Genomic DNA, 144,179 nt, shown 5'->3' with positions numbered 1-144,179 from the left:
AATCACATTAAAGCGATAACACTTTTTACTGCCGCAATTAAATTCGGTCATGGAGGCCACTTTCAAAACCGCCCTTGGAGCATATCAGAGCTAAATTTGAACCGCTTTTAGCTGAATCAGCTTCGTTAGAGCAAGAATCTTGTTAAAAAGATCTATGATCCCCTCACAGGAAGACATTAATTTTTTTTCTTTGACGTACCACCTTGAAAACTGTTTAACTGAAAACTTGAAAACTGCCTTTGATCTACATTTTTGCATGAAGGTGAGTTGGCAGCAGATGATTTAGTGAGGTGAGGGATGCATGTATATAGCCTAAGCATCAGAATGAAGGAATAAGTATGTGGCTTCTATTTGTATGAAGGAATAGGGTGAGCTGAGCTCGGTCTCTTCGCCATACATTCCTTTCTGTATTTATTTGTGCTCAGAAGTTAAAAGACGACATCATGGTGTGGCCATCACAGCAGACCCCCTACAAGGTCAATGTGACAAAATAGCCCACTATAGCCCTCAAAGAAATAGAAAACTTAAGGAGACCAACTCACCAAGAAGTGCGTCTTTTGATGCTGATGAAAGTTTGACATTTCTTCTTTGGAGTCTGATGTTCGGAAAATTTCTCGTCATGTCTGAGGGTCACTGTGGTTCAAAAGAGATCTTGGTCATGGTGGTTAAAAAACAGAAAAACACTCTTCTGATCTGTCGCATTCTGCCCACTTGTAGCTTCAAGTGACCTTCAAGAGCATTTGATGTATGCTCATCTCCATGGTAACAGACAGGAAGTGGAACTAGAGTCAAAACCTATGGCTCCTTATGAAGAATGTGACGCAAAATCAGCAAAGTAACAGCTTTTCCACCAAGCCTTAATAGTATTTATTAATTTATTGTATGAATATTCTATCTATCTATCTATCTATCTATCTATCTATCTATCTATCTATCTATCTATCTATCTATCTATCTATCTATCTATCTGTCTGTCTGTCTGTCTGTCTGTCTGTCTGTCTGTCTGTCTGTCGGTCTGTTTCTAATTTGCATATTTTGTTTGCAGAATATATATTATATTTTAAATATTTTATTATAATTCTAATTAGCATTTTAAAAAAGTATATGTATGTGTAAATTTAATTATTAACTTTTTTTATAATTTTGACATTTGTATTCCTATGCATGTACTACTTGGCAGAGTAATTTTTGTTTTAGAAATTGCATTTGTAGCTGTATGTAAAATAATATTTTTTTGCAGTTGTATTATTGGAATATATTTTACAAGAAAATACTATTTCAGTCTTTGTATTTAAAAATTTTCATGTTTATTTCATCGTGTTGCTTTTTCTTTGCAATTAATAGTGAAATTTACTAGCAGTTTCTGAGTAAAATTAATTTTGACACCAATCAAACAGTGTAAATGCATTTAAAATTATGCACTGTGAACTAAACATTTGAGGAATAAAGTGCAGCTGCTCTGAATATACTTTTTAACTAGATATCTGACAGATGACAGTCAGATAAACCTGAAAAACAGGTGTTATTTCCAGGTTGGCAAATGCAGTCATTGCACCTTGAGTGGGTTTTGACTGGTGATCGATACTGGATGGTGCATTTAATGATTGACGTTATCACATCAAGGGTGCTTAGAAATAATGCCAAATAACTTGCTTATTCCTCTAATGCACCTTTCGGCTCAGTGCGTGTCCTGCTGCTTGCTGGGAAAATCCCATTGGTCGATAATCCATCGAGATGGAGTGCTCATATACGACTAGAAGCATTGAGTTTTGTTTGGAAAATTACAGTGAAAGATTTTTTTTTTTTTTAGAGAAAGACCATAGCGTGTCAAAGAAACCAGGCAGCAGCAGATAATGTAATGCAAAATAACTTTCATTGGACATGACATGTTTCATATCCACTTGGGTTATATGTCAATGTCCCATGAATGTTCAAATGAAGCACTCTGCACCCTGTAATCTATGACTCCTTGAACTGGGCAGCCTGTGTTTACATGCTTGCATTCAGTTCTTGCAGATTTTCAAAGCATACACATTCTCCACCAGTGCAATGGAGAAAAGCATGTGCTTATGGCTTTGGCCTAATTAAAATCATACAGTATGCTCACTTGTGCTTTATTTATTTTGAGTGAGATGGCTGGTGATTGCAGCATGCTGTCGGTTTATAAAGGCTCCTGTTATTCCTGTTGAATTAATTCTCAGAGCTCTGAAGGCTGATCAATACCTCCTGAATGACTGCAGATCTCTCCCTGACTGTGGCATTTAAAGGCAATCACCACGTCCTGGCTGGTCTCAAATAGAAGAGGGTGATTCTGCACCTCTTTTTATGCCTTTTTCTTTGTCTCTTTATCAGAATGCACCTGTATCGATTCTGCAATTATGCACAAGGAAAATGTGAAAAGATTAATAATGAACATGACTACAGCTTGAACGCAAATGCTCCAAACCACAGTTTACCACTTATGGAAGCCTGAAATTATCATAAATATTATGAAGTTAATGCTGAAAGCTTATCATTGCAGGCTAATCTGGCCAGGATTCATCTAATTCGATGACAAGAAGCCACCTAACTGACAGGAAAACTGAAATTCTACAGTTTGTTTTTTATAGGTAAATGAATCTAAAAACAAAATGATGATACAATATTTGGCTCTGGATTGACTTTACCATGTAAATTAATACAGTAAATTAGGATTGTGCCACCTTTTAGAATTGAAATAATGCTTTTTAAATTCTAATTTAATTCCTCAATTTCAGTCGAATGAAAGCAGATTTAGTAGTAAATTTATTTGAATAAAAAAAAAAAACATTTAAATAATTTGTAAAATGGTAAAGTTTTCAAAGAAAAAATTAAAAAGGCTTGAATTTTTAAGTTTTTTAAGATTTGCAGGCAGAAAAATACACGAAAAAAAGCCTGTTACTGTATATTCACCAAGTCTGCATTTATTTGATCAGATAATACAGTAAATGTAAAAATGTTATTACAATTTAAAATGTTTTTTTTTAAAACATTTTAAAGCTTAAATTATTCCTAACTGAATTTTCAGCATGATTTCAGTGTCACATGAACCTTCAGAAATCATTCTAATATGCTGATTTTCTGCTGATTTTCTTTCTTATTATTATAAATGTTGACTAGAGTTGTACTCCTTTATATTTTTTGTGGTAGAAATATTTTGTAACTTTATAAATATCTGATATATTTTCTTTTTAACTGTAGAATAGATATATAGATATATTTTTTTTATCACATATAAATATATAGATATAGACAGACAGACAGACAGACAGACAGACAGACAGACAGACAGACAGGTGAAAGCTGATCACATATAATGAGATATTCAGTTCTCTCATACAGCGTCCCAGGACATGTCAGTCTACAGCTTTAGATATTGCCAGCTGACTAAAACAAATGTGGATGCTTTCGAGCTGTCTAAGTACCTGCAGGGATTGTGATGTTCAACTTAATGTTCTTTTGGTGTACATCCCTGTGCATCTTTCCTGCAGTGGGTTATTGTTACTTCACAGTTTGATGATTTGCCTCTGGCAGAGATTTGTGTACTAGAGGCGCTCAGAGGCTCTTACTTATCTCCAATACAGCAGTGAGAAAGAGAGGACGATATAACAGTCGTCCATCACAGCAATCCTGTACAATTTACCATTCAGTTTGTCTGGGAACAGCACAGAAAATCCCTGAAAGTGCTCTACTGAGCTGATCAAATGGACAGGAAATGGGTCACGAATCAGGGGACTTTTAAAGCCCATTTATCTCTTGAAACAAAAATTCTCTCAGCTCAGTTTGTCTCAGTTCATCAAAATCATTAGTCCTTAAATACAGAACAATATAAATATATAAATAAATAAAATAATATTTAATATAAAATTATATAAATATGTGTCTTTATAAATGGAAGTTAATGGATCAAAAAAAAAGGGACTATTTATGGTAGTCCCTTTTCCACCATGGAATAAAAAATAAAAAATAAAAATCTGAGAGCAAATCTCGCTATTCGTTTTTTTTTTTTTTTTTTGCCATAGAATAGTCTCACAATTTGGAAATCAAATCTCACAGTTCACAGTTTCTCAGAATTGTGAGGAAAATGTCATAAATAAAAGCTGAAATTACCTTATCATGTTTTCATTCCTTGGCAGAAAATGGGCTTCCATAAGTATCAAGAATAGTTATTTGCATTGCTAAATTCTCATAGCAAAAAGCTGAATATATAGAGGGATGATGTTTGTAATGTTTGCCTGCATCTGTGATCGGCAGCTTGCTCTTTACATGCTGGTGCATTACTCACTGCTCATTAATTTCACATGCCACGCAGACGCAGTTTACATCATGGTCCAAATGGTAAAAATGCTGAAGTTGGCCCAGGGTTGTTTAAGTCCAGGGAGCAAATCTGTCAGGGTTCTTTTCCAGGGTAACCTCTGCACCTCACAAATTGTAAAAATTTGTCCTTAAAATAAGTATTTCTTGGTTCACTTATTTTGCCTTGCCTCAGCAACTTTGGTGGCTTTTAGATGCGAGCTGATGTGTTTTGTCAGCAGGGCCGAGGCTGTAGAGTCATGCTAGGGGCAGTAGGTTTAGTCAGAGCCCACAGGTCATGAATCTATACCTCTGCACGGCCTGTTCTCCAATGCCCTTCAGAAAGAATCATTACATTACAGAGTGCAGAACTACCTCCGCTGTCAGGGTTAATCAAGTTTTAAATTTATAGTTCAACACCTTCTGCCAAGCATATTATCGCCCTGCCACTGAGTCTGAGACAGTGAAGCAGAAAAAATACAATTATGGTGAGTTTTCACCTGTAGATTAAAAATGTGAAATTAAAATAGACTTTGTTTTCGTAATAAATGTCTCAGGTGGTGTGTTGCAACCTTGAGGAAAAAACTGTTTGTTTTTATAGAATTTGTTCAAAATGCATTTGACTCAAAAATGAGTATTTCAAATGAGATCTTATTTCAGATTAGATCTTCTGCTAAAGTCACCAAGGCTGCATGGAAAGAGAAGAATTATGGCAACCAATAATATCATATATTTTTTACAATTCTGTCAAATATCATGGATAAATGTTTCTATACTTCTGAAATTAAAACCCCAAGAAATCATTAACCGGGTTATCTGAAATTTTGGCCAGGACAAATTGATGAGAAAGATTGAATATAAAGATAAAGATTGAAGATTAATATTCAGAAATTAACTTTCAGCAAGGATCCATTCAAAATTTAGAGTAAAGATTTTTACATTGTTATGGCTGTACTGTATGTCACGTCACTTTTTTTCCTTTTGAATTTTTTTTTTTTTATAAAATCTGTTTCAAATAATGCTGTTATTTTGAGCTTTATATTCATCAAAAAATAACAAAATGTGTACATTTTTCTAAAAAAATATCAAACAGCACAACTGTTTATAATACTGGAATAATAACAATAAGAAGAAATGTTTCTTGAGCAGCAAATCAGCATATAATAATGATTTCTGAAGAATAGTGACAGTGAAGACTGAGTAAAGCTGTTAATTAAATACATAAATTACATTTTGAAATATATTAAAGTAGAAAAGTTATTTTAAATTGCTTTAACATTTCAGAATATTACTGTTTTACAGTTTTTTTTTTTCTTCAGCCCTAATAAGCATGAGACCTCTTTCAAAAAACATGAAAAAATCTTAATTATTCCAAACTTTTGAGTGGTAGTGTACATAAAATAGTAGCAAATACATTGTTTCAGTCCTCATAGCCCTAAAAATAACAGCTATTTTGCTGTATTTTGTATCAATCTGCCAAGCCAAGAAGACATTCTTAGTAAAGAGTTTCTTTTGTCTCTCCCCAACCTTTTTTTCAGGCCATGGTCACCATTCAAGCAACTGTGGTTGCCATAGAAATGATTGGTCCTGGTTAAAAGCATTGGTGGAAGATGATTTCATGTGAGATCTTCTACTCATTCAATTAGTCCTCCAGCCCTCCTTGTGTCTCAGTCCTGCTCTGAGAGGGCTGGACAAGGCCTTTGTTAGAGAGGAAAGTGTGAACACAGGGCATTCAGCCAGTACAGTGTGTGTGCCAGACTCAATCAATGAGAAACACACACATAGTGACAGCAATTACCTTTCAGTCCATTTCAACTTCCCATGCTTTCTTCATCTCCTGGTGGATTGTTTTGTTGGGATGCTCAGATATACTCTGTTCCAAAACCTAGTGAGCTGCCTATGCTGGCAACATTTTAAAGCACCGCTCTTGATGTAAAACATTTTAAAAAGTGGCCGTTTGCCTAAAAGTGAAAATTTGCTAAAAGATTACTCACCCTCAGGCAATCCAAAATGTAGATGAGTTCATTTCTAAATCAGAACAGATTTGTAGAAATCAAAGTCTTGTTTGAACCAGGAGAAAAATATGTACAAATCAAGCAGTGTTTACAAGCATAACTGATCTAAAACCGCTCTAAACAAATATGTTGGTGGATTTTGATGTGATAGGACAACAGTAGATGGACTTTTCCACTGGAGGAAGCACTATTATAGATTATGGACAGGTATTTTGTCCAGAAGCGACAGTTTAAAGTCCTTAAAAGTCCTTAAGACCTTAATGATGCATTTGTTTCTTCAAAAGTATGCAGTTTTTTGCTTCTTAATACACTAATTGATGGACTGGAGTGGTGTGGATTACTTGTGGATTATTGTGATGTTTTTATCAGCTGTTTGGGTTCTCATTCTGATGGCACCCACTCACTGTAGAGCAGGGGTGTCAAACTCAGTTCCTGGAATGCCTCTAATGATTAGCTGGATCAGGTCTATTTAATTAGTGTTGAATCTAAACCCTGCAGGGCTGTGGACCTCCAGGAACTGAGTTTGACACCCCTGCTGTAGAGGATCCATTGGTGAACAAGTGATGTAATGCTAAATTTCCCCAAACCTGTTCTAATGAAGAAACAAACTCATCTAAATTTTCATTTTTGGGGAAACTATCCCTTTAAATCATTTTAGCCATTTTAAGAGAGCATTAAATGCATCCTTCTTAAAAAAGGCAATTCCATAATGCATTGCAACAAGCTCAGTGTAAAATTCCAAAATAGTGAATGAAGCAAGAGAAAGGTTAATTATAAATATATTTAATTGAATGCTGAAGTGCATAGTTAAAAATGTCTTAATTTAACTATTTTTTAAATAAAAATCATATAATTATAATTATAATTAATTATAATAATTAAATAAAACAAAGTTTACACAATATTTAATTATCTTGATTTTAAAATATACAAAAATATTAAATTAGTTTAAATTAATTGTAGAAAGTGTGCATTGTATTTCATATATTACAACTTATTAAAGTGTATTTTTAGCTGTAAGATGAGCAACATGCTAATTCGTCAGTTGAGAAATGCTATAGATGTTGCTTCCTATAGAATGTTTTAAATTACTCTCTGACAGTTAGGGTGCTTAAAGTGCATCTCACTCAGTTTTGAACACATCTATAATGTCTGCAGACAGAATCTTGTACTTCACTGAAGAAATGAGGGAATAACCATTAAATCTGATGGCTTATGTTGTGTTGTCAATGATAGATGTGACCATATGAAAAGAGATGGGGTTTCACTGTAAATGTTGTATAAAACTGTGGTTTCCAGCAAGGTTCATGTTTCATTTGTTCATGTTTCAAACAGTCATAACTGGTAAAACAATGGATGCATTTAAACCACAGAATCAGTTTTACATTTTAGAATAAAATCTGGTGCTTTGAATGTGAGACGGTGTTGTGAGACAGTGCTATAAATAACAATGAGATTCATCTCTGTTTTATAACGCACCACACGTCGATGATTGCCTGAATGTTCTGATAAAATATCTCTGTAGAAACATACTGCGAATGGAATCCATTAAATCAGACACAAAGCCACAATCATCATTAGCCTGGACTGGATGATTGACAAACTGGAAGCCTTCATTGTCCATGAGAAGGGAATGTCCAGAGAGGCAATGCAGGGGTGAATACAGTTTGATCTAAAGGACCAGACAGGACAAGGACATGCAAACAGCAGGGTGTGATTAGACAGGAACAATAAGCCCCCTTTAGCTGACCAGTGGCTCTTTTCTTCACTCTTTTGAAGCCGACATAAAACGTCTACAGTTATGCATGTAACCATGGTTCCCTGAGAAGGGAAAAAGACACCGCATCCTCTAGCAGTTGCTTTGGGGGACAACTTCTGTGTGACCGGTGTTTGAAGCAAATGTGTAAACACAACAGTATCACTGGCTGGTGACAGCCTATGATGTTACTACTATCGCGACCATAGTATAAAAGGGCACCGATAGAACATGTCATCCAGTTCTTTGTCTGAAACTTGCGTCTGAGGTATGGCAAGAAAAGAGGATGCAGTGTCTCATTCCCTTCTCAGGGAACCATGGTGACATTCGTAACCTGAGATGTTCCCTTCCAAGGGAACTCAAACTGCATCCTCTAGCAGTTGTTATGAGGAATGGAATACCCACGCTGCCATGCTGAGGGGAGTGCATGCCAAGCATCAAGGAGAGCAATAAGTAACCACACTACCGAACCATGGGAACCCGTCAATATGAAAACGTCGGATTTAAAGGCAGCTGAGCGCGTCTTCGCCTCCTTAAACTTCTCGACCGTCTCAATGGAATTGCCGAAAAGTTCAGAAGGTGACACCGGCACATCGAAGAGAAAGCCCTTCTTTTTCACCCCAATATCAGCCAAGTTCACCCACAAATGCGTCTCCATTATGACCATGGCCACCATGGACGTGCCCCAAGCAATTTCCTTCTTGACCCGCTTACATGGCAAGTCAAGCCTCGCTGTGGCTTGTCTATAATCTCCAACAACTCAGTGTACTCAGGGCAGGAGCACTGAGAAGACTCAGTCTCAACTCCTTCGTCCTCATCAGTCATCTCCTGTTCTTCCTAACCAGAAGCCAGCAGAGCACTAGCCACTCGTTCAGAGGCTGTGAGGGAGATCAAATCCACATCCAGCAGCTTATTCTAGTCTGCAGCTGACGAGAATGAAAGAGAGATTCCTTTTTTAGCTCATCAGCTAGGTCCACCTGAGATCCCCATGATCTCATTTTCCTCCGTGCCTCATCAGCGATGGGTCCTGATCTACTGGGAGCCAATGGCTGTCTCTCTCCCCTCGAGGAGAGAAACAAATGAGAGCAGAGCTTTTTCATAGAAAAATGCTCACAATAAACGCAGACTGTCCCTTCGAGGACATTGTGTGTGTGCAATTAACCCAAACACAAGACACAAAGATTGTGTGTGTCATCAGTTGTCAGAAAACAAGGACATGTATCTGCAAACTTCTTAAACGTCTTACTAGTGCTCACCAATATGTGAAAGAAAGAACAGCGTTCTTACCCGAATGCACACTTCAAACAAAACAGTCCCTGGAGAGGAAGAAGAGGATGACGTGTTCTATCGGCACCATTTTATACTGTGGTCATGCTGGTAACAATGTCATAGGCTTTAGACATTTGCTCCAGCAATAGTGACAGTGCGCTGCACCATTTCTGTCGTTTGAATCCAAAGTAAGGTTATGCTGCGACTGTGTTCTTCCACAACCAGGCACTGCACAATGTTTTGCAATCTTCAACAGCATGTTAATTGCTTGGTTGCTCGATCCGGTATAATGCCACTTATGTTATTTCCCTAATATGTCATGCACGAATCAGTGGGCAGGGCTACAGAATTAGGCGTTGATGTTCTTCGGTGGAGGCGGTGTTTAACCTGTAATAGGTACACACATTCCAGGATCTGGCATACGCTGGGCCTGGTGTCAATAAAGCTTTTATTTCAGTAACAAGGACGTTTTCAGTTCTGAAACTTACAAGATATTCTGGTAACACTTTAGAATAGGGAACACTTATTCACTATTAACTACGACTTGTCCCTCAATAAATTCCTAATTTGCTACTTATTAATAGTTAGTAAAGTTATTAAGTTTAGGTATTGGGTAGGATTAGGGATGTAGAATAAGGTCATTTAGAATAAGGCATTAATATGTGCTTAATTAGTACTAATAAATGACTAATATTCTAGTAATATGCATGCTAATAAGCAACTAGTTAAGAGACCCTAAAATAAAGTGTTACCGATATTCCTTTAGTATGATGACCTCTTATATATCAAAAGTTCAAGTAAAAGTTGATTTCTCAATTCATGACCCCTTTAAATGGACTTTAATATTTATCAGAAAATCCTGAAAAAAGTATCACAGTTTCTACAAAGACATTAAGCAGCACAACTGTTGTCAATATTGATAAAAATAAGATTTTTTTTATTGATTTATTAATGTTTTTTTTTTTACAAATCAGCATAATTGGATTGGATATTGTTAAAATTATCAATGTTAAAAAATTTGCCAATAAAATGCTTAAAAGCACATATTTATAATTTAAATTATAGTTGCCATAGTAATATTCTAAGACAGTTCAATCCAGTCAGTTGCTTTATTTAAGCAGAACTTCACACAACAAACTTGTAGCAGCCATTCATCTTGTGATCATCTGTAGAAAGCATTGTCTTTTCACTCTGTTTCAACATACTCAACGTGGTGTGGAATAAGTGTCATTCTCCCACAAGTCTGTGTGTTGGGAAGAGTTTATGTATCTGTCTAACTTTGGGAAGAGAGACACCAAAGTAAGGGCAGAATAACCGGAGTACCCTAATGATTGCTAAAAATTCAGCTTTTCATCACAGGAGTAAATTACATTTTAAAATATATTATCATTGAAAACATTTATTTAAATGGTTTTATTAATTGACAGTATTACTACTTTTATTGTATTTTTAATCAAATAAATGCAGCCTTGGTGAGCTGAAGAGACTTCTGTCAAAAATTCATTTTCAAAATCAGGTCTGTAATAATCTGATTATTTCAGTCAAAACTGACATGTAAACAAGTTTATTGTAATATGCACACATTTAGAAAATTAAATTGAGCTAAACACATTCATCTTCTGTAAAAATCTTTTGATTTTGATGGTCATCGTGGACTTTCACCTCCAGAAATTGCACAAGAAATCACTTTGACTCACTGCTGTTGTGCTCTTTTGTACTGAAGATATATTTCCCAGAGTCATGTTTCAGTATTTCACTCCTTGGATGAACTAATTGTAAATGTGCCAGTGAGAGAAAATGTAGATGTCTGTCCTCTGCATTATCTACAAATGAAAAATTTAATGAGCAGATTATAGACTTTCAGCATTAAATGTGGATTATAGGAGACACCCTCATGAATATCAGGGAACATAATTACAGAGAACAATTACATTTCTAATGACTGTCAAAAAGAGCAAAACGAGGTATTGGCAGATCTCTTTTAATCTCAGTATTATTCTTCCTCTCACTCCTGCGTGGATCTTGATGTGGTAAAGACTGAGATTTGGGAAATTCAGAGGCACACTGAAAGCTTTTGTTATATATTTATCAAGTGGTGGTTTTAATGAGATTTTAATTTGTTGTAACACAAGTCGAATGTTCAATCTGTGTGTTCGAATGGTTTTCTTGTACAGTAATAGATTTTTCTGATTCACTATTCTGAGTTTGTGATTACATTAATTAGGAAATTTGTCTCATCATTTACTGACTCTACTGCTCTTTCAAAAAATGTATGACTTTCTTCTGATAAATACAAATGAAGAATTTCCTGTTTTGTTTTTTACTTTTCCTATACAATGAAAGTAAATAGCTGTCATGCAAGATTTTGACTTTATGTCTAAGATTTTACGTCACAAAAAGCTACTTTATACCTTCAGAAGACTTGGAATAGTGCATGAGACATAGCAACGTGATCTCATGAGTATTCTTTTGTATTTTTACGTTTTGTGTGGTTATACCTTTCCTTGCGTTTGAATGACACTGAAACATACAATATTGACGTAATGACAGCTGCTAAAAGGAAATTGCAGCATTAACATTTGTATTATAGGCCAGTTGTAATAAGTGTCAAATCAATTGTATTATGTTTTATGCGGGTCCTTAAAAAGTCTTAAATTTAGTTATAACCTATCAAATTTAAGGCCATAAAAAGTCTTAAATGGTACAAGAAAGTCTTAATTATGATTTCAAGAGGTGTTAAATTTGGGGACGGAAAGTCAAGAATTGCGATATGGCTTATGTGACCATTAAACTTCAAAAGGCTGTGATTTCATTAAATATATGTAAGTGCTGCACATTTCAGAGTCCACTGCTGCGCTGCTGTTCATTCGTTACAGGAAAAACTGCTCTATTTCTGCCGCTCCAAAAGTGCCACCTGCTGGCAGAGAATGAATTAGCATTTTCAATCATTTTTCAGTTTTTTTTTTCAGACAAATGCAAAAATCGACCCATGTTTTTACGCAGCAAACACGTAGAGTTGTAAATGTTAACTGGTGGATCGACAAGCATTCTAAAAATCTAAAAATTGCAACCGTAAAATATATTTATATGCTATTTAATTAATATTACAGTTGATTGATAATAATTGTTTAATTAATAAAATTGATACATTTGACTCATCCATTTTTTAAAAAATATTTAAAGGCTGAAATGTGAAGTTTATCATTTTATAAAACCTTTCTGTTTTTGTGAAAACCTGCATCTGAACTGTAATCATGCTTTTTGCAGTCATTTTGCAGATTAATATGTTACTATAGACATTGACCTACCCTGCTCATACTGTACAAATCTCAAAAAAACACTTCAAAAAAAAACTCAAAAAATCTAAAAAAAAAAATTTTAAAAAAATCCCCATCAAATCTGCCACCAAAACACCTGCCATTAGAATCTCTTGATCATTGTATGATCAAGAGATTCTAATAAAGTTCTCAGATTGCGTTTCACAGAAGAAAGTCAGTCATACAGATTTTCCAGACCATGTAAACAGGAAACTTCTTTCTTATTTCACTCTCATTTTCTGCTTAATTTCCTCTTCAGTCCTGTCGTCCGCCATTTCTTCCTTTCTCTCTTTAGAGTCACAGCTTTTCACTCTGTCAAAAGTACGCTGAAGACAGGTCACCCAGAAGATCTTTCCTTACTTTAATCTCCCACTCCAGATCTCTCAGACTGGAGGTGACACATGAGCTGCGTTTGGTCTGAGAGGAGGAAGCTGTGTTGTTCTACCCCTCTGTCACTCTGTCCCCTTTGCTGTCTGCCTCTTTGCCCCGGGCTGTCATGTCAGACGGCAGAGTCATGAAGGGAGCAGTGGAGAGATGGACGGCTGAGACAATGAGGGTGGCACCTGTGGGCACCTACCTGCTTCAGATGCCTCAGCCTTCCTGCGTCACTTTCACACGACAGGGCCAGATGGGGCATCCTGCCAGACTGAGGCTCTGTGTGCAGTCCAACTGCTCTACAGAGGATGACGTTAGCTGGTTGGATAGTGGTTCTCACACCAAGGGCAAGCATAGCAATGTCAAATGAGTTACTGAACTATCAAACTGCAATTTAGGGACTTTTTGCATGTAACACTTTTTTTAACCTTTTTTTTCAGTCCACGTTATTTTAAATTGACTTCTTTCAGATCAATATTTAAATGTACAATATACTCAAAAAAAATCCATAAAAGCAGACTATTTTAATACGAAGGAATTTTCTGTATTGATTCTTTTTTTTACAGGTGTTTTACCTGTATTTTGCACTGCATTATGTTTTGTTTTAGAGTTAACAGAAATGTCCATAAAATGTATGAATATCCAGGCAGAAAATTATCAGAACTTCTTTCTTTCTTTCTTTCTTTCTTTCTTTACAGTGTGCTTTTTAAAGTTTGGGGTCAGTGAGATTTTTTTTCTCTTTTTCTTTTTTTATTAATGCCCTTTTCAACAAAGATACATTAAATTGATCGAAGGAAAGAGTAAATACTTTTATATTTTTACAAAATATTGTATTTCCCCTTGCATTCAAGCACATCTGAGGCAAAAGAGATGCTTCTTTTAAAACATTATCCATTTGTTTCATTGCTGAACAGCATTGCTTTAGAAGAAATTTAAATGCTGTTTGATCTCATATATTTTATTTCGGTTTATTTTGGACCTCTTGCCTCATCAGACAAAACGCCCCGATCACATTTTTCTTTGCAGTGTCTTGTCTGTTTCTCTCTTGATTTTAGGAGAGTGACTCAAAATCTCTATTTTCTGTGGGCAGCACAACAACAACACCTGGCCTCCAAAAAGCCCTAACTTAGAAATTGGATTCAGTGATGTGTATAATTCAGAAGCCAGAACACCCAGGGATTGACGTGGGTTTATTTTAGCTTTCGCTGTATTTTAGGCCAGGGTGGATGGCTGTGTATTAGACAGAAGAGCCGTAAAGCCAGTGGACTTGTGGAAATCTGGCCGGGCTGCAGGCAGGGTCAGTAATCACACTAGCCAAAGAAACCGCACAGACACTCAAGCTAAATAATTTTCGTCACTCGCTGCAGTGTAGCTATACTCAAGAAAAGACAGAGAAGGAGATGGAGAAAGAGAATGAGAGAGAGGCTGAGGGGAGAGTAATAAAAGTGCATCTCATTTGTTCACTCCACCAGCTCATAATCCACAGCCAAATTGCTCTCAATTGCTAAACACAGATTTAAAGTGTAGTGTTCTGAATGTCGACTGATTGCCTGAAATTAAAGGTGTTTTTACACTAGAACTTAAAGTGCAAAGTCTATTTGATATCAAAGTTTGGATCGCTTTGTTCTTTTCCTCGCCCTTGAGTCCACCTGAAAAGACAAAGAATCAGTTGAAAAAGCCACATCTGCCAAGAAAAGGTGATTTGAGTGGTTATAAATATTTTGTTTTGTCATATAAAATTTATACTTGTCCCAAAAACATCAAGACATTGCGCTATTGTTCATTATATGGCCGTTTTAGTTGTTAATGTGAAGAATATTAATGTTATTGTTCATGTTAATGTGAAGAAGAATAAAAAAAACTTAAGATAATAGATTTTCCACTGAGAAAATTTCACTAAGAGGAGGTTTGTATGTCTTTGCTTTAATTTGTGACCCAAAACTATTGCTATTACAATTTGAATTAATCCAAGTAATGTTGCAGTTGAAATAAATACAGTATATAGCCAACTGGTGGATTACTTTTTTCGCATTATTTATTTAAAGTTTAAGGGTAAGATATTTGTTTTTAGATTTATTTATTTTTTATTAATACTTTCATTCAGGAAGGATACATTAAATTAATCAAAAGTGACAGGAAGAATTTTAAAAATGTTATTAGATTTTTTTTTTCTTCATTAAATTAATGGATAATGTCCTGACAGAAAATTATCACAATTTTTTTTAATAAATACAGTGTACTATTTAAAATAAGATATTTTTTTCTTTAAAGAAATGCATTTTTTCAGCAAAGATGCATTAAATTGATCCAACGTAAATACTTTTATATTTTTTTTAAATTATTATTATTATTATTTTTAAATGCTGTTCTTTTGACCTTTGTGTTCATCAAAAAAAATTAAAAAATAAAATAAATAAATAAATAAATAAATAAATAAATAAATAAATAAATAAATAAAAATAAATAAATAAATAAAGAACTGAAAGTAAACATCATGCTTCAAACAAAAATATTTAACAGCATAGTACAACTGTTTTCAACATCTATAATAATTGTTATTCTTTACATTAACATCCAAAATGGCCATATACTGAACAACAGCGCAATCGTGTCTTAACATTTTTGGGACAAGTACAATTTATATGATGAAATACAAAATACAGTTTAAATATTTACAATCACTCAAAGCAGCTTCTAGAAAAAAACAACAAAACAAAAACAAATAAATAACAACAACAACAACAACAAAAAGCTGTTCTTTTGAACTGTTTTTCAACAGTTTTTCAACCAAATCAGCATATTACAATGATTTACGAAGGATCATGTGACACTGAAGACTGGAGTAATGGCTGCTAAAATTTCAGCTTTGCATCACAGGAATAAATTACATTTTAAAATACAGTATATTGAAATAGAAGACATAATGCACAGGTATATTAAAGTGTAAAGAATCCAAACTTTTAGTAGCATATATCACTTTATAAAAATTTTTGATCACATATGATGTTTGGAGGGTATTCATTTTGTGCACACTGATTTTCTTTTTGTAAGTTATTACCTAGCATTTCATGTTTATGGTGCAAACATACCAAGAATCGTAAAGTGAAATTAGAGAAATAGGAGTAGCGTGATGGATCTAAACTAAAATTCAAGTCTAGCATTTGAACCAAGCGCAAAACATCCAATGTCTGGATATTCAACTGCACTCAGGATGAGAAAATGCATATACACCACTTACTGTGCCTCAGCCTGCCTCATTCACTACACTCGTGGCTCCTCTGGACTAATGGCATGGTTTTCTGTTTGCGTCATTGCCTGCGGTTTCGACGTTTCAAAATCTTAAGGCACCGTTCTCCCATCGGGGGTACTAGATGTAGATGGAGGGCCTGGACAATGTGCTGCTCATAATGAAAGCCTTATCAGGCCCTTTAAGATCCCTCTCATATTTTTCTCCTCTGATCAGGTTTTCTTTGTCTGCCGAACAGAGAAAAAAATCAAGTCAATCTGTAATAACGTGGTGGGCAGATGAGATCGTGTTACATGGCGGCTCTGCAGTCAGCTCTCACCTGAAAAAATGGCCAGTGATTCTCATTATCACCGTGTATGAATTCAGAAATAGAATCTGGCAGGTGTGCCCTGAATCTGACAGGACATTACACAGAGACCCACTCTACATGGTACCTCTCTGCTCGGCTTAAGGACGCCGTGGGAAATTCACGATCAAAATCCGAGATGCCAACCTGCTGTGGCCGGATGACAGCCCGAACTCCAATGAAAGCAGTGCCAGAGCAGGATGACTTTGTAGGAGAAAGAGCCAAACAGAAAGCATCATTTTGTAAAGGACATTCTTGAGCGTGTTTTTCTAAACATATTCTTATTCATTGGTATGCCGCTCAACGGCGGCTTTTTCCCAAGCTGTTCAATGAATAATGGATTCCAACAGCTCAATAAAACATTCGTCTGGGTTTGGACCAGGTACGTTTCAGAGCATACATGTCTGAGCCAGTGTCACCCAGTCAAAGCTCATTCACCTAAACAGCCCCAGATCCTAGAGTAAATATGGCATTGATCTAAATGTCAGGCCTGTGAAATATTACAAAACTAAACCTTCCTGATTAAAACAAGTGCTGAAAAATGCTGAAATGTGTATGTTCACATATAATCGGCCTCAATAAAAGTGTTCTTAGAGACATCCACCTATATATCTTTTAATCACTTTATCTATTGTTCTACCTGTCATTCTCTCTCTCTCTCTCTTCCCCGCTCTCTCTCATCACGTCCGGCTCTCTCCGTCCCCGGCAACTCTCTCGCCTCTCTCTCTCTCTCTCTGTGCAATCTTCCATTCTATATGTTCCATCAATCTATCATTCTATCACACATCTATTGTGCAATCTTCCATTCTATATGTTCCTTTTATTTGTTGTTCTATCATTCTATCTGTTGTTCTATGTACTGTTCTGTTGTTCTGTCTGTCATTCTATCAATCTATCATTCTATGTCATTTTATCTATCATTCTATATGTTGTTCTCTGTCATTAGATCTATTGTTCTGTCTACTTTTATGTGAAAGTACCCCCTGAAAGTTTAAGTATATATTCAAATATTTTGTCAAACTGTTATTTAAGCTTGTGTTTATCTAACATCTGTCTTTTTTTAATGTAATGTAATGTAATCTGCTTATTGTTTGCCTAATGCTGCAATAATTTAGTAGTTACAGCTAATCATCAGAACTGAAGTGGAACTGGAACTATTTTTCCAGAAGTGGAATTTTTCCATTTTATAATTAATGTTCTATTTCACAGTGTTAGATATATTTTTGCATGTACTGTAGCAAAAATGTGTCATTTTGTGTGAATATTCACATCCATGCATGTGAATTAGTGGATATTTGCACATGCCTTCATGTGTGTTTTGGAGGGCAGGAAACAGAGGGGTTGAGCATTTATGAGCAACCCTTCTCCACTTCCTTTGGAAGATCTGCTTCTCCACCAGTCTGCCTGCAGAATTTTTTCTTCCTTCTCAGAAACTGATTTAAGTGGGTCCCTGGGGGCCTCACCTCGCCATATATCCAATGCACTGTTTGGATTTACTTAACAGTATCCTCATGTTGCAAATGGAGAATGAACTAAAATCAATGGAAACATCATCACAGGAGAGCTACCATCCTGTTTTCTTCCATCTGTTGACCTTGTGTTGTTCAGCCCACCATTGATTTTTCCAAAGAACAATGTGAGAATATATATAAGAGTTTTCATAACATAGTCTTTAGGTTCTTATTTATTTCTAAAGCCATTACCACAGAGCCTGATCATTAGAAGCAGACTTAAAGCAATGATTCCTTCTCGCCATATTCATTTGTATATACAGCAAATGTGAATTGGATGGTGGTGGTATCTAAATTAAATGAACTCTGTTGGTTTGTGGTTCATGTGTACTGTTGGACACCATTAGAGCTAATGTTTTCATAACAACTGAGCATTAAAAACTGGAAATTGGGCTGCGTTTCAGTACTAGCTGCCTTAACAGAACTAGGCAGTAGATTATATTTACCAGCAGCACAGGCTGTCATATCTTTGCTTTTTCAAAATTTGCATTTAGTTTCATGCGCCTCTGTTGTGGCATGTGTGTGCGTGTGGTTTGGTGTTCCTCTCAGGTGGTGTGCAGATCATGTTTTATTCATCTTTGAGTCCCAACAGAGAGTCTTTTGGCATTCCTTTGCCACCCTTTCCGTGCACCATGTCCCTTTTTGACAGGCGTTTCCTACTGAGGTGAGAGCAAACAAAACATTTTGGATCTGTCTTCTGCGAAACAAACTGCATAGAGAGAATGTAAATAAGACTTTGTTTATCTCATCAATATCACCCTTGTTCCTCCACCCACCTCTCAAGCACTTAACACACTCATGCATTCACGCATCAGTACCCACTTGCATTTCTTTCATAACATGCTGGTCTTCCAATATCCACCTAAATAAATTTAACAATTACTGTTTTTTTTCTTTTTTTTTCTGATTCATAATAAAGCAGTATGGAAAAAGGGATGCAATGCAGTATTGCTTTAGGATTGGAGCTATAACTTACCAATCAAAATTAATTGTGAAAGAAAGTGAAAAAGAGGGAGACATTACATTTGTTCCTCCTACAGGGTCTGTTTGAATGGACACTGTTCTTCTTTGACTAATATATAAGAGGATGTTTCTTCATCTATGGGCCTATGAGACAAAAACAATTTTCGTAAGGGTAGGTTTATGAGTAGGGTTAGTGTAGGGGATAGAATATACAGTTTGTACAGTATAAAACCCATTACCCCTATGGAATGTCACCATAATGATAGGAATACCTGTGTGTGTGTGTGTGTGTGTGTGTGTGTGTGTGTGTGTGTGTGTGTGTGTGTGTGTGTGTGTGTGTGTGTGTGCCTACTTAACCAGAGCAACTGATCAGAGATTGATCAGAGATGTATCAGAAGAAGAGAGACAGATGGCATCAAATACAGCATTTTACATTACATTATACTGTATATAGAGGTATTACCATGATAGAGACTGCACATTACTATAACTCACCCTTCATCTGAAAAGTTCAGTTATATATTATAGATTCAGTCATATGGCACAGTGAGGAAATTACATTTTAAACAATTACATTTAAAAATAAAATGTAATTTTAATATTCAGTTAAATTAAAAGTTATTTTAAAATTACATTTTCAATAAAATTGTTGGCTAGTTTGTTTTTCTAAGGATAATTTTATTTCTAGGATTTTTTTTTTTTTTTGTATCCTAAATACATACAGTTAAATAATATTTTAAAACTTTTGACACAGTGGTGCCTTTATTGGAAATGACACACAATATTCTGCTTAGTAAAATTCTAAAATACCTTGATTTTGTGTGTGTCTGTTACAATATTATGATTATTATTATTTTTTTAACTTGGGGAGTCGTGGCCTAATGGTTAGAGAGTCGGACTCCCAATCGAGGGTTGTGCCTTCGATTCTCGGGCCGGCAGGAATGAGTGCATGTACAGTTCTCTCTCCACCTTCAATACCACGACTTAGGTGCTTGAGCAAGGCATCGAACCCCCATGCTCCCCGGGCGCCGCAGCATAAAATGGCTGCCCACTGCTCCGGGTGTGTGTTCACAGTGTGTGTGTGTGTGTTCACTGCTCTGTGTGTGTGCACTTCGGATGGGTTAAATGCAGAGCACTAATCCTGAGTATTTATCACCATAATTTTATTAAACACAATTAACCAAAATATTATGATTATTATTTTTTTTTTATCTTTTTTTAGATTATCATAGTTATCATATGGTTACTTTATTATTATTATGTTATTAAACATTATTATGTAAACTTTATTTATAATTATTTAAACTCATTATTATTATTATTGTTAATATTAATTGTATTGTTATTATTGATTTTATATTTAAAAATGAGCATTTGGGTCTAATTTGACTTTTTAAAAATATATTTTTTAAGTATAATAATTAATATGGAGTTTTATATTTAAAGCAGAACAGTTTGGACTTGTGTAAGGCTTATGTTTATGTTTTTAACTTTTTGACATTTCACATTTAATGATTTTCCTCAAGCGACCTTGAGAAAAGGCATTATATAGTTAAAACATATGTTCAATTAGTGTTTTTGAAGACGAGTAGCTGCTATTTTTGCTATCAGCACATTACAACCTGTTGTTGATATCAAGCTAGGTTACACAAACAGCAACTTGATTATAAGGCATTAGGGGATTCAGATTCTATAATGATAATTAACAAAATAATCAGTCTTCATTTGCTAATCCTCTAATTGAGTTGCACTGCTGGCTACTGAGCTGCATAGATGATTTTCCATTAGCTAGATGCCTATAAATATTCATTTATTTGAATAAGATGCCAGATTCACAGGATACGAGGCAAATACACACCCAGAACTGCACAAAGGAATTGTACACAGGCAGTGGACTAATTTAAAATTGTTCAAAGACTCTAATTGATGTTGATTTGGCTAATCGGACAGTAATATTCTTCTTGGCTGTATGTCATGCACAGTGGTGCATTATGTATTGAGGCAACTTGGATTCATTTTGTGATAATCAGCACTGCTATGGTTCTCTTTAAAACACTGACGCAAGCAACCTGATGTTTTCCTCTCTGTGTTTAAGGCCTAGTTTAGTAGGCGTCATCTATTGCCAGCTGTCTAGCCTGGTTCTTTCCAATAATATGACTTGTGCACTTTTTTTGAAAGTCGCTGAGAGACATGTAGTATAACGAGATAGACAGAGACAAGATAAATGAGCGTCTGAAGCTTACAGACAGCAGAGCCTCAAGACGGCTCTCATGCAATCATGTGGGAAGAGCTGTACAAACGGATCTAAATTTCTGACAGATAGATTGACAGTTTGTATCAGTGCAGCCAAACAAACATGCTTCTCAGCATCTGTTATATGTTCGTGTCTTCATCTGGAAACCCGTAACTGAGAATCAATCTGATTTGATCCACCTCTACTGTAGATTCCAGCAGCTTGAGGTGTTTTATCAGAGTGCAGGCAGTTTTTCATTCTAGTGTCAATGAAACACACTGATGACAGGAAAAAGGTGACGTCTTAAGAAAGAAATGCACTGGTGATCTGCTTCTGGTAAACTCTTATCTATAATGAGTGCTTATGACAAAGACTATACAATAAAGGATCAAAATAGATGATATATGCATGTAATTACAATGAGCCTTCATCTGAACAATATTTAATATGCAATTCATCTATCTCTCTCTGTGTAATTACATGTTTTTAAATATATACCTTTTTTTATATACTTATAATGTTTTATATTGTACAAAATAATTGTATGCATAAATTTATCTAAATTAATTTATATTCAATAACATATAGTAATAATAATAGTAGTTACAATAAAAATTATATATATATGATATTATATAAGTAGATATACAATAAATACACACACTACTATTATTACGTTATTGAATATAAATTTAATTTCAATTATATAATTTAATAAGCTACTAAATATATTAGTAGCAAAATAAACAGTGTGTTTCTATTGTAAAAATATACATTTGATATAATTTAATGTACAAACATTGAATTAAATGTATATTCAATAATAGCTTATAATAATAAATCATATAATATTATAAAAAATATCGTCAAATAACTTTGACTATATTTAACAAGTACACACACACACACACACACACACACACACACACACACACACACACACACACACACACACACACACACACACACACACACACACACACACACACACACACACACACACACACACACACACTTATGTACATATATTAACTAAAATACACTGTTCCTAGGATGAGGTTTGCTATTGATGGGTCCTCTTCACCGGGCCAAATGTTGTCTAAAAAGATAAGCTCCTATAGTCTGTATTGTTAATATTTTGTCATTTACAGGAGATCCACAGCAGCCGAGCAACTGCCTTTGAGATGAATGGGAATGCTAACGCTGGCATTATCTAGCCTTCTTTATCAGAGAACCCGTGACAACATTCCCAGTTGTGCCCGCTGATGACAGCCCTGTATGTCAGAGAGCCACAGTCATTAACCTTCAGACCCAAAGCAATGACACAAAACCCGGCAGACAAATGTGTGGTATTGTATGCAATTGTGCCTTCAGTTGGCCACCCTCTGATGGCTTTGGACTTATCGATTATCCAGCAGCGATGGAGTGAGTAATAGAGGTCACACAAACACACACACAGGCCTGAGAACTCCGAAAGAGTCAGCAATATAAATTGCAGAAAAGAGCATATTTATCGTTTGCTGTTCTTAAAGCCTCTGAAGAATAGAAGTTCTGCATTAAAGCTCTTATCCTGGCCTGTTTGAGAATCGAGATTGCGTGGTATGGGGGATAATGACTGTGATTAAGTCATAGCGTTCATTCTCCTCTCTAATTTATTTGCAGATAGTGGTGTTTACTTAGAAATCATTGCATAAACAAAGTGAAATGGGGCCCAAAAGCAGCTATTGACAAAAGCAGCTTTGTGTGGTTTTATTTCTTACATGGCCAAACCCCACATTAATGTCACTCTTTCAGGGAAAATGGGCTTCTTTTAATCCTTTTTAAGCTGTACAACTCAAACACAATGCGTTCACGTAGACAATGCAAGAGATTTGAAAAGCCAAATGTTTTTGGCAAGTGCTTACAGGTTCGAAGATGCCATGTTTTTAGGAAGCATACAAAAACGTTTCTTATTATAGGTGAATGGAGGTGGACATGCAGTGTCTCTGTGATCCCGAAGACCTTTTGTTAGCCATGTTAAATAAATTCCAGACTGGATTTTTGGCAGTGTTGATCTTCTTCTATTAGTTCTGCTTCAGCTGGTTGAGCCCAGGCAAAAAGCATCTAAATTGAAAATGGCAATAAAGCAAAGAAGTGAAACTGATCTGTGAGGGGTTTGTTTTATTTCTCAATGTCATCTACAATGTAGCTAATGGGGCCAAATCTGTTTTAATTTGTCTGTTTGTGATCTGTGAACCCCAAAATGATTTTGGCCACACTTAAAAACATATTTGTATTATATAACAAACCAAACTTTAGAGAATCAAAAACATACAGCATGACCATTATTGTCACATTCTCAAATGAATCAGTACTGCATGAGTCGGATCTTTTTAGTGAATCAAAAAACATACCCCAAGACTATAATTGTTGGATCCTGAATAAATGGCTTTTATGAGGCGATTATTTTTAGAGAATCAAAAACACACAGCATGACCATTATTGTCTGATTCTTGAATCAGTCATTATTGAGAGACGGATCTATTTAGTGATTCAGAAAATACAGCATGACCATTATTGTCAGGTTTCTGAAAGTTTCACTCTTCTGAGTTGGTTATTTTTAGTCAATCTAATAACATACAGCCTGATCATCATTGTTCAATTTGTAAATTGAAGTGAATCAAAACCGTCATACAGTACAATCAGTGTTTGATTCCTGAGAATGAAAATGAGTCAGTTACAAGACCTATGTGAACTTGAGTAGAACGTATTTATTCATATTTAATCAATTGGCTCAGAAGCAAAGTTAGTTCTGAAAAAACAGGCATCACATGTTTGCAGATGCTGCTTGGTTTGATATTTTGTATAATGATATTCAGACATCATTTGCAATTTAGTTTGAGGGACATTTAGTGAATATGACATTAAATTGAAGTAGTTATTTTTCTTTTCTTTTTAGTTTTTTATATTATTCCTTTCATTTCATGGTGTTTCCTAAAAGCACCATCAGTATAAATATTTGTGCAGGGAAATGCAGTTATGTAAAAAGGAAGTGCTGTGTAAAATAAATGAGCTGTGGTGATTGTCTGTGGCAGTACGGCTGTGCTCTCTTCTGTATCTTAGGCGACTTAAGTACGGGGAACATACAGGTGAGTGACTCTGAACTGATGTTCTGACCCCTATTCTTTTGCAATTGATCACTTTGACCATCGTAGCCAACCTCATATTTCATATTTCCCTCGAGGCACTTTCCTGTTCAGGGAAGGAAGTCGAGCAGCCATTGGCTTTTGCCCAGCCATTCATTTTCCTCTTACTGTTGAAGAATCTATACTCTAACAAGTAGTGATGCTTTTAACTTATGCATAAAAGTATCTGTCTTCAAAACAGTCCGATGCATTTCATTTTTTAGCTTTTTTAAAGTTTTCAGTGTATGTGACAGATTGCTTGCTTTGTTAGCTGGATTGTAGCATAAATTTGAATTATGGAAAGTTTGTAGATAGAACTTTTGGCTGTGCTTCTCTTTTTGGCACTTCAATGTCATCCATTTCATATCTGTCTGAATGGATTCTAATTTCTCTAATTATTTCTGTCAGTTCTTCTTTTTGATCTTTTTAGTGTTTAGTTTTGTCTGGCTATCCAACGAGTTAATGAATTAACAATGAAAGTCTTTTCTCTGCTAGCTAAAATGAGTAATTTATAAGGGAGTCTGCGTTTGAAATGAGGGCAAGAATTACAGTCCTTCATCAGACAGACTTTAGTACTTACACCAGTAGGGAAAAAACCCTTTTTATATATTTCATATTTCCATGCATGGCTCTTCTGTCTGTTCCTGTCCATCAAATCATTTTTGACTCTGACAGATGAAAGTTCAGTGTGGATTTATTCCAGCGCCCATGGCTTTGATCTTGTCTTTTTGGTTTGTCTTGTTCGCTGATATGAGGGTTCACAATCAACAGAGTTCCGCCACTGATGTTTTTTACTGTCAGGACACACAGATGCTGTCAAATCATCTCTGAGGCAGACAGTGACATTTTGTGTCTCTACTAAAAGAGTACGGAAATGTGTTTTCTTCTTTTATGAAAAATCCCTCATAGTCATGATCTATTAAGTGGAAGAACACTGATAAATGTTACATATGGTTGCATATGGTATTAATAAAGAATAAACATGTGATGGTCACAGGAACAGATTGTTTCCTTATGATTCCATAAAGGAATAGTTCACCCCAAAAAATTTAAATTTGCTGAAAATGTACTCTCAGTCAGGCCAATGTAAAAGATTTGGAGAAATTAAGCATTACATCACTTGCTCACCAATGGATCCTCTGCAGTGAATGGGTGCCATCAGAATAAGAGTCCAAACCGCTGATAAAAACATCACAGTAATCCACAGATATTGACAGAATTTCTTTAGAAGTTGTTTAGAAACATAATGCTGTTGAATCAAATTAGTGCATAATAATGCACAAATTATATCTGTAACTAAACATGATAATCTTGACAATCGTCATATTTTGAAAGTGAAAGTGAAGTGACATTCAGCCAAGTATGGTGACCCATACTCAGAATTCGTGCTCTGCATTTAACCCATCCAAAGTGCACACACACAGAGCAGTGAACACACACACACTGTGAACACACACCCGGAGCAGTGGGCAGCCATAGAATGCTGCGGCGCCCGGGGAGCAGTTGGGGGTTCGATGCCTTGCTCAAGGGCACCTAAGTCATGGTACTGAAGGTGGAGAGAGAAGTTTGAGTTTTGAGTTTTGAGTTGCCTTTTAAAAAATGCACTGCATTACATTACAAATCAACAGACAAATTACTCCTTATTGGATAATAGTTTTTCATGTTTATCTTTTGCAGGTGTTTGTTTGCCCCTTAATGACTTGAAAAGTTGAGAAGCAAAGGAGTTGATTTGTAGTGCATGGGATCAATTTAAAGCAGTAATTCTATTGTTCAACAAGCCCTCTTCTGTCCACACACCCTAATTTAATTCTTGTACTGTACACACACTCTAACCTTTTATGCTCACATATTGGAAACAAGTTAAGCTCGCCTCTGCTCTGCTGTTCCATTACAGGCAAGGAAATGATGTAGTCACAGATACTGTCAGTGTCTGCAGCGAGCTGTAATAAGATCTGTTGTGCTGATCTATTCTGGGTCCCGTTTCTTTTTCACGGTCTCAAGTGGGAGAGAGTGAGAGAGGGAGAAATTTGATTGTACACGCTTCACTTTACGAACATTCATCAAGATGAGTTAGCTGAATTGTGATTGAGCATTCAGGCAAACTGTTAGCAGGAGGAGAAGCATTATCCTCTACGTCACCATGCCAGGGAATGTTTTCGCCCTCTTGCCAGCCAAAACTGATAATAATGTTTCTGATATCTGCTGTTTCCCTCTGATAATGCAAGAAATTGTGTTTGCATAATTCACTGATGAATAAAACATTTCACCATCAGCCCTAATTGCACTGAATGAAGAATCAAAATGGACCGTTTCAGCAGAAATGAATAAATGAATAATCGACTCTCTAATTGGCTTTAAACAAGTTAATTGAATGATGACAGGGATGGAATTTATATAAAGGGGCTATCAATTAATAGCTAGGAAAATATGTATCCCTATCATGAGTCTGGTGAACATGCTGTATGTAAATGTCCAGCTGCACACTCATACCTTCGGTCAATGTGATTGGCTGTTTCATTGACATACAGCTCCAGACTGAGTTTGAATATTCCAAAATATGACAAAAATAAACATTTGTGGCAATCATTTAAAATCTGGTAGGTAAAACTTTCACTTTAACGCTTGGAGTGGCGTTAGATTAATACATCTTTATATGGCTCACCAGTTTCTCCTGAACGCAACAACGGACACATCACGACTTGCAAGCCTGTCATTTTAATGAATCAATCAAAAAATATTCACAAATATTCACGTTTTAAACACATCCTGACTGTCATACAGTCTGACATTGATGACAACTAATTGATATGGATATGTATTAAAGATACAATTTAAAAAAAAAAGCCTTGGTCAGAAGAGTGAGGTCTTGTTGTAAGCAGCTTTGTTTAGATAAAACACTGTTTTTTTGGGGGTTTTTTTAGAAGCCATGGCTGATATTAATGAGAATAGTATTTTTCTTCTTCTTTTTTTTGTATGGAACCCTGCAACTCTGTTATCTGATTGGCTAAAATGCTACTGTATATAATGCTATTATTAGCTGTGGAACTCAACTTAATTCCATCTACTTGCTGATATTCTGCATATTGAAATGGTTCCACTTAAAGAGTTTTATTCATTTATGAATCATTAATGATGCATGCACATTCGTGATTAAACAGCTAAAACAAACAGAGTGCAACAGAGTGTCAACAGTAATTCTGGGACACTGAAAACATAAACATAATCATCAGCATGTTGATAAGAAACTTCTCTGGCTTGGTTTGTATAGTGTTTGAAGCACCCGTCTAAGGGATTTGCTACTGGACTAGGCTAGTCTTAAGGCTCTCCAGTAGTTCTGGAAAAAAATGGGTAAGTGAAATAAAAAATACTAAAAAAAAAATTGTAATGTGTTCACCATGCATTTGTATTTGCATTAGTGTGCATATATGTTTCTAGCCTTAATATGTTGAGGGCTGTAAGTAACATGTCAAACTAGTGTGCTGATTTTCTTACATATCAGGACATCCCACCTCCTGGTCCTTTTGCCTTTCTGCTCGTCTGTTTGCTGGTTGAACAGCTCAAGGGTGTTTTGTGTTTGTGTATATCAAAGCGGGACATCTGGCTCATGCGTTATTTGTGTTTCTAATGCACTGAATAATTCATGCTGGTTTGTTTTATCGTTTATTCTAGTTCACACATAGATGAGGGGAATGTAAGAAGGAGAAGTTTTTCCCTTGCAATGAAGTTTGGCCATTTAACCTTGTGTGTGAGAATGCTGCGTGGAGTGGTTTGTAATCTTAGAGGGTTGAGAGCGTTTATCTAGTCATGGCAGATTGCAAACCTGAAACATGTTGAGTGTACATAGATGAACTCTGACTCTCAGCTTTCATTGTGAAGCATAAAAATAGCCTTCTACACCACAATCCTTTAAACCAGTTTATGGAATAGAGAAGTGTATGGAAAGTTCTGATTTCACAAACTGTAACACCCGCTATGAGAAATGCTGCAGGCGGAGTGATACAAATGGTGAAACGGTTTCCTGGATGATACTGGGGGAATATCGCATTGATTGGATGACCTCTCAGACATTCAGATTCAAGGAGGACCAAAATTATTTAATATATATAATAAAAAAAATGTCATTAAACACCATGTCACCACTTATATCATGCAAAGCATGCTCTGCGTTCACATAATCAATGTGTTTAATTGATCTTTCTCTTTCTGTCACACAGTCTTCCATACATATATCATTGTATGCATGTATATCATTTGTCACAGTGTAGATCAGCGGGCGGGCGGACAGAGGTCTGCACTGGCAGTTTAATACATGTGACCCCCAGCCATTCGCTGCTGTCCCAGCAATTATATTCATCCGTTCAATTAATCAAAGGCACCAGCGTTCTCCGCTCCAGGGACTAAGGAAGAAAACGACTCTATTCACTCCTCTCTAATTTGTCCACTAATTAAAATGGTTTTAGCCTGACTGGACTCCAGCTCACTTTGTGCTAAAAAAAAAAAAAAAAAAAAAAAAAAAAAAAAAAAAAAAAAAAAAAAAAATAGCTCACCCAAAACATTTTTTTTGTCCACCATTTACCATGTAGGGCAAGATTTTCTGTCTATAACAGTGTAAATTTTGGTGTGTTCCTTACACAAAGCTATGCAGATACTAAAGCAAAAATAATAATTAAAAAAAATCTAAATAATTCTATTGTTATAGAAAAATTCTAAAAATAAATACAGATTTATATCTGTAAATAAATAAATATTGTAAGAATACAGAAAATAAATAAATGAAAATTTCTGATTTGTATGGCAGAATGTTATTTTTGGATGTTTGTGTGTTGTTTGGAGGCTGATTATGCATGTGTTCGAGAGATTTAACACAAAGCCTACGCTGACAGCAGGTTGACTGAGATGGAATTGTGGGAGAAGGGAATCACCTGTTCTGTTTTCAGGTCCAAAATGACTGCATGATTCATGTCTCGTCATGTTGTTTTTAGATCTCAATAATAGTGGCAACGCAAGGCGCTTCAGAAATAGCCGCATTGACTAAGGGAGTGGCAACTGGGGAATGTTGTCCTATTTTGACATACCACACCCTTTGGGCTCCTTTTTTTTCTTTCCAAAAGTGTTTCGGTTACTGGTAGATTACAGCACTAGCAATGCCAATGTCATGAGTTTGATTCGCAGAAAAACCTTTTTATTGTTATCACATAACACAGATATTTTATGCCTACATAGAATCTATAATGTACTGAATAATAATTTTAAAATAATTTTTAATTAATTAAAATATAAATAATAATAATGATGACTGAGTTATACTATATAAATCATTGTATTATAATATTTAATAATATAATATTAAAATTATAATAAAATAAACGTAAAAAATTAAAAATGAAGAAAAATGATATTAATGTAAGACACAAAATCAATTGTTATGTAACATTCTCAAATTAAACAATGATAAAAATAAATCTAAAAGGTAAGCTTATTCTTTTAATTGTAATTCAGCATTAATTCAGACTCTACTCCACTTCAATCAATTCATAACTGCACTCCGCTACCCTATGAGGAACAATGAAAATGTATGAAATGTAGTTCTAATTTACTGAATAACGTAAATTATAATAATTATTCAGTTAATAATTCTGAAGGAATTGTACACCAAGGGCTTTAAGTTACCTATAAACAGGCAGACTTACTTCTCCATGCAGACACCCTGCCTAAAAGAGCAATTAAAGAATTACAGCATTCTTTTTATAGGATCTTCCTGGTGTGTTTCTGATGTCAATGGAACATCCCAGAGCCCCGTGGTGCCCGGTCCCTGGTCCATGTGGAATACAGCCGCTCCTGCAAAACATCTCTCATAATCAAAACACAGAGCTTTTCTAAGAAGTGTTGGCAGCAGAGTGGTTATAGAGAGCATGAGTGTTAGTGAGAGAAACAAATGTGGATGATCGAGTGTGTGTGAGGAGAGACAATGTGCATGCAGATGGCATTCATGGGTTTGAGTACACGTGTTTAAGTGTGTGAGAAAGAGGTTTTATTTACATACAACCAGGCCATTCCATGTAGATTTTTTTTTTCTTTTTTTTTTTTTTTCATTTGAAAAGATTGGGAGAAATTTAGTATTACTGTACATCACTTGCTCACCAATGAATCTTCTGCACTGAATGGGTGCCATTAGAATGAGAGTCCAAACAGCTGAAAAAAACATCACAATAATCCACAAGTAATCCACACCACTCCAGTCCATCAGTTAACATCTTGAAGTGATAAAGTGAAAAGCTGCAAGCAAAAAATAAATCCATCATCAAGGCATTTTATCTTTAAATCATTGCTTATGGGAAAAAATCCAGTCCATAATCCATAATAATGCTTCCTCCAATGAAATGTCCATTCCCTGTTGTCCTCTCACATCATATTCACTGATGTATTTGTTTAGAACAGTTTCAGACTGTTTTTGCTTGTAAATGGTACTTGATCTGCATATTTCTCTCCTGATTCAGACAAGACAACTTTCTCACTGGATAAAACAAAATTATGTATAGCAATGGGTTGAAGTTAAAAATGTCTTAATGATAAATTTGTTTATTACAAACAAAAACTGGCAATTTTTTGTGGCCTTCAGACAGGCAGTCAGTAAGAGAAGAAGCACAGAGAAAAAAAGGTGACAGTGATCAGAGAGGTTTCTCTGGTTGGGCTTTGCCCTTATCACAGGCGCTCTGACGTCCCCTCTGTACCTCCATTGGAATTGCTAAATCTGACCTTCAACAAGACATTTAAAAATGACCCCAGATTGGTTTTCTCTCCCGATGTTGTTCCAGAGGCCTCTTTCTCTATGTAGACAATGAACCGGTCACTATAACTCCTGGATTAAACTACAGTTGTGCTGTGAATGAAGATAAATGTGAAACAGTGCCTTTAAAATACTGTGTATTTCTACAGCTTCTAGTGACAAGATGCTTTATTACCATCCAATCTGACCCCATCCTAAGGCAGTCTGCCCTGGACATGAAGAACATGTTTATTTAATAAAAAATAGAAGCTTTCCCCCGCTGAATCGAATATGTTGCAGCAAGAACAGTAGAAAGAATGCTGAACATCGGGTGAACATGATGAATACGTAATGTTTGTGGATCTACAGATCTGTATTTATCTCTGTCAACCAGACATAAACGTCAAATCCTTATTGAAATACAATGCAAGGTTGTAAATAAAACCTGAAAGCAAAATATGCATTTTAACCCAGTCCACTTAATTCATTGCTATATTCATGCGGTTTTTAAGCATTCTCTGTAATTGACTATTGTTGACCTTATTCAGTTTATGTTCCAACATTTGTGTTTACCATCATACAAAAAACTGCATAACAATATTAAATAAAATAAAATAAAAAAAATAGTTTAGTTTATTTACTATTCCCTACTTTATTTATGTAATACAAAAAAATATATAAAATAGAAATTAGTGCCAAAAATAAATAAATAAATATATATATATATATATATATATATATATATATATATATATATATATATGTGTGTATATGTGTGTGTATTCATAATTATTTTATTTTATTATTTATTATTATTATTATTATTATTATTATTATTATTATTACTAAATTTTAAAAAAGTTTTACTTTTAAATATAAATAATGCAAAAAGAATACAAAAAAACAAACAAAAAACAAAAAAAAAAAAACTATTAAAATAAAAATGCAATTTAGGTGGTACTGCAGCAATATTATATTTTACCTGCCTTTTGGCGTTTTTCTGGTCCTACATTTGCAAATAGCTCTAGCAGCTGATATCACTTTGTAACGGTAGAGCAGATTGCTTTAATGTTTGGTGTTTGACGTAGAATAGAGCCATTAAGCACATGTTTAATGTGTTGCTTCTTACAGAAAGAATGCAGAAAGCCTAGAAGTGGTGGTAGGAATCAGAATGGGCAGATAAGAGGCTTTCGTATGGTTTGCAGAAGCTTTTTCTTCAGTTTGTGGAATCAGGTCTATAGTTTCATTTTTTTTGTATTATGCATTAAAGCCCTTTTTAGGTTTATCCACCAAACACAATGAACCACAAAGAAGTTTAGCTGGTCCATCTATCCTGATCTGATCCCGAGTAGGGGTGTATAAGTGTGCCGTGTGAAAAGAAGGTTTAGAGATGCATCCTAAATACTGGTTTAATCCTAAAAACTTTAAAGGGACAGTTCACCCCCCCAAAAAAATGATTTTTTTGTCATCATTTACTGACCCTCAAGTTGTTCCATACCAGTATAGTAAGTTTCTTTCTTCTGTTAAGCAGTGCAGGTCCCCATTGACTTCCATTGTGTGACCCGAAACTATGAGACAGTCCTTTTGTCCATTCCCAGTTTTCATTTCAAATAAATACTTCTCTATTTTGGGAAAACAACTACCCAAACAGTATAATTTTCCACTGTTCATCAGGATGAAATTGTTGCCTTGACTTCAGTTAATCATATTTATTGACGTTTCCACAGAAAACTGAGCATAGCAAATAATGACAACCTGTCCTCATTCAAGGCTTAACAACATATAATCATTGTTCCCCAGCACCTGAAATCTAGAAAGGCATCACTATCAAATTAGTTGAGGGAGAAAATTATCAGGACGAGTTGTGTTGGGCTGCTGCTTCCACTACAATCACAAACGCTGCTCCGGTTGCTGTTTTGCCAATTTTTGACAATTTGAAAGGCTGTCAAATTTCAATAGCATTGAATAATCACTGTGTTTGTTCAGGTCTGATTGCGAGAGGCATACAGGGACATGGTTTGGCACAGTTAACATGGTTTATTTGTTTATATTTCGCTCTCTCTCCGCTCTGATTTTCTGAGAATAGCAAGAAAAAAATCCTTAACAAGCTTTAGCTAAATAACTAAACAAAAACACACACACACACACACACAAAAAAAAAAAAAAAAAAAAAAAAAAAACACACACACACACACACACACACACACACACACACACACAGAAATGAGTTACACATTATTTTCCACATATTTGTTCAAGCAGAAATTCTCAGTCCCAGAATCATTACTGAATATTTGTTGAAGCAATTATCTCTATATAAATATGTAGACAGGAATCCACACTCCATGCAAACATGATCAAGCACAAACAAATATATTCACACCCTTCTGCATTTGTAAGTGTGATTTGTGTGGACATACATGTATATGCAGTGCCTGGCTAACACTGAGACCAAAAAATCCCCAGTAAGAAAATTTAGGATCAGAACATTAATTTGCAAGATATTTACCAAATTATTTTATTTATTTATATTTAGAAATTAAATAAAATATGTCCAGTGTCCATTTGTCATCTTGAAAAATTAAAATATTTAGCATTTTTAATCCAACTTTGTGTGTAAAAAAGTGTATTAACATTTGGCAGTATTTTTTATTTAAATTTTTTTTGGCAGATATTACTGTATATCCCCACCAGAGAAATAAAAGGTCATGTACACTGCATTGTGGGATATTCCACACAATAATCTTGGCTTTATACAGAACAATAATACATACATAAATAAAATGTGCATACTGTGCACATTATGCAGTATATACTGCAAATTAAAAAGTAGTATGATAATATGAAATTTCAGTCATAGTCTGTGTGTTTATGTATGGGGTGTGGCTTTAAAAACCAATGGGCCAATGTGAGATTGGGGGTGGAGCTTTAAGGCTATATTTGAAAAGGTAGTCTAAAAAACAATGATCTTATATGTGACATAGAGCATCTTCATCTTTCAGATTGTGGGTAAAAAAAAAGAAACAGCAGGCAGCGATTTGATCCTCAAAACTGACATGAAACAGCAATACAGGAACGTGTTTATAAACTCATAAGAAAGCAATTTCACACATGATAACATGAACGTGGAATCTGTCATTGTTCGCCTGATTAATTTAGCTTCTTCCACCACAAACAAAGACTGACAGTAGGAAAATTAATTAATGGAGCGGATATGCAAATATGTTTGCCAACCCTGTGTAGCAGAGGTTAAGATACGCTAACGACAGTGAGCTCGGAGAGATAAAAACAGTTACTAGGAAAATCAATCATAGAATAAAATCTAATAGGAAACAGACTGTAGGTAAATTGCAAATGGGGATCAGAGGAAGAGAGATTCACGCTTGCATTTATATTCTCAGAGGCTTTCTTTCCAAAGCTATTTGCAGGAAAGTGAATATGCACTGAGTAAATTATTTTTGTTGGTAGTCGGGATGCTTGATAGTTGAGAACTAGTGAAATCACAAACGTCAATAAAATGTTATGCCACTATATTTTTATTTTTTTGCTGCTGTAATTACACAGGGGAAATGTTAGATTGTTTAAAATGATTAGAGATAATGGTTTGATAATGGATGGTTTTAAACAAAGAAATGCATAGTACACTAACAAGAGCAACAACACAGAAATTACAGAGCATTCTGAGGTTAAGAGCTTTATTTAAGGAAAAGTAGTGGTATTTCAGAGGTCACTCCCGGCTCTGAAACAGTTCTTTAAAGATGACGGGTGCAGTTTTTAAAGGAAAAATCAATGTTAGTTCCGTATTATTCATACACCATTATAGTTTTTGTTAATGTTGAGTAAGCTTTTATTTTTATACTTGCAATTTTCATTTTTAAGTAAATTCATATATATATATATGTATATATATATATATATAAGTAACAAACAAAATTTGCTTAGCTATATAGCTTAGCTTTATTTTCATTTCTGTTTTAGTCATTAATAACTTAGACTTGTTATATATTTTTCATCTAATATTTATATTTTGTTTTAGCTTTATTTCAAGTAACAAACAAAATTTGCTTAGTTTCATCTCTTTCATCTGTCATCTTGTTAGTCCACAACTGCACAGTAGGATGGCTGATGCATTCGCAGTCCTTTGTTTCATCACTTTTAATATGATGCTGTAGCTTCTGTACTGCCATTAATCTGAAGTTGTCTGCTGAGCTCTGTGCGTGGTAGATAATGTGCTTTGGTGCCGTCCCAATGCCAGCTGTGCCAGACACCACCCAGACTGGAGCCTGACTGGGTTCATTTGGCCACAGCCTTCTGCTCATGATTCTCTGTCTTAGATTGAACATTTCAGACTAAAGCCTGAACATAACCATTGTACAAAACTAAAAGATGAGCTTATTAGTAAGGAAAGAGTCTCAAATAATTATTACACATTTTTGTATTATTTTTTTTCCAAACTTTTTCTAAACACATTCGTGCATGTCGGTTGAGCAATTACATAAGAGTCCCCTGTGGACAGTTCTCTAAATACTTTCTGTATTTCCCAGGAAAGGACATTTATCACAGTTAATTCCCTCATCTTAATTATATGTGAAATGAGACAAAGAAAAGGCAGCAAGCGTGAGCTGCAGTAATTAGTTGCAGTGCAGTAATTGATATTGTTCTGTTGCAGTGACTGAAGTCATCCGCATATAGTCAAAGCCCCTTTCATTAAGTTATCAAAACAGCCGCAGCCATAACATGCTCAATTATAGAAGAGTATTGGATTCTTTACCTGCTAATCTCTTGCATTGAAAAAGGTGATAAGTGAGAAAAAGGCTGAAATTGACTTGAGCAAGAAGTAGAACAAATTATAAAGGTGTCTGTGTTGCAATGAAAGCCGAAAACCACTTAGGAGAAAGCAATCAGACAAGAAAGAAAGAAATTAAGGATGGATGGATGGACAGAATGATGGATTAGAAAGAAGGGAAAGAGGAAAGAAAAGAATGGAGGGAGGAAAAATAATAGAGGATGGATGGATGGATGGATGGATGGATGATGGAAAGAAAGAAGGAAGCAGAGGAAAGAGTAAGGAAGGATGGATGGATGGAGGTAAATGAGGAAAGAAAAGATGGAGAAAGGAAAAGAATGGAGAAGGTAAGGAAAAAAGAAGGAAATATGTATGATGGAAGAAAATGAGGAAAGAAAAGAATGGAGTGATGAAAAAAATGAAGGGGAGAATGGAAAAAAGGAAGGATGGATGGATGATTGAAGGAAAGAAGGTGGAAGAATGGAAAGGAGGAGGAAACATGGAAGGGAGGATGGATGAAAAGATGGGAACAAAGGATATAAAGAATGACGGAAGGAAGAAGAATGTAAAAAAGTAAGAAAGAAGGAAGGATGGACTGAACCTAGGATAGGAGGAAAGAAAAATCAAGGAAGGAAATAAGTGAGAAAGAAAAGGGAATGAAAAGAAGAAGATGAAATGGATGGATGGACAGGAGGAAAAAATTGAGAAAGAATGGAAAGATGAAGGAGGGAGGGAGGAAAGAAGGAAGGGAATGATGGAAGGAAGAAAGGAGTTAGAATGGAGAGAAGAAGGATGAATGAATTGAAGGGAGTAAAAAATGGAGGAAGGAAAAAGAATGGAGGAAGAATGAAAGGAGGGTAATATGGAAAGAAGGATGGATGGATGATGGATGGATAGAAAAAAGGGAAGAAAAGTGTGGAGAGAAGAAAGAATAATTGATGGAAGGATGCATGGAGAAAGGAAGAAAAAAGAAAATAAACATCTTACACATAAATCTTATGCTGCAAATGATACATTTTCTTTTAAATGAGGACAATTATTTATAAAATATCAACTCCAAGAAACAAATTGCATAAATATGTTGATTCAAACGGCCACGTCCCGTTTGAAGCCTTCCATACTTCCTCCCACTTATTTTAATCCAGACATCAGAGCGTGTTTTTGCGGATAGTCCTGAGTCAGAAAGGGGGTTTTACTGGCTTTCAAGTGCTGCACATTGTGGGCTGTTCTGACCCTCTCCTGTTCTCTGTAAGCAACAATATTTCTCCCCCGCTGTGGAGGCAGTGAGGCCACTACTTCAACTGTGGGCTGAACTCAAACTTCGTCTCTCCGACAGAACTCTCCACAAGTCCCTGCTGCCTGCCTGTTTGGAGGCTGAGGAATCCTGGGAGGCTCCTGACGTGGAGAGGGTTACGCAATGCAGTTACTGATGGAGAGTGACTCTAATGCACACCTGGAGTGGCTCTTCAGCGTCTGGGAGGGCTCTTAAGGGGAGCAGGGCCGCACCTTTGAAGAGCAGGTGCCGGGGGCCATTAGGAACACCACTCTGCAAAAAACCCCAGCGGAGATGCAGACAGGACAAATACTCACACACATCCATTTGTCTCTCAAAACTATTTAAGGAATAATTCACCCTATAATGGAAATGATGTCATGATTTGTTTGCAATATGATTTTCTTCTGTGGAACACAACAGATGATTTTAATGAATATTTGGCTGGGTACATTCATTACAATAGCAGTACATATTGACTTTAATGCTAAATGGGACATCGAAGAGTGTTAGAAAAATGAATACATGTGGCTTGCTGATCATTTTGAAAAGATAATCCAATATTTTAAGCAGTTTTAAAAGTAAATTTAGCTGCCCCTTTGTGCCATATAATGCTTATAACACAGTCTACTAGGTGCCTTAAATGTTTGCTTTGTTTTTTCATAATGATCATTTATTCATTCATTAAGATGAAGTATTGCTTTAAGGAGAAAGTAATATTGGACTTCATTGACTTGCACTGTAGTTTAAAAAAAAAAAATTAACAAGAAAAAAATTGAACTAAGATGTTTTGTCTTCCACAGATTACTTACATATACTTCCATTATGTGGACAAAACTAACTAAATGAATGAATAAATAAATAAAATTTATCATTTTCTAAAATATCTTCTTTTGTGTTCCACAGTTTCCAAGTCATACAGGTTTGGTAAAACATTACAGCGAGTAAATAATTTTTATTTATTTAAAAGTTATTTCTTGTAAAAAATCTTAATAGAGCTAAAATACACAAATGACACTTCTTGACACATGTTAAGGTTATAGCATAAATTATAATATAGATTTATGGTTATAGTGCAAATCATTTGGTCTTGGATCTCTACGTTTGTAAAGATCTCTTCTGAAACTGCTAAGGGAACACGTGTGGAAACAAATTTGAGAAGCCAACAATTTAAGCATTGTCCCCAGTTGTTCTCTATTTAATCTCTTTGAGATTTTGTGTGTGTGTGTGTGTGTCTTTCATGGGACTTTTCTCTTTTAGTTATCAAATGAAGGTGATACAGCACGTTGCTGTCAGAATACTATTGTGCATTGTGTGAGTTGAGGTCATGCCTGGCTGAGAGTTTCACTTTGCGAGCTGATAAGACAGCACATCTTTAGTGCATGCTGATATTATGACAGGTCCAGGGTGAGAGCTTAAGGCTGTATCAGCGTTCACATCACAGATGATGAATTTAAGATGAGTTTCACACTGAAAGAGTGCGAAGATGCAAACACATTCATTTATCAACAACATATTAGCAGTTGTAAAAACTGTTTGCCAAAAATGTCATGACAGTAGCACATCTCAGCACATTCGTTAGGGGTTTTCACAGCTGTTTATATTTACACGTCATTACTTTTTAGAGTGTCAAAACTTGTCACAAACTGTCAGTTCATGCATACATTAATTAAATGTATGTGGTGAATTAATCACACTGTTATCACACTTTTATTCAAAGCAACTTGCAGTATATAAGTTTTCACCCAGTACATTATTTTGTTTTCACCAAATATAAAAATCTGTCATCATTTACTTGCTCTTGTGTCATTCCATATGATAAAACAAAGAATATGTTGTACAAAAATTCATTTTTTTTTTACTTAACATTTTTATGTTTTACATTTTTTTAACATTACATTTTTTTTTTCTCTTTCTGTGTATTTGCATCAAACTCAAACAATGATTCATTTATTGTTCTATTCTGTAAAAAAGAAAAGTTCAGTTGTATTCGATTTTCAGAGATTAAAACTTTGGTCAAAGCTGTCATATGAATTCAGAATAATTACTTTAATGATACTTTTATGTTGGTATTTTGTCATTTTGAAGCTTGACAGCCCTCATACACTTTCATTACTAAATTACACGATACTATTACACAACTAATGCACAATTTTCCCGCAATATTCTTCAACATTTCTCATTTTTTGTTCCACAGAAGAAAGAAACCCATACAGGTTTTGGAGCAACATCATTTGTTCCTTACAGGGCTCATATCAGCTCTTCTGTCCAGACCAGAGCTTTAGCCGCTCCAGCACCATCTCTTTAGATACAATAAATACAGATGGTGACCTACGCCAAGATACATCTCCAAGTATCTTTGAGTAGGTCACCATCTGCCCTATGTTTGTGTGCATCTGCTCTCTCACCTGGGAGTTTATTTATGGTGAGAGGATGGAAGGTCATTAAAGGTCTCAATGATGTCACAATGATGGATCCAAGAAAAGACAAATGCGTTCCACATCACCGTTCATAGCCCTGAAAGTCAGGGAGAAAAATACCTGTCATTCAAGCAACATGATCCTGGGAAATTGAACATGACGTGGAAGTGGGCTGACCTACTGCATTATTTCACCATCTCTTGCATCCCAGACATGAGAACAGGAACGGACAGGTTGCATATGGGCCAGTGTGTGAGGCACTTTACTTTATACTGGAAAGGCCATTTTGAGAATGTGATTTGCAAAGAAAAGACGAATGGGTTTGAAGATGCGCTCCCTATGATGCAGTGCAGAGATACTGCTCTGCGTGAGCCAGGGAAACCGTGCATCGCTATAAATCTTGCGTGCCATATGCCAAGAGGAATTCTGTAATCCTGAGATTTTGGGAGGGTGATCATTTTTCTTCACCTTCCTCTCAATGCATGCCGGAAAAGGGAAAATTAAAAATGGATTGCAGGTGATTCATCATCGCAGGTGCGCCTGGAAAACCTCCTCATTACGAGGCCTGAAGAAACTGAAAAATATAATCAAGATTTTACTCAAGTATAGTGGAAATATATGATACCACATCTCCATATAGAATAGCACTGGAAGCAGTTCATGTTCGCTGAATAGGATAGAAAATTGAACAGTCTGTACTTTTTCTGTTGAAAAGATGAGAATATTTCCATTATATCATAGAGCAACTTCTCTTTATTTTATTTTATTTTATTTTATTTTATTTTATTTTTTCACTATTAGTTTCTATCTATCTATCTGTCTGTCCGTCCATCTCTACCGTTTTTTAATACTCAAAAGAATGGAATTAAATGGAATAGAAAAATTGAACAATACTTTTCTGTTAAAAAGATGATGATATATTTTTAAGCATTAATAGTGCATTAGTGTTGTCATTTCTATCTATCTATCTATCTATCTATCTATCTATCTATCTATCTATCTATCTATCTATCTGTCTGTCTGTCTATCTATTTTTTTTCTCCATGCTTTAATGGATGTCTTAGCATAACTAAAAACATTTGGTATTGCTTAAAAATCTGTTCCATTCTGTAAGTCAAAGTGAGGCTATGGTTTGTTCATAAAGTGTGCAGTGGTTGATGGAGGCGATGTCTCTGGAAAGAGAGGGATTATAGTCTAATAATTTTGGTTATTTTGGTCCCTTATTGTATTTGCCTGCATGGCTTCTATGCTTAGGGTCTAATGGCAATGCTAATGTATTCCAATTCCCTGAGGCATGAAACTAGTATTGCTTTGTATTATGTTAGCCATCGAGTATGGCAGTAAGCATTCTCCCTGCAATTAAATCAAGACGTTGTCAAGTTGAATATCTGCCTGTCACTCGGCATTGTCTGTTTATTTACCTTCCTCTCTGTTACCTCGGTTATATTATAACTTATTATAATATAAATATAAATCACTTTTTTTTAAACACGCTTGTAGCCTGAGTATATGTTAAAACAAAAAGTGTATGTTAAAATAAAAAGCAGATGACTTTATATAGTGAAATTCAATCGAAAATGTTCTTTTAATGTATTATCCAGGGCTATTATAGTTAACTAAAATTATTCAAAATCCATTACTTGAAATGAAATAAATATAAATATATATAACTTATAAGATATTATATTTCAGCATGTTGTCAACCATTTTGATTTTACATTTAGTTGATGTACTAAAATAACTAAAACTAAAACTGAAATAACTATATACAAATTAACTGTAACATTTCTTTGTAATTAATCATGAAATTTGCTAGCAATTTCTGAGTGAAATCATGTTTATTGTCGATTAAATGGAAAAAAGAAAGGCATATTTGTGGTCATGATCCTAAATGATCTCCGGGATTCAGGTTATCAGCACAGTTTCCCACTTGGCTCATTTCAGCTTCTGCAGCCTTGCAATTGGCTAAACGAAGCTTATTGTGCGTGTCAACAGCAGACTGCAGCAGTTGTCTTTTTACCGCTTTTCTCACATTGCCAGGAAGACCATGGACAGAAAATCTCTGAGGCCATGTGCATATCAGATTCAATTAGAGCCTGATCCATTATTCTCAGAGCTTTTGAAAATGAATTAACTTGAATCGTTTCGTTGCTGTTAAACCGCTGCTTTCTGATTTCCATGCTGCAGTCACACAAATAGCTCTGAATGGGCTTTCGTTCAAGTTTGAGTTCATTTTTAAGTTTAGCCTGAGAAAAGATATACAAGTTGGGAAGAAATCATAAAAATCAGCACAGGGTCATGGTCATTCTACAGAACAGCCATTTTTGTCCCTCTTGTATCTGACATATAGACATAGAAGTTCAAGGTTGATAAGATTTTTCTATGTTTTTGAAAAAAGTCTGCTATGCTCAAGGCTTTAAGGAGTTTATTTGATTAAAAATTCAGTAATATTGTGAATTATTATTTGTTTTGTTTTCTATTTTATTATATTTTTAAAATGTAATTCCCATGAATAATTTTCTGCAGACATTAAAGTCTTCAGTTTTGCATGATCCTTCAGATCAACTATGCATTTTATAGAATGACCCATGGAGAGGACAAGACTGGAATAAGGTCTGTTTAGTCTCTTTGTTGAGGATCAGAGTCTGACAGTCATGAGCTGTAGGAATACACTGAACAGGACAGCCATCTGTGCACAACATTCTGGAGATCTGCTCCACACACACACACACACACACACACACACACACACACACACACACACACACACACACACACACACACACACACACACACACACCCATAAACTCTTGATGCTGCCTGTAAAAAAAAGTGCCAGCGGGTTTAGCCACATGGATACATTGCCAGTTTTACAGCCATCTCAACAATCCATGGACAGTCTATTTGTAAATGTTTCTCATTTTCAGGTAGAATTCTGCCCTACAATTTATAAATTCAAGATGATGAAGGTTAGAATAGATTTTCATAAGAAATAATGTTGCTCTGGAAGGTCAAAATTTAAGGACTTTGGCAGCTGCCACAGCTCGTTGTGCACATATATGTGTGTATGCTTGGGCTATACAGACACATTTATGATAAAGAATGGAGTCTCCAAGTAGCATCATGTATTGGCTGTCACTGGGTGATTTGTCATTAACGCAGCAAAGCGACTTTGTAGACTAGTCTATTATAGAAGAGGAGGAAAAGAGAGTTGGTTTATCTTCTAGAATTAGATTTGTGTTCTTCCCTGGAGCGATATTCCAAATGTGTTTTCCTAACCGCGGCACAGAAAACAAAAGCACAAAAAAAGAAAACAAATGTGGTCTTTAGGGTGAGATTGATGAAGGAGAGATGTTCATGACTCAGTGGAGGTGTTTTAGAGTCGGGCACCTCTTTACCAGATCTCACAGCTTTGCCGAGCTTTCGCTGAAAATAACATGAACATACATTACGCTCAAGAAAAGAAGAAAATGAAACCAGAGACACATCATCCTTCTGTGCTAATTCAATAATGGTGACCGATAAAAAAAACAAAAAAAACAAAAAAAAAAACAAATATATATATATATATAAATAGACTAATATTTATGTTTATGGACCCATAACAGACCAGAAAGACAATGCCCAGAAGAGCACTGACAGGTTCTGAGCGTGTTTCCTGTGTGCGACTATTAATAAAGAGCGGGTGTGAGCAGTAAACAAACTGTGTGTGTCGTAGCATGTCAGAGCAGCGAGCTAAGACCACTTTAATGATTCGGAGGGGCCTCAGGGATCCAGAGTCCAAATGATGATTATCACACCCACTGTAATAACCTCAGCTTTATCATTTCCCCTTGCACAGATCCTTGCAGCTTCCGAGGAGACACATAATCCAGTCAGGATTTGAATGGATTTACCAGTTTTTCAGCAAATAAACATCATCAAGCCATTCAAGGGATGGAGAAAAGATGGATGACTGGATGTGCCTGCACAGACCAGGATAATCAGCAAAAATACACAGAACTGAAGTGGAATGTTAAATAAACCTATAGCATAAATTCAATAATACTGCTTAAAATAAAAAAATAAAAAAATAAAAAAATAAAAAAATACAGAAGAATACGGAAGCTGTGCTAAAGAATTTGCTTCAGATTCATAGGTTTGGTTTAAACTTTATTAGCATAAAAGCATAAAAACAAGTTAATTTGTTTGCATTCTTTTTTTTCTTTGACATGTCAATTTTTTTTTTTTTTTTTTTTTTTGCCCTTTTGCTTCCCTTAAAGGGATAATTCACCAAAAAATGGAAAATTACCCCCATGATTTTTTGGGTGAACTATCAATTTAAGGAGACATGGTGATGGAAAATAAAATGAGATAGGAGGAAAAAAAATATTACAATGCTGATGCATTCTCTCACAAAACTTTTGCCTTCCCCTGAGATATTTTGTGTCCACTTGCAAAACTTTAGTGATGGAAATATTCTGAGGTAGGAGGAAAAGTTATTTCAGTGATGAGAGAACATTGCTGTTTTAGAGACAGAACGCAAATGTAATGCAGTACTTTTGCGAACAAATGCAAATGTTTTGTGAGTGAACCCAGAGTTTTGCTGGGGAATGCAATATTTTTGGAAGAGAACGCTAATGTTTGTGAGCAACTTTGCTTTCACTCACAAAACATTTACATTTGTTCGCAAAAGTACTGCATTGAAATTGCAAATGAAATTTGCAAATGCAATATAAATGAAATTTTGCATTTGCTCACAAAAACATTTGCGTTCTCTCATAAAATTATTGCATTACCCGCAGCAAAACTTTTTGTTCTCTCGCAAAACATTCGCATTCTGTCACAAAAGTATTGTGTCCCTCCAATAAACTTTGCATTTTCCTCCCATCTCATAATTTTTTATCCATCGCAATGTCCCCATAGGGCCTCTGTAGTATCTTATGCTCACATGGGCTGATTTCTTTTAAAATCAAAAATATAGAAAAACAGTAATAGAATCTTTTGTAACATTATCAGTTTCTTAATAGTGTCACTTTTGCTCTATTTAATGCATCCTTGCATTAAAAAAGTATTAATTTCTTTAATATATAACATTCCAGTGTTATGCTTTGTGTTTCTGAAGTGCAGAGACGCTATTCATCAGACATGCTGATTCAAGTTGACAGGTGTAGCCACAAGGCTCAAGATGGACCTATTGATATTTTGAATTCTCAGTGATCAGGTAACCAACAGCATTGTCTAGGTTGTTGCTCTGTCTTTGTCTAATGGTCTCTTTCTATATCCATAACAATATAAACAAAGTTTACTGAAGTGGCATTCTGGGTCTAGATCAATATCTCTGTAGGGGTTAAAGATATTGAAAGGGGCTTAAATGTCACAAACACAGCATCTGAAATGAAAACCCAAGTGCGCTTCCCCATGGTTAAAACAGTCATTTTTCCATATCCACAGTGTTTGCTTTAACAGGTTTAATCAATGGGCTTCGTGTCAAATATATGGAAAAGTCTCCTCTCTTGTAAACAAAAAAATTTGCTTATGACTTAGTTTGTATAGTAACTGCTTGCAACTAATGGTACAAACACAGCACAGTGTGTTTGAGAATGAGCAATGCTAAACATTAATACTGGCAAACCGCCACTGCTTCTGTGATTACACAGCTCAACAGTGGTAACACATGTCAACAACAAGCGATGTTATACACAATTCTAGACATTTAACTAGCAAAGAACACACTTGCAAACTTTTTTACATCACTCCTCAATCTCTTTGAGTAATCTGATTCAAAAGTGCTCACAACCACTGCATAACTGGCAGCACTAGAGTACTGATGTACTGTATGGCTTGTACAGGAGGATGATGCACCATCAAATATATATGCAATACAAGCAAACAAATGTAAGCATTTGCTAATTTGGTTGTAAAAAGTGTTTAGTTTAGCACACAATTAGAAATCAATAAATAGGGACATTGTGACCTACAATGGGACACAAAGTATCTAGCATTTTACCCCCCAAATCCAAATGAATTAGCGTGTCCATAATAATATTAACAGATCACTATTATCCAAGAATTAATGAATGAATGTCTAGTTGAAAAGTTTGCTTGTAAGGGTATAGCTCAGGCAATAAATAAATAAATAAATAAACAAAAGAAAATGTACTTACCCTCATGTTGTTCCAAACCTGTTCTTCCTTCTGCTGAACACACTCACAAAAAAAATATATTTTTAAGAATTTTGGTAACCAAACAGTTGCCAGTAGCCACTGACTTCCATGTTATTTTTTTCCCCACTATGAAAGTCAATGGCTACCGGCAACTGTTTGGTCAGTAGCATTCTTAAAAATATCTTCTTTTGTGTGTAAATAATTTTTCGGTGAACTATCCCTTTAACCCACAATTAGTATCTCCTAGAAAATGACATATAACTTTCTGTAATGACTCTCCCAGGCCTCTCATTGACAATGTAACCCCTGCAACAATGCCGTACCCTTAATGGGGATCTTTTCTCTCCATCCTGGCTGGGTTAAGGGAGGGCGACCAGGTGAATCATTCTGTCCATTTTTACTGAAGCCATAAAAACGTCATTATTCATGCTCTTGCTAGTTAACATCATCACTGGATATGCATATTAATCCACTGCAGAATGAATGTTCATTTAACATTATTAATAGTGATATGGTTTTGGAAACACAACGATCCGGGACGGGGGGGAATGTGGTGTGAGCCCAGCTGTTGTTTTCTTTTGTTTTTTCTGCATGAGCAGCCATGATGTAAAGGGCAGCGGATGCCTGTACTCCGGCACACAGGGAACTACTGTTCCCTTTCCATTTGTTGCACTCATCTGGGGCACTTGGTAGTTTCTGAAGAAAAAAATATCCAATTAATTCCTGTTTTGTTTTGATGGCGTTTGGTGTACTAATTAATACTGGTTGAAGCATTATTTGAATGCTGGCGTAAGTCTAATTGTTTTGGCCATGTGCCGCGTAAACAACATGGTTTGCATTTGCACATGAAAGATAAGTTGGCATTTTATGTTTTTTCATTACAGTTTAAGAGCCTCAAGAGGTTTTTTTTTTTAGGAAATTAAATATTCTACATACTGAAGCTGCACATCTCTTTACTATTTTACAGTCTATCAATGCAAACACTGCACTGCCAAATGCAGAGCATAAAAGTCTTTTAAAATGAAGCCTCCACATAAACCTGATTCTGAAATGTGTTGTGGTTACCACTAGAGAGCCAAGGATGGCTCAAACTGCCAGACAACATGAAAACAACTGAAAATAAACAGAAATTAGCAAGACAGCAGATGAAAAAAACAGAATAACATTACATTTTATAGAAAAAACAAGTTTAGTATTTTAGGGCAAAAAAATATGCACATGATTTTTTTTAAAATAAAACAACTTATACTATATTTTATCTTCCATAACACTCACATTCAAAGGTTTCGTGTTGGTAAGATGTTTAAGTATCTTATGCTCAACAAGGCTGCTTTTATTTGATTAAAGCAATACAGTAAAAACAATAACATAGTGAAATATTATTGCAATTTAAAATAATTGAATTCTATTTTAATATGTTTTAAAATGTAATTTATTCCTGTGATGGTAAATCTATATTTCAAGCAATTACTAGTGTCACATGATCCTTCAGAAATTATTCTAATATGCTGACTCCAAAGAGAAAGGAACATTTTAAATCACATCATATGACCCCTTTAATCTTTTTGTGGAAACTGTAGTACATAAAAAAAAAAATAATTCAGGATTTTTTGATGAATTGAATAAGTTCAAAAGAATAGCATATTTGAAACAAACCTGTTGTAACATCTTAAAGAATAAATACTGTAAAATCTTACTGACGCCAACATTTTAAATGGTAGTGTAGTCCACACTTTAAATATCCACCGGAAAAAGTATAGCATTGGCTTATTATTTTAATGGATTATGATTTGGGACACACTAATTCTAGTCTTAGATAATCCTGTTTAGGATGGATAGTAGCCAATGTGAATTGTGATGGAGCTCATAACTGCTCATTAGACACAGCCACATCATTTTCTCTGGCCTGAGAACAGCACTGAATGAACATTTATTGTAACACTTACAATAGATTCTTGGTGGAGTCTTTGATTGTTTTGAGATCTAATGCTATTATTTTCCTTAAAGTTTAAGCCATCATTCAGGAAATCATTCAGGAAATCAGCACTTTTAAACATGTATTATGGGATCAGGGTATTCTTGAGGGCTTTCTTAGAGATTGGTTCCATTCCCATGACCTGAATAGAATGTTTATGAGTCTTACCGTGCTAAATCTTTCTGCCAGCCTCTTTCTCTCCTTTCCTTGACCTCAAAGTCTAGAAGGTAAGTTATGTAATCTGAAAAAGAACTGCTTGGCTTATCCACTGATAATTTGTGTTATGAGACATGCAGAATCTGAGCTGAACTGAGGCTGATCTGACAAGTCTCTGTGGATCAAGGTGTATAGATCACTTTCAGCTGAAAATGTCACAGAACATTGCTCTGTTTTTTCTCATTAGGGTATCTGTGTATAATCATGTATAAATTGGGTTACATACAAATTTGTGGGTTGGGTGGGGTAGTTAAAATTACATTAACTATTATAAATGTTATAAAAAAAAAATAGAATCAATAGATATGAAGTTACGATTTTGAAATATAAACCCACAGAACTGACTGTACTGTACCTCTGTCCCAAACAGCTTCATCTTCATTCACGAAAAATGAAACCTACCATCTATCCTGACTAAGCTCCATAGAGAGCCTTTAAGTTGGTCCAAGTTCTAACTGGTCTTTCAGCCTTAAATTGAATTTGCTACAATTTGTGCTCAGAAGTTGAATGGGACAATCTTTGCACACTAATAAATTAGAAACATGCTGATCAAAGAGGAAGAAAACAAGATAAATTGACAGAGAGGGAAACGGGGTCTTGTAATTCCGTCTCTATTTGCAGATCCAGATCTTTTTGTTCTGGTGTTGTTTGTCTGATGGAGTGGCTGCAATTGCTAGTTTTTTCTTTCTCCCCAGTAGCTGTTTCCATCTTAAAATCCCCTTTTCCTCTTTTATATGTCTTAGAATAATTGAGGTGAGACTATTTGTGAGAGTGCATAGAATAAAAAGATATCAATTTATTTCAAAGAAAGAGCCACATGTCTTTCTTAAGTTCAACAGTGTGAAGAATAAAACCACTAATGAAAATGGTCCATTTCTCTCAGTGGGAGCCATTCTGGCACTGCCGTCCGAGATATGACTCACTTTTGGTAGAGGGTATGGAAACAGATAAAAAGAAAGGGTGTCTGCAGCAGCTGTGCAGGATTTTGGATGTTTGCGGCGTTTCTTGTATACCCAGAAAAGTACGGGCAACAAAACACACCCTCCGCTGTGAGACAGAAGGTCACAGACAGGAGGGGGCAGAATTGTGTGAAATGCACACATCGTCTCTGCCTTCCTCTCCGCCAGTGCTCACGCCTCTAACGGCGCAACCAATTAACAGGAGAGTAGGGTGTGAGGACTGCTGTGTTGACAAAGCATCCTCATTCCCCTGTGAGTTGTGTGGCTCCCAGATCTCCGCCGTTCCATGTTTTCTCACATCGGCCTATGTGTTTCTGAGGCAGTGCCTCGTTTCCTCGCCCGACTGCACAGACTCCCTTTATTTGTAGTGAGCGCTGCAGTCATTAAAGTCAAGGTGACCCAGTATTTGCATACACAGTGGTGCAGATAGTACATGTATGTAAAGGGATGACAGGTCCGTTTGGTGGTGTACACTATTTTATTAACTCTGTAGAGGATTTAGTGAACAAAAATACTGTTAATTACATGATATTTTCAGTGATGATTCTATATTCAACCCCCTTTTGAATCTTTAATTTGAATAGAAAACACTGAATAGGCCTATGAGTTTTGTTTTCAATTATAGGCTATTCTCTCTGCAGCCCTTACGAAAATTGAAAATTAACCATGGTTTTGCTGGTTACATTGAAAAAACAGCTATTTACTAATAAAATAATTAAATTTTTGTAAGGGAGGTTACATTGTTTCACCAGTAGTTGGCGACTTTTCATTAAATTTTTAGCGATTCTTTCACAAACATTGATTCATTCAGAATTTAAACAAGGGGTGATTCACTGGATAATTCACTCAGTCGATTCATTCTGCAACGAAACAAGGAGTGAGCAAATCAATCAACTTATTTGTTTTAAAACACTGACCTTGTGTCTCAGTGTTCATACTATCCATCCTAAATAGTATGTGAGATTAAAATAAGTGTATCCCAAAACATAGTATGCTGAAAAGAGTATGCCATAAGGGCATCCCCAGATGGTCTACTATTTCAGGTAGATTTTTGAAGTGTGGTTCTATGCACACTCTAATGGCTAATATTGCCCACAATCCATTTCACTTTAGTGAAGGATTCAGTTCAGAACTACAAACACGAATAAAAAGCATTAAAAAACTACAAACATGGCGGATGTGCATGACCGAGGTTAAGTATAGGTTTAGATAAAGGGGTTTGAGTTACTAATAATCAACATTTAACCTCGTAAAAATATTTATTTAATGTTATCTGTGTTTTTATTTCAATTTAGAGGATGTTAACGGTGAAAAGATGACTGACATGCCAGTTTACAGTGTCAAGCTGCGTGTAACTATGCGTCAGAGCGGTCTGTTAAAGACACAATATGACGTGACAGTATGTCTCAAAGCTTGCCTACTTTTCTACTACACAGGAAACAAATGGCCATCTTTATGAGTGAGTAACTGAGTCATTCACTCAAACGATTCATTCAAAAGCACTGATTCATTCAGGATTGAAACAGCAATACTCTTTGTTGGTGATTCTGTTTTGGCTTCATTTGGATCTGTTTTGTTGGTGGAGCAGAAATGGACAAAGTAACTGGGGCAATATTGTTTCTGAAATGTAAGTTACTCAATATTAACTTCTTATTTATGGAATTTTTGTATAAAATCAATATCACACTTGCAGTAATGTAAATGAGCTTACATGGTCTAATAACCTGTCTGCATTGTACTTCGGACATGTGCTTTCTTTAATGAAACCAAGAAGTCTGTGCTATTCTTTTTCTGATTGATTGGACATATTATTTTGACCTGGTGGGCAATAAAATCCTATTGACATAAAAAAAGGGTCTCAAGCAATATCTACTGACAAGATAATCATAGAGAGGGAATCTTTTGACCAGTAAGCAGCTGTCATTAACACCCTAGCAACAACCCAGAACACCCTAGCAACATGTCTAATGATAAATCACTCAGATTTTCTTCAGAAAGGTATCACACGCAGTCTCAGTTGCCATTTAGAATGCATTGTCTGAATGATACATTGATTATAATGCTTGTATTGTCTTCACATGTTCTCATATAATTTCATTAAGCACTACATGTAGTTACCTTTATGTTTATTTTTCATCAAGCTTCTCAGCTGATTTAATCTTGTTCTGCTTGTTGATCTAGAATGAAGAAAATTACGTGTGCTTGTTTTGTCTTTGTGTATGAATTCAACTTTGTTTCCATTCAGCAGATCTGCATGGAGAGAAAGGGAGATAAATCAGTGAATAAGAGGCATATTTAAAGGCAAGCATCTATTTTCTGGACTAATGCCAAGCAGGAGAGGAAAGAGAATTTCAGTTGTATAAATGCTGTCTTTCATTTTCCTCTAAATTAAGAGAGGAGCTCACTGTGCCAAAATGAAATGTGATTTATTGTGTGTCGTGAAACAGTGGGGTTTCTGAGGAGCTCGCTCTTTCCAGGAGTAAACAATCGGATGCCCTTAATGAGCATAAATTGCACTGTTTGTTCAAGGTCAGACGATTACATGAGAAATTGGTCAGGGAACATAGTTATTTCATTCATCAACTCTCCCCCATGCATAAACTCATAACCGATTTTTTCTTTTTTCTTTTTCCTTTTTCTTTTTCTTTTTCTGAGGGTTATTATGTAAGCATACAGAAATCTTGCTAAGATAAAAAAAAGTAATATATCCTCAATTCCACCCATGGCAAATCAGTAAAGGAAAACTCTGTATGCTCAGAGTTCTAATGTGTCAGAAATGACAGAAATGATTTCTATAAATATGGTGAGTGTTACAGCACATAAGACCACACAGCTTGTGCCCAATCTCCATTTTACTATTATTTCCCATCCTACTACCTCCCACAGCTGTATTTTTTATCTGTAATTTACATTTTACCACTATTAACCAAATTACTCAAACCTGAGAGCAATTACTTACGGACCATTACACAAGTCTTTGCTTAAACTTCTTAATTTTTCTGCTGCATGCAATAATTTTATCATATTATGCAAAATGAGATAATGTAATAAGAGAGATTTTCACTGCCACATGAGAACTCCGATAGATTTTCAGAGATGTTTGATGCATGCATTGTTCCCTGCAGAGAGATAAAAAAATGATGCTTTGCATTTCACTCATGCTTATCCATCAATCCGCTCTTAAATGAGAGAATGATTGCATATACTTAAGCATGTTTATCTGTTGAAGACTGTTGGCTGCTCCCCAGTGTGTAGTTCTGGTTTAGTTTGAAAACACTCACTCACACTTGGCTTGCATTTCCCAATTAAGTTCCAAGACTAACCTGTGGTCGTAACCAAAGAACAAAACACAGTTTGAAAATAATAATAACCAGACTGAAAGAGTTGATGACCACTGAGCGCGGAATGAGAAAATGCCGCCTTTGCATTCCAACTCAGAACATATGCTTTGAAAAACAATCTAGTTGAACTTTAGATTGTCGCTGGATCACAATTATGCTTTCAAGTACCTTTTATATCTGGTTTTAAGGGAGAACTTGAGAAATGGTACAAAGTAACCACACAATTTATCACTGAATGGCATTTCAAAAGATGATCCTAATGTTTGCTGTTTGGCTTTTTCCTTTCATTTTTAAATAACATCCAGTTTTTCATTTTTATTTGAAGTCTTTAAAGATGTTGAAAAATATGTTTTTTCTTCCAAAGCTTCAAACATGAAGACTATCCTCAGCATGCAATTCAAAGTAGGACTGTTTGATGACAGTTTTTCTGGTTCAAATCAATTTTCAAAATTATCTTATGATCAAAAATGTGCTATTTTGATTTGTTAATTTGCAACTTTTTGATTTGTTAATTTGCAAGTCTGGGAGATTTATATCATAACCAGCATTGATGAAATGCTCGAATATACAGATTTATCTTTGAATTATGTTGTTGTTGCTTTTTAAGTAGATTAAAGTAAATATTTTTAATTATTATTAAATTATTAGCTAACTGAGAGCATAATTCTGAGCATTATTCATTAATGTATTATCAGTTAAATTATTTAATTATTACTCATTATTATTATTTTTTTTTTTATGTTTAATGTTTTATCTCAGGTCTCTATGACTTTATGATTTCTTACATCAGAAACCCACAACCTGCTGTAAGTCCTCTTGAACACTGTCTATTCAGAATGTCATGTAAGCTGACAGATGATTGACAGTCATGGGCTGTGATGTGCTGTTGACTTCATGGCAGTCAATAGCAGCCAGGTCTGTTTATTATAGCTGAGTAATGTTGAATCTGACATGAGAGCAGCTATTTGGCCTGAAGGAGATGCAATGAAAACCAAGGGTGGTGACTTAAATGACCTTTTAAAATGTCTGATACTGGTCACGAATACCCTAAGGACATGAGTGTAGCTGAAAAACTCAGTTATATGTAAGCTAAAGTAATAAGAATATGTGACATGACACTCAACACATGGTTATTTGCTTACCTAAATAATTTTTTGGACCATCATAGACAGTGCAAATGCTGTCTCAGATTGTAACTCTAAATACCTTTTGGGATACCTAATTTTTATAAAAATTTGAGACAACATCTTGTATCTTTCATAAAACAATCCCACAATGAATTGATATACAGTATATATATATTGATCAAAAATACAGTAAAATGGTAATATTGTGAAATATAATTAAATTTTAAAATGATGGCAAAGCTGTCTCATTACTTCAGTCTTCAGTGCCACATGATCCTTCAGAAATCACTTTAATATGGTGATTTGAAGCTCAATATACATTTCTTAATATTATCAATTTTGAAAAATATGCTGATTAATATTTGTGTGATACACTGCCATATCAAGTTTCAGGTAGGTAAGATTTAAAAAAAAAAAGATTTCGTTAAATTGACAGTAAAGAGAATTTTTGTTACAAAAGATTTGTATTTTAAATAAATGTTGTTCTTTTGAGCTTTCTATTCATCAGTGTATTGTAATAAAATTTCACAGTATTGCTGTTTTTACAGTATTCTTGATCAAATAAATGGATCAAATAAATGTTGATAAATAGGTTGATAGTGTGTAGTCTGCTAAGTTTGGTGTGCAAAATGTATATATAAAAAAAAAAGTGTTCTGAAGCAGGCCTTAGACAGTGGTCTGCTTGCTAGAAGCCTTTATCTCTGAAATAGTTCACGTACCACACTGTTTTAGTAAACTACAAGAGCTTGAGTTATGTGTGAAGTACAGAAGTAATGCATTAGCAGTATTTCTTATCCCATTTGGGCTGTTGTGAGTTGCGAGTAGCTGTCATTGCAGCCAGCGACTGACTGATGTCTGAAGAGTCGTCACAGACGTCTTCTGTCAAATGTTTGAAGTTTCTTGTGTCTCTTCTCACCAAGAGTGTGTCAGTCAGTCACACCACTGTCGTTCCTAGCACACAGGCGCCTCCAGTTTGGAGCAGTTTATTCGTGCATATAATGTATTTGGCTGGTCTACAGTGTTCAGGCTTTTTACCAAGAAATAACGGTGGTGTGGCACAGTGGTTAAAGATTTGGGTTGATGCGATTGAACCCCGCAATCTTAATCCTTGGTTTGTTCCAGGAAGACTTTTCTTATATAATGTGGACTGACACTTTGGTTAAAAGCATCTGCTTTGCATGTAATTGATTGTGTGGTGCTATTACATTGCCAGTCCTGCTGAAAATTGTGTGTGGTCAGGGTACAGATGTTAGTCACATTTCTCCAGTAGTAGTTTTGTGGGTCATTCCAAAGCCATTTTATCACTCCGGTCTTTTATTATGAATGGAATAAATAAGCAGTGTAAGATAATGAAAGATGATAAAGTTTTTTTGATTATATCTATTTTTAATGTAGTATTTTATAGTTTCATATCATATCTTTTTTTTTTGTTTTCAGTCTGCAATTATTCACTCCAGTATTTTATATTGTTTCATATACTTACTTTGTTATTTTATTTTTTATTTTATTTTTTCATGCCTCTTTGTCCTGTTTTGAGACTATATGTGTTTTGTAATTTAAGTGTAAGTTGTTTTATATTGGTCTTTATTTAGTTAACTGTGCTTTCCAGCCCTCATCTAGAAAAGGTTTTTTGTTGTTGTTGTTTTTTTTTTGGTCCAGGGACACCATTCTGCAGTGATTTTTCAACCCTCAGTTGGCTTTTCTGGACTGACCGTGAGATTTTAATCAATAGAAGTAATCCCACTTTGACTCTCTGCATCCTTACCTCTGTGATTATATCAGTGCTATTCTCTGAGGATGAAAGTAAGGCCTCGCTCTTCTCCTGAACTCATAAAATCAGGAGAGTAGGGTGTCCCTATTGGCTGAGAGCTCTCATGAGTCACACCATTCAGAGTTCATATTTCTCCATGCTGAATAATTAATTTTTCCTGTCTTATGCTCTGCATCGGGGTCAGTTTTAAAAGTGATACAGCACATGAGCTGCTTAGCCGTGAGCATAGAGAATAAGACAAAGAAAACAGTAAACTAAAAAAAAAAAAAATTGTATGATGATGTCTGTAGATGGTCCGATGATCGGCAGTATTTCCAGAGAATTTTCTTCTCTGTAATGGTATTTTTAAGTATGTACATGAATTGTTTAACCTTGTTCTTAACAGTATTTTCACCTGTGTGTTATTTAAATGAAGGACTGTCATAGAATTCACAATTTAAATGCCCCCCAATCCCTCTCCTGTCTCCTTCAAGGTCCTTGTGGCTGTCAAAAGACATTCCACAGCTGTTAATTAAGCCAGTTTGTGCTTCGTAACGTCAACCCTGAAGGCCCTTATATTGCAACAATATGTCTTTCCCAAGGACACCACCTCCAACTGCCCCACTGACAGGGCCGTGACCCTACCTAAATTTTGTAGAGGCACTAATTAGGGCAACCTCCCATGCATCCACACTGGAGGAATGAAGTTTTAATGAATGTGGCATAGCCAAACTTGTCCTGTGAAAACAAAAGGCTTTTTAATGCTGTGAACGGCATTTCTCTGGCCTTTGGAAATATATTAGTATGGAACAACTCAAACGTGACTATGCTGCTAATTTATTGATAGAAAACACTGAATGTCCTGATAGACACAAAAAAAAAACAACCCTGGCATGGAAGAAAAGTTAAAATGTTATTGAGGTAGTAACTATGGCATTAGATATTTACGAAGCCCTGCACATGACATGCAGGAAAAAATAGTAGGCTAAATCGTGTGCACGATTTATTAATTCATTCCCTCAATGTACAAAACGTTCACACGATTACTATTGCGTTCCCTCGATTTACTATTTCGTTCACACGATTTATAAATTGTGCGCATGATTTACTAATTCGTTCCCTCGATTTGCTATATCGTATGCACGATTTGACAAATTGAGGGAACACAATAGTAATCGTGTGCACGTTTTAGTACATTGAGGGAATGAATTAGTAAATCGTGCGCACAATTTATTTATTTTTTTAACTATGGCATTAGATTATAAAGCGATATAAATTATTTCTCCTACATTACATTAAAATATGACAACCCTGGCATGGAAGAAAAGTTAAAATGTTATTGAGGTAGTAACTATGGCATTAGATTATAAAGCGATATAAAAAGGATATAAATTAGTTTTTTAGTTACTAGTCTGAGTTAAAACAGAAATGTGAGACATCTGTGCTGCTAGCATCACCAAACTGAATTACAAAATAATGACACACAGCCATTGACTGGACAAACAGATTCGAGTTTCGCCCCCGAACACGTTATAATGTAGCTTTGAGCCTCTGTTACTATGTCAGGCTGATTGGGATGTTCAAACAAACAGAGCAAGATTTTTCACTTTTGGGTAAATTCACCTACTAATGTATTTAGTTATAGTCTCTACATGTTAAGATGTGATAGCAAAAAGTTTTTAACATTTAAAAAATACACCCTTCAGCTTTAAGCACTTTGTTTCAGTGGTTTTAGTCTCTCCAATATCTGAATCATATATATAGCTCAGATGTAAGAGAGTTTCAGGCATTAAACTTTATATAAAGAGAAACTTGAAGTTAAATATAGTACCTCAAGAACATGTATGAGTGCATTGTACTGAAGTGTGTGGAAAGGTGAACGCCCCGTTTGTCCCAGTTTGGTCAGCTCGCCTCTGGGCATTTCTGGCTGGGCTGGGGTGTACAGTAGGACTTCAGAAGACTGTGTATGACTCTCTCCACCCACTCTGTGACTCCTGCCCATGCACCCAGGCTGATTAATCTCCATTTCCACTGCAGTGAGTGGAGGAGTGTAGAGGGGATATCACATGCTCTCACTTATTCCCTGCATTAATACAGTGGGTGTGGGTCACCTCGCTGAGGAGTCTGTAGACGCTTTCTTTATCTCTCTATTCTCAGCCCACGTTCTGAATCAGCTTTCAGGGCTACAGAGATTCCTCTCTTCAAGCAACTTTTGTTTCTGCTGTATATTATAAATAGACCTCAAACACACCTTTGGATAGGATGGGAGATTTGGTGTGATTTGTACAGGTTTATCTGCTCCATGACTTCCCTGGTCTTGCATGTCACTCAATTGATTTAGCTGCTCTTTAATGGCCTTTGAGATTTTGCCATTTTTCTTCCATGGATTTCAGAGGTTTTTAGCTGGACCTCAGGGAGGATGTATGTTTTGTGTCCTTTATTTTCCATACTGCCTGTAAGGAAGAAGAATCACAAATGAGATATTATAAATGTCTGTGCTAGCAATAAGATGAAATAGAGCACTTTACTATCACTGCATGTCAACAAATGTCGAATTTTATCAGAAACATCTGAGGTTAAGTAGGTACTTTTGATTTTGTAGTTGATGTAGGCATCTCAAATAGAGCAATTGGATCAAATAATTTTTTTTCATTTACTGTATGTGGCGGGTTGCATGACAAGAAACACAATCTGTCAGCCTGTAATGTGCACATATGTTCAATGCTGCCATATGTTGACACAATCAAGTATTTATATCTAATCTAGCACATTATAGTGTGTACTGAGAGTCAAGAAGCAAGAAAAACTGTCACCCTGCTAATTCACTGAAGAAAAAAAAAAGATTATTTATTTAAGCAGCTACACATAATTGATAAAACAACATCTAAAGCTAACGTTAAATGACATGGGTAACCCTGTTGAAATAAAAGTCCCATTGATTACCAACAACTATTATGATCCCTGTTCCAACCAGGCATACTTATTTAATTTCAAAAATTAATTATTTAAATAAATTTTTCATTCATTTCTATATTTTTTTTTTAACTGACTTTAATTAAATTACATAACTTTGTGCTAAAATGAACCTGCTGTTGCATTCCTCTCATATAATACCCTTCATTTCATAATCAGAATAACTGCATATTTTCCAGCATAGCTTCTACTTTCCCTTTGTTTCTCACACACTCTCTCACTCTCCTTATATTCTTATTAGTCTCTGCTTCTTCTTACAGTGCCACAGAAATGTAGCTTTAGCCCTGGAGGCAAACTACTGGTGCAGGAGATTTTGACATAATCAGCACAATAAAATCTGCCTTGTTAAAGATGATGAAATGGAGTTTTCAGGCCAGACAGATAGCACTGATTTCTTTAAAAGCTATGCCGCATGGCACTGCAGCACAGTATGCATAAACTGAACTCCAAACTCCAAAGTTACATAACAGCGTCCTACAGTACAGTAGATCATTCTCCCCCATGTAACTGAATACCCTTAGTGTTGCTTCAGTCTACTCCTCTCAGTTCTTCTTAATTCGATTTATGTGGGATTATGTTCTCAATATGCAAACTGTGGCACTCAAAACAAAACTTTGTTTATTCGAACATTCCAATCAGCCTGATACAACAACATTGGCTCTACCAATAGTTTGAGAAAAGAACATTATTTTGTGTCGTTTTTTACAAAGCTCATCGTTCTGAAAAACGAGGTGTGCTCTGATTTGTCAGATTTCCAGTGTCTTGTGATTGGCCGAATGCCAAAAGCTAGGGACAGAAATGTTACACCCCCTTGCCATACTGTGATGCGTGTCCCGGTCAGAACACCCGCGAGACAAGACAAAAATAATAAAACCCATTACAATTAAGCCATTTTTTGCATCCACTGGGGACATAATTACGGATTATAATGATTTATACTGTGTTTTTATGTGTTGCATTGCATCGCGCCGCGTAAACATAAAATCATGTCTGCATTTGTGATCGGACAAAAACAACAAGCACTACTCTACACCAGCAGTTCTCAATTCCAGTCCTCGCGACCCCCTGCTCTGCATATTTTGCACGTCTCTCTTTGTTCACACACCTGATTCAGATAATCATCTCATTAGAAGTTAACTCCATGCATGAACTGTGTTCCCATTGACATGATCCCTACAGTGTTCATTGCTCCCTACTCCCTGAGCAGGGGAAATCTGTTGAAGTTACCTCACTTCAGAACATTCATTCACGGATTTACGCTGTGCAACGTCTTCACACACGGACAAGTGTGACATCATATACCTCTGTAAATAAATACAATTTAAATTCCCGTCTCGCACACTTCAATGCACTTTTAATGGAACATATACATTCGCTTTGAACTGGAATCATGGCAGAATATTCTGTGATGTCCACTTCACAGGGCACTTACGTTTGAATAGAACAAACGTCTGAAGCCATGAGATAAACATACAAAATGTGTAGAGCAGGGGGGCGTGAAGACTGGAATTGAGAATGCTGCTCTACACTGCTCAAAACTCATGTTTGAATCATCAGTGGCAAATCCTTTACATATGTAATATTACATTGTAGTCTTCTCTCCAAGGATCAGGAAACAGTCCTCCATAAAATGTGCTGCACACATCTGAATATTTGGGGTGAACTGTTCTGGAACAGTGTTGTAAATAAAACTTAACCACTGATTTCTAGTTGTGTCCTCTTTTGGAAGGCCAAACAAAGTAGTTTCGCTTTCACAACTAAACACACAGCATCTCCACAACATGGCAGCGGCGGCAACAGGGAGAATCAAAGGTTACACCTTCGTTCTTTGTGTGAAAATTTGGGCGGCGTTATGCAAATCTTCCCACATCGTTTTGCAATCCGTTTGGTGTGATTCTAATGGAACAGAAAATAAACACTTTCCCTCTAAGAAATAATGTAAATGACAAATTCATGGCGAATTGCTATAGATTCTAATTCATCCTTTTATGTCATCCATTTCTCCACTAGAATGCTCAGTGTGATGATTACTGTAGAGGAAATGCAGGCTAAGAGAACAGATGGGTCGGACTGATGAGAGCGAACTTTAGATTCTTACCCATCAATCCTGTGTGAACGATCCCCAAGGACTCACATGTGGTTGGCTTCCTTATGCCATGTTTCCAAGTATAGGCCCTAAAAACGCACACACTTTTGCACATACTCTCACCACTGACTCATGGGTGGGCTTCAGCGGGGCCCAGATATGCAGATGTACACTGCCAGATGAACATCACTGTTCCACTTAATACCACTTCCTCTTTCGTCTTTGCTTTCACTCCATCCCCCTCTCTGTCTCTTCTATTACCTTTCTCTCCTTTTCCTTCTCAGCAGCTCTGGTCTCTACTATTCTTACATAGTAATCAGGAAACACTTCTCTGCGGCCCCTTGAATGTAACATTTAATTAACCCTGCAATTATTGCATCTGGAACTTATTAACATATCAAATGAGCAACCACTGGGATGCAAAAAGGAACTGGGGCTTTTTGGGAGGCATTGATTACCTTTTCAATGCACAGCTTGCTTCAGTATGACTCATTGTGTTTAAAGCAGCCTGTTCATTTTCTCCGTGCTCATTTTGTAAAATGTAAATGTGTTATAGCACATTTTCTCAGCTCGTTAGTTTGAGGTTCACGTCAGCAGCATGCAGAGATGTTGTGGCTGATGGAGTTGATGGAGGTGATGCACAACTTTCTGCAGGTTTGCTGTGTTGGGTTAAAATATGAATAATTTCTTGTTTGCTGATTATGCCAAGGTTGATCAGCTCGGGGAGATCAGTCTCTGCTCATTGTGGCTTGGCAGGAGGGACGTTTCTGTCTTTAACCTGACAGGCAAACCCTGTGATCTGTTTTATCTGAGCTGTCAGGTGCTTGTTATGTCAGGGACTTTATAGATACTGTAACACCTGTTAAGAAGGGCATTTCTTGGTACAAACATCTGACATCTTTGAGAGAGCAGCTATGTAATTAGGCTGCATGTTGTGATATTTGGTAAGGTAAGCATCACTTCTACTATTGCTGATACTTACAGTAGGGTTGGAGAATTGTTCATATATAACTTACCAAATCAAGGTGTTAATGCATGTTGATGAAGCTTGAAAAAGAAACATGCACCTATTATCCCAAAAGTAATTGAATTCTAATTTATTTAATTTATTATTTTGGAGTAACTGCATCAAATGAACTTTGCATGTTCATGCTTTGTTTAATGTGAGATCATAAAACTGTATTAGAAATCTTTAACCATGTTTTCTTGGATTTTTGCTACTTTTCAAAAGACTTTTAATTGTATTGGTTTACAATTGAATTTTATTCTTTTATGTTTAAATTTAGCTGTTTTACACAGACAAATCAAGTTAAACACAGATTTATTATAATTTCCAGTCAATATAAACATGCATATTTTGTACACTACGGTTCAAAAGTTTTTTTGTTTGTTGAATATTAACATTTTAGCATGTCTATTTCTATGATCCAAACTTTAATCAGTCATGTATTTCATGGCTGTAACAGGGCACTGGATTTCAAATGATCTGTTCTGTTGAATAACCGCGCATGTTTGTCTTTGACCTCCAGTGTTGTTCTTTGCATCCACGGCTTAGCACAGATGGCTTTAATTGTGATTTTGCAGGCATGATGAGTTCTGCCCTTAGAAAGACAATAAGCACTTTGGCACACAATACTGTGTGTTTGTGGGTAGCGGAGCATATGGAGAGACTTGTAGGAGTTGAGAGGGATACCAGGTGCTGGGGTTCTGTGATGGAGACTTTGTTAACCAGTGGACAACCAATGGAGTCAAAGGCGTACGTTGATGAGCAGTTTTATCACAAGAGTGCCTTGTGCTTGTAACAAAGAGAGAAGGAGAGAGAGTGAAGGGTGAAGTAGTGAAAGAAAGCAATTATTTCTGAGAGAGGGCACGTATGGAGAGAGGTCTGATTGGCTGATCAGGAAACCTGCATAGGTGTGTTTCTATCAATCACACAACCCTCAGGGGGTCTCTAGGTTTTTAGGGCTCACAGGGGTCAGTATTATATTGAATGTGCAGTGTGATATCTATCTATCTGTCTATCCATCCATCTGTCCATCTACCTATCTATATGTCTATTTGTCTGTCTGTCTGTCTGTGTTCCATCCATCCACCAATCCATCCATCCATCCATCCATCCATCCATGTGTCTATCTGTCATATCTGTTAAATTTCAATTCATTTGAAAGTTTTCTTAGTCACTTTGGTACATTTTTTCAAATCATCCTTAACATATGCAAACCAGTAAATGCATTTCTCAAAGCTATTCATACAAGCATCAGCACACAGTGGATCACCTGCAAAAGCCTGCATGTTGCTAAAAATCCTTAGTTCATATTTATGTCAGTAAGATATCGATATCATCAGAATGACTAATCCTAGTGTCATTGTACACAAACAAGACAATCAAAATGCTTAGCCATGTTATCATTATAACAATGTACTTTGTCAATATTTCCTTTTGTAAACTATGGCTATGTTTTAATGTCAATGATTTTATACATTACTGTATATGGTTTGAGATATTGATTGCAAGACAATTACAGGTTGAACTTTTACAGACTGCAAGACAGTAACAGTACAATGTCATTACGAAACAGAAAAGTATATACAAAATGCAATGTCGAATAAGCCACTTTCCCCTTCATTAACAAAAGTCAAGATTCAGCTGAGAGCAATTTATCAATTCAGGACACATTTACAAAAATATCTAATAGAAATATATTGAAAATTATGACAACTGGTTCAACCATTTTGCATTTAATGACTTATGCAATAAACTAATGCTTAGATGTTCTGGGGAGAGTAAGACTTTTCAACTGAAAACCAGTGTAATATGTTTTGATGAACATGACATAAGCAACTGATAATGCAGAATTTGTACATAATCAGTTGCATGAAAGTATAAGCATTGGCAATTTGTTCAAAAGAATGAAAACTGCTTTTATGGTGTGCACAAGTGACTAGATAGTGTGGAGATTGAACAAGTAGTTTGGAGTACTTCAGATGTGATCTGGAAAATACTGTCTTGTATTTTAACATCGTACTTAAACACTAAATTAAATAAAGAGAGAAAAGAATGTGCTTTAGTAAGAGCCTAGAAGAACAAAAAAAATAAAGCATTTAAGTGCTCTGGTGTCAAACAAGGCGACTGGAAACATTTTTGCCGTTTTCAGTCTCCTTTTGTGTGAGTGTTTGTAGGTGCATGTTACTTCATTATCTCTGAATGTGTGCTGTTCAAGGTCATGATGGAAAGTATGAATTTAACCACTCTTTGCTTTCACGGCAGCTCGACAAGCCACCTTGTCTCTGGGAGGCGTGTGGCTTTGTCTAATCTAATTTTGCTTTGCAGCTGCCTCGCTCTCTGACGTCAGCCATTTGTGCTTCAAAGGCGAACCCACAGAAACTGAAATACGGAAGGAGTTATTTTGCTACAATTAATCCATGGCCCCAAGCAAATTCATAATTTTCACACTACTGATTCGCTGGAGCCAGTGTCTTTGCACTTCTAGCTTTTTGAAATTTTCCAGCGCTCAGGCATGCTGAGTCAGAGGAGACATTCATTCTCATTTGTCACATTAAATGACCAAACTAATCATGCTGGGGAACATCATGGAACATTTGTAACCCTACAGTGGCAATAAAAGTCCATTAAACAGAGAGAGTCTCATATTGTTAAAGTGCTCTGGTCAGATTCATTGCTGGATTGGTTGCAAACAAGGTGAACTTAATGTCTCAACCACAAAACAGGGTTCAAATTCCACACGTGCATTGCTTATATATTGCGAGTTACCCTGAAATGGACCATTTAAAGTCTGGTTAATGATCAAACATGTTTAACCATTAATACACCATATATTCATTCTTTGAAGATAAAGGCCCTGGTATACACTTTTTATTTTCATCCTCCACTAGGGGTAAAAAAAATGATATTTCGAAGGTGTTAACCAGCTGGAGCAAACTATTTTGGAAAGTTTGTTTTCGAACTCCCAAAAACAATTTTGTTTGAGTTTAAATATGAAAAAAAAGTAAATTAATACATTGTATATATATACTTCTTACTTTAAATTTTGACCTTGGATGAACTGTATGTAATATGTAATCTTTGTTTTTAATGCTGATAACAATAATGACAAAATATCAAGGGGCAAGCTTTTCTGTTTTATTAATTAATAATTTGGTTCGTAATTTTGATCTTGCTTTAAAGTTAAACCAAGCATAATGACTACATGATGATTCAAATTGCAAAAAAAATAAAAATAAAAAAAATAAAACAATGTAGACTTGTATCCTTTCATATATTTATATATATATATATATATATATATATATATATATATATATATATATATATATATAATTTTTATTTATTTTTTTAATGGACTGCCTTTATCTGGAGTTCCTTGGCTATTTGAAATGTTTATTTCTGTGTTTTCTTGACTTTTATTATTTTGCATGCCGTGATAGGTTATGCAGAGGAAAATGTGGTGTTTGATGACAAAAACATCCCAACAACAGCAGTGAAACACGCAAGGCACACTTTGCAGCCATGCATGTGCTCTAAAAATTTGAAATATTTCCTCTTTTAATCTAATAAATGCAAACCATCTGCATTACCAAAGAGGCAGTACAAAAGTACAAAAGCGACACCAAACATATCGCATGACAGTCTTTTTCCATTTAATATTATGTTTGCCTGGATTTTCTGTAATGATCATCACTGGTTTGGGTCAGACTCTAAGATCACTGGTCAAAAATGAGAATAATTAAATGCAGTTTAACATGAAGTTGGGTTACTGTGTCCTTGCTCATTATAGGAACTTGAATCACTTACTTGCTTCAATGCTTTCACCCCTTAAGGCAAATAACGAGGTTATATCCAGGGACAATGTTTTAAGCAAGGCCAAGTCAGACGTGATGCACTACACCAACAAAGGCAATTGTCAATCTCAGGTCCTTCTTAAAAAACATTTAATTAAATTAGCTCCTAAGCTCTCATGTTCAGATGCTCAACGGTTTTTGTTGAATTAAAGGAGGTATGTGAATAGTAGATTATACATCCCTGAACTACATATAGTAATCATTTCATCGTGTATTAGAAAGGGGGTGGGGGGGGGGGAGCAAGTATAATTCACTTTACAGGAGTCCAGATGAGCTCAAGCCACTGGACATCAGTCGTCTATAATGGAAACTCAGTTAACGGCTATATTCTGTCTGGAAATTGAAGATGAATGTAGTTTGCACAATCAATATTAGTCATTATCTTTCAGGATACAGGCCATATTTGCAAATCAGGTTACTGTGGGCAATGACTTCCTATAGGTCATATGCCCATCCCCAAACTGCTTGTCCTATGTATGCTGGAGCCCTATGTGAAATGTATAAAAATATGTGCAATACACTCACTATGTTCATTATCTAATCTATTATTATTATTTTAACTTTAAACTATGTACAAAGCTGAAGGATGTCACTTTAAAAATTATCCTATTCTAACTTAATATGCAGTGTCAACTATACATAAGGCGCCTATTGGTTAATTTTCTTGAAAGTTATAAATGTTGTGTCTTTGTGACACTGATTCCTGAATTGAGCAACCTGTCTATTTGAACATAACAAAAACGACTCCACCAATGGCGTGAATTGGCTGGCGTGGCTATCTGTACTTCTGTTCAGGGTTGTTTTAGTTAACTATAACTAAAACCATAAAAAAAAAAAAAATTGCCAAAGCAACACCCAACTTGTACCTTACTAAAACCAAAAGCATTTTTTCTGACTAGTTGCCAAAGTGACACCTAACCTCTCTCATTGTCGTTTAGTTGACTTAGGGTGTGTTCACACTTGGCAAGTTTGGTTCGATTAAAACATTGGTGCAAAAACTCTTTTATTTTTAGGATTATTTTTAATAAGGGTGTATTCACACCTGTCTTGTTTGGTTTTATTGAAACAAACTCTGGTTCGTTTCCCCCTGTGGTGCGGATCTTTTTGGCTTGTGTGAATACAGCAATTGCACTCTGGTGTGCACCAAACAACCGAACCGAGACCCAGCTGAAGAGGTGGTCTCGGTTCGGTTCCAAACGAACTCTGTTACGGTTCGTTTAAGGTGCGAATATGATCCGACCTCGATCCGACCCAGTTGCAGAAAGCACTGCACCTTTTGATTTAACAGGCTCCCATAGTTGGAGATGTCTTTTGGAAAAGTGTTGTGTTCGCTACATTTGCTAGCTTAGCCATTGAAAAATGTTTTTTTTAAGTTTCACTTTCGCTTTCTTTATATCTAATCCGTCTTCTGCGCAGTGCCATTGTCAGTATGCCATGGTAGGCGCACATAAGAACATGCTCTCTCCACCGGAACCGTTTTGCAGCACTTCTTCGTCTTCGCAAAATCCTTGTTACAACATCATATAGATGACATTGCCTCATCTGATGTTCATAAGTGTCTTTGTATTGTGTTTGTAGCTGATAACAGAAAATCAGTAAAATGATAACAATTGCACTACAAAAAATCTCCATGATTAGCCTGTTTTCGAACTTCCTGCTTTTTCCTGCTTGAGAATTTCTGTCCAGTGAATGGATGACCTTAGCACATGTGTGGTTTTGCTTACAATTTCTGGTTAACTTGCAAAAAGGGCAGTGTGAAAGAGAACCGCACCACACACAAAAAAAAATCAACATTGTATTTGGTCCGAACCAAAGCAAGTTAACTAGCGGATTTTCCTGGTGTGAATAACCCCTAATGTACTAAAATAACTAAAACTAAAACTGAAAAAAAAAAAATGAATAAAAACTATATAGACATATTAAAAAAGCAAATAATTGGCAAAAACTGAAATAATTTTAAAAATAAAATACAAATGAATTCAAAATTATTTTTAAAAAGTATATATTAAAATTTTTATTTTATTGATGCTAAATTAGCACTGCTTTTAATAAATGGCTGATAAATGGCATATTAGGAAATTGTCTGGAAAACAGTTTATTTTGGATCCCCTCTTAGAGATTTTTTTTAGTATATTTTCTTCACATTGTTTAATAAATTGCTGTAATATGTGTTTATTTTAATAATTATTATTTCTGGAGTTTGGTGGTGCTAGTGGCACAGAAATTTAAAAAAAAAAATACTGTAAACATTAATGACCTTGGAGTATATGTTTGCTGATAGGCTAGTTTGTAAAAACAAAATCATATTCTTTTATGCATGATTTAACGATATAAAATGCTGTGATGGTTCCGCTGCTTGAAATAATTTAATTTATTTGCTAATGGACTCTCTCGCATAAAAAAACATTGCTGATTGCTTCATTGAAGTGACAAAAGAGATAGTTCACCTCTGTATTATCAACAAATATGCTTGGGATCAAGCGATCCATTTCAGCCGAGCTGACATAAACATGGAATTTTCCATGTAGTCAGGTGAACTGTACTGTGAGGCTGACGCTAAAGGTGAATTCAAAGCTCATATTATCATTAGTATTTGTGCTAAAAGGGGTTGAGGTCAGGCTTCCTACTGAAATTTTAGACTGACAAATGGAGCTGGAACACGAGTAAATGACTATAGGGAAAACTGAAGGTAAAGCAGATTTTAATGGAACATCACTCCACGTACAGGGTCTACATGGGTTCGTTCACAGTCACGACAGCCACATATAACATGAAATAAGCTTAATTCTATGCCTTATTGTCTGTGATAGTGGGTTCTGAAATGGAACATTTAAGACCTAAATATATTGCTTTACTTGCACTTAGTCTTAAATTCAAAAGCCTTAGTGGTTAAAAATCCCTCGTGTGACAAATCATCCATGTCCATCAATCACTACTGCTTCTGCTTTTAGATGCACTTTGAAAATAAAGCTTAAATCATTTGGAGGAATTTTACAACATGCCATTGTCACGTCTCGTACTCTTCTGTGTCGCCCCCTATCAGTTCTGTGTGGAGTCGTGGAACCAACTCTAAATCTCTTCGATTACTACAGGTTTGATATTTTGGTTCTCGTTCGAAATTTCTTTACGCTCAGTGCACCGGCATAAAGCTAAATAATTACTTTCAAGTTACTTGTGCAAGTCCACCATGAAACATGAGGAAACATGTTCAAATAAAATAAAAGTTAAATAAAAATCAAAGTTAATTCTGTAAACTGTACTGTTATTTTGTTTACACAGTATAAATCGGTCTTTATATATAAAATATTTATATTTTATCAAGAGGGCCACTTAAAAGCTATCTACATATTTGAGGATCTTTGGCATAAAAAAACTGAAAAACGTAGGCTATCTGTTATTAATAGTCAACGTCCAAATAAATAAATAAAAAAACACTGCAAGCGAGGACTCCAAACAAAGCCTTTTCTTCATAGTTACGAGCGTGTGTGTGTGTGTGTGTGTGTGTGTGTGTGTTGGGGGGAAAGTGGGTGTCGCTGTGTAGAATAATTATACGAGACAAGGGAGGCATTTTCTGACGGGTGGCTTCACAGAAGACTCAACAACTCGAGGTTTGAGGACTGCTCTGCCTTCATCTGTAACAAGGGTCCCGTGAACGGATTCGAATTGGATTTTCGACAGGTAGGACTGGTCGAAATGTGGATATAATGTATCCAAACCATAGACTGTGATCCAAACACACATCGTCTCCAGATTCTGAACTCTTAAGTGGACCTATGATGATCTGTCTGCGGAGAGACGAGAAGGGTGCAAGCCAGCACAGAAGCACCGCGGACTGTTGTTGTCTGAGAAATGATAACAAATAAACGACACGGAAAGGAACATGGTTGAAAGGACCAGTAAATTTCTGTTGATCGTCGTCGGATCTGTCTTCTTCATGCTTATTTTGTACCAGTACGTGGCGCCCGGGGTGATAAACTTCGGCTCCCCGCACGGGTACGAAGAGGACATGACCATTTTCCCCACTCCGGATCCGCACTATGTGAAAAAGTACTACTTCCCTATTAAAGATCTCGAGCGCAAAATAGATTTCGAAATCAAGGGGGAAGACGTGATTGTGTTTCTCCACATCCAAAAGACCGGCGGGACGACATTCGGGCGGCATCTAGTCCAAAATGTTCGACTGGAGCTTCCGTGTGATTGTAGACCGGGTCAGAAGAAGTGTACTTGCTACCGTCCGAACCGAAAGGAGACCTGGCTGTTCTCTCGCTTCTCCACCGGCTGGAGTTGCGGCTTGCACGCGGACTGGACCGAGCTCACCAACTGCGTCCCCGGAGTTCTCAACAAGAAAGAAAGCAAGTCGAAAAAAACGAGGTGAGACTGTCTGTTTCTGGAAGTCGCAAGGTTTTCAAAACATTCAGTGTCGCCGGGAGTTTAAATATCCTACCGCTGAGAGATTCGGCGTAGTATGGGAGATTTGTAAATGTTTCAGATATTGGTACATGTCAAAACATTAAATAAACATCCACAAATCAAAACAACAAACATGGTTAAAATAGCCTCAGTAAATTTTCAGGTAAAGGTAAATAGTAGATTGTGCATTAGTTCTCGCTTACCGTTCAAGTCGTTGTTTACTCAGTCAAGATTACAGTATCAGATTCACGAAGGAAAATATACTTGAATCTGATAACATTGTTATCGAAGTAATATGCGACTCTGTTAGGCAATATATATATATATATATATATATATATATATATATATATATTATATATATATTAATATTAATATTTTTTATTATTATTATTATTATTTTTTATTATTTTTTTTTTTACTTTTTTGTTTAATTTACTGCTTCAGGGCGGGATGGGGTTTCCCCTTTAATTTAACTGAAGTTACGCTGGAAAAGTCCAAAGGGTCATTCCACGATTTTCAAGGTAGTGGCACTGCAAGGCGTTTGTTAGAAATATTTAATGGTGATGTTTGTACAAATGTCCATTTTTTAATAATCAGTAGTTAACTGTGTGGAATCATGGTTAATAGGGCTGACTTTTTAAGACTGTGCAGCCAACTCATCTGACATTTGTCTTTAAAGTGTCAACTTCCAGAAGGGTTGATGATGTTATCATGAGAGATTTGTTTGTAATTATTTATGGAATAATACATCATTTAGTTGACACTTTTATGTAGTCCTCTGAATTTGACCAGTGATAATAGATCATCATTTCATCCCTTCAGGGTTGAACTTGTCCTTACAAAAATGAACATCGTAACCATAAGTTCTATGTCAAAGTCCTTCTCTCATTGTGTTTTTCTTTCTTTCTTTCTTTCTTTCTTTCTTTCTTTCTTTCTTTCTTTTTCTTTCATTTTTTTATTCTTTTTGGATGACCGTGGTACCACAATTGACTTTAGTAATATTTTGGTAGAAACAGATTCTTTTTTTTATGTAAAGGAAAGGATTCACGGCTTGAACCTACAACCTTTCAGTTCATATTTTGGAGCTTTAACCACCACGCTATATCACCCCTTCTTCTACCCTGCGCGCCATTTCTCTGAGTTGAGCACAAAATGAAGTGGCTTGATCATGTTTACTGTCACAACGACTAGAAAACCAAAGCAGTTGCAGTTTATACACAAGGAAGCTCTCCAGCTGTGTAACCAGTCAGACACATAACAGGGTGTGTTTTAGCAGGCCTGCAGGGAGAGCTGAAATAACATGCTGATATCTTCCTATTCTGGACAACTTAAAGACTTCTTTCAAGACTTCTCTGTGCATTTGAAAATCACTGCCCTAAATGTGATAATGGACGCCATGACTCATGTTTCAGAGTTACTAATGCAAGGAAAGGGCATCCTAGAACTTGCCTTGCCTTTCACTTTCCCAGGGGGTTTTCTAGGGACTTTTTTGACTCTGCCGGGGAACTTTGTGGAATGCCTGTGCATTCCAGTGTAATGCACAGGCATTTTAGCAAATGGCCAATTAACCTCTTAAACCTCTAACTGACAACCTGTTCATTCTTGATGGTGATGATGGTACAAATGTGCACTTTTCAGTAAAAACCTTCTACATCCACAGGCATCGCAACTGTTAAATAGCCACATTCTGTCAGCTGTACACTTGGTTGATGAAAATTGGAAATTTCATGGGTGGTTATGTCCGATCTTTGAGAAAGAGGGTTTAAAAGCTGGTCAAACTATCTTAATAGGTACCCTGCTGGCTGAGTGCATCACACATGCCTTGACGCAGGCCTAAGTGACTCGCACTACCAAGAGAACTGTCCGTTGTTACTGGCTGATCTCAATGGCCCCACACCATCAGCCACAGTTACACATAGGCTTGCAAAAAGGTGGAAAATTTCCAGTAAATTATGGAAACATTCCAGGATTTTTTGTAATATTCCAGGGATTTATGAAAAGTTTCAGAAAATTTACCGGAAATGTTCCACCCCTTTGCAACATTAGTTATACTTAAACAAGTGGTGTGCTGTTCACACTCCCCTGACGTGTTTTCAAGATGGAATCGCCATGTGTTCAGTCACTACAAAGTTCTTTATTTTACACAATTCACTGGGTTTTAATATACACAGATAATGTGACCCTGGAGGAAGGTTACTGAAGGTAAAACCTCTAAAAAAAAAAAAAAAAAAAAAAAAAAGTTTTACTGAAACTGTTAGTGGCTTTTGGCAAAAAAGGTAAATACATTTTAAGAAATATATATATACACACACATTTATACTAACCTAGGGATGTGCAATATTGAAGAAAAATGCGATATGCGAAACCTTGTTAAAAAATTCGATATTCGATATGCAATACGATATTGCTTAAAGTGTGTAAAATCAATTTCAATTATATTTTAAAATATTTAAAATGTAATATTCTATAACCAATTTGTTTTGTTTTTGGAAAAGAAAGAATCATTATAACTTCTGAAAGTGACCGGCAGTGTTTAAGCATTACATAAAAAGTAATGTCACAAATCAGAAAATGTCATTTTAACATCAGTGTAAACATACAAATAATAATAATAATAATAATGACACTAACTTTATATCATTGTAACTTTGCTTTCCATACACTTTAAGTACTTCTTCATATACCACAGCAAAGAAACTTCAAACATGATTAAAGGCAAGTGAACAGTCAGTAAAAATAAAAAAGGAAAGAAAAATAAATACGCAGTTTACAAAGCATAGATAAAATAAACAGTAGTATTCAGGTGCAGAAATGTAATGATTAAGTGTAAAATAACACTGCATTTTGTTCACTGTATGAATTAAATTTAGATAAATCTTTGTTATAACTGTTTTGTTTGATTTACATAAGTGACATATTCAGCAGCACGTATGTTATAGGCTGCTGTCCCTTTAAAAAAGACTGCACGGATCCAGTATAATGATACACATCCGATTTCTTTCTCAGCTGTTTACATTTATTAAAAACATAACCGACTGTATTTACGAGAATGATCGTCGAGAGGGGTACTATTGACATAATTCTGTGTGTATGTGTCTGTTCAAACATGAGGAGAGGAGATGCGAAACGAAAGACGAATCAACTCTGTGTTCGTGCGCCATCTGAAACGCGTCTCTGTGTGTATGCGCATGCTTTGGACTTGGGCGGCAGAACTGAAGAGACGCTGTGCAAGATGCGGCTTGTGTGCACACTTCAGGTGTGAGTCAGAAAGCAAGACGAGATGGCAAAGAGTTGTTTTCTGCAACTTATTGCACTTAATAACTCTTTTTAACATCAAGTAATTATCTGCTATATGCGTCAAACTAAAACTTTGACCTTTTTCAACGTTTTGATTTAAGTAGCCTATTAATAAAATGATTCAGATATCGCACGCCCTTGCGATATGCATATTGCGATATTTACATTTGTGATATTTCGATAATTTCAATATATCGTGCAGCCCTAATTTATACAACCGTTTGGTCTGGTTCTCAAATTTGTTTGGTGGAGAACCGAGAGATATTGTACTGGTATCGCTACAGGAAAGCCCTTTCACAATTTGTTTCACTCCGCTTTCTGTATTTCTCACAGTGAGTGTCACGGCGGATGCCCAAATCCACTATAATTTAAAAATAATACTGTTTTTGAGTCACGGAATGTAGTTTTGAGTTTTTTTGTACTTGTTTAGACTTCAAATATGCGGTTTGTTTATAAAGATAACCAGAAACATGTAAATAAATACACAACAAAATTTCTGAGGAAAAAAAAAATCATAAGGCTATTTTAAGAAAAAAATGAATAAATTAAGGTGTTTTTATGCATTTAAATAATTAGACATGCTAAAACACGGAATTAGGTAACAATAAAACATATGGTGAAGAAAAAATAAAACATTTCATAGGGCCCCAAACATGTAATTTTTATTAAAGGGGTCATATGATGCGATTTCATGTTTTCCTTTCTCTTTGAAGTGTTACAAGCTGATTGTGCATAGATAAGATCCCTGAAGTTGCAAAGACTAAAGTCTCAAAACCAAAGAGATATTCTTTATCAAAGTTAAGACTCCCCTAAAACGCTCATTCAAACACGCCCCACATGTATACGTCACGATGTGGAAATATTTGCGTAATGCTGCCCATATGTTCATGCAAAGAAAAAAGGTGTGGTTTCAGTAACCGCAGTTAGTGTTGAAGCAGCCATGTCAGGGAGATGCTGTGTGTTTCTAGGTGAAAGCAAACGCACTTTATCTGGCCTTCCGAAAGGAATCGTTAAAATTACTTACAACAGCAACGATTTATGGACCGTTTCGTGGGGAGGAGGTAATTCTGACTTTGCTACGACAATCTGGCCTTCTGTCAGCTACTGTAAGTATGTTTTGTTATAGTTTAAGTATTTGCTATTGACTTCAAATGGCGCGTTGTGGTACTGACCAGGTCACATTACAGAGTCAGCTGTCTTAACCATCCGTGGCTTGTGTACTGCAAACACATATGAGCATCATCACTGTGTATGTCACGTGACTCTGTTCCCCTTTCGGGCTTGAACTGATGGTAAAACCAAGGACATTATTAACTGTCTTGACATTTATTTTGAAAGATGAAGCTCACGATTATGGAAAGGGGTGTTACATTTCTGATGAGTGCTTGCAGTGTTTGTCAAATCACATTGCATCAGTTCACCAATCAAATAAGACAACACTTCACTTAACGGAAGAAGAGGCTTTGTAGAAAACAATGCATTTGAGAGAGGCGGGGCATAGAGGACTACAATAATGTACAGTATTTGAAAAAGCATGTGTTTTTTGAACATTAAAGCATATCAACATATTCTGTTACATCAAATGCACAAAATAATGATCTTTATAAAAGTATCATATGACCCCTTTAAACTTTTAATAAATTGATGTGAAAATGTATAAGTTTTAAACTTAAATCAATTAGATTAATACAATTTAATTTAACCATTAAAAAGGAGTCTAGAAAAAAATTAAAATGGAATCCAGAAAAATGAAAACGGATTAAAAAAAAAATAAAAAAAGATTTTGGGAAAAAAAAAAAAATGATTTTCATAGGGCCTTTGTGTAAAAAACTTGGAATCGGCTTTTAAGATTAGAGATTTCATAGGGCCCTTTATGAATGTATTTTAGTGGTTAAACCTGGTACTTGGACATCTAAAAAAGAATACAATTTTTCAATACATAATTTTGTAAGATTAGAGATTAATGTAATAATTATCATCTTACTGGCATCAGACAAAAATTTTACATCTGTGTAAAAACATAACTAACACAATAACCCAACACAATAATCTGGCATCAGACAAAAATTTTACATCTGTGTAAAAACGCAATTTTTTTGTTGCCCGAACACAAGAATTCGAGTTCACTTGAGTTCACTGAAGTCTTGTTTTGACATTTTCAGTTTAGTAGTTCATCTATTTCTAGTCTAGTCGACTGACTATTGATTCTGCCAGAAGTAGTTGAACCTCTTGCTCTAATGGGTTTTATGGTGGGGGCAGTAGCTTGTTAAGATTATCCTAAACTCCAGAGTAAAGGCTCATTATCTGTTCTTCCCCTGGGTAACATCTCAATGACACACACATTTGTGTGTGTGTGTGCCGAGAGAGGGAGAGCAATTTGACTCTCAACCAGAAATAGAATAAGGTTAGTTGCACTTTAGGAAGATGTTGTAACTGATAGTTAGGATAGGGTCTGTGCACAACTAAATTAATGTTGCAGCATGCAGTTGCATGGAGAGGAGTTGTCTGAATGACTGGTCAAGCGGTTTAGCTTCATGGTGACTCATCGGAATTTCGTTCCGTGACTGTGTTTCTTTGTGTATCTTGTGTTAGTAATACAGGAGATGCATGTAGTTAGTAAGCAGCATTTATAACATTTAAGCAAACTCAGCAGATTTCACAGTGTGTCTGACATTCTGTTTGTGCTTTGATTCGTTTTAATTACTTTCTTTCTTCACTCATTCTATTGTAGTTCCAACTTCCAAGGGAATTTCTCAAGTCTGATTAAAGATGAATAGTGATCAACAAACCAAACTTAGTTTGTCATCATCCAAGTTAATAGCACAATCTGTGAACATTGCAACTTTATTACTGAGCTTTTGAAGAAGACTCTGTATTCTGGCCCTTTGCTTAACCCATCAGAAAATATCAATACACGTGAGTATCGCAATATTTTGTTTGGCGATACTGTATCGATTCACAAAAATGGAATATCGATATTTAAAACAAACAAACAAACAAAAAAAAAACATTCATACAAGATTCATGGCAGTTGTTTCATTCTGAGTTTGTATCCTGACCACTAGATAGCATTCTTCATCTCTGAACTTAAACAGTGACAGGAAATACTAGCATTAGGGCACGCCACTAATGTTAGCATTAATAGTTCGCTGCTAGTAATGGAGGATGAAAGAATTGTTCCAGTTCTGTTTTTGGTGTACAAAGCTGAAGTATGATGTCATTTGAGCTTTTGTGGTAACGTCTGCCCTGGGACTGCGGCGTGGGTGACATCTCACTGGGTGCGGCAGACGGCGTTAATCGCCTCCGTGTCTCGGTGTAACAGCATACAAATCTCGTGCTGCAGTCGCAGGTGATGTTGTTGCAGTGTATGTCATTCCACTCAATATAATTACAAACTGTCGTGTCGCGGTCTAGGTGATTCCACACAGAACAAATACAAACTGACAAACCTGTGAAATCCAAGTTGCAAGGTTCTGAGAATGTTCAACATCTGTATTTTATTTTATTGTTTAACAATTGTTTTGTTTTCTTTAGGAATCCTTATTTTTCATTGATATTAAGCAGATGTAATTTTTTGTTATGACATTGTATGTCTTAATTGTAAACTTAAACTGTGAACCTTAAAATCACCCCCTAAAAACATACATCACAAAAATTGTAATGTTATTTTATATACATTTAACTAATTTGTTAAGGTTTTACTTGAATCTTCACAAAAATACTAATACTGAACAAAAAGAATGTTACAAATACTGAATATTACAAATACAGATTATTGCATCGGAATACACATATCAAACAAATCTTATTAAACAAATTTTTTTTTTTTTTTTTGTTAAGGTTTGCATATGGTGGTGTGTTCTTAATGACAGCTTTCCTAGAAATATATCATATTCCTAAAATAAGAAATATCCCAATATATCGCATTGCTTACAGAATCGCAGAGTATCACAATATATTGTATAGCAACCCCTGTATCGTGATACGTATCGTATCGCCAGATTCTTGCCGATACACAGCCCTATAAGCACACAACCTTTGACAGCTTTAAGTCCTGTCTGTCTGTAGCTCCTGGCAACAGAGTGTTTACAGCATCTGCATGTCATGAGAGTTGCTTATCTTAACGATTATGCAGGAAACTGCAGTTAAAAGCCTGTGAAAGCATCCATAAACCTTGCCATTATCAGATAATTAGATTGTTGCAGTAATGTTATTTATTAGTCGATGTTTTAGTTAAGTAGTACCACACCTTGGCTGATGTGCAGTTCAGAGTGGAGATGCGATGAAATGCTGGCTGTCTAGATTTGGATCAGGCGGGATGGTGAGATAGATTTAGACAGAACTGCTTTTGTGCTAAATTTGGGTCTCTGGATCCACTGGGAACTGTTCAGGGATATTATGTCTAGTTTAGGTATCTTTGTAGCTCGAATCCTTATAAGAGGATTTGTAATGGACATAAATGCAATAATCAGTACAGAAGATCTTCAGCTTGATTTTCTACCACAGCTATTAAGAAACTTGTGTGCATCATGGGTTGATTTATGAATTTATGAAACGTTTTGGGATAAGCTGAGTAGAATGGATATTTCTGGAAGACTTTCACTGACAAATGGTGTTTAAAATGGCTTCAGTCAAGGATGTATTGTATAAATTAAGTGTTTCATGTGTTAAACTTTAACACCTGGAGAAAGCTATTTGCATTCCCAGTTCTCAATAGCCAATGTAGGTATTGTGCTTTTAATGACAAGTGAATTATCAACATAAAAGCAGCTAAAATGTAAGCATTTTACATGAACTTCAAATATAATTTTTGAATTTGTTGTTGTTGTTGTTAACAGGATATTGAATTCATTAAAATTGATAGGTTGCTTTTATTGTATTTAATAAATGAAAAAACAATTTCAATCTGTTCAGTGCCATCACATTTAATGTATGGTTTTATTCTGTTCTTTGTGATTTCTGATGCCATTTTCAACTCATTTGAAGGGATTTCATCTTTTTAGTTAAGCCTAATGTTAAACTTTAAAATGAAGTTATAGTTTAATATTTAAGTAATCAATAAATGTTTGTAATTGTATTTTGAAACTGATATGTTAAGATTTAAAAAAAAAAAAAGTTTTTAAAAGAAGCCTTTTATGCTTTCCAAGGCTGCATTTATTTGATTAAAAATGCTTTGAAAGTACTAATATTGTGAAATATTTCAATTTTAAAAAACTGTATTCTACATGAATACTTTTAAATGTCCTTCTCTGTGCTTTTTGCTCTTGATTTAATGTGGTTTTGTAGTAGGCGCTAACTGCTAAACATAACCAGCCAACAATTAAAACAATGAGAAATGGCAACAAGGGGTCAGGAAACACAGGATCAGAGGTTATAAATAGACTCTCAATGGGTGAATCCTCTTTGCCGCACTGGTGTAATCTTGGAGAAGGTGCACAGACCGGTAATAATAGTGGTTCTGGCTGCAGGATGTGATTTACTGTGAGCCAGAGAGACAGGACAGCAGCCTGTGAGGGAACAAGCCAGCGGTAAGCCACTAACTACCTGTCCGCAGAGACAAATGAGGGCCAAATTCTCTCAGACTTTCCCCCGCTCTTATTTTCTCATTGTGCTCATTGCCTTCCTCATTGTATCTACTCTTTCTTTCTGGAGCACTCACTTTATAGCTTCTCTCTCCCTGTCCTTGTGAGCATGACTGAAGTGTCTCTTTTAATGTAAAACTACACAAATATAACCATCTTCTTTTGTATTGCTTGTTAAGTAAATAATGTAGGCACACTAGGGAAAACTACTATATAAATTGTGGTTCCCTCGATTGTGGGTTTAATGCAGAAGTCTGGACCCCTTTAAGGCATGGATTTCCTGTAGCAGGCATGAATCTGGATGAGCAGTGGTCTGTAGCGGCGGTGAGAAGCAGGAGGTTCGTCGCTAAATTGAATCAGATGTTGTCAGGCTGTGATGGCTCACGGTTCAGTGAGAGCCACTCAGACACACTTTAGAGGTAATTGGAGGACTTTTCTCTTCAACCTGACTCGTCATTTCTGTGATTTGTCTTAATATATGACTGTAGTGCTGGTATTATTAAAATTTTACACAGATATCAAATCCACTTCTGGGACTGAAGTCTCATGTAGCCTTTTGAGGAGAGCCTTTAAATTTTTTTTTTTTACTTCAAATAAATGTTAACTGAAATTAAAATATTTTTTAAAAATGATATAATTTCTAATTTTGTGTAGTTTAACTTGAAATACTACAACTAATAAATAAAAATTATTCTAAACTATACACACATATATTCTAATCACACACACACATATATAATTTTTATTTGTTTATTTTTTTTGTAGTCTGAACAGATTTGTAATAATGAAAGGCGATCTAGTAGAAGCGTGTGCTTGCGCATTTCTTGGCCATTACACATTGATATGGCTGTGGGTGCTTGCAGAGTTCAAAGCCTTCGATGCTTGTGGGTCTCTTAAGTATTAAGGTCAGTTGATCAGGGGACACACCTGAACCTTGGGACGTTAGCTGCGTCAGTGGCCGCACACACAACCATTTCACAACAAACAGCCACATCCCTATTATCCTAAACAAACCAAATCAGCTAATCAAAACAGACCATCATCTCCAAAAAAGAAAAAAAAATAAAAAGAAGACCATGGAGTTATGCTAATCTCTTTAGCGCTGAGTGCTGGGGCCAGAGTGTCTTTCTCTCATGAGATGCAGACAGACAGTTGGTTCCTGTGTTGAGAGGGTTATTTAATGCAAAAGGGAAAATCCATGATGATGTACTGTAGCATGTTTTACCACTAGGGCTGAGAACAGAGAAACTTCTAATTGAGAAAAGTTCCATAAAAAAATGCTGGAACCGAATGATGCTCTAAGTGACGTGGATGAATGATTCCAATGAGTTGGTTCTCCTTAGTGAAACATGCCGAACAACCAGTGTAGCCTGATTCCTAAAATAATGAATCTAATGAGTCAGTAATTTTTAGAAAATCAAATATACAACACATTTAGTGTCGACTGAATTCCAAATGAGAGAATATAATGAGTTCAGTTCATACAGTTCACTGCAATCAGTTTACTCTGATTCCTGATAGAATGTATGTTATGAACCGGTTCTTTTTATTGAATCAAAAGCATACAGCGCAACCAGTGTAATCCCATTGAGCTTGTTAATTTTAGACAATTAGAAAAATGCAGAGCAACCAGTGTAATCCAATTCCTGAATGAATGAATCTTATGAGCTGGTCCATTTTAGTTAAGCAGAAACATTCAGAGCAACTGGTGTATTCTGATACCCGAGTGAATAAATTATTATGAGCTGGTTCATTATAGTCAATCAAAAACTAACAGCACAACCTGTGTAGTCTGATTCCCAAACAAATGATTCTACTGAATTGGTTCTTCTAGTGAATACACATACCACATGCAACTATAAGTCCTAACTAGGGATGTGCCTGAATAGCGAATCCGTATTCGGAAAGGCGCGGAAAATGAATAATGTGTTCTAAGGAGCCATTAAAGGGACATGGTTAGCTGCTTGCTAGCGGTTGCCTTTTACAAAACAGTACATAAAATTTCACTTACCACATAAACAGAGAGAGGTAAGGAGAGATGACTGATCGGACGATGGCGAATGATTTGCACACCCTGAGCACCACTGACAAACATCTAATCTTGTGAAATGTGTGGTAAATAGTGCCGCTTCATAGTAGAGTAATCTACGTGTGAACGCAAATCTCGAAAGTAAAAGTAAAAGCAAACGCGGATTCATAAGTGATCTCAATGTACTTCATATTAATAACGGCTCCCTGATGCCCGCAATTTATATACAGGATAATTACCCAACGATATAATTGTGGGAGAAAGCATTGAAATATATTTTTTCTCATATTTATTCCCTTTAGGGGTGCCATAGTTCATGTCATTACCTTTCCGAATACCGTATTTTACACTAGTCCTAACTGTGAATCAATGACTGACGTATTTAAATATGCAAATTATGTTTATTTCTTTCAAGCACTGAAAGATTTGTTAATGAAACCTTTAAAGAAATAAAATTTAATTGGAACCTATGGACTTCAGTGTCACGAAAAGGGCAAACTTGAAAGTCCTTTTTTAAATATGAAACTGCTTGTCCATACCAAACTGAGCAACACTTTTATTTCTTGCTCAGCATGAAAGCTGAAATTGAAGCTTGCAAATGCGTCACACTTTTAATGGCAAAAAGTCCTGCTCGAATACGCCCCTTGCTGCCTCAGTGACTAGATGACTGATCTTCACATCATTTGCCGGGACTCAGTGCTGTATGAAATTGAATTCAGGGAAAGTATAGACCACAGGATAGGGATTTAGAAGCTGATTATTGTATTCTACTAGGGAGGAAAATGTTATCAGTTACTCCCTTCAGGAAAAGCAGGCTTAAAACGAAACAAACGCACACTGACTTCGCCACACAGGAAGTACACAAAAGCTCACTGGTCGATCGTCAAATAAAAGTGATTAGAAAAGTCTCTCACGATCGTTGTTCCTATCATCCTCATCTAGCATCAAGGACGTGAGCGGGATGAAGAATTCTTGTGTTGGCGATCATGACAGTTGTTCTTTTTCGGCTCTAACTCAATCATTTTGCTACAAACTTTGATTTTCTTAGGTGTCGTTTGTCTTTGTGTGTGAGATGTCTGCTGTGAATGACATCTCACTTAGCACGTCTTCAGATCTATACCGGTGCGCACAGGAAATGGGCCGTCCTGCTGTCCTGCACTAGATTGATGCTCTACAAGGGCAAATTACAAGGTAATGAGTGGTTAGCAAGAGACACTCTTTAATTATGGCTTGATGGTCTCGAGTAAGTCTGAAGGACAGCTATGGATTGTTGTGTGCCTGTTTGTGCATGTCTAGATGTTTCAAGTAGCGGCTTGAAACTGTCTCACACTTTCTCCTGTATTTTTAGTCTATTCCAAATCTGGAGGTCCATCTCAAGGCGGACTAATAATAGCCCAGGGGCCTATTATGACAATGACGTGCAATCTGTCTCTTTCTACTGAACGGCTGGCAGGGCGCAAGCAGACTGCAGAGATTCGGCTCATGCTAGCTGAGATACCCTCATTAAAGTGTGGTCTTATTAAAATATGTGAAAACGGGTGATGAAGGAGAGCAGTTTGTGCGGGAACGATGACAGAATCAAAGCTGTGACCAAATGGTGGTTCCCAGTGGGATTTCATTATCGAATTGTCGAGCACATGTCAACATATTTGCACATGCACACTTAGTGGTGTGTGTAGGATTTTTTTGCTTTGCTTTTTTTGGCTACATTCGGACGTCATTGGTGACATTGAGCAGCACGGGCTGTGTTACCCACAACTGTGCCCACACAGAATCTGCACACTTTTTTCACATTTTCCATACTGGTTGTGGAGGAAAATCTTATGAATTTATTTAAATATGATCATTTTAAACAGAATTTTAGCTTTTTGCTTTGGCTTTTTTGCTTTTTTTAGTGAGAAGACTGATAATATTGAGAGGAAACTGGATTGTGGAAAGGACGTGTACCACATTCAAACATACACCACTTGTTTGATCACTGTTATTCAATTCCATATTGTATTGCTATTGTTTCATTTAATTATATTTGTGCTATAATGCTTGTTCTGTTTACATATGCAAAAAGTACTCCTATACCTATTGCTGTAACTTATACAGGGAACTATCTAACATTTGAATTTTTTTTTTTTTATAAATGAACAACAGGGCCCATCCTGTGCAATAAAATTGTTGTTTATTTGACAGATATAATTATCAGGCTGATTAAGTGATAGTGTTATCTTGACTAAAATTAAAACTATTAAATTAAAAAAATTTTTGCTTATTTAAATGATGCTGAAATAAATGTTACATGGAAAAATATAAACTTAGAAAACTATATAAACATAAATTAGAAAAGTTGCCTTGGCAATTAACTGAAACAAAATATTTGAAGTACTAAATTTACTGAAATTAAAATAAAGCTAAATATGTAAATATAAAAATATATACTATATAAAAAATATATATATTTTGATTTCTTATTCTGATTCATTGGATTCCCTCTTCTGCAGACGTTTGCTTCCCACTGCCTCTGATATGCTCAGCCAGTCCACATGCGTACAGTAATTCTAGGCTCCCTATGGTTGTTACTGGCTTTACCGCAAGTCCTGGACACAGGTCCCGCAACACTGCACCAGACTGATTCATTTTGCATGCTGTAAATCTTCCTGTACCTCTTCTAATGCCCTGAGAACAGAACCAGGATAGATGGCTCTTCATTACTTCAACAGCGGGGCATCCAAACCCACCCGTGACACAGTCAACTCTCAGCACAAACCGCATCTGTTATCCCAAAGTGCAAGATGTTAAATAAAGAAAAGGAAAGGCTGAGCATGTGGAAACTGATCATTTGGCTCGATTCTAAAGGTTTTTTTCCCCCTTGTTGTTGCTGAGCAGATGTCTTCAGCCAGCGAGAATTGGGTTCCGTGAAATTTAGGCTGGCATTGTGTTATTAGACATCTGGATGCTGTTGCCTGATATTTGGCTGTGCAGCAGTTGAGGGATTTAAACCAGCAAATTTTTCGATTTTTGAGTCACTTGCACCCACAGTTGAAAGTGCAGAAAAAGCTAAACGCTAGAAGGAACATCTGAGAAATCGAGGGAGATGGATCATATGCTGGGAAAACAAAAGCTTAAACTCATATTTTGAAGGTTCCCACCTCCTTGATCTTGAAACATAAACCTAGTGTGATTGGGAGAGAAGGAAAACCAATGTGCACATCACTAGATTTTATTACCCATTTATGGTACTATTTATACCTCCGCTGGGCCTGCAGAGCACAGAGGGGAAGTGAGGTCATATATGTTGGGATTGCTGGAGGCTGGTTTACATTCTCCTGAACATGTTTTATTTATTAATACTATGATGGAGGTCAGTAACAGGCACTTTTCTGCACATATCCAGTGTGGTAGAGGAGGCGTTTAGAGCACTGGCTTGCCTGCAGCGAGTTGGAGGATGTGGGTGGGTTTTGGTTTATGCTCTTACCTGGACTTGGATCAGAAAGGCAACCCGCCATACAGGCTTTCAGTGGTTTGGTCCCAGGGTTAGGTTTGAGCTGCGTGAGCGTGCCCAAGGGTTGCTGTTGGTGTTGAAACTTGAAGAGGAACGGCAGAAGGAGAGAGAAAAGAGGGATAAATAGATAAACCTAGCCACACTGATGAAAAAATTTTACATTGACCTCCAAAACTGTCTGTGAAGAGTAATTGTGGAAAAAGATGAATGGTCTGTGGCCTCCCTTTAAAATCACAAAAAGGGATTGGGTCCAATACCATCTGTCTGTATCTCTGGCTGTCTGTCTATAACAGAAACGTCAACAGGAAAACATCTTATTTGCTTTATGTGGTCATGCTCTATTGATTTTATATAAAGTTTCAAATATAAACTTTGCAGGGATTTGAAAAAAGTAACATTCTGTGGAGTTTTGCTTCCAGTATTGCAAATATAAATACATTTAATATTATGACTGAAGGGTCAGTAAATTGCAAAACTGTGGTCTGTACGTCACACCCAAGGAATGATGGAATACTGTGTCTACTTCATCATCCTCTCCTCTGTTCTGTATTATTTAGCCATCTTCAATTAGGTAACAAAGTTTTTATATGTAACTTAACACAGCACAGAGCCATCGGTCTACAAAGCAGCTAAAGGATTCAGTTTTTCAAGGATTTAAGTAAATTGTGAAGTCATTCAGGTTTGCAACGACATGATGAGTAAATGATAACATAAGGGTAATTTCTGAGTGAACTATCCCTTTAAGGAGCTTGAGAGAGAGTTGTTTGGTGGTGTGTGTGTTTGTTTAAACTTCTTGGTGTGACCCTGACTGTGGGTTTTTAATATGTCTGGATTTTTATTGCCATTGGGAAAGGATGGAGCTTTTGTGAACTACATTCTAAATTGACATGTAGATTAAATTTGTGGAATAGATGATGAAATGCTATAGAAATATTCACATTTCCTTTGTTTTGCAGATGGGTCGGGTCACCCACCCACTTGTCCCAGTACTGCTTCTGTTGATGAAGAACTGTCACCGATTTGTCACCTCACAGCTGTTCCGTAGAGGAAGAGAGTTCCCATAAATGAATACATTTCTCTTGATGATCAAACGACTATTGAACTTGCTCCTTGGAACAAAATGAACAGAAACTGAGGGAGCAAACATTCCCAATACAATAACATCCAGTCTTCTGTTATTAAATGTTCTGAGGTGTTGTCCTGAGCTGCTGTAATGAGTTTAAAGAGAGAAAGGCATTATGGTAACTTGATAGATTTAGGCACTACAGGAATCCCGCAGTCAGGAGGTGTGTGAACTAAGCCGGCCTGTTTGACGAGCGTGATAATTGAATTGTTGGAAATGCAAATCCATTTCAATGTCATCTGCATAGAATGACCACTTCAAGCAAATAAAGATCCACCTGTGGAACCTGTGAGCATGCATGGGGACTTGTGGGTAATCATTGCTCTGCAAGCAGACCAAGACCCTTTGAATCTCTGCAAGCGTTTTGTGTGTTTTCACTTTATTCAGTCTTTTCACTCTGAACCCAAAGAAGTTGAGACTTATCAAATCTGCCAATCTCTCAGTTCTTTCATTCTTTCATCCACTCTTTCATTTTTGGTAGATTGAGTCAGTGTAGATGCCATATTAAAGGTCTTTAGGACTTTTTGGTAGGGATACGTTGATATTGAAACTGATATAGTGATATAGTGTTTTCATGCTATTACTGATAACCCTTAAATGGCCAATATTAAAATGCTATACACTGTTTTTCTAAATAAATTAGAAATAAATACTGTTTTAAGAGGTACAAGTAAATCTGGCCAGCACAACATTGGATAAAAAAATGGATATTCATTTTGAGATTTGCTAAAGATTACATACAAAGTGATAGTCCACCCAAAAAAGAAAATCCTGTCATCATTCACTCACCCTCCACTTGTTCCAAACCTGATTTTTTTCTTCTACTGAATACAAAAGAAGATATTTTGAAGAATGTTGGTAACCAGAAAGTTGACGATAGCCATGGATGTTTTTATGCCATTTTAGTTTTTATTTGTTTTTCTTTCTTTTTTTTTTTTTTTTTTACCATGGAAGTCATTTGCTTCCGTCAACTGTTTGGTTACCAACGTTCTTTTAAATATATATTTTCTGTGATCAACAAAAGAAAATCTTTGCTAAAACGATTGCTGTCCTTTTAAGTTAGTGCTTTAAATGATTTACTTGTCTGTACAGTATTTGTTTGAGCGAGGTTCTAGTTGGGCGAATATGAGTAAATCCAACCATCCATCATTCTTAGCAGCCGAGAAGGTCTCCATCGCACCAAGCCGCCCGTTCCTCCCAAAACTCCTGAGTAGGAGCTGTGGAAAGTTTGTTCATTGAAAAAAGTGCTGAAGGGTGGTTTTCCTTTTGAAGCACAGTGGCCGTGGCTGTGTACAGGCCTTTGTTGTATGATGTCGTGATTGAAAGCTAAACATGCTGGCTCTCTAGAAGATCAAATGATACGAGTTCTTCAACCCCCAGTGCACAGTGTTTTCCTTGGCTCAGCGCTGATGTACAGTGGTTTGAATATGCGAGTAGGTTGCAGTGCACATTGCAGGCCTCACACTTCAAAGACTTCCGTTTATATCGCACACATTATTTAAGGCTGTTTTAATGGCCACTGGTGAAGGAAACTGGATGTGATTTACAAGATGTGACCGAATCCACTTGATTTACTTTGCTTCTTCTTAAATCATTTCGAAGCATGGAGTTTGACAGCCCTGTGGAAGCAAGGTGGCTGTGACCAGGGGATTTGGGTTTTCCCAAGGAATTATAATTGATGATGCAGCTCAGCAGGAATAAAAAGTGCTGATCTCTGCCATTAAAACAGATTCATGACAGAGAGAACTGTAACAGAATCATGTCTTTGTAGTATAGCTGGGTTGACTTAATTTTTTTTAATGGTACGCTTGTATCAGTTTTTTTTCTTTTTCAACGTAGCATAGTACATTCCATTAAATTTTTATGGTTTCCTCAAAGTATTCTCACTCTTAAGATATGCTCAAAAATTTAATTACCTTAGGGATCCACAATATTATTGTTGCATAGTTTTTTCCTCGATCAGCATCAGTCAGTATTGGATTTTTAATTGTGCTTGCTCATTTCTTCTATTCTTACATTTTAGAGTACATTTGCCATCATGTAATGCTCACTTAATTTAATCTGTAAAACATCAATAATAAAAAAAAAAAACCACTGTAAAATGTAATCTCAAAATGAAAAAAAAAATAAAATTAATACCTTACATCATTATCTTAGAAGCCTATCATCTGGATACTATTATAGTTTTTTTAATATATATGTATATTTTGAGTTTTTATTTTTGTATTTTCGGTTTCTATTTTATTCTAGTATTTTTGTTATTTTTTTCTGCATCAAGTTAAAGTAAATGAGAAATGTGGCTTTGGCAACAATCTAAAATAAGTTTAAGTTTTATTATGTAATTTTATTTTAGTGGACATTTATTTTAGTTAACATAATATCCCTGGTTTACATTATAAGGTTGTGATTGCTAAATTCAGTTTTTTTTTTTTTTTTTTATTTTATTATTCTAGCATTTAAAATGTTTGATTTTAGTTTTAATGTTTTAGATATATTTTTAATTAAGCAGGAAATTATGAGATATATATTTTATAATGGTATTTTGTTTTTATCGGCCATTCACCAAAATAATCATTTCCTTATCAATATCAACCAGAATTTATTATTAATACATTCTTATTTAAACCAAAAGCCATTTTATTTCAAACAAAGCATGCTTGCACAATGTTTTATGAACCAGTTCAGTAGATTTTATACAATAACTATACTGTTCAAAACAACATTTGGATTCTTGTTGTCAAAGGTTAGAGGATCACATTCATAGTTAAGGTGTTGAAATACACACCTGTTTACACTTCTATAACACACCTGTGAAAACTTTTACACACACCACACACACACAAAAAAAAACACACGTGTGTGTGTCTATGTGTGTGTGTGTTTAGTATACTTGTGTCAGTCTGTGCTGCATAAATGTAGAGTGGTCAGGGTCCCTCTGTGCTAGTGAAACATGAGGTGATCTGTGATTTATTGTGTCAGTTATAACCTTCTGTGTCCCGAGTAGCTGTTGCCCAGATGGTCTTGTCGTTAAGAGGTGTAAATTACACATTTAAATGGAGTCATTCCAGAACTCTGTATGCGCATACATGCCTTCTTAAATGAGATGTTCATGTTTCTGTTGCACACATGAAAGGAATTGACAAGTAAATCCCATTACCAATGTCATAAAGTCTGACAAATAATATTTGGAGATGGTTGCAAAGCTTTTATTTGCCTTCACCTGTACTGATAAGACATTTTGTGGGCATTTTGCTTAAATTAGTCCTTTTGTTGAGTTTTGTGTACATGATATGTGGGTAAGAGTGTGTGTGCACACACATACATGTGTTTGTGCTGATTCTAATGCTGGCAGCTGTATCCTGTCATCATTTACTATAGGGTCAGCAAACCATGTGAGTCTTTGAATAATGGCTTTAGCCTCTTTTAGCAGGTGTTTAATGGAAGAATGAGCCAAAGCCTCCTTCCCTTCACCTTCAGTTTAATTTAACCCTCAGACCGGAGCTTTTAAACAGCAGCTGAGGGTGGACTGGATAATGACAGAATCATATTTAAGCATTTTTCAGGGAAGCAGTAGCTTTTCAAATCATTGAGAGAGGGAAACAGCTAATCTGGGATTCTTCCTGAAGGATTTGGGTCAAATAGAATTTACAGAGGGTGGATATTTACCCCCATATCAGAACTGATTTGAGCTTCCTTTAAGAACATAACACGTTTCTATTTGCCTGTTTTCTTTTTTTCTCGTAATATTGAATTAATTTAATGTTAATGCAGTAATGTTGCATGAAAAAAGAGAAGAGGTCAGGACAATCCAATGTCACTATTCACATTCTAACAATGCTATTCACTTTCACTCAGTGTGCCATAGTAATGGATAGAGTATCGATTATAGCTTTCATGTTAAGAAACGTCAAGGGACAGGCTTCTTTTTTAAATGCAATTAAAATCAATGATGGTGGAAGGTTCTTCCCCTCATAGCTGTCAATAATCAGACATTGTTTGGAAATGGGCCTCGAAGACAGAAAGTCAGTGGAAATCACTTTACCGTCATCATCTGTTAGTAGACATATGCTGAGTGATTTTTTCCATTGTTCAAGGATTGCTGATAACCTTTAAACCTTTTGTTTGCATATGTTATTAAAGGCTTAAAATGGTGTTGATAGTGCATTTAACTTGTGGCTTTTCTAAGTGAAACATTTACGTTTTGGCTGAATCTTTTCATATAAAAAACAACTCGTAATGCATTTTTGGTGTATATGATCTTGGCATATACTTATGTTTTCTAGGAAAAATATCAAAATATCCATAAGGCAATATGAATTTATTTCAAATTATTATTATTATAAACTTTTTTTATTGTAAAATAAGACTTACTGTTGAAAAAAGCTATTTTTATAGTGATTTCAGCAGGAAATACAGCAGGACAGAACTTCAGGCCATCAGGATTTGATTGGCTTATTAAACTAGAATACATTTGATTAATATTTCATTTCCTTTCTCATAGAGCTGGTTACAGGAATTCATAATTTTATTGGTGGAAAAATAAAAATTACATTTTAGATGAAAGATTATAAAGACTGAATTTATGTGAATAAATCATGCACAAAAAGACCAGGAACATTTTACTTTAAATTTGTTTTTTAATGTTGTCCTGTAAAAGCATTTCTGTTTCCTTTTTGTTTTTACAGCAGGGCTTGGTTTGGTTTAGCTGTGTCTTATTCTTGGTTTCTCTTAATTACATGCTCATCATCCGTCCCTAACTGTAAGGATGTAATTAACTAGAAAGTGTTTCGGCGAGCAGCTGTTTGTGGTCTGTGGTGTGGGTTTGGTACGAGGCATGACAGCCGAGACTCTGGATTAACAAATCACTGTGTCATGATCTGTAGCTGAACATTATGATAACAGTGGCCATGATGACATGATGTACAGACATGGTGTTTTTCTAACGTCAGTTGGAGCTGACAGTGGCAGGTAGGGGTCGACCGATTATCGGCGTGGCCGATTATCGGCGCCGATATTAAGCATTTTTATTGTTATCACCGATTTCTTTTTTTTTGTGCGATTATTCCACCATTCATACGCACCGTTGTGGCCTAGACTCTGTCGAGTTTTTTGTTGGGAGTCACGAGCCTGGCCAATCAATTACGGCTGGCGCGGCTGTTTTCCGCTCTCACACCGATCTGGAGCTGCTCACCCATCACTCATCAATAAGTTATCTCCTCTCGAAGGGTAAGAATGCAGTAAACGTTCCTGAAGTTGCTTATGAAGTTGCACCCTCGATTTTCAAAGCCCCGTTCAGTTTAACCGTGAATTCCCGTGTCAATGTCAGTGATATGCTGGTCAGCAGGAATATGAGCCTGCCAACTTAACGTGGTCTGGAATTCACTCACGTGGTTTTTTTTTGTGTGTGTTGTTCACCACTTCACTGAACATCCGTAGGTGGGCTCTTAGAGGTATTTGGAGAAAGGTTTATTTCTAACATGATGGGGATTCAGTCCCTTTGAAGAGCTGAGGGGGCATCAAGCGCGAGCTCTGAATGACGCGACGCGAGCTCCCTATTCCTGATTTTTATCTCCGCGGCCGCGCTCTTCTCATTTTGACTAATAACCAGGGTGTGCCGGGGGGGACCCCCCTTCCTATGCAGCCCTTGCTGAATAACAGAATGAAACCCGCTCTGCGTCATCTGAATCAAATTTCGCGATATACGCGATCCGATTGAAACGCATCGAAACAGTGAATCATTTTGCGACGCAATGGACATTCAAGTTTTCAAAAAGCTCCGCTTGTGTTCAGAACGTAATTTGTTGTTTGAATAACCGTGACAGGCCTAACGTAGCTTAAGAGATCACACTAAATAATCCGTCGTATTAAACACATTTCATTTCACAATTCTAGCACGTTTCTGATGACGCTGTCATACTTCCTAGTTTGTATCGCCGTGATAAACAGTCAATCTTACACATCAAAAATAAAAAAAAACTAAACTATTACAATATGTGTTGTGTGTGATTTTAATGCCAATTATTTTGCAAATAAAATGCTAAATATAAAATAATATATATAAAAACAATTAGTTCATTTGTTGCTGTTTATTTTGCTTTAAGTTTTACTTGTTTACAGAATGCTATGGATGCTCCCCAGCATTTTTTATATTATTATATATGTTGTTGTTTATTATGAACAAGAATTGTAAAATAATTTAAAGAGAGTCTAAGTCAGAGGCCTTTTATTCTTAATTTTGACATAATTTTTACACAAGACACATATGGTTTAAAATATCGGTTATCGGTCTCCTTGATCTGTAATAATCGGTATCGGCATCGGCCCTGATGCATATCGGTCTACGTGGCAGGTGGCACCGTGTCTTTTGTCGATTATTACATTATACCACTGTTTCTCTCTGTGAGTTTCTACATCACACTCACTAGAGCCATCTAGCCCCATTCTTTCTTGTATAGGTCACCACTAATAACATTAGGTGTAGAGGTCAAAGGTTAGACATGGGGTTAGTCCCTGTAGGGGGATACAAGCTAATTTTTATTTTATGGCGTGCCACCTCCTTAGAAAACTGTTTATCCCTGTATGGGGATACAAGCTAATTTTATGGCGTATCCTTGTCAAATGATGAAGGACATCAAAGAACGGCCAGATACTCCAAAAACATAAAAATTACATAAATCAATCAAAAAGATACTCCAAATTATTTTAAAATAAAAATAATTAATAAAAACAATTAGATTATTTTCTATTGTTACTGTATAATCATAATTATTATAGCAATTTATTATAATTTAAGTTTGTAATTATATTATATTTTTATTTCTTAAATGTATCATATTTCTGTTTTTTTTAATTATTTAACTAAAATGTAAAAATAAAAAATTGCATTAATAATTTTAAAAGAAAATTGTATTAATACAATCATATTTCTATTTAATTTAATAATACAACCAAAATTCAGTTTTTTTTAATTAATAACAAAAATTTTAAAATAATTAAAAATAAAAGATTTTTAAAAAAAATAAAAATTATAAAATAAAATAATTATATTTTATATTGTTCTTATATAACTACACTTTATTATAATATATAACAATAATAAAAAAATAAAAAAATAAAACTTAAAAAAATAAAAATGATAAAAGGCATAGTTTTCAATAAACAGAATTATAAAAAATTAATTCTAAATTCTGATCATGAATATTTCTCGATCAAACCAGAATTGCTTGACATAGAATTGTTATACTTTTGATATTTTTGTGAATCACTGGTGGGTTCAAAAATAGGTTGATTCCTAAAGCTGAGATCTATTACCCAATGTCCTTATGTGTGACCGTCAAATTACAGCTTTTAGTTTCTACAAAGCAAAAATGTTGAGTTAGTTTGCCACAGTTTTTTGTGGAGATGCTAGCTGTTTGTATTCAGCTTTTCTGAGATGAGCTTTGCCATTTAAAGCCCATTAGGTTGATTGATTGTGTCTGTGTTATGGTAAATGGCAGTGTTGGGTTGGTGCCCCTTTTCATAAACTCTGTTTTTAATCTAGCAGAAAGGTTCATGCATCTGTTCATTTTTCATCCTAGCGGCTGGCTGAGGTTCATCGAGACTGGGGGCACCATATGGTTGAATTAACCAAAACCTACTGGTTCATCACCTGTTTTTTTTTTTTTTTTTTTTTTTTTATTAATAAAAAAAAAACTGTGGTTGAGAGCACTGGAGTGGGCATAGAGGAAAAGGGCAGAAACACAGTCCTGTGAAACACAACAGATGCAGAGAATGCCTCCTCTGTCTAACTGAATGTCATGCCGTTCATGAGGAATTCTAGGTGTGTTTGACTAACGCCAAAATGTGTCTGTCACTTTTCCTGCTAATAGCGATGAGCCCTGTTTATATACATCTCAATAACTCTGCAGATGTTGTTGTCATTACAGAGCATGCAAGTGTCAAATTAAGTTAAGATCCTTCCTAACTGTTAGAAACATTTCGTGATCGTAATAGTAATGAATGTTGTTGTTGTTATTATTATTATTATTATTATTGTCACTTTATGACAAGTAAAGGGGCAGGTAAACCTCTGATCAGGTCTTCCTGTCTAAATGGTTCGTTCTAGGACAGAATAACCTGCAGTGTGAACCATACTGCTGGTAATCTGGAGTTCATAGGGGTGATGATGACGGTTAACTCTCTACTGCTGGTAATCTGGAGTTCATAGGTCTGTGCGTTTGATGTCGCTCGGTTCTCAGATTATCCCTGTAGATCCTGTTAGTGTGATGTTCACACTGCTAATCTGAGCCAGAAACATGCAGCACATCGCATATTTAAATCCACACACAGCCACCTGCTCATGAGATCACAGCTGCGATAGAGATGAGGGGAAAAATATTTCATTTGACCTCATCAGATGTTATTATTTTTCTGCAGCAAGCGTTTACCCTCTCATGTTCTCTCTTTTTGTCTGCATCTCACTGTTTGTATCTCCCAGATCGGAAAAAAAAGATTTGAAATTAACCTGTCAGACGTTTCGCAACGTCTGTTTGTGAAAGGCACACAATAGCTAATTTCACAAAACAGATACTGTACTGATCTTGCTCTACATTTGCCTCTTTATAGCTCTGCTGAAAAGATCATCTATATTCCATTTGCATGCTGGTTTAGTGCTGGTCTACTCGGTTTTATTCAGATAATTTACCTTAAGTATTAGCAATATGGAAAGTGATGCTTGCCTGTTTAACTCTAACTTCTCTCTCTCTCTCTCTCTCTCTCTCTCTCTCTCTCTCTCTCTATCTTTCCTTTCTTGTGCTGACCATCTCTGCATCTCAACTCAAGGTAAGGACTATTTTTTGTTTGTTTTGTTCTCAGTCTCATTCCCTTTCACAGTGTGTTATCTCAGTGTGAGATGTTTCAGGTATCTCTGATCATGTTGCCAATAATGGTGTCTCATGGGATGCCATGGTCCTTCTGTGTCAGTGGTCCTGCCTTGAGACCATCTGGGTCTCTAGTTTACTGCCTGTGCATTTGACTGTCATCAGTGACTAATATTATCCAAATCTCTTTGATTTGGACGACTGCGGGTTTATACAAGCTGTTTTTTTTTTTTTTTTATTTAATTTTTCTTTTTCCTTTTTTGATTTTTCCTAAAATAATTATACACTACAATCCAAATGTTGAGGTCTGTAAGATATTTAAAAAAAATATGAAATATCTAATGTTCACCGTGGTGGTATTTGTTTGATCAAAAATACAGTAAAAACTGTAATCTTGTGAAATATTAATACAGTTTAAAATAACTGTGATGAATAGAAAGTTGAAGAACTGCATTTTTGAAATATAAATCTTTTGTAACAAGATTTTAGTTGTAGCACCACTGATGGTGAATTTAAGCTGTTCAAAGTCTGCTTAGATCAGTATATTTACTATTATTTACAGCTTACTATTATTAGAATGGACAATGAGGCCTTTTCATTGCATACCACTGCTGATCCAAGTGTATATCTGATCCTGTCATCTGGATGGATATGATCTCCACCCAGTGCTTTAAATTTCTGTTGCATTCCAGTTTGCCCTTCCTTTTACAATCAGCAAATGGTGGAAGATTGTGGAAGGGTTTGACTTGCAGTAAAGGTTTCTGTTGCTATGCAAATGCATATTTGTTTAATGCAAATCAAGCCATAAATAAACTAAAAAACTGTGGCCTGAAGGTTTGGTTTGCACCCAGTGAAGTATGTAGGCTTCTGTCAGAAACTGCTCTCCTCATTGAACAGTACAGTTGTCCATCATATTGGGCAGCCAATCAGTGTGAGTGAGTGAAAAGAAGTCTATTTGGTAGCTGTTTCCTGGTTTATTTTTAAACTTCTGAAAGTGTTTATGGATGTTCTGCAAGCAAGGTGGTAATACTCTTAGAAATGGGGTTTATTCTTGTACACGTTCTCTTTTCTCTTCCTGAAATCAGTTAAATTACACCAGGGTTACAACACCATTTCTCTACCAAAAGAGAGTCTTTTCACTGAGGGATCTAAGTGCAAGCGCTTTTGTCTCAGGATCACAGAGGCTAAGTTGAGACTGTGAGATTGAGGTAGGAAAGTGAGCCTTTGAGGAAGGAATTCAGGCGTGCCTTTTTGCTGTTGCTCAGTTTTCATCTATCATCTTTTCATTCGATTCATCATCCATGTGTATCTCATACTCTCACTATTTCTCTGTTTTGTTCCTTTTCTCTTCGCATGGAGATGTGAAATCTGATAATTGAAAAACTGGGGATCTGTGTGAGCTGTAAATTTTTCACAAACTGAAATCTGTCATTTATTTACTCACCCTCATGTTGTTCCAACCCCATATGAGTTTCCTCCTACCACATGACACAAAATGAGACAATTTTAAATTAGTTATCATGATTTTTCCATGAAATTGCAAATAAGTGAAGTGATTTGCTCACCCTTATTTTGTTCTAAAGCCCTAAAACTTTTGCCATTCTTTGAAACAAATTAAGATATTTTAATAAAACCTAGAAGTTTCTGTTCCTCCATTGAAAGTCAAAATAATCAAAGCTTAGCAAATCAAAAGATAGTAAAAGCCTAAATTAAATTTGTAGATTAATATAAAGCAATCGTCTCTCTTTACAAATCTTATTAAACAGCTTGGTTTTTATGGATTTGATGACAACTTGATGTTTTTCGATCTTCAAAGTCTGGTTACCTGGACTTTCCTCTCAATTTGTTTTTCAAAGATTAACCTAAGACACATTATTAACCAAATACACAAACTATACCAAACAAACAAAAAATTCTAATTCTTCCAAAAAACTATAAAAAAAAAACTACACCTTCTATTGCTTCCAAAAGGATTCCAAAAAATCATTCCGACTTGTTTTATGAACCACAGAAATGTATTCATTGAAAGATTTTATTCAAAAACAGTGATTTATTCATGAAATTTTAAGATATGTAATGCTTAAGTTTTACTCACACAAAACTAATTTATGGTTTCAGAAAACTTTTGATTCTTTCACAGTGATTTTGGATTTTGACCACATCGGTCCTCATTCACATTCATTATATTGAAAAGAGTGACCCAGGATTCTTTTGGAAATGTTATACAGATTTGAAACAGCATTAAATGATTATTTTTTTTTTTTTTTTTGGTGATCAAATAAGGAATCCTACAAATCAGGCCTTATCTTCTTCTCTTCTCTTCTCTTTTTTTATTTTTTTTTTGGACCCTGCTGTCTGACCAGCTTTCGTCTGAGTGAAGTCATTATTGTTTCTCATTTGGTGTAGTTTTTGTTCTATTTGAGTGGAAAAATTTGTTATTATGACTTATAACTTTTTCACTTGTAACTATTTTTACATGAATAATTCAGAAATTATGTCTCCCGTGTCTTGAGAGAAGCATTGATCTGCAGTACACACTTAAAAATAAAGGTGCTTCACGATGCCATAGAAGAACCTTTTTGTCTAAATGGTCCCATAAAGAACCTTTAACATCTTCAGATTACAAAAAGGTAAGAAAGAGATGGTTCTTTAAAAATCCTTTGACTGAATGGTTCTTTGTGGAACCAAAAATGGTTCCTCTATGGTATCGCTTGAAGAACCTTTTGAAGCACCTTTATTTTTAAGAGGTAAAGACATTTATAAAACTGAGACTGATCAATGAATAGTGACAGGGCTGCAGTGTCTATCATTCCTAAACATTTGAGGATGAACCTGTTTCTTACATTTTAGTCAGTTGAGACCATCCTGCTAGATGTTTACTCCGTGTGTTTACTACTGATGAAATAGCTTCTCTTTGAACAGATCATTGGCTCTCATAAGTACCACGTCCTTCTCAGAGGACTTGCTCTGTTTGTGTAGATATTTGAGAGCATGTTTTCCCTCTGGTGAGTTTTACCTTGAGTTTTTTGAGTAGCCTGAAGAGTGCTGTCAGTCAAGTTGACTGACATGGAGACTGCATTCGCACTTTGCCTTTGTGTAGGAAGTTTTCCTTCTGTCCATTCATGTGTGCCACTGTGTGTCCCTGCAGCCCATGGCAATAATAAGTCTGTCACGGTGGCCTGTGAAAAGTCACGTTCAGCTGTGTGTATGTATGTGTGACCCGAGGGAATGTGGCACCTCATTCCTCAAACGAGACAACAGAAGCACCGATCTTCAAAGCCTGCGGTGCCATTGGAATTGAACCCTGTGTGACTCTGTGACCCCAGTATGGGAGGAAGCTTGTACTTTTCGACACTCCCACACATCTCACACAGAGGAACTGCCATCTCCCTCATGTGCTAACTGCTCACAAATGTTTTACATTCAGCATATGCCAAACACACGATGCTGTCGGCCTGCCAAATAGTAGTGAATGTATGGGGATGTTTTCGATTATGTTGTATGAATGTGTGTGTGTGTGTGTGTGTGTGTGTGTGTGTGTGTGTGTGTGTGTGTGTGTCATTAATAGTCTAAAGTTTGAATACACTTGACACATGATTTTGAAGACCTTTTGATTAAATTTGTAGATTAATATAAAGCAATCGTCTCTCTTTACAAATCTTATTAAACAGCTTGGTTTTTATGGATTTGATGACAACTTGATGTTTTTCGATCTTCAAAGTCTGGTTACCTGGACTTTCCTCTCAATTTGTTTTTCAAAGATTAACCAAAGTCTTATGGGTTTGGAGCGACACAAGGGTGAGTAAATGATGACAGAATTTTTTTTTGTTTTTGTGTGAACTCTCTTTAATTAGTTTTGGCAACAATAAGCTTATCTGTTTGGCAACAATCATTTTTGCACTAAGCAGTGCAGTGTCTGTTAGTTCAGGTGCATTACTGCTTCTACATTCTGGTAAAAAAAATACGGGGGTCCTCTTTAGCCCCGTTCACAACATAGACGGCACAAAATATTACAAAATAAAGCAGTTTTCCTGAACCAAACTAGTTCTGTACAAATTTTTATTCATTTTCTGAAAGTATTAGCATACCATTTTCTTTTTGTTTTGCTCTGATTGTTTATAGCTTCTAAAATGCCTTAAAACTGTAATGTAATTCACTGAGATGAAGTTTCATTTTAAAATCCTGTGCTGAAATTTTAGGCTTGGTGTGAACAGACCTCAGCTCTTTATCTTGTGCACAAAAGTGTATGTTTGAGTGGTAGGGTGTTCCCGCCAGCACAATAATTTGTTGATGTGCCTCATGGGACATAAAGAAAGTGGAGTTGTGCATGTGTGTGAGCGTGATTGAAGGTGTTAATGCTCCAAGGCCTTGTATATCACATCCACACCCCATATTTGAGATCTCTTATAGTAGATGACACGCTCACACAAGATGAGAGGTCTCTGGCAGGAACTACACCCACCAAAAATCCTCTCTGTCCTCCTCAAAAAATTCTTCACTTTCTCAGCTGTCATCCGCTCCTCACAGGCAGACTGGCACGCCAGGATCTCACCCGCCCTGAGCCCTGGAGCGCGACATGCTGTAGTGCTCCACCCCCCATGCCACCCGCCCATCCGGAGCTTTAGAGACAGAAACGGAGCACAATCTCTTGAGAAATTCACAGAGTATGCTTGTGAGCTGCCACATAGACGCTGTGCTCTTTTTAAACTGGATAAAGGGGCAAGACCTCCCCTTTTTTTCACTCTCCCGCTCTAATGGAGTTGCTGGGGTGGTTCAATCCCAGAGTGCAGCTCAAGAGGATTTGGGAGAAGTATAGATTTAGGAAGGAGTCCTGCATAATGACCTGTTCATTCATTAATTATCTGATAAAGAAGAACTTCTCTCCCCTAATGTAAACAACAGACCTCCCTTGGAACCCAATGAAACACGTGTGCATGTTTACATCGGTATCTGAACAAGAATCAGTGTTTTTAAATTAAGCTATTTCTAATTACTACAGACTAAAGCTAACTAACTTTAAGATTTTTTTTGTTTTATTTATTTATTTATTTACATTTCTTTATTTTTCTTTTACTAAAATGTAATGGGAGCAAGTAGAGGAATGGAATTGGGACTTATTGCTGGTCAGATTTTAACATATTTTTTAGATTTCAGGTGTTACAACACTATTCCCTTTCAGGTAAGATTTCAAGAGAATTTCAAGAGATTCGAGTTAGTGTGCAAACACGAGACCACTATTGTTTTTTTTTTCTTCCCCTTTTTCTTCTTATCCTTTCCTCTTCCTCCATGCACCCATAAATCAAAAAACAGTCAGTCTGAGAATATTTCTGTTGAATCATTTTCTGAAAGTTGCCCTATAAATAAACCCAGGCAACTATCAGATCAATAGAAATCATGTGGTTAGTCGCATTTTTACTGTGCAGCGCATTATAACCAATCACACACAATTCTGTTGAGTTTATGAATGCAATGGCCAATCAGAGGTGTTCAGATCGCTGAAACATTAGTGTTTTGTTCAGTACGCATGCTTGCTGACTGAATTCTGCTCTCTGGCGAATTCTCTCATCAGAATGCAGTTTAGGGGTGTTGCACTGAATACTTTGACCCACCGAATTATCTAACCATATTAGGTGCTGTATTGAGCTAATCTGACCTACTTCTAAACCCAATCCTAATCCTAAACCAACCCTCACTACAGTCCCTACTATGGTCACATAATTCGGTGTTAATCTAAATGTTCTTTGCTCTCTTTCTGTACAATGAAAGTGTTATAATTTAGTGACTTACAATGTTTTTATTGAATTCACATTAAATACAAAGTCAGTCATATTAAAAAAAAGTATTTTATAGGATGACATCAATCTGGTACTTAAGTAAAAAGACGGGTTTTATGCATAGTTAATAGATTACACTAACATTAGGCTACTTTGCCCATCGCCCGTTATAGATCAACTAACAAGATAAAATTTAAATTACACATATTTGAGATATTTCATAATATAGTTAACACATTTGGAAATATTTTGAAAAAAAAAAATATGCCTACATCAGTTGTACACTGCTATTGTGGCTGCTATGGTCACACACACACACACACATATATATATATAAAATTAAAAATGATTGTATGGTTATCAAACATCTAGCTTGCAATCTAACCTGATCCCATTTTCCTCTCTTTTCCCACTTGTTCCCACTCGCTATGAATAAAACAGCTCAAAGAGCTAAAATCATGCTTTTTTTAATAGTAAAGTGACGTACAGTTTTTTTGAAACTCAGACACTGCAATTTTTATTATTATATCCACTCAAGCTCTGTCTCTCACACACACACACCGTCGAATCTAACATTAGCGATGGGAGGTAATTGTGTCAGAGCCTTAGAGGGAGGTAAAATGGAATAATGAGACTCATTATCATACTAAAGAAGAAGAGGGAAATCAAAGATAGGGAGAAGAAGAGAGAATGAAAGAGAGGGAGGGAAGGATGAGGAAGTGCTTCCATCAGTTTGCGAGTGAGAGCTTCTATGCTCTTGTTAACAGAGTTTAGCTGAAGAACGGTGTCAGTCTGGCTTTGCTGAATATTCTCTCTAACGCTGCTGAAATGAAACCACTTTTTCCTTCGCTCCATCGCTTTGATCAGCCCGTGCCGGTCTTCTTCCACATTGGATGAATAGCTGGGAAATAAGACTAGTGGAACATGTTACCGCCGCGCAAATGACAGGTGAAGGGCAGCTTCCTCTCGCTCGCTGGCAGAGCTGAACAGACTTTGAAGTTTAGAGGAATCTCCCCTTCATGTTGAATCTGGGTGGATAAAACCACTTCAAACTGAGATATGTTTTTGTCTCCTCTCTGAAGTAGGCAAGATTACAGCGTTTTGAGTTTTTTTAATCCTCACCGAGCCAGCACAATGGAGCAGGAAGTAGAGGAGGAGAGTTGTTCAAGGACAGGGGAAGTTTGTGTCTTTGAGGCAATTGCGACAGACTTACTGAGATTTAACAGAGACCATGTTTTGTTCTCACATTGCTGCATGATGCTTTAATATCGGAAGCCTAGCTGTAATATTTTCTTACATTATGAAAGGGTTAATGGGAGAGAAAGAGAGAGATAAAAGAATATATATGTTATTGATATATATACAATGGTTATATAGTTTGTGAAGGATATATATATATATATATCCTATATATATATACTGTGTATATAGTGCCAGTGTTATGTGTGTGTGTGATAACATAAATGTGTAGTGGCATGTTATTATATATTAATATATATAATATATGTGTGTATATGTGTGTATATGTGTGTGTGTGTGTATGTATGTGTGTATATTATTATTATTTTTTTATTTATTATTTTTTAAGAAGGATTACAAACTCACAAATTATTTAATCAAAAAATCTAAAAAAATAAAGTGAACTATAACTATAATTAATAATCCACAAAAAAGTTAACCTGGACAAGCTGTTTTCAACAATGATGATAATAATAATAAAATTAATAATAATAAATGTTTCTTGAACACCAAATCAGAACATTAGATTGAATATATTATGAATAAACATGAATAAACAATAGTATTTTTATAAATTAACATTACCCTAAATGTAAAAATTTTAAAATAACTATGGTTTGCAACTGTAGGTTAAACACCAAAGAAATTAGAAAAAAATATATGTAACTTGCATGCAGGAAGCTGTCTTTTGGAAGTTGCATTAAGCTAGCCAATCGAAACTGCAGATTTGCAGCCAGTGCTTGCCATTTATGTGTGCCATTTATGTGTGCAGTGTGCTTCAGACAGTCATTGAATAGATTGTGGATGATCTGTGGGTATGTCATCTGAGGGTGAGACAGCTTTTTATGTTGGTTAGGGGTAATTGCATAATGGTTTGGAGCAAGGCTTAGATTCACAGATGTCAGCAGCACTCAAACCTGTGATGACCATGAATCATCACTGTATGAATTTGTATTCATGAGTGTCTAGCACTAGATTTCTATGACCTTTGTCAAGAGAAGATTAAGACTCAACAAACAAAAAATAAATAAAATAAAAAATAAATGAAGTGAATTTTCAGCTTTCTTTTTTTTATGTAATAATTTTAACTGCAATTATAATAATCTTAACTTTTAAAATCCTTGTTAACGTTTCTTTGTTTAATAAAGATACATTGATATTTGTTCATTGTTTGTTAATGTTGATTCACAATGCATTAAATAGTGTTAACAGATAAAAACAACTTTATTTATTAGTAAATGTTGAAATTAAGAAAATTAAATGCTGTAGAAGTATTGCTCAGTGTTAGTTATAATGTTAAATAATATTAACAAATGAAACCTTATTGTAAAGTGTTAAAAATTTTCTGTTATCAAACAGAATTTATATATTAACATATATGACATTTTTTATTCTAGAAACTAACATTAGGATTTGGTAAACTCTCAAGGTGATTATAAACACTGAAACACATTTCTGTTTCTTAACAGTCAGAGATGCTATTTGTGCACTTCTGGTGCACTCTGGGCTACCACAGAGCCGATGAGAATATAATTTGATTAACTTTTATTGTGTGATGCCAAGAGCTCTTGCTGAAATTATGACTCAGTTTTAATAGTATCATTACTTATTTAGCACATGGAAATGAGTCATTAGTGGTGCGATATATCTACTGTCTTCGGCTTCATTATGTTTCGGCTTTTGTTGTTTATCTGTAATCTTTCATATGAAACCAGCAGAGCCTGTTTACTCTTTATTGTGTGTACCAGTCAATTTGATTTATATTTAGTATTTTCCACCAAACCTTTGATTACAGGGTGGGAGGCATGGCCTAAATCTTATAACACTGTATATTGTTTTATATATTACATAACCATGAAGCTGTCTATGTGAGAAATTACTGTATTTTTTCTCTGTGTTGTTTTTTAAACCGTGCCATGGATGTTTAAGCGCTGCCGCCATATTGTTTCGCACTAGTATGACTGATTTAAAAGAGAAAATTGCACAAAATGGTAGAAAAGCAGTCATTGTACCCTTTCAAAAAGTACTAATACATAAAATTTAATGGTAAAATAGGCACAAAAGTATGCATTTTGAAAGTGTACTGTCGCAGTGACAACTTTTGTACCATATTTTCTGAGAGTGAATATGATTTTCAGCTCTAAAAAGGTACTGGTTTATTGAATTTATGTGTTAAAGAGACTCCTGTCCTGATATGTTTGTTGTATCAACACTTTAACCAACAAAGTGCTCTGTGTCATGATTTCAGCTTCACTTTGAAGCCCACTGGCTGTTTTGATGGATCACAAGGAGGACCAAACACACTTTACATGTCACTTGCTTCTCCAAGGTGTTGTGATTTGAAGAAAACGCTGAGCAGGCTGCATGTCACCTGTCACTTTGCCTGAAAAACCCGCTTAAGGCCTAGACGATGTGCATGGTGCCACCTTGTACTATGTCCCTGTGTATTGATGCAACCACTTTACTTTTCTCTAAACAACTGACGATATGTCTTATCTTTGCTCAATGGCTGTAGACCACTAAGAGTGCCGAATCTCTGTTCTCCACCTCTGAGACATGTACTTGTGTTTGACCGCTGTCCTTGGTGCTGAACAACTGTCTGGCTGAAAGCTGGAGTGATTAAATGGGTGCACTCATACTTACACAGGTTGAAGTGATGGACCAAATTCTGGGCACATACTGCACAATATTCAAAGTCATCGGATCGCTGCACTTTTCACACTGCACAACTGTCAGGAGTACCATCCAGTTGCTGTTTTGTGCACATAAATGACGGATCGACGACAGGGGTTCAAAAATTACACAACTTTTCAATAGGAGGAATCACAGACAACATCCAGTCTACAAACTACATTTCAAAACCAAACAGCTGGCCCTGAAGGGTCTCCAAGGCCCGTCTGCTTTTATCAACCTACAGCCATATGAAGGTTTCTGTCTCACCTCTTACCAAGGACCCTCAATTCATTATAGCAAGGCTGATGTTTCATTTGAAACTTTTTTTTTCTTTATCTTTCTGTTGGTTTCTCCCAGCCATCACCCTGATAAAGATGCTCTTTGTGCTTTAAAATGACAAAAGTGTTAAATTATAAATAAACTGCAATTATCCAGGAGTATCTCATGTGTGACAGGCATCCTGAGGAGGTCAAAAACACTTATTAACTTCAAACTGTGTGAGTGTGCATCATGTCTACCTTCTGTGTTTGTTGTCTTTGTTCAGTGGCAACTAGGAACACTAAATAAGGTGGTTTTTGCTTATTTGTTCAGAAAACTTTTACTCGTGTTATTTTCTTGCTTTTCACATTTGTTAACTATTTGTAGTTTAAGTATAAACAGATAACAAGACTTTCAGAATATTTAACTGGTTATTAGGCAGCTGAAAACACCAGCATATGTTCTGACTGGCATTAACCATTCATTTTTCAGCATTGCAGTAAAATGAATGTTTATGTTTTGGTCTAAAGCTGGTCACAAACTGTACGATTTTGGCGACGATTTGGCCATCTGGACAAATTTTGCAAATCCTAAAATATTCCTCCGATTCCAGCCTATTAATGACCATTGTGATCAAATTCTGGCACTGTCTGCCAGTGGCAGGTATTGTCACCATTCATAGACTTTTCACGATCGTACAGTCTGACATTAATGACAACTGAGATCCCAGTGTGACATGATCATCATGTTCATACAGTCTGACAAGCAACAGTTGTAAAGGACTATTATAAATTGTACAGTGTGCACCAGGCTTTAAAGAATAGCATAAAATAAAGCAAAGCACAATAAATAGACAGTTTGGCCTGAATGGATCGAAGTGCAACACCAGCAGTGATGTGCATTAGCCAGGAAAAAGGAGGGTAAAGCCCCTGGCCTCCTTCCAAACGGCCTGAAAAAGAGGAGCGAGAGAGAGAGAGAGGGAGGATGAGCGGAGCAGAGAGGGGAACAGCATCTGCTTCGCGCCTCAGTAGTTTTAAAAAAACAGAGGGAAAAAACGTTGGATGCCAGTGACTGTGAATACACCTGACTGTGTGTCACCATAGCAACCTAATTAGAAGGCCAACAGGATGAAGGCAGGGTCTGGTGAGAGACGCCAAAACAGGAGCTCAAAAACAGTTCAGCAGTGAACATTAGAACAAGACTGCAGAAAGATCGCTTCAGGTGGGGATGATTTGAGAAGAGAGAGAGAGATGATTTGTCTTCATCTGTCAACATCACAACAGAGCCATGCCTTGTCTTTTTAAGCCATTTTATAAAGCTATGTTTATCTTTTTTTAATTAATTTTGATTCATGAACCTATATTTACTATTGCTTTTTCATTATTTTATTTATGCTTTTTATATTTCTACTTCATGCTTGTGTATTTTTTTTATTTTCATTTATTAATATTTTTAATATTAATTCATATTTAGTTTTCCTCATTTTTTAATTAAAAAAATAATATATCATTTAATATATTGTTTAGTTTATTTATTAAGATTATATTTATTTTTGTCTTTAACCCATATTTACTTTTGCTTTTATTATGTTCATTATTTTATGTATACTATTTTAGAACTTTTGCACTTTTTAATAGATATTTTCAGTTATTGTTTTATTCATATATTTTGTCTAACCCATATTTAGTTTCTCTCCTTTTTTATTATGTTTACTTTATTTGGATTTCATTTTTATTGTCTTTGTAATATATTTATATTATTTTTTTATTTTATATTTATAATATATATATATATATATATATATATATATATATATATATATATATTCTTTTATTGTCTTTAACCCTTGTTTACTATTGATTTATCATTATTTTAATATTATTTTTACATTTTTATATTTTATAATTTATACATGCTCAATTATTGTTTTATTAATGTTTTTGTCTTATCTGTTAATTTTTTTTTATTATTATTATTTTTCTTTAATCAAAATTTAATACCAAATTTACTATAGCTTATTTTTACTTTTACTTATTTAGTTAATGAATGACTGATTTATTTATTAATTTATTTGTTTGTTTTTATATTTCATATTTGAAAGATATTTTTTTGCAATTTGTTTTATTGCCTCCAGCTAACCTGCAGCACAAATGTAAGGTTATTTATCATGCAATAAAAGCAATCTCAAACTGAAAGTGAGAGGGATCATTTTAGAGAGATGGACCAGGACAAAGTTCTCTGTCTTTCACTTCCAAGCCCTCTCTGTCTCACTCTCTTTCTCTCTAAGCTCTCTCTGTCTGTCTGGTAAGACTAATGGTATAAACAAGCCTGGGGTTAAACACATTCTGTCCTCATCTTCCAGAGGCACTCACTGTTTAAACTGTAACCTTGTTAATCCAGGAATCCAACTCTAAAACAGACACCCCGTTCTAAAAATAAAATATGATTAGTTTGTTAAACTCAACAGACAAGAAATCAATTTTAGTCCGTACTGTATGCATTAAATACCCAGGATCGAAGAGATTGTGTTTCCATTTTATCTCAAGCAGTTCTATAGGAATGGTGGAGTTCTGTTGGAATTGCAGTGTGTCAGTGAAGGTGAAATGGAGGGATCTTCCCCTCAGGCTGTTAGGGGGTCTCTTCGCTACAGTATATACATTCCTCACATTCCTGCTGCTAATAGGATCAGAACTGTGGAGTTCCTGGAGGAGGGCTCTCTTATTGTGCTTTTAGAGTCTTACATGGATGGTGGTCTGATTCTCTCTCACACGCTACTGTTTGGTCTCTTGGTCTGTTTTTTTTTTTAAGGGCACATGGTGATTTCATCAGATTTAAATGAAACATACTAAAATATTCACAAAAATATTACAATTTCTTATTTATCATTATTAGTAGTAGTCATTGACATGTTGTATGTTGCAAATATAAACTATTATACTACTTTATATATTAAAGCTCACCTAAAAACTGGTTGGTTGGTTTTGCTTGCTTTTTGTTTTGGCTGTTTTTTTCCCCACCCCCATAGCACATGATCGAGGACTAAATATTCTAGATCGAAGGTTAAAGGCCAGGTCGTCCTAGACTCTCTCAGGAGGGCATCATATTATGAGAAGGATTTATGAAATCCTACATTATTCCCTCTCTAGTCTCCAGTCCTGCCTTAGTCCCTCCTGGATCTACAGTCATACATAAACATGAAGAACCGCATGCAAGAGTAAGCTCTAGCTTTATTAAAGCCTTTGCTCCTTCTGAATCACTGTATCACTGCTGTCTGTCTCCAACCAGAACTCACTCTCTCATCTGGAGTTCATCTGATATTTTCAGTGTTTTTCTTAATACATGGCTTTTTAAATTGCACATTGCTCTTTGGTCATCTCAGGTTCATTGTTCATTGTCACTACACATTTTTTATGTTTGATTGTCTATCTACTAATATTTCACAGATTTAACCTTTATTTTATTCTGATGCCTAGTAATTTGTTAACACCTTGTTTAACATGTTAAGAATTGTAGCGTTATATGATGTCAACATGTGATGCTTTTTTGGAGTGTGAGAAAACACTGATGTTCTGACTTAAAAAATCCACCACTCGTTTCAGACAAAATCACAGGCTACTGATTTCCCCATGATACCTGTCACAATTCACATCCTGACTGCTTTTTAATGACACCCAAGAGCTCACACAGGGTTCCTTCAGTGTGTTGGATCTTAAACCTGCCAGGAGTCTTTCCGTCTGCTAGCATCTCAACATGTTATTTATCACCCACTCTGAAGCGAAACACCTGTGTGGGTTTAAGATAGCTGGTTTATGAGACCCCCAGGAAAGACCCAGGACCTGCAGGGGGTCGATGCAACCTGCCTGATTTATTTACCACATTTCCAAGATGCTCTCCATTTCTTATTTGTGGTTCCTCTTGCAGTTCCTCATCTATTTGAGGCAATACTCATGTTATCTTCATAATTGATTTCTTTACACCTCTCTCATCATCTATCTCTCCTTTTCCTCCCTTCCTCCTCTCTCTCTCACATACACTGCTGTCTTTATCTGTGTCTCTTCCTCCCACATCCCAAGACGAAAGAATCGCCGCTCTGTAGTTAGTCACGCTCCCTCAGCTGTTACAGCTAGTGTGTGGCAGCAGTAGCAGGAATAAGGTGGAATTTACATCCATCCTAGTAAAAGCAGTTGTGCCGCCTTTGATAGTAAGAGAAATCTAGTTGAAATCCCCCACCTCACTCATACTTTAACAGGTTTGATTCTGTCATGGGTGAAATTTCCACCTACTGCTCATCTCTGCACTCTAGACAGAACTCTGCCTCTGCTCACATTCGAAAAGACAATCAAAAAAATCGTACTATCTCCAAACTTTTAAACCTTATTAATGTGATTCATTCAGAACTCTCATTTGACTATATTAGCATTCCATCTACTTTCTAGACAAGAAACCACTAAATCGATATTAAAAATGGTCACTGAAACCATTGCATGAAAGTTTAGCATTTCTGTTGAGAAGAGGCTGCGCCAGATTACTAAATTTGGATCTTACTGTTGCTTCTTCACCAAAGGCCTATTTCACACCACACATGAAAGGCTGTATTAACAGGTTACAGAATTCACACTGGTTTGTTGAAACAAGGTGCTCCAGATGAGTTAAGCAGTTTATAGCTACACTTTGGGGATTTATTCTGTGTAGATTCATTACCATAAGAATGTAAATGTGCACCATAAGGATGTAAACCTGTCTTCAATTTAATTAGATTTAATGATGAAGTTTCAAATCAGAGTTTGTAATGATTCTCAGTGACTCACTTTCATTAATTGAGGTATAGAAATACTCAGTGTAGTAACCCAGAATTTACTTGTATTTATCGCACTTTTTTGGATTTCTTTCAATTATTTGTGTGTATTCGTGTTGTGATACGTCAGATTCACGCAGCAGTGGTGATGGATTAAAATATTGGTCACTTTCTAAATATTGAAAGTATAGCACATCCACTAGTAATTATATAAAAATAAATAGGTTTTTACCGATCCAAATATGTTCAACGATGCATCGCGTTACAGCGTTTTTCCAGCTGAGACACTTTAGTTGCTATGGTATGGAATATTAATGGCAGCAACGTATTAGCCTACTAATATCTAATTTCTAAGAATTTTACTAAATATAATAAAGCAGTAACCAGTAATATTGACTTCTCCATCGTCGTAGGCAGTCGTTGTACAAGTAAGAATTTTACCCACCCCTCCCACCCCTACGTCTTTATAAATAGTTAAATAGATGACAGCTACCATCTACAACTATCAACAATTCTGCAAAAAAAAAAAAAAATTTAATAAAAAAAGTCAAACAACTAGTCAAACAACTCTAAATATAAAAAACATCAAAAAGAGTGCAGGGCAATTGAGCTTGTAATTATGGCAGTGTCATCAGTTCGCCAAAAAGAACACAAAGTTTTACTTCACCAATTACACGTGGAGGTGTACATTTCTTTCATACAACTAACATTTTGAAAATACGAACATTTTCGAATTCGAAAGATGTGAAAAATAATGGCTTTACGAATGATTTACACAAAAATTCCTTCTGCTTGTGTTTCATGAATGAGACCCATTGTCATTACATATACAGTTGGCCAGTTCAAAATGATTCCAGTGTTGTGGATCCTTGTTTCAAAATGTGAAAGAACTAGTGGTGGGCATAGATTATTTTTTTTTAATCTAGATTAATCTCTCTGTAATCAATAAATCTAGATTAAAATGGCTCATTTGAATTCTGGCCGAAGGCATTCAAATTATGTTCAATAAATATGTACTTGTTAGTACTGATAGAGCTGTGCTGCACTCAAACATAGTAGTTTTGACAACGACTCTTCCCCTGCGCTACATTGCTGGCCCGGCATCTTCCGCATTAACTAAGGGATGCTTTGCGTTTAGACTGGAGGAACTCCTACAGTAAAAATTCAGCATTGCACAAGCTGCAAACAACCTTACGCCTGTTTACACATACTCCGTCTGCAGTGCGTATGCGTTGCAATTATTATTTTTTTTTTTACGCACCAATGTTAACGGATTCCAGCGTGGCGGTTGCAGTCCGTCAGTGCGTTCCAGGAGAGGTGCGTCTGCAGCAGTGTACCGACCGAGTCTATTTTTGCTGTGCTGCATGCGTTGAATTAAAACGACAGCGCATTGTTTCGCGGTAAAAATTAACATTTTAATGTTAGTAGTAATTTCACAATAAATGTATACTAATTAAAGCCTACTGTGTTTCACACGCAATACATGGGTTTTTGGGATTTAAAACAAGAAAAAGAGCACCTTTAGATAAACGAGGCAACATGATATAGGCCTATGCACTTTTATGGAAGCAGACAAACAAAGTTCATTAAGAACCGTGCGATTGCTTGTAATAAAGATTTAAATGCAAAAGGCACGAGAGTAGCGTCTGTTTCTCTCAGCGTGCTTTAATTTTAAATATTTGCGATATCCCAACAAGAAAAGTAGGCTAATTGTTGTGTGGTTTTGCAGCTTGTTTGAGCAGCTTATTATACAAACCTAGAAGTCAAATGCATGAATAATATGTTGTTTATATTTATTAAGTTGAAACTAATGTCTATGATTTGAAAACATTGTTTACTGGTGATGTGATAAGAGTCTTTGTTTTTTTTTAACATGGTTTGAAAAATAGAATAATGACAAATGTTGTGTTTGTGGACTAAACAGCCGCGGATCAGTAGCGGACTGCAAACGCGTCCTGTGTGAAAGCACAATGAGTCCGTGCTGCTTCTGCACCACACACGTAACGCACACGGACTGCATACGCACTGCAGACGGAGTATGTGTGAAACAGGCGTGAGTCTTGTCTAGGTTTTTTTTTGGGAAGCTTGGTAGTTTCACAGTAGGCATACACACAGGTTCGAAGACTCGTTCTCGCCTCCTACAGTGCAATTCGTCTATACATCCGCGCTAAACTATCACGGTGAAAGTCATCATAGCTTGCGCTATGCGTAGTAGACCCCAGCTCCCAACCCAACTTTGAGAATAGATTAACGGCGATATTTTTTTTTATCGCCCGATAAGTGTCTCACGTTCATTGATTTGTTAATGTGTCATCTTTGCAGAAAAGGGAAAGAACAAATGCTTGTAATAATAAAAATATCCATTCTGGTGCCATTGATTTGTTAGTGTGTCATCTTTGCAGAAAAGGTATTTATGTGTGTGAGAGCGATTTATGTGTGTACATAAATGTCCACACTGAATTGTCAAAACTGCTTTTCTTTGTCCAAGTTTTTTTTAATACTCAGCTCTTACAGAGAAATGTTATCAACAAGAACACCTCCATCAAGAAAGACAATATATAATCATTCTCAGCATTCTGCTTCTTGCTGAAAAAAAATAAAATGAGACTTCAATTTCCCAACCCACACTCAGGAGCAGCAAGTATCCCTGATGAAATTAAACCAGTCTGAAACATATTCACCTGGCCTGTCATAGTCGTGTCACCTTCAGATGGTTGTCAGGGGTGATAGTGGCAAGGTGAGGGAACCCTGTGGCAAGAGTCAGCAAAGGTTCTGCATCAATAATGCAGAAATGCTCCACTTTCCTAGTTTAAGTGCACCATTGGGAGGGCGGCACTGGGAGTGGAATGTCTTCCTAACATGTACTTTTGAATGGCTTTCTCAATATGCATGTGTGAGAACAAGAGTATGTTGGCATCAACAAACAATATGGGGGTTAACACACTAATCCAAACCAACCAATAGAAGTTTTCTCAATTTTTCTGCCACTTCCTCTCTGTGTGAGTGTGTCTGAAAGAGGAAATAGTACCCCCACAGCTGTTTTGTGTCTGGTCTGTCAGAATGGGTGACTAGTCTTTGTGCAGTCATCATATATTTGAGAGGCTGATTTGCATGTGGAGTCGTGTCAGACAGAGAGTTGTGATGGCTCCACTGTGAGCTTTCAGCCCGAGGAGGAGTCTTCTAGCATGCTCTGTCTTAAGCTCTGACCTTGAACTCTCCAGTTGGCTGTTCATGGCGTCTCTCTCAAGGGCCACATTTCCTTTCCCATGTCTCAGTGGGGGAGAGCAGGGTTTTAACCTCAGTAATGAGATTTTTAATGATGTTGTGGATTGTTTTAATGTATTTGTTAAGTGTGTTTGATTCTACAGTGGAAAAGCATGAATTGAGATGAGTGTCTTTGGAATGAAGAGCCACATTCAGGGTAGCATTCCCCCCAATATTCACATTAGTAGTGTTGGTTTTTCAATCGCCGGTTTTTGTGTTACTCTTTAAACAAGCAGACTCTAGTTTAGCAAACCCTTGCATTGTTTGATAGCAAGATCATACCCAGGCAAGGTCTGCCTTTACGGGGCCTTAGGATTAGTCAGTCAGTCAGTCAGTCATTCAGGCAAACCAGCAGTTAGTTGATTTCGAAAATATCTAGTTTTACACATTTAAGTTTTGTAGTAGAGAATTAAATGATGTTTTATTGTTAGAGAAGGATTAAATAATTAGCCTAATCAACACCGGTGGACCACAATCAAGTAATCAATACCACAGTAAAATACTACTGACTTACCTCTACCCATTGACGGGTTATCAGCATCCCTCCTCCACCCCAACTCCTCACTTCAAGATCACTTTACAACTAGACGGGGAAGGGGGGATACTCTAGGTTCGGGCCATTCCCGAGCTCGGAGCCCTTCCCCGGACAGCACGCCAAATACGCATTTCATACCTCAGCTAATAATATGTAAGCGTGAACTAGTGAAATAAATACAAACAACAGGTGCCAGATTCCTGTGTTTTTCTCTTTGACTTTGCCAGTGAAGCCTTTCACAGAAACACACAAATTGAATTGCTTCTACCCAAGCTGGCCTCAACTGGGTCTTAATTCAATTATGAAAGACTTTTATAAAAGAGACTTGTGTTCGGTAGCTTAATTTATGAGTCTGCACACTGCAGCAGTCCAAGCTCGTATGACCCTCAGTTACTTTGAGAGGTGCCCCAAGTCTCAGTATTGGGTCCATTCTCATTAATAATGTGGCTATTTCATTGTGTGTTATTAGTATTGACTGGCCTTGCAGAGAGCAGGCAGCCAGTTATTGGCTGGGATTTGGATCTGCCTTGTGTGTTGATGGGGCCCAGAGTTTAATCACTGTGAAATCATGAGAGTTATTAAAACAGGAAGCCTTGGCACTGCAGAGGGATGTCTCTCAGGCTCACTAATGATAATAAGTGTACAGCTTTATCACCAAAAAGTGAGAAAGGAAGAGAGAATGAATGAAGAGATTTGAAGATACTGAAAAGACAGAGTCAAATGATTCAGAGAATTATGGAAAAGATCAACAAAAGTAAATCAGAAGTCAGAAAGTCATTTTAGCAATGAGCTCACATTCTGATCTTGCAATGTCTGAGAGTGTTCTTGTGACAGGGAAGGTGTTGAAGTGCTCATAATGGTCCTATGCTTTCTGTTAGGGCCTGGTTAATACATGCACACCATGTGGTCAGTAAGGGCACTACATGCACGGTGAAAGGACATTTGAGTGCACAGTGTGGGTTGGATTGCCACCTCTTGGCCAGAGGCAAGATGATTTTGAATGTGTAACCAGCTCTCGGGCATTTTAGAGGGAATCTGTTTCCTTGGCATATTTGGTCACAGGGGTGTGAAGAGGTAATGTAGGGTGAAGCTGGAGCGGGTGGTAATGGGGGTTGTGGAATTTGTAGCTGAGAGCTAAATCTCTGTCGTCAGTTCGGTCGAGATTAATCTGTTGAAAACCACCTGCTTGGTCTCCCTCCCACTCCACAAATCCTTTGCATGGTTCCGACGAAACTTACTTTTCCCTGTGGCTTGTGTCTCTGTAGCATTCTCAGAGTGTCAGAATGCTCTGGTAAAGATATGTTTGTGTATTTTCAGGAAAGGTCTCTATAGTGTGCATGCAAGCAACAAGTTTTTTTTTTCTTGAGTTGGTTTCACCATCACCATCACCATCATCTGACTGCTCTCACTTCAAAACAGCCTTTCACTAAAAGCCATGCCTGTTATTTCACTTAGTTCAGCTCCATATAAAGATTGTTAAAGATGTTTGAAAATGCATGGTTATGAGTTTTTTTCTTTTCTTGTTAAATAAGGAAGTGTGTGCATGGACATACATGATTTTGTATTGTGTGTGGTGAAAAAGCCCACTTTTGTGAACATTTTTGAGTGATAACAAAATAATTGTTTAATCATAGTTTTTAATCAACTAATTGAAACCGATTCATCTGATTGCATTTTAGCAGATGCTTTTATCCAAAATGACTTGATATGTGCTAAATATAAAGTGCTTTGTTTTTAATATATTAGGTTTTACTATTATTATTATTATTATTATTATTATTATTAAATAGATTATTATACATTTTTGTTAAATAATATACTCAATAGATTGTGAATATGCAGTATATTCATATATCCTTCAGTGTAGACCTGGAATGTTCCAGTCCTTATTTTCCGTTTTTATTTTTTATTTTTTATTTATTTTTGCATCTACAATGATGTTTTAAAGTCCATCAATCAAAGGAGTATCAAAACAGACAAGATGTGAAGTGGTGGGAAAGGATTAAGGCATTGGTGCCCCAGGGCATGCTGGGAAGACTCTGAGCAAAGGCATTTACTGAGTCATGGTTTACACCTGTTACATCCTGTCTCTCAAAACAGTGTATTGAGTATTAATTAAAGTATTAATTATAGGATAAAGTTGTAGACATACACGTACAGGCTGCATTGTGATAATTTTATTTTTTTCTACTGTGAATGTTTTGTTGATGTTAGCAGTTTACTGTAGCTCCAACAGCATAACTTGACGTTAGCAACACCAAGGTCATGGGTTCAATTCCCATGCAGTGAAAGACACTTTGGATAAAAGTCTGCCACATCCTTTAATGTAAATATTATCATAAACTTGTATATGATTGTTTTTTCTCTAATTCTGTTTTATCATGTGATAGAAAGTCTAAGGCCTTCTCAAGCCGTATAGCTGACTCGTCTAATCTGTGGCCTATGTGTCAAACTAATATTTCTGTTGAGACAAAATGCAGTGCCATCAAGTTAGCATTTTTAAACATTCGCTCACTAAAAAATAAATAATTTCTAATCAATGACTTAACCACAAACAACCTGGATTTTAAGTTTCTAAACAAAACATGGCTAGAAAACGGCTACAGCCCCTCCTAACTTTACTCTCTGACAACTAAAAGATGTTTTGTTTCAAGCCAAGACTTGGAGAAACTTGTTCATGCCTTTATCACCAGCAGGGTGGACTATTGTAATGGTCTCCTCATCAGCCTTCCCAAAAAGACCATTAGACAGCTGCAGCTCATCCAGAACACTGCTGCCAGAATTCTGACTAGAACCACAAAATCTGAGCATATCACACCAGTCCTCTGGTCCTTACACTGGGTTCCAGTTATATTTAGGATTGATTTTAAAGTACTTTTACTCGTTTATAAATCACTAAATAGCATAGGACCTAAATACATAGCAGATATGCTCACTGAATATAAACCTAACAGACCACTCAGATCATTAGGATCGAGTCAGTTAGCAATACCAAAGGTTCACACAAAACAGCGGGAGTCCGCTTTTAGTTATTGTGCCGCCCGCAGTTTGAATCAGCTTCCAGAAGAGATCAGATGTGCTAAAACAGGTCACATTTAAATGCAGACTCAAAACTCATCTGTTTAGCTGTGCATTTATTGAATGAGCACTGTGCAATGTCTGATGCACTATATTTTATGAATAATCATTCTCTATTCTTAACTGTTTTAAACTCATTTGAAATCAATTTTTAAATAATTTTCAAAGTTTTTAAATTCCTTAATTTATTGTTGTGATCATTTTTTGATTATTATTATTTTCTTTTCTTTTATGTAAAGCACTTTGAATTACCATTGTGTATGAAATTTGCTATATAAATAAACTTGCCTTGCCTTGCCTTGGTTTGTTTTATAACTAATGGAGTTGTCCTGTTCTGTTTCCTGCAGAAAGTTCTACTATATCACTCTACTGAGGGACCCCGTTTCCCGCTACCTTAGTGAATGGAGGCATGTTCAGCGCGGGGCGACGTGGAAGACATCCCTGCACATGTGCGATGGTCGGACTCCCACTCCCGAAGAGTTGCCACCCTGCTACGAGGGCTCAGACTGGTCGGGGTGCAATTTGCAGCAGTTCATGGACTGCCCCTACAACCTCGCCAATAATCGCCAAGTGCGCATGCTGGCCGACCTCAGCCTGGTGGGCTGCTACAACCTCTCCACAGTACCTGAGAAGAGGCGCTCACAGCTCCTGCTCGAATCGGCCAAGAAAAACCTGCGAGACATGGCTTTCTTCGGCCTGACGGAGTTCCAGCGAAAAACGCAGTACTTGTTTGAACGCACCTTCCACCTCAAGTTCATCCGGCCCTTCATGCAGTACAACAGCACGCGGGCGGCTGGAATCGACCTGGATAATGACACGATACAGCGCATAGAGGAACTCAACGATCTGGACATGAAGCTGTATGACTATGCCAAAGACCTGTTTCAGCAGCGCTACCAGTACAAGCACATGCTGGACCGCCGGGAGCAGAGACTACTGAGAGGACAGGCGTCTTTCCACAGCCCGTTCCGAGAGGACCGAGCCGGAGGAGAGGGTACAGCACGCCTGCCAACCGAGGACTACATGAATCACATCATCAACGGATGGTAACCGCCCACCCCTCTCCAGAGAGACCGAAAAAGAGACACAGTAACAAAGGAGAGGGGGAATAAAGAGACCCAAGTGGAATATCCATTTCGAGACAGGAGAATTTAACGCCTCTTCCTTTGGGCGGGAATATGGGACCAGAGAACGTTCAAGAAATGAGTCTTTGAGCATTTCAATTGGTGCAGCATCTCATGGGCCTTTTTTAAATAAAAGTTATGGCATAACATTAAATTATTAGCGATTTTTGTTTATTTGTTTGTTTGTGCCACAAAGTTTTCTTAACCTCTGTGCTGCAGTGTTTCTCAAAAAGTGTGACTGAAATGAACAAACAGGTTTTAATATCTGGTTCACATGAATACCTGAGAATCTATGAACTCTTCAGGAAAGTATAAAGATTGTTTATATATATATATATATATATATATATATATATATATATATATATATATATATATATATATATAAAAGATTGAAAGAAAAAAAGATTGCCTTTTTTTAAACCTGGTGTAAAGTGGCTGAAAATTACTAACAGGTGTTGTGAGTAGTATTATATCTATATATATATATATATATATATATATATATATATATATATATATATATATATATATATATATATATAAACCACAAAACAGTCCCGTTTTTCATGAGTGTTTTTATAATTTTTTCCCCTTTGAGTGTCGATTCCCAAACAGATTCCCTTAAGCCCTGGAGATTGTGTCGGAAAACCTGACAGATTTTCAAACTACAGTACTGATACCCAATTAAATGATTATACCATCACATAAGCATGTGCTAGTTTATACAGTATGCATTGTATGTGTTTGTTTTTGCACATTTGCTGTGATCCTTTTACCCAGAATGCAGTGCAGTATGCCCACATTTTGGATTGTAAATCATGCTCCTTAAAATCCTTCTCTTGGTTTTCCGATCAGGATTCACATAACCATTTGTCCTTTAATGGCCAATAATTGTTGAGTTTGCGTGCATGTAAAACATGTTAATTGAACTTGCACTGAGCATGTTTGGGGTTGACATCCCTCACAGATAGTTCTTGTTTGGCTCTGTGTGTCTATGGAGACTCCTTAACTCGCATATCTTAACACTTCCCTCAAGCTGAAACTCAAAATAAACACTGCGATTGAAAACATGTGGGAAAAGAGTGAAGAATGGATCATATGTTACATCTGTCTCGATCAGTCAGAATATAGAGATCAGTGCTGAAGAAAGTGTGACCGTTGCTTTGAGTGTGTATGTTAATGTATACAAGAGTATATATTGTGTGTGTGTGTGTGTGTGTGTGTGTGTGTGTGTGTGTGTTTGTGTGTGTGTGTGTGTGTGAGCAGGCTAATTTGAGGTGTCTTGAGTTTGCTTCCCAACATTGTTCAGTACTGTATTTCTGTTCATGACACCTGGATCTTTAAAATTACCAATAAAAAGATATTTCCCATTTTTGAGACGTGGTTAGTTTGAGTCAGTTTTACTGAAATGTGTTTTTCTTTCCTCTAAAGAGCACTATAGTTAAAAAGTGCAAAACCTGGGCGTTACACCTTTCCTTCAGAAATCATTCTAATATGTTGATTTGCTGCTCAAGAAACATTTTTTATTAATAATAAAAATTATGACAGTTATGATATTTTTGTGGAAACCATGAGTCCTTTTTTCAGGATTCTTTGATAAATTAAAAAGCTGAAATATAAATCTTCTGTAACATTACAAATTGCTTTACTGTCATTTTTGATCAAGTTAATACATTCTTGCTGAGTAAAATTAATTTCATTAAAAAAAAATAAAACTTACTGACATTTGAATGGTGGGTATATATACTTAAAAAAAATAATTTATGATGCTTGTTATTCGGGTCATTATTTCATTATTTTAGCTTACACTGATGATGTTTGGGTATAGTGTGGATAACACTGTTATTTACAGTAGCAAAAACATTTGAATTCTGGATACTATATTAACATTTTTTATTTACATTCAGTTAGGACTCAGCTGTTTACAACCTACAACCTTCAAATCATCCCCTAAAATGCTTTAATCTCAGGAAACCCAGCAGCTCTGTGTGAAAGTGTTTGAACAATCAGGTTTTCTCCCAGTGTCTTACAAAACAGTGTTTCTGTTGTTTGAGTTAATCAGCAGCTCTCTCCCGAGTGTTAATTATCTTTTCGAGGATGTGTGACTGTATGGGTGTGTATGTGTGTTAGTGTCCCAGACACAGGCTCTGTGTTATGACTTGCACATTTCCTGTGGTGGACAATTTTATAATTACTTTTTGCCTGACACGACAGATTTGAAGAAGTGCTGTCTACATATTAATTTAGTAAATTTTCTCATAACGGCAATCATACCAGGTCAATCAAAATTAACTGTGATTCTAATTCTATAATTCTAATTCTATCTCTAGTTCTATATATAGCTGTATTGCAAAGAAAGAAAAATAAACCATTGCAAAGCGTTTTCTCAGGTGGCCAACCCCGCATGTCTTCATGGCGACATGGCGCTCGCCAATACCACCATGTGTTCCCCTGAGAGTGGAGCTGACATCATCAGCTGTTCCTCTGAGAGCTTCTGACACTGCTCTGCTGTAACCACGGAGATCCAGCCCAGCAGATGCACAGGGATGGCCACTTACCTCAGTTGTTGTTGTTTTTTTAATTGTTCTTTGTGTGACCGGTGGGATTGGCTTTTGTGTTGTGTGGGAAACAAAAGACCAACATGGACTTCAGAGGTTTGCAAAAGACACAATGTTGCATCACAAAGTTTCATCACTCTCTTTCATCTGTCTTTCATGAAAGGGCAGTCAGTAGTGGACTCTCCACTAATCATAAAATTAGTATAGTAATATAAATGGTCACTTGGTAGAAGTTCTAACATTTTTAAAAAGAATAAACAAACAAAAATCCATGAAATGTTACAATACATACCTGCTCTCTGCTATGTAGTCAGATGAGTGATGATAATCAATTGTGGTAAATCAAGTAAAGGATCGGGACTAATATTAAAGTATATCTAAAGGTGTAAAGAATAAAACAGGAATATGGCAGCAGTGTGTATATTTAGCCCCTTAAATCACATCTGCCTTGTTTTCTTCATCACAAGTGTCAGTGGCGTATATTTATATATATATATATATATATATATATATATATATATATATATATATATATATATATATATATATATATATATATATATATATATATATATATACTTTCAACCCAAGATGAAAAAAAGCTATGCTCTTCATGGACACCAGAGAGCACTAGAGGACAAATAATGGCACTGGTCTTGTGGTAAGTTTGGTTCTGCTGTCAATTTAATCTTACTCTTTTCTCTCTGCAGATATGTTTGTGTTAGTACGCCATCTGTATGTGTCTTTGTCTGTGTTTTTGTCAGGTTTGAGTCTGTCTATATATTTGTGTAGGAAAGACAAGCAGCATCTAAACTCCCATACTCTCAGAGTAATCACAGAACTTACTTCTCAGCTGTTGATCAAGTGTTCTTCATGTCTGCAGATGTGTAGATGAATACTTTCCATTTGTTTTCATACTACAACCACCATCTTGGCATCTTGACAGACAACATACAATCAAAAATAGATTTGGTTAAAAAAATAAGTTTTGTTAAACAAGTACAATTTAACTGTTTAAAGGAACTCTTTTTTGGTATGATACTAATACTCAAAAAATGTCGCCCAGGCCACCTCCACCAAATGTCTCATGAATACTGGAACTCCTGATTATTTGACAGTGTTTTTTTTTTTTTTTTTTTTTTTTCATACTGTGTAGTAGAAAAGCACACCTTTTCAGATGCAGGAAGTGTGTATGGGTTTATGTGATGTGAAAATTAAGACTGACTTTCTGGTACTGAAATGAATTTAGCCTTTATGGCCACAAGACACTGACATCAGATGAGGTCAATTCCTGCTCATAATAATGACAATAAACTGATTATAAGTGCTGAATGTCCATAAGATGGAGCTGTAGGTTCAGTTTTGACACGTTCCTTTTGTTTGATTCATTTTCAGAAGTGGAGGGTATCTTAAAAGGATGACTACCAACACAGTGATATACAGTGAGACAAAATAAAATTACTTTGTTAAAAATGTACATTTATTTTTCTTGAATTTGTATTTTCTTTGTGTCTCAGACTGTCAAGTTCTTCAGTCACCTGTTACCAAGTACACTATTGATAATAATAATAATAAAAAAAACTTTTTAAAGCAGAAAGATTTCCAAGATTTTTCCAAGGAAAAAGATTAAATATTTCAGATTTAATTTAAAAATAATGATTAAATACTAAAGCAATCCGGGAACATAAAAGTGTCTAAACATTTATGTCAGATGCCAATTTCAAAGTATGCCCGTGAATGAGGAAATACTTTTAGTTTGCTTTGAGTTTTCACATGATAAAACATCTGCCATTTAAAATCAAAGGCATTTAGTGAGGTATTAAACCCTCATGATGATCCATCTGAACGAACAGAGATCGTTGTTTAAGATTAAATGATTCACTACAAGAATTGGACTTGCTACATAATGAGAAGATGAGGACCTTTAAAGGGATACTCCACCCCAAAATGAAATTTTTGTCATTAATCACTTACCCCCATGTTGTTCCAAACCCATAAAAGCTTAGTTCGTCTTCGGACACAATTGAAGATATTTTGGATGAATGGTATGGGACATAGTCACTGTCCCATAGACTGCCAAGTAATTCACAGTTTCAAGGTCCATAAAAGGTATGAAAGTCATCATCAGAATATTCCATCTGCCATCAGATGTGCAATCTGGGTTATATGAAGCGACGGGAACACATTTTTGTAATTGAAGAAAACAAAAATAACGACTTTATTCAACAATTCCTTTGTCAACAGTTTCCTCTGTCTCTTCATATCACAGTATGCTGTGTGTTGCTCTTCTGTATCATCCGCACCACAAGGATGCACTGTTTCTATGTGTATTTAGCTTTGGTTTGGAAGAAAACAACGCATCCTTGTGGCACGGATGATACAGAAGAGCATACACAGCAATACCTTTTATTGACCTAGACACTGATATTTACTTGGCAGTCTGTCTCCCGGTTTTCACCTCCAGTGGTGGACAGTAACGGAGTAGCTTTACTTCGTTACTGTACTTAAGTACATTTTTCAAGCATCTGTACTTTACTGGAGTAGTTTTATTTTGAGTAACTTTTACTTTTACTTCACTACATTACAAAGCATAAGATCGTACTTTTTACTTCACTACATTCCATAAAACATATCGTTACTCCTTATCACATGCTCCGAGACGCAGAAGCAGTTTCTGATTCAAGAACGAACTGATTCTTTTCAATGAACCTTTTAAATCGGTTCACAAATCGCACCAAACGATTCATTCGCGAATTAGAATGATCCGATTGCAGCTGTTCTAGAGTCTACAACTCACTGATTCAAATGAACCGTTTAGTGCGAGTCTCTAGTGAACTCAATTCACAACCGGGAGATCTTGTGACGCGCGACTGATGCTACTAAAAGTAAGTTACTAATGTCGAATTTTGAGATTCATTATTGTTACTGAAAATCATATTTAGGTCAAAATTGTCATTTGTTTGTGAACTAAATCTGCTGTAAAGGGTGATCTATTTAAGCCCACTGAAATGCTTGAATGCAAACACATCAGCATCTGTGCCTCTTAGGTCAAAAAATAAAACATTAAAATAACACAGATTAAATATAACTAATGCACGTTCAAATTCCCGCTGCCATAACATTAACAGTTCTATTAAAATGTTACGCATTTAGCCCTATGTGACGTCTGTTTTTATATTGTTTATCAACAGTATAAAGGTATAAACGTTTATATATTGTTTGAATTAACCACCCAAGTAGACAGATATGAATGTTTATTCATAACAATACTGAAAATAAGTAAATATCGTTAGCTGATGCTAACTGTCTAGCTAACAAGCTTGGTGCTAAATTTAGGTTAATTTTTAAAAAATAAAGTCCAAATATTTTTATTCAACCACCTAGATAGATTATATCTGGGGGAAAAAGAAAGGCTGTGATGTTCAGAACATGGTCACTACAGTAATTATCAAAGTGGGAAGTGATGCCCTCTGGGAGTATTTGGCCAGGGGTGTTTAGACCACAGACAAGGTTTGAGAAGAAAAAAATCATTATGAAAATGTAATTATATTTTCCTTAAAATGTTCTTCCTAACTTCAGGCCTTATTCTCATGTCATATATAAATGTAATGTTCTGCAAAACTACAAATTTTAAAACACTTTTTTTCTTACTGGTGAAAATCTGTTGGTCAGATGTGACCCTGGAGCTCAAAAATAGTCTTAAGTAGCTGGAGTATATTTGTAGCAAAAGCCAAAAATACATTGTATGTGTCAAAATGACTCATTTTCTTTTATTGCAAATATCATTAGGATATTAAGTAAAGATGATGTTCCATGAAGATGTTTTGTAAATTTCCTACTGTAAATATATAAAAACTTATTTTTGATTAGTAATGTGCATTGCTAAGAACTTCATTTAGACAAGTTTAAAGGTGATTTTCTCAGTGTTTAGATTTTTTGCACCCTCAGATTCCAGATTTTCAAATAGTTGCATCTCAGACAAATATCATCCTTTCCTAACAAACAAAACATTAATGGAAAGCTTATTTATTCAGCTTTCGGATGATGCATAAATCTGAGTTTCGAAAAATTGACCCTTATGACTGGTTTTGTGCTCCAGGGTCACAATCTGTTTTCTCTCAGGTACATCGCAGTGTAAGCTTCACAGTGAACATTACTACATCACTCTCATCAACGTAGTCCATATCAACAACACAAATATATCTTGACTCCATATAGTGGTTATTTTGGGAAAATTCCAGGTATTTTGCGCAGTAGGATTATAAAAAAAAAAAAAATGTGCTAATATAAAATTAAATAAGTCGCCTATATAAAATTGCAAAATAAATATATCTGTCAGTACTTTTTTACTTAAGTACATAAAAAATAGAGTACTTTTGTACTTTCACTCGAGTAAAATTGAAAAAGGAGTACTTTTACTTTTACTGGAGTAACATTTTATTATATGTATCTGTACTTTTACTCAAGTACTTGATTTGTGTACTTCGTCCACCACTGACAGCCTCCTGGTTATGATCCAAAATATCTAAAATTGTGTTCTGGAGATGAATGGAGATTTTACAGGTTTGGAATGACATGGGGGTAAGTGATTAATGTCAAAATTTTCATTTTGGGGTGGAGTATCACTTTAAGCACGAACTGACTCACGAGAATCAATCAGACATTTCAACAAGACTTCAGCGTTCAGGATGAAATGATTCATTTTAGTGAATAAGTTCATCCTGAACGCTACTCTAGCTATTATATATCTAAATCAGTCATCTTTTAATCTAAACACATGAATGTAAACATTTTTTCAAACAACATCCACATGAATTATGAATTCCTCATTGTGCTGTGCCCATGAATATCAAATTTCAGTGTCTATGCGTCCTCACACTTGCACACACAGACTGATTCCACTGACCTCATCTCAAACACCATCTGGGTGAACAGGAGCCTCTCAAATCCCAAACTTTATATCCTAAATCCACAACAACCATGAAACTTCCAACCCATCTAAAAAAAAATTCTCTTATCTTCCCATTAAAACAAGAGTGTGAATATTATCCGTTCTACACATAAAGAAGTTTCAAAAAAAATAATGCACTTTTTGCATCTGTCTGGAAAAAAAAACCTAATTTGAGTTTGTAAATAACAAGAGTTTTCCATCAAAACATGTTACATAAAATAAGATGCACAACTAGCTTAATGCATTTGTAGTACTATGACAGTAGTTTAGCGGTTTAACTAGCTTTCCTAAAACTACTTTTTCTAACAAGTACCAAAATAGCTGTTTTTATTATCCAAAACTCAATTCTAGTGAATTTCTCTTGAGAGTTTGATTCATTCTAGTGAATCGGTACATCTTAAATATTATTCTCTTTTTCATTTGTGGTCTTAGAAGAACATCCATGCATTAAGAAAAGCCATCTCGTAAACATCCGGTGAAGCATAATTTGACGGTGTAGCAAATCGTGACTTATAAACCTTGGCCCTCAGAAATTTAAAATTGTAAATATTGTTTTTACAATAGTTTAGGCCCTCTCTGAGGGCCTAGAGGGCCCTGACGGTTCTCCAAAGGTGGAGACTCTTGAGACCCTCACAGAAACCTCCTGCCTCGTTCTTGTCAGAAACTGAGAAACAAAATAATTGCAACTCCATACATAATGATAGCTGCATTAACATACAGTTTCATGTTATTTAACAACATATAATTTTATATGCTGAGCCTGGTAATCCCAGGAGAGCACCTAGACGCATAATTGTACATTTAAATGCTGACAACTAAACACAATTGTAATTGTTAATGCTAGTATTCTTGGTAATCAGTAACTTACCTTCATAGTCATGAACACATTTTTAAAACACATAATATTTTAAAGCCTTTATTATTTCTCAAATCTACCGCTGTGCAGTCAAATTTACTTTAAAGATTCACTTTTCATTCATAAAGATGACATGAAAAAAATGTGCCAAAAATTACCTAGTTTTTTTCACGTCTTGCTTTTGGATTCATTAAATGACTATTATAACAAATGTTAGTACTTTTACTATAATTAAGTATAAAGTATAGCAAGTGAAGGAAGTTTGTTCTCAAAGGTCTTAAAGTTCAATTCATTCTAGTGAATCAGTTTGCTCAGACAGTGCATGTGAATAAACAGATAAAAACGATTCATCATCCCTGTACTACACAGGCTACTACAGAATGCTTTAACATGAGTCAGGGTGAATTAATTACAAATTTATCTGCTCAAGTTTGATACCATAACTTTAAATGCTTGTTCATTTATTCAAAACCTATTAAAATATGGCTCTAATTAAATTATACAATTTTATGGATATATATATTTTATTGTCCCTTAAATAATGTGTAATTACTGCTTTTTGAACATATGTTAACAATTCAAGCTCTAAACTATAGTAGTAAAACACATATATTAAACTAAGATCGGTAAACTCTTTCTTTGGGTCTAGACTGGCAGTGGCTCAGCATTGAATTCAGACCTGCATTGCTCACATTTCAATTACAGATCACATTACTCCCATCATACCTCGCTAGAATACCAATTCATGGGATGATTACCTTTCTTCCTCCCTATCATCTGGAGAAAAATTAGACTTTCAGACTGAACAGTTACTCGTGGAGTTTCTTGTCTCCTGAGTGTTGAATGGTTTAGCATTTAGATAGCAGCCATGAGGGACCGAATGAGAGAGAGAGAGAGAGAGAGAGAGAGAGAGAGAGAGAATGTATGTGCTGTTAGGGATTTTATTCCTAGTGCCTCATTCTGACTGAGACTGAACCTCCTCAGAGAACAAGAACTGAATTACGATGAAACCCACAGAATAAGAATCATGTAAAATTGTGTTGCATTACAGCATCAAGAACAGGTTAATGGGACTTAATACAAACAAATACACATACAAAAACTAACTAAAAAAATAAACTAAAACACAACAAAATCCACTAATAAAATAATAACCTAAATAAATCAATAAAATGTTCAGCTACTTGGATCAAATGGTAATTGACCCTTTGGTAACTGAAATGGAAATCAAGATTAAATGAAAAATATATTATAAATAAATAACATTTAAACATTTGGGGGTCAGTAAGATTTTTAATAAATGTATACTTCCACAGCTCATTAGTTCGCTATAAGTGTCAACAACTAGCGAATTCCCTATAAATGAAGTCTAGAGAAGAGCATTTGGTGAAATATTAGACTATATACTCATTATATTTTACTTTACCTGTTAGTGATGTCTTAACTGTTTAAATAAATCTGTTATAAAACAAGTTATGACAGCCACTGTGTAAATGATTATATGATGAGTGACAGCACGAAAACTGACATTTATAAGAGTTTCTCCAAGAAATGAAGGAACAACAGAACAGACGTTCTTGAAGACCACTGTTAAAGGGTGAAGGAGGGTGTGCAGGGTGTCAGGAGTGTCGTCTACGCTGCATGCTGATGTTGATGTTGATGGTGGTGACAGGTCAGAAGATGAACGTTCAGTGTGTGTGTGAAAACAGCAGGTGGGTTCATGTTGAGGTCAGGGTCAGCTCACTGTCTCTCAACAGAAAGCTTAAGTTTGACTTTGGAGACTGAACAAATCTCTCCAGCATCCCCTTTTTATTTTACATAACCGCATTCATTCTGACGTGAAATGCCCTTCTGCATGACACTGGAAACATCTGACACTCTGCTACAGGTGTGGGCTTTGTCTATTTATGACATGCATGATTATATTTCAGTAAGAATTACTAAGACACGGTTATTTATACAATAAATCAGTGGTTCCCAATCCTGGTCCTGGAGAACCCCCAACACTGCACGTTTTTGTTGTCTCTCTTATCTGACACACATTTGAGGTCTTGGAGTCAACAATAATTATCTGAATAGTTAAACAACTAAAATCTGAATAGTTAGACATCTAAAATACCAAGATTTTGAACCATCTCCAACAAATATTCTGAGAAATATTAAAATAAACTATATATGAAATTCATGGAAGGATTTTATTGCCAAAAAAGAACAGATCTTTAGACAAACAAATATGAGCAAACTATTTAATATTTTACCACCAAATCAACTCTATTTCTAATCAATCACTTATCTGTGCCATGTTTTCACAAGGTTTTAAAATTGTACTTTGGACCAGTGGGGAATATTTGACCACCATGTGACCTCTGTGGTGAATCATTTACTACCAATTTCTGCACTGTTTGAAGAACTTTCCTTTTTTTCTTTTTGCTGTATGTTGCTGTGCATTTTTCTCTCTTATTCTGACATTGATATGCTCAATAATTTGGTTCTGTCTTTGTTTTTTGTTTTGTTTTGTTTTGTACACATATGGTGTGCACAGATTGGTAGAATAATATCAATCTTAGTTCACATATCCATCCCATTTTCTTTGACTTTTCTCCCTTCAGTATTTGTTTCAAACAGCTTGGTTGCACCATTCAAAAAAAGCAAAAGAATGAGAGAAGTAAATAACTTGTAACTGAAACTAAAAGAATTTAAAGAAATAAATAATTAAAATTAAAAGACAAAAAGAACAAACATGATAGAGAACCAAGCAGAGAATCGAGCTTGTCAAAGTGAAAACCAAATATTAAAGTCAAGTTTTTTGGATTATTAATGTAAAGAATGTTAATAGATATCTACCATTAAATTATTGAAAGTCAGAAAGTTCCCAAAAGAACCATTATTTTCTTTTAACATTTTTTTTTCTTTTTTTTTTTAAGATTACTAATGGTACCATAAATGCTAGTAAAGTACCTTTATTTTTAAGAGTGTAGGTTGTCGAAATAACATTCCAATTCAGAATTAAGTACAGTGATATATGTCTTTTCATTGGGTGAACCTACTTAATCCATTTTCAGATTCCATTTGATCAATCTATATTCCACATTGTGTCTAAGAAAACTATGGGACAGGTTTATAAACACTATAATCCATATAGGAGGAAACATACCTTGAAATGCTGAACAAAAGGTCAAAGCCCCATTTGCCATGGTGGATTACTACTGTTGTTTAGGATTACACTTTGAATATATTATATAACCAATTTTCCATACCAGCAGAATCTGTCTACAACAGATACCAGCACCTACACAGAAATAACAAACTGATGGGGTGGGGATGGGACAGTGAATAAATGCACAGCTATAAGGAGGAAAGTTGGTGGTTCCAAAGAGATCATCGATTTAATAAGTGTGCTTTGGACAAAAACAACGTGACATCATAATAGCATTTATACAAATACATAATTTGAGAACTGAACCATCCTCCCTTTTATAAACGTTCCATACACCCATAAAAAAAAATATTTCTTGTTTGCATTGATGGTTCCAAGAACCTTTAGCATACATGGAACCTTTCCATTGCATAAAAGGTTCTTTATAGTGAGAAAAGGTTCTTCAGATTATTGAAATATCCTTCACACACACACACACACACACACACACACAAAAAAAAATTCTATAAACTGTTAACAAAATGGTTTTATGGAACCCAAAACAGTTCTAATGCATTTCTACAAAAACTCCACTGGAACCTTTATTTTTAAGAGTGTACATTATGTTAATGGTATAGATAATGAACATTATTCTGAAATGTTCTAGAAAGAAGCTGGAAGGAAATAAAGGATAAATAGGAAGACTTACAACAACAAACAATGAACAGATACTCTAATGGTTATTTTAGAAAACTACATGTGCTGTTTCAACTTTCCTATAAGATGGAATTTCAATAGCAAGTGGCAATTGTCTTTGTTCAGTTGTGACCTGACAAGCCCCCATGAAAATGGTTTTAAATTACAACATACGCGAATAACCTGTGAAAAGAGGTGAGCCGAATAACAGCAATTTTATCAGCATGGTTCCTTCTCCGCAGTTCTTCTCAGAGACATTATTGCAGTAAAGAGAATGTGGCAGAGAGAGTGGACTTGGCAGGTGGCCCCATCTGAGCAGAGAAAGGGTGGCAGGGATGCCCATCCATTGAGATGAAAGCCACTGCTTTACTGATTAAACTTTGCAGGTTCCAGTTCAGTTTCAGTGATGCCACGTCAATTACCCACAACTCTTTCCACCACCTGCTGTCTTCTATCCACAAATTGCTTGTAATTAATGCAATTTTCTACGTCAGGCACAATAAGGGTTGAACTGAGGAAGCCTCACATCATTAGCTAACACTCAGAGAATTGGACAGTGGATTTAGGTAACGTGCCCTTTGTGACTTGATTTGCTATTCAGTCCTGCTGTGTTGCCTAAATGCTGAACAAAAGTAATTTAATCAGTCGAACACATCACACTTTGATCGTTTTTCAGCTCTTTGTTGTTAGATGCTGACCTAAAACCTGTATTGATTTGGAAGCTGATGACTGTTATTATGCCACATTGTAAAATGGGCATCACAGATGTTTAGCATCTTGCATTTTAGAATGATATGTTAAACACATTGATCACAAGCTTATTGATAGTTTGCCCAACAAAGCAAAGCAAAAGGTACTTGCACATAGTGTTATATTTAAATGAGCAGTTTTGGAATTACAACACCAGAAGAACAGCTTGTGTTATTCTAAATTAGAAATGAACCTAGCCTTGCGTTGCTGTGGACTAACATTTGCATATGATGCATATGTCCGTTACAGTTCAATGGTCTCATAGCTCATCTACCTTGGGTCAGTCGAACAGAAAATTAGAAGCAACAAATGAAAACTGTTTCTGTAGCTGGAAAGGTAGACAATAGCACTAGCAAAAACAAGGACTTGGTTTGATTCCAAGGGAATATATGAATTGATAACAAAGAACTGAATGTAGTGTAAGTCACATTGGATAGAAGTGTTTGCTAAATACACTACCACTTAAAAAAAAAAAAACAACAAAGGTTCCTCAAAAAAACATTAAAACCTTTGAAAGGTAGAACATAAATAAATAAACAAACCAACAAACATGGGGGTTCCTCAAGGCTCTGTTTTCAGGCCTTTGAAATTGCTGCTTAGCAGGGTTTTTCTTATTCACAGCATAAACAGATGATTATGCTAATATGCTAACTGCAGAGGCAGAATTGAGACTTAATCAGTGATGGTATTTTCACAAACTGCCTCTCATAGATCTGCAGAGGCAATGGGCACAATTACCAGACTTAGTTGGAGGATTCCCTCTGAGCTGTCTCAAATGACAAATCAGATTTAGACATACTCCACAGGGCCAGATATAAAGCACTTCGTCATGCCAAGGATTAGAGAACATAACAAAAAGAAAAAAACAGCGAGAGGATAGCAACATATTCAAAATCAAACATGAAGTGAGCTGTTAAAATGCTTTAGAGTAGGCTGCACTATCCGTATAATAATGTATAAAAAAAAGCCACAAAGCAACATTCTTCTTCTGAGTTGTAAGCTCTCAATTTCAACATCAAAAAGAACAAATAGAGTATCTAATAGCCTGTAATCCCCTTTTTAGACTTCCTGAATTCTTGGATTGATAATGCATACAACCCTTTTCATTTTTCATTTTATATGTATTTTACAGGAGCATAAGAGAAAAGTGCAGGGATCATTTTAAGGTGATTTAGAATAATTTAGAATTAAGTATTCCAGAGGACCACATGAATAAATAAAATACATCTCTCCATCCTCATATATTTCTCTCATTCCCCCTTACTCCAAACATGCACACAACTAATAACTATGTGTAGTGATGTCGGAGGGAAAGGTATTGCATTTACCACTTGATAAATGTAGCCCTGCGTTACATTTTGATGCTATTTTTCTCAAAGAGAGAAAGCAATTACACATCAGCAAAAATCATCAAGGGATCAAGGGATGAGAATGTAAGCAGTGAGAATGTAAATTCAGAAGGGGTAAATGTCTGGCATTATCTGAGCTTCTCCAAAGGGTTTCATCTAGCCTACATATAGGGAATAACAGCACTTCTAAAACAGAAAGCAAATATTGACATTTTCAAAAGAAAACACTGATGGTTGTCCAGGTGTTTGATTTATGCTTGACTTGCCTCTGATCAATGTGAGATGTCCCCTGCGTCTCTGTGCTTTGATTCTTCTCACATGCCATTGTGGCTTCCAGCACCACAATCACAGTTTTAGAGCCTCTGTATTTATTGCGTGTCAGAACCAGAGCATTTTTAGAACAAATATGTTATATTTGTGTTCTTGCCAACTGTTCTGAATTCTGTTGCATATAACACTTTCTTACGTAAAAAATAAATAAATAAACAAATAAACAAAAAAAACAAGATACTGAAATACTAGCGAGACACCACGCAATGGTAACAAATATTCCATGTCAACCAGCATCCCACAACATTAATCCAAATCTTTCAACAAGGGAACCCATAAGTGAATGTAATTTAATGCTCTACGTGGGTAAAAAAATAAATAATTATTTTAAAGAATAAATTAATAAATAGATAAATTCAGCTAGTTGCTCGTTTTTAGGTTTAATTTATGTGACTTAAACTGAAATTAATCAAAACTATCAAAGAAAAACATGAATAAAAATGACAAGAACTCACAACAAAATTACTAAAACGTTAACTAAAATAAAAATGAAAATAAAAAAATGCAGATAAAAACTAATTCAAAAATATATAAAAACTATAATGGTATCTCAAAGATACTAAAGTAACCCTGCTACAAACACATGTAAACATATCTTAACAACATGCTGTTAACACACACACAAAAATGCATAGCACACAAAATTATTGGGTAAAATACTTTTCAGCTTAAGTTATGATTATATTTGAAAACTTAAATTATTACGACATTTAACTGGAAAATGCTCTTGGAAAGAAATGTGTACTTGATAGTGTACCAACAACAGATGCAAAGCGCATAGCACACAATAATATTAGGTAATTTTTTTAAAAAGTATAATTTAATTATATATTATAGTATAATTAAAAAAAAGGTGTAGTTAATTTATAATTTATATATATAATTATATATTATTATTATTATTATTAATTACACCTTTTCTAATTATACTGTATCTAATTATACCTTTTAGTATTTTTTGATTGGATTGATTCACATATGCTTTCTAAATCTTAAAGATATTTGCATTTTCCTATCATGTGACCAAGAGCGTTTTAGAGATGTATTCGGGGAAAAAAATCATGTTTAATCAGGTTGTAGAATAAGCAACGCAACATTTTTCATTTAGCTTTACCTATCTATGAAAGGTGCATGCTGCTTTACAATCTCTCAAAATTGAGATGTATTATAAAGAAACATAATTTTGAACTGCAAATTCATTTGTGGTAGGCGAGTGCTTGTAATGCCTGAAAATGCCATTTAGAGCAAAAAAGCTTTATTTTGTACAATGAACATGAGAATTCCCATGCAAACAGAGGATCCATTTTAAAGCAAATCCACAGCTTCTAAGCCCTACCAGGAACATATTGAAAAGAATATTGAATGTCCTGTCTACAGCCAAAAGACAATCCAGGACAACAAACTGATGAGGTTCCTGCCACAGGTTCCCACCAGCTCCCTCAAAACGCTTTTTTTCAGCCCGTGCACCGGTGATCTGTCAGGGACAGACAGCACTTCGGCAGTCAGCCTGGGAGGCTGATGAAAAGGTTTGTGAGATTACAAAGGCAGCTGAATAATATTTGACGTGCTAGTGACAGCCCGCAATGTGTCCTGGTGAGATTTCAAGGTAATTTCTGCAAATAAGGACTGACTGAGAATTTCTCCGTTTTGAAATAGCCCAAAGACCAAGCCAGTTAACCGAACACCTGACACTTACTTGAAATATACAAATACAAATTGACCAGCTTTCCTGTTTTATTGCGTCATGTATACAAATATTATTTGCATACACATGACAAACTTGCTGACTGTCTTATGTATCTACAGGTGGTGATGTATCAGTCTGTCTACAGTAATGTGGCGCATCCATCGAGGCCAGATACACCAGTCCGAGGCAGCAGATGGTAATCAGATGTGCACTGATGACCTGAATAAGCAGAATGGATCTGCTCCAAATGGAAAGCCCAGCGATGGAATAAATCTGCCATGCCTGCGCCCATCAGATCCAGAGCCAAGACATTCGTTTGATAAGGCCTGGACATTGACACATATAGATAGACTGGCAAGGCCTACAAAATGTCTCCTTCAGTGATGGACCCAAGAGATAGTCATAGAATATTTCCTGCAACATATTTATCTACGCTTCTCTGTGCATGTAGCTGAAGCAGCAGTATAGTCCAGGTGATATTAAATACACATAATAAGAAACAGAACAAAATATTCTGAATAATGTGACAAACACATCCTTTTACTTTTCTGCCATGAAAATGATTTCAAATAGTCAAGTAACACTGTATAAAAGTCTTTTTCCATAGCCTTACAATAATTAAATGGCTTTTTTATATTGTTTAATTTTTTTAATTAATTTTTGTATTTGAATTTGAAATTTATTTGTTTAATACATATATTGTATTTGAAATGTTTATTTATTAGCTTGTATTGATTTTTAAATCGTTTAGTTTTCTGTGGTTTAGCATTGCAAAGTCTAACAAGTATGACAAATGTAAAACAAAACAAGCAATTAATAATATATAAAAACTTAATTGTGAAATTATGAAATATTAAAATATTTAAATTGGTGGGTATTTTCAAAGTACTTTCAGAGTGGGGTTTTTTTTCACCATGTGAAAAGGGTTTATATGTTTGTTTGTTTATTCTGGTGTTATGTTATTTAATGTTCACAAGATTTCAATAAAAATATTCATTAGAATTTATTATAATGTATGACTAATAATATCAAATGTTAATTAATAAAATAACAATTTAAAACAAGATAAGAAAATTAATATAATCTACCTTTTAAAAAACTAGAAATGATCTGAATCCAAAAACTTCAACATTGTGTAAGTTGGATTTCCAAACTTTTTTTGTTTGTTTTAAAGTTCAAAAACTTTTTTGATGACCTTTTTTTTTTTTATTTTACTTTTTTTTTTTTTTTTTTTACTTTTTTTGTGTATAATGACCATTATACTCCCGGTCAGAGTTTGAACAACCAACTCATTGTTTATTATTGCTTTTCACATTTTGAAATAGAGCAGCCAACATAACCCCAGATACAGACAGAAGTTATGAATATCACATTCAAATTAAGATTCCATCTCTAGCTAATAAGTTTAATATAAAACTCTGCAAGGACAGATCTGTGTGTGAAAGTGCTGAGCTCTGCTCTGGTCCAGGCCGAAGGCCTCCCATCTCGCCCCTCTAATTGCCATCAGTTTTTATAATCACGTTTAATGGGCTGTAGAGAGAGTCCTGTCACTGACCCTTCTCAGACCTCTCTTTTCTCATTAAAGCAGACAGAGAAAGAATACCTAAGTCTCTCCTCTTCTCTAACACTCTGCCAACAGCTAAATTTAGCAAAATGTTATTAAATCCTGTCATTTAAGTTCTGTGTTTGTTTTTAGAATTGTATTGCCATCAATACTGCTGACACGATGATGTTATATTATCATTGAGGTAACAAAATTTGTATAGACTTCATCATGTTTAAAATCCAAACAAGAGGAATCATGTCTTGTAGATAAGGCTAATTGTGAATAGCCGCTGCTGAAACAGTAATTTATTGCCAACCGTGGAAGTCCGCAACACAATAACCGCTATAACAACAGCTACTATGGATTTTATGGAAGACACAAAAAATGTTCTGTACATTATATGAAGCTTTTAAAAACAAACTCACCTTATGAATATTTATTAGTCACCCAGAAGCAATATTCTGATTTTACATGCTTACAACGCAGGAATAAATGACATTTTATTAATGTCTTTTTATACTTTTATGGGAGCATGTTGTAAAGACGGGCTGGTCTGAGTATTTCAAAAACTGCTGATCTACTGGGATTTTCACGCACAACCATCTCTAGGGTTTACAGAGAATGGTCCGAAAAAGAGAAAATATCCAGTGAGCGGGCAGTTGTGTGGATGAAAATGCTTTGTTGATGTCAGAGGCCATCAGAGAAGTGGCAGACTGGTTAGAGATGATACAAAGGCAATAGTAACTCAAATAACCACTTGTTACAACAAAGGTATGCAGAATACCATCTCTGAACACACAACACTTCGAACCCTGAAGCAGATGGGCTACAGCAGCAGAAGACCACACCGAGTGCCGCTCCTGTCAGCTAAGAACAGGAAACGGAAGCTACAATTCACACAGGGTCACCAAAATTGGACAACAGAAGATTGGAAAAACGTTGCCTGGTCTGATGAGTCTTGTTTTCTGCTGCGACATTCAGATGGTAGGGTAAGAATTTGGCGTAAAGAACATAAAAGCATGGATCCATCCTGCCTTGTCTCAACGGTTCAGGCTGGTGGTGGTGTAATGGTGTGGGGGATATTTTCTTGGCACACTTTGGGCCCCTTAGTAGCAATTGAGCATCGTTTAAATGCCACAGCCTACCTGAGTATTGGTACTGACCATGTCTATCCCTTTATGACTACAGTGTACCCATCTTCTGATGTCTACTTCCAGCAGGATAATGGACCATGTCACAAAGCTCACTTTACTCAAATGGCCTCCACAGTCACCAGATCTCAATCCAACAAAGCAGCTTTGGGATGTGGTGGAACGGGAAATTTGCATCATGGATGTGCAGCCGACAAATCTGCAGCAACTGCATGATGCTATCATGTCAATATGGACCTAAATCTCTGAGGAATGTTTCCAACACCTTGTTGAATCTATGCCACGAAGAATTAAGGTGGTTCTGAAGGCAAAAGGGGGTCTAACCTGGTACTAGCAAGGTGTACCTAGTGTAAAGTGTATATGTTTTTAGGGTTTAAATATAGATGTATATATACAGTGCATATGTTATATTATAGGGTTTAAATATATATATATATAACATATACATGCATATATATATATATATATATATATATATATATGTATAACATATATATACACACACATACATTTAAAGCCTAAAAACATGCCCTCATAACAATATAAAAAGACATGCAATTGCATAATTGGACATTTGTCTAAATAATTCATAATTACTGAAAAATGCTCTTCCCAATGTGACAACTTCCCCCAGTTTCCCTGATATCTTTTAAGTTAACTGGTAGAGCATAGCGCTTGCAGTGGCAAGGTCATGGGTTTATCATATAATGAATCAAACTCATTTCACCCAGTGCAACTAATTGAGGGTTGTCTGCCAACGGGCTGTGGTGTCTAACTAATTCTCAGAGTCAAACCATCATGTTCGTTTTTAAAAACACATTAGCTCAAATGGTCCTCTTTTTTATGGGTAATTGCTTTCTGGAGAGCTCTGCGGGCCGATCCTCTAAATACCCTCACACTTTCATCCATCACATATCGCAGTCAAGATCCTAGTTTATTATTCCCCTTTTTTCTAATTCTCCCTGCCCCTGAGGGGTTAATCTCTCTCCGTATCCTAATGGAATCCTAACAGTTCCACACCCGGCCCCCCACCAACACCCACCTTTGTGTTTAACACTTCATAGCTTCAAGGTGACTGTTGATTATTTTCTGTATTTTCCCCCTTCCAGCCTTTTTTTTTTTTTTTTTTTTTATGTGTGCATCAAGGCGAGGAGAGAAAAGTGTCTATCATGCGAAATCAGTTTTCTTCCTTGCGGGTCAGCATTCCCACCGGAGTGGGCATATTACATAAATTAAGTGTGGGCTCAATTTTCTTTGCCCTACAAAGAATAGGTCACCTTGAACAAATTCAGCTCAAAGTAGCATGCAAGCTAATAATTGGCGTGTCTTACCAAGAAAAATGGAATGCCTGTAAACTAGACTTTATCCATTTCACCGCCGGTCATAATTCCTCAGACAGGGTTTCTCACCCGAGGTCCTGTCTGACATTATCTTCCTTTTACAATGACTGAGGAAGGATGAGGTTTCCAGATGTGTCATATACTTGTGCTGTTTTCTCATGGGTTTTGGAAACCTGAAACCTTCTCATTAATTTTGGAAATAGCAAATAAATCAGCTGGGCAGCCTGGAAGTTGCAGAAGGGGCCAGAGAAATCCAACTGACCTTTATAGTCACCATGCTTCACTGCAGTGAATGACTTGTGACATTAATCTGCCGAAAGTCTGCTAGGAACAAATTGGATGAGGTAAATCATTAAAAGCTTATGGTGATGGATTTCTGAAGGGTCTTAACTCTGATTCGTCACACTAGTAGAGCATCCTTGCCTTGGTAAACACGTTAAAAAGTGAGTGAGGGAGAAAGAGAGAGAGATGGAAGACAGGAAGAGATGACAGCATGTGTATGCATCTCTCTCAAATCAAACCAACGTGCATGAACTTAAATATTAAATATTAAAAGATATTAAAAATATTGAATTGTATATACTGTATGTATACTGCTGTTCAAAAATTTGAAGTCACTAAGATTTTTTTTTTTTCGCAAGAAAGAAATGTACTTTTTTTTTTTGCAAGGATGCATTAAATTTATTAAAAGTGACAATAGAGACTGTTATAATGTTACAAAAGATGTCTATTTCAAATAAATGCTGCTCTTTTTAATGTTCTCTTCATCAAAAATTCCTAGAAAAATGTATTATGGTTTTCATAAAAATATGTTCTGTTTTCAACATTGATAATAATAAGAAATGTTTCTTGAACATCAAATCAACATATTATGATTTCTGAAGGATCATGTGACACTGACGACTGGAGTAATGGCTGCTGAAAATTCAGCTTTGCAATAACAGGAATAAATTACATGTTAAAATACATTAAAATAGAAAACAGTTATTTTACATTTTAATAATATTTAACATTAAATAAAAGCAGCTTTGGTTGGTAAGACGCTTTTGTCTTTGTGTGTCCCATAAATCATGCAGCACATGTAAGATTACTCTCTTTCTCCTTCAATAAAGTGAACATCCCTACTTTATTACATCCACCCTCAAAAGGCAAGCGGCCTGCCATACACCTGGAGCGAGACTCAAAATTTATGAGAAAAAAATATTATTTATTTGTTTTGATAGATAACTATAATTGAATGACGAGTACAATAAACCTGATACAGCCACAAACAAACACAGACGAAACCAAGACAATAATATCACAAAGCAGTGACTAAATCCCAACTGCTGTTCAGAATGCTCGGACAATGACATTTCAGAAATTCTGTCAGTGGATTTTAGAACAGATATTGCATTTTACGGCAGTTACAAGAGGACAGTGATGTTTATGATTTCCATAAATATTTCTCAAAGGGGTTCCTAGAACGTAGAACTGCCTCAGGCCAACACATATGTAACTCCACAAGTTTTAATCGACAAGTAATTTGTCCATACTGACAGTGAAAATGCTGCAGGGCACATCACAACCAGAGTTAATCAGAACATATTTGATTAATTTGGGCCAATGAGATTTCGTTGTGAGTGGGGCTAATGCTTAAAAATAGAAACCAAATGACTGTCAACAAACTGAACTTTGTTTTGTACACAATGTGTTCATGTGTGAATGTAGCGGTAAAAAACCTCCAAAATCTTAATAGTAGCAAATCAAATGCCATCAAATTGATTGAGTTATCTTATCCAGCTATAAAAATATTGAGTTTTACTAACTTTAACAAATTTAATCATCAACTTTATCACCCAAATGTTGCTCTACCAAGACAGCTGTTGATGTGCAAGAACTGTATAAATGACTATGCAAATGATTGTTAAAGCAGCCCATACAACAACATTGAGAAAGTGAGCTTTTCTCTCTCACTTTATTAATGGGGTTTTGTTTTAAAATGAATCAGTATATTTGAATGAATCCTTTTTGGTTAATAAACTGTTTTAGGTTATTTCTGCACTATGAATCATATGATTCATTCACTGAACGAACTGCAACATCTCATTTGTGAATAAACTGGGAAATACTGAGTCTCACTCAGTAATAATTGCATGGATTATTACTTGTCAAGAAAGAATTCTGCGTAATTTACAACACAGCACATGAATTTGATCTTAACCTCATTCTAATATTATTGAATTTAGATAAACCTCTGTTTAAGATATAACGCAACTTTTCACGGTATATGATAAAACAGATGAAATTTCTGTATAAAATGTAATCTTAACTATTATTAGGAGTATGTGATTTTTGCATATGTATGGTTTGAGTATTTCATTAATTGATTTTTGTATGAAAGTTATCGATGAATCATGATTTGTTCATGAGCAGTCATATGCAGATTTCACTCACAAATTCATGTGAACACACTTAGTGAATAAGACCCATTGTTTGTCTTGTTTGCGAATTAATTCAAACAGAAAAACACCAGTTCTAGTGAACATCCATAGTACAGTACATCTGTATAAACCTGTGAGATCTGATATTTGACGGACAGGTAAAGACGTAAACAGGCTTGATATTTGCTCATGATTCATTTTTTAGTGCCGATACCAACAGCTTGTGATGTTTAGCAAGCCTCCAGTTGTCTTTGACACAATTGTTGCCTTGCACCTACAGTAGATGAACCCCCGATCATGAAAGCGCTGTTCCTTGTCATATCCACAGCAAAAGGCAGCCACACACACACAGCCACACGCCTCAGTGGCGAATGAGAAGGGTGTTTAAAATGCAAAGTTTAAAAAGAGCAGCACAGTAAATATCTTCTGCAGAGCACTGATAAGGTCAACTGTCAGTCTTCAGGCACAATGAGGCAGAGAATCTAAAAATGGGACAATTCATTTCCCCTCTTTAAGCTGTCATAGTAGGGCTTGTCATGCATGCCATTACATGGGGCCGGACTGTAACAAGCTCCCTGGGATGTAAAAAGATATGCACATAATAAAAGCGCCCTCACCAGTCTGCCAGTGACTGACTGTGAATGCAGCCGTGGGCAAAATCGGGCTGTGCCCACCTATGGCTTGTGAACAGTTTTTCTAGTTATAAAGATATTGAGCCTGCTGTTTTATGGGTATGTAGTCTAGGAGAGATGAGATTTAGGGCAGGATAGCACACAAACACTCTCAAGAATGTCTTGCAGGAGCCATGAGAGAAGGTTTGATCCACAGAGGGAGAAGAGTCAAGTTTTCTCGTGAAAGGTTTTGCTTCTTTTACCCTTTTAAACACACACTCTCTGGATGTGCTGTAAACAAGCAAACTGTTTTTGTGGGGAAAAAGCATATTATTTAACAAACTGACAGCTTAGCAGCTAATCTTCTATTATATTCCATCCCTACTGTGTTATTCCTATGTATGGCTGCACTATGTCTGTACTTTCTTCTGCACTGGAAGGTTCAGTTCTTTTGCCCTTTTAAACACGTGATCTCAACGTGTGCTGTAAACATGCATTGTTAGAGAGCATTCAAGCTCTGAAAATTGATGCTAGTCTGATTTAGCAACCTCTTTCCTCAGGCTATGCCTGCTGAAGCTAATTTGTCCAGCTGTGCACTCTCAGAAGAAAAGCTGTCACTAGAGTGCTACCAAAAGCTAAAAGGCACCTTTGTCTTTGAACCTCATTTACCCCTAAATGGTACATTAAGGTATCACCCCATTGGCAGTTTTGTACCTTTTTTTGTGAGAGTATGGATATGAAGGCCAGAGGTCTATGATTTTTAACAGCAAAACTTGTCTGGCCAAACTTGAGCTGTTTTCTGGACAAACAAAAGGCACTGCTGATTCCTTCTTTACTTCTGCCCTCTCTCAATGTCCAGCTGTGACCAATTCAAGGAATAGAAAAAAAAAAAAAAAAAAAAAAAAAACATTTTCTTTGAAAACAACACAACAAACACAGTAAAAAATTATTTATCTAAGTTGTAAACAATTATGTTTTACAAGAAAGCCCTATTAAAGTCTAGTCTTTTCAACTTAAAAGTTTAAGTTGAATTCAGTGTGTTACACATCCATTGCCTTTTTTCAATGCACTTTGGGGTCAAAGGGTTAAAGTATAGCTGGTTAGCATGGCCTTGGTAACTCACCTATACGGTAGATGCTAGAAGTACTGGCTCTAAAAAAACATCTTTATTCGTTTTACATTTTGATGGTTATTTAAACAGCATATTTTAAAATGCTTTATTGTTTAGAATAGCATGGACTGATGAACTGTGCACAGTAAGATGAGGGACAAGTAAATAGTGGTACATTTTCTTTAACTCTGAACTTTTATCCAAGGGTACAGTATCAGATTTGCTCAATTATTATGCAGAGGCACAGTCTGTTAATTCCTCTGTAATGTGAAAACAGCTTCTATGTGGCATCAGACCCCATATATTTCATTAAACTGTCATCAAGCTTGAAACACAAGCTTGAATCTCAAGGCGCCGCAGTCTAATTCTTCCCCCCTCCTGTCTCCCCTGTCTACCCTCACCGTCACTGATACTAAACAAATATTTTCACTCTGGTGAGGGGAAATCTAGCAGCAGCAGGCAGAATTCAATGAGGCTTTGTGTTGGAAGAACGAAAGCCAAAAGAAGAGAAATTAGTTTTTAGCAGTAAAGACAGAGTGAATTGGCTTCCAAGGATCACTGTTTTAGTTTGTGCAGCTGTATTTATAAAGGATTTTCATCAGATGTACACTGTAAAAAATGTTTTTTGGAAGACTGTTGGACTATGTTTTACAAGAAAATACCATTTCTGCCTTAAAACTTCACATTTAATTCAATGTGCTACTTGACAATTCTTTGTAATTATTTGTGAAATTTACCACCAATTTATAAGTCAAAGTTGTTTCAGAGAAAAATAAATAAATAAAAATAAAAACTTTTTTTTTTCAGTGTAGCCGTTCTCTTTTAAGCAAGCAGATATACTGTTTATTAGGACTGCCAATCAATATAAATGATATAATATGCAAATTAATCAAATTTATAATGCATTTATCAATATTTTCTTAGAAAAGCCACCAAATAAAGATGATTCAAAGACATTTCATAACTGTGGCAGACAAAAGCATTATATATCCAATACAATTTTACAGTATTATTTTTGCAACAAATATTTTTATTAATAATTATAAATTATTTAAAAAATAAATGATCTGCATTCAATAGACAATTTCATTTTAAAATATTAATACTGGTTATAATTAAGGTTATAATAATTTTAATTAAAATATATAATAAAAATGTAAAAATGTATTTTAATAAAATTAATTTATTATGAACACTTTATTAATTATAAAAAAATTATAAATTAACCCATTAAATCTGCATCTGTACATATATGTATCTGTATCTTTGTTGATGCCAAACACTATAATTTAATCCAGCATGGATTCAGTCCCTCCAGCACTCTTCCTCACGCTGTGCATCACAAGTAGACGGTTGCGGCCCATCTTTGTTGTTTGTTTAAGCCTCCTAATGAATTCTCGGATGGAAGAGACACAAATGATGATAAATTCCTGCCTCTGACTTTGTGGTAATGCCGTATTTACCAGAAGTCAATCAATTTGCCATAGCAGTGTGTCACGGAGAGAGTGCACTGTGGAAGAGGGAGAAAAATGGAGATTGATTCTTAAAAGGTGACGCTCTCTCAATCACCCAGCTGTTGCAGATACAGACTAAAGGATGATGGATGACACTGCTTCGGTGGCTGGCTGGTGTGTCCAGTTAGGGCTAAAGCAGCACACCTGTTCTAGTTTTAATCCTTTCTGTCCAAGGAAATTGATTGTGGGGTTTTCCGTTTATCTATAGTAGAGGCCATGAGCCCAACTGGGCTGAACCTCAAAACGGTGGTCAGCCTCTGTCCTCAAAATGTCTAACTAGGATTTCTGACCTTATGTTGTCATATAAAGAAATTAAACGGCAATGCTTGCATTTTGTATGGCAGGTTTATCAGAGAATTTGTTTTATACAATTGCCTCTGCAAATGTTTGTCAAACAGATTTATATATATATATATATATATATATATATATATATATATATATATATATATATATTTATATATTAATGGAATATATGTATTTGTTTAATAAAATGATTTTTTTCTCATTAAATGATTAAAATTCCCTGTGGCTGCCATGATGTTACAAATAAAAGTTGTACGTAGATTTCTGCACAATTTTCTGATTCTGACTTTCCGAGTTTAATGGAATGTAGCATAACAGGTCTTAAATGGAGCCTTTTTTAGCGTGACTTTTAACCCCTTATCAAAGCCTACTATCAAGTTATAATAACTTAAATATCCTATAAATTATCTAAGTGTGGGAGTCTTTTCAGATCAGCTTAGACTATTATTTCTTTCTTCTACAGAACACAAACGAAGATATTTTGACGCAAATTGGGGTCCAAATGACAATGAAAGTCATATGGGTTTGGAAAGGCATGAGGGTGAGTAATTGGGAACTATCCCTTTAAACATAAATGAACCTGAAATATCACAAGGCAGAGAAAGACAGACTCTAATGAGGGAAAATATGATCAATATTTCTGACCTCCTGGTCTCGCATCAATTCTGAAAGGTCAGAGATCAAGTAGGCTTGAGTTCTCTCGTTAAGATGTCATTAACACTTTAAGTGGAGCATCATTGTCTTGTGTCTCTCTATTTCTTTAAGGTTAATTGAGTGAGGGCATGTCCTGTCACTGAGCTCCACATTAATATATTCTTTTCTTAACGCCACAAATCTCTTGAGGGAACATCCTGGCCCCTCAGCACACATTTTAATTATATTAGAAAAACTGTGATTGATGCTTTTTTTTTTTTTTTTTTTTAATCGAGACCCACATCGAGACTCAGTGTCAACATTCATTAAGTAGGCTTGCATTTCAATGAGCAAATATTTAACCTGGGCTACGTTTACATTATTAACTGATTCTGCCAGATCTTATTAGACATCCTTTCTTATTATCTTCTCTTTCCTTTCTCCTCTTCTTTAAATTTTTTATGTTTTCAGGAGACTGCAGCATCTACCTCTCCGAGTTCTATAGTTA

General features: G+C 35.8%; 1 protein-coding gene across 1 annotated transcript; it reads left to right on the top strand.

The window, feature by feature from the left end:
• Positions 1–68,689: 68,689 nt before the first annotated feature.
• LOC109048996 (heparan-sulfate 6-O-sulfotransferase 1-B-like) lies at positions 68,690–117,055 on the top strand. The gene is made up of 2 exons (XM_042714518.1): positions 68,690–69,556; positions 115,944–117,055. The coding sequence occupies exons 1-2, from the start codon at positions 69,066–69,068 to the stop codon at positions 116,644–116,646; spliced, it is 1,194 nt and encodes a 397-aa protein (XP_042570452.1). The 5' UTR covers positions 68,690–69,065; the 3' UTR covers positions 116,647–117,055.
• The last annotated feature ends 27,124 nt before the right edge of the window (positions 117,056–144,179 follow it).

This window comes from Cyprinus carpio, chromosome A24 (genome assembly GCF_018340385.1).
Source record: "Cyprinus carpio isolate SPL01 chromosome A24, ASM1834038v1, whole genome shotgun sequence".
Taxonomy (NCBI): Eukaryota; Metazoa; Chordata; class Actinopteri; order Cypriniformes; family Cyprinidae; genus Cyprinus; species Cyprinus carpio.
Note: the sequence above shows the minus strand (reverse complement) of the source record. Positions and strands in the feature narration are given on the sequence as shown.

What these genes read in the sequence shown, in the direction of transcription:
- LOC109048996 (XM_042714518.1), top strand. Translation starts at nt 69,066, where the DNA reads ATGGTTGAAAGGACCAGTAAATTTCTGTTGATCGTCGTCGGATCTGTC. An exon ending in AGCAAGTCGAAAAAAACGAG is followed by an intron (nt 69,557 to 115,943) that starts GTGAGACTGTCT and finishes TGTTTCCTGCAG; the next exon opens with AAAGTTCTACTATATCACTC.